At 35.7% G+C, this 122,706-nt stretch overlaps 20 protein-coding genes and 2 pseudogenes across 25 annotated transcripts; 7 read left to right on the forward strand and 15 right to left on the reverse strand.

Annotated features, from left to right (window-relative positions):
* Positions 1-5,240: 5,240 nt before the first annotated feature.
* LOC110757237 (pathogenesis-related leaf protein 4-like) lies at positions 5,241-6,022 on the reverse strand. Its single transcript, XM_021958809.2, has one exon. The coding sequence runs from the start codon at positions 5,954-5,956 to the stop codon at positions 5,471-5,473; it is 486 nt and encodes a 161-aa protein (XP_021814501.1). The 5' UTR covers positions 5,957-6,022; the 3' UTR covers positions 5,241-5,470.
* Positions 6,023-8,830: 2,808 nt separating this feature from the next.
* On the reverse strand, positions 8,831-9,722 carry LOC110757261 (pathogenesis-related protein PR-1 type-like). The gene has a single exon (XM_021958835.2). The coding sequence runs from the start codon at positions 9,624-9,626 to the stop codon at positions 9,138-9,140; it is 489 nt and encodes a 162-aa protein (XP_021814527.1). The 5' UTR covers positions 9,627-9,722; the 3' UTR covers positions 8,831-9,137.
* Positions 9,723-11,108: 1,386 nt separating this feature from the next.
* Positions 11,109-11,779, reverse strand: LOC110747947 (pathogenesis-related protein 1 pseudogene; annotated as a pseudogene).
* A 5,390-nt stretch (positions 11,780-17,169) lies between these two features.
* On the reverse strand, positions 17,170-18,117 carry LOC110757262 (pathogenesis-related protein 1-like). The gene has a single exon (XM_021958836.2). The coding sequence runs from the start codon at positions 17,891-17,893 to the stop codon at positions 17,411-17,413; it is 483 nt and encodes a 160-aa protein (XP_021814528.2). The 5' UTR covers positions 17,894-18,117; the 3' UTR covers positions 17,170-17,410.
* Positions 18,118-20,762: 2,645 nt separating this feature from the next.
* Positions 20,763-21,574, reverse strand: LOC110757263 (pathogenesis-related protein 1A-like). The gene has a single exon (XM_021958838.2). It carries the CDS (start codon positions 21,504-21,506, stop codon positions 21,033-21,035), a length of 474 nt encoding a protein of 157 aa, XP_021814530.1. The 5' UTR covers positions 21,507-21,574; the 3' UTR covers positions 20,763-21,032.
* Positions 21,575-25,211: 3,637 nt separating this feature from the next.
* LOC110757208 (basic form of pathogenesis-related protein 1-like) lies at positions 25,212-25,979 on the reverse strand. The gene has a single exon (XM_021958777.2). The coding sequence runs from the start codon at positions 25,929-25,931 to the stop codon at positions 25,446-25,448; it is 486 nt and encodes a 161-aa protein (XP_021814469.1). The 5' UTR covers positions 25,932-25,979; the 3' UTR covers positions 25,212-25,445.
* A 3,175-nt stretch (positions 25,980-29,154) lies between these two features.
* LOC110757209 (basic form of pathogenesis-related protein 1-like) lies at positions 29,155-29,989 on the reverse strand. Its single transcript, XM_021958779.2, has one exon. The coding sequence runs from the start codon at positions 29,920-29,922 to the stop codon at positions 29,437-29,439; it is 486 nt and encodes a 161-aa protein (XP_021814471.1). The 5' UTR covers positions 29,923-29,989; the 3' UTR covers positions 29,155-29,436.
* A 4,437-nt stretch (positions 29,990-34,426) lies between these two features.
* LOC110757207 (basic form of pathogenesis-related protein 1-like) lies at positions 34,427-35,261 on the reverse strand. Its single transcript, XM_088246230.1, has one exon. It carries the CDS (start codon positions 35,190-35,192, stop codon positions 34,707-34,709), a length of 486 nt encoding a protein of 161 aa, XP_088102356.1. The 5' UTR covers positions 35,193-35,261; the 3' UTR covers positions 34,427-34,706.
* A 3,596-nt stretch (positions 35,262-38,857) lies between these two features.
* Positions 38,858-39,645, reverse strand: LOC110757206 (basic form of pathogenesis-related protein 1-like). The gene has a single exon (XM_021958775.2). It carries the CDS (start codon positions 39,574-39,576, stop codon positions 39,091-39,093), a length of 486 nt encoding a protein of 161 aa, XP_021814467.1. The 5' UTR covers positions 39,577-39,645; the 3' UTR covers positions 38,858-39,090.
* A 1,661-nt stretch (positions 39,646-41,306) lies between these two features.
* LOC110757257 (basic form of pathogenesis-related protein 1-like) lies at positions 41,307-41,879 on the reverse strand. The gene has a single exon (XM_021958829.2). It carries the CDS (start codon positions 41,864-41,866, stop codon positions 41,372-41,374), a length of 495 nt encoding a protein of 164 aa, XP_021814521.1. The 5' UTR covers positions 41,867-41,879; the 3' UTR covers positions 41,307-41,371.
* Positions 41,880-43,557: 1,678 nt separating this feature from the next.
* Positions 43,558-44,485, reverse strand: LOC110757251 (pathogenesis-related leaf protein 4-like). The gene has a single exon (XM_021958824.2). The coding sequence runs from the start codon at positions 44,359-44,361 to the stop codon at positions 43,852-43,854; it is 510 nt and encodes a 169-aa protein (XP_021814516.1). The 5' UTR covers positions 44,362-44,485; the 3' UTR covers positions 43,558-43,851.
* A 2,215-nt stretch (positions 44,486-46,700) lies between these two features.
* Positions 46,701-50,710, forward strand: LOC110757252 (branched-chain-amino-acid aminotransferase 6-like). Its single transcript, XM_088245874.1, has 5 exons — positions 46,701-46,715; positions 48,798-48,989; positions 49,124-49,240; positions 49,426-49,521; positions 50,705-50,710. The coding sequence occupies exons 1-5, from the start codon at positions 46,701-46,703 to the stop codon at positions 50,708-50,710; spliced, it is 426 nt and encodes a 141-aa protein (XP_088102000.1).
* Positions 48,803-55,873, forward strand: LOC110757249 (putative branched-chain-amino-acid aminotransferase 7). Of its 5 annotated transcripts, none has more exons than XM_088246046.1 (13): positions 48,803-48,989; positions 49,124-49,240; positions 49,426-49,521; positions 49,976-50,118; positions 51,009-51,108; positions 53,142-53,325; positions 53,426-53,602; positions 53,748-53,879; positions 54,136-54,231; positions 54,347-54,463; positions 54,827-54,922; positions 55,080-55,192; positions 55,554-55,873. In XM_088246046.1, exons 5-13 carry the CDS (start codon positions 51,059-51,061, stop codon positions 55,666-55,668), a joined length of 1,080 nt encoding a protein of 359 aa, XP_088102172.1. In that variant the 5' UTR covers positions 48,803-48,989; positions 49,124-49,240; positions 49,426-49,521; positions 49,976-50,118; positions 51,009-51,058; the 3' UTR covers positions 55,669-55,873. The 5 variants fall into 5 exon arrangements, with proteins under 5 accessions (XP_088102172.1, XP_088102173.1, XP_088102174.1 ...); XM_088246047.1 differs by having other exon boundaries at positions 51,023-51,108; XM_088246048.1 differs by lacking the exons at positions 48,803-48,989; positions 49,124-49,240; positions 49,426-49,521; positions 49,976-50,118 and adding an exon at positions 50,431-50,581 and having other exon boundaries at positions 55,086-55,192.
* Positions 55,874-62,179: 6,306 nt separating this feature from the next.
* On the forward strand, positions 62,180-65,165 carry LOC110757248 (putative branched-chain-amino-acid aminotransferase 7). Its single transcript, XM_021958819.2, has 9 exons — positions 62,180-62,272; positions 62,358-62,547; positions 62,649-62,825; positions 62,962-63,093; positions 63,449-63,544; positions 63,707-63,823; positions 64,136-64,231; positions 64,398-64,510; positions 64,837-65,165. The coding sequence occupies exons 1-9, from the start codon at positions 62,223-62,225 to the stop codon at positions 64,949-64,951; spliced, it is 1,086 nt and encodes a 361-aa protein (XP_021814511.1). The 5' UTR covers positions 62,180-62,222; the 3' UTR covers positions 64,952-65,165.
* Positions 65,166-74,891: 9,726 nt separating this feature from the next.
* On the reverse strand, positions 74,892-75,596 carry LOC110757236 (pathogenesis-related leaf protein 4-like). Its single transcript, XM_021958808.2, has one exon. The coding sequence runs from the start codon at positions 75,574-75,576 to the stop codon at positions 75,091-75,093; it is 486 nt and encodes a 161-aa protein (XP_021814500.2). The 5' UTR covers positions 75,577-75,596; the 3' UTR covers positions 74,892-75,090.
* Positions 75,597-80,226: 4,630 nt separating this feature from the next.
* On the forward strand, positions 80,227-80,903 carry LOC110757199 (pathogenesis-related protein 1 pseudogene; annotated as a pseudogene).
* Positions 80,904-87,737: 6,834 nt separating this feature from the next.
* Positions 87,738-92,703, forward strand: LOC110757229 (branched-chain-amino-acid aminotransferase 6-like). Its single transcript, XM_088245305.1, is given in 12 exon segments — positions 87,738-87,960; positions 88,371-88,470; positions 90,178-90,261; positions 90,340-90,523; positions 90,644-90,820; positions 90,935-91,066; positions 91,198-91,293; positions 91,535-91,651; positions 91,915-91,954; positions 91,957-92,009; positions 92,154-92,266; positions 92,355-92,703. Coding segments are annotated over 11 exon segments (1,161 nt in total). The 5' UTR covers positions 87,738-87,960; positions 88,371-88,420; the 3' UTR covers positions 92,470-92,703.
* A 590-nt stretch (positions 92,704-93,293) lies between these two features.
* Positions 93,294-96,176, reverse strand: TBL13 (TRICHOME BIREFRINGENCE-LIKE 13). Its single transcript, XM_021958798.2, has 6 exons — positions 95,565-96,176; positions 94,994-95,171; positions 94,705-94,845; positions 94,094-94,214; positions 93,846-93,980; positions 93,294-93,621 (listed from the first exon to the last, which is right to left on the reverse strand). The coding sequence occupies exons 1-6, from the start codon at positions 95,980-95,982 to the stop codon at positions 93,358-93,360; spliced, it is 1,257 nt and encodes a 418-aa protein (XP_021814490.1). The 5' UTR covers positions 95,983-96,176; the 3' UTR covers positions 93,294-93,357.
* Positions 96,177-96,713: 537 nt separating this feature from the next.
* On the reverse strand, positions 96,714-99,573 carry LOC110757227 (putative pectin methylesterase CGR2). Its single transcript, XM_021958797.2, has 6 exons — positions 99,412-99,573; positions 98,709-98,860; positions 98,295-98,373; positions 97,566-97,940; positions 97,416-97,471; positions 96,714-97,218 (listed from the first exon to the last, which is right to left on the reverse strand). Exons 2-6 carry the CDS (start codon positions 98,829-98,831, stop codon positions 97,066-97,068), a joined length of 786 nt encoding a protein of 261 aa, XP_021814489.1. The 5' UTR covers positions 98,832-98,860; positions 99,412-99,573; the 3' UTR covers positions 96,714-97,065.
* A 10,029-nt stretch (positions 99,574-109,602) lies between these two features.
* On the forward strand, positions 109,603-113,837 carry LOC110757225 (CBS domain protein (DUF21)). The gene is made up of 11 exons (XM_021958796.2): positions 109,603-110,062; positions 110,711-110,787; positions 110,877-110,960; positions 111,268-111,381; positions 111,478-111,564; positions 111,774-111,913; positions 112,012-112,099; positions 112,543-112,616; positions 112,737-112,861; positions 113,024-113,301; positions 113,411-113,837. The coding sequence occupies exons 1-11, from the start codon at positions 109,885-109,887 to the stop codon at positions 113,453-113,455; spliced, it is 1,290 nt and encodes a 429-aa protein (XP_021814488.1). The 5' UTR covers positions 109,603-109,884; the 3' UTR covers positions 113,456-113,837.
* A 781-nt stretch (positions 113,838-114,618) lies between these two features.
* Positions 114,619-117,267, reverse strand: LOC110757224 (G patch domain protein). 2 transcript variants are annotated; one of them, XM_021958794.2, is made up of 5 exons: positions 117,111-117,267; positions 116,490-116,544; positions 116,157-116,343; positions 115,432-115,705; positions 114,619-115,307 (listed from the first exon to the last, which is right to left on the reverse strand). In XM_021958794.2, exons 1-5 carry the CDS (start codon positions 117,242-117,244, stop codon positions 115,007-115,009), a joined length of 951 nt encoding a protein of 316 aa, XP_021814486.2. In that variant the 5' UTR covers positions 117,245-117,267; the 3' UTR covers positions 114,619-115,006. The 2 variants fall into 2 exon arrangements, with proteins under 2 accessions (XP_021814486.2, XP_021814487.2); XM_021958795.2 differs by having other exon boundaries at positions 116,157-116,347; positions 117,111-117,196.
* Positions 117,268-117,321: 54 nt separating this feature from the next.
* On the forward strand, positions 117,322-121,586 carry AGD2 (Pyridoxal phosphate (PLP)-dependent transferases superfamily protein). The gene is made up of 10 exons (XM_021958793.2): positions 117,322-117,531; positions 117,632-117,708; positions 117,796-117,863; positions 118,193-118,309; positions 119,226-119,288; positions 119,448-119,552; positions 119,674-119,724; positions 120,016-120,336; positions 120,671-120,877; positions 120,986-121,586. The coding sequence occupies exons 1-10, from the start codon at positions 117,446-117,448 to the stop codon at positions 121,277-121,279; spliced, it is 1,389 nt and encodes a 462-aa protein (XP_021814485.2). The 5' UTR covers positions 117,322-117,445; the 3' UTR covers positions 121,280-121,586.
* The last annotated feature ends 1,120 nt before the right edge of the window (positions 121,587-122,706 follow it).

Below are 122,706 nucleotides of genomic sequence, written 5' to 3' on the forward strand. Positions count from 1 at the left end.
GAGGCATGCATGTGGAGTATGTGTTGGAATATAGTGTGGAAATTTTTCTTTCAATTATTAAGGGTCCTTTTTCCTTGCATTCATTTTCCATCCTTTTGCCCTGAGGGAAAGGGTAGAAATTGATTGAATTGTCATTGTCCTCCTACAATTCTTGTAGAGCATAATAGACATTTCAAACTTTTCCTAAATGGTCTCAGTCAAGAGATTGTGGGCTTGTTTGTTAGGGAGGACTAGATTAGATTAGACTAAACTAACAAAATGCCTATATTTCATGTGCATTCAAGGCATAATATGGATATTTTGCCTAACTTGGAGAATAATGAGGACTATCTATAAGAGGTTGATTACTAAAACTTATCCCCCTACCCCCCTTGAAAATGGTGGGATTATAAGGGATAAGTTTTAATCCATAATCCCTTTGAAAATGGTGGGATTATAGGCATTTTGCTAGTCTAGTCCAGTCTAGTCTAGTGCTTCCTAACAAATGAGGTCAGTCATAGAACAATACATATCTTAACTCCACTAGTTAAAAAAACCCCTTGCGCAACCAAATTTTGCGCGACGAAACACAATTCGTCTCTCAAAGTGACTTTGCGCGACGAAAATTAAAATTCGTCTCTAAAAGTCTTACGCGACTAAATTTTGCGCAACGAAAAACAAATCGTCGCACAAAGTCACTTTGCGCGATGACAAAACATCGTCCCTCAAAGTAACTTTGCGTGACGAAACAATAAAATTCGGTGCACAAAGTCTTGCGCGACGAAGTCTGGTTCGTCTCGCAAAGTCTTTACAAAAATAAAAAAAATAAAAAATTATTTTTAAAAATCTTTGGATGACTTTGCGCGACGAAACAATAAAATTCGGTGCACAAAGTCTTGCGCGACGAAGTGTCGTTCGTCTCGCAAAGTCTTTACAAAAATAAATAAAATAATTTTTTTAATAAAAATCTTTGCATGACTTTGCGCGACGAATTTATAAACTTCGTCTCGCAAAGTCTTTACAAAAATAAAAACAAAAAAAATAAAAAAATTATTTTGTTAGAAAAATATAATATTTTAAATGTATTATATTTTAAATTGACGATCAAATTGGTTCATTGTATCCATATAGGGTCAAGGAGTGTAGCTGTAAAAAATCATCAAAATAGAAATTGAAATAACCGTTAAATCGTGATTTTTCGTTTATAACTGTCAAAAAGTTTTGTCCTATTACTTGATATCTGAATGTTTATTTTTTCCGATTTTTGGCGTATATGATCTCGAAGTATAAACAAACAAGTTTGACGGTTGGATCTTTGAAACTAGTTTCGTAGAATGCGTATGCCATCAAAACAATATATTCACTAACAATTAAGAGTTTATTTATACTTTCATTAAATACAACATAAGATTTTGTGGTATCCACTAATGTAAATATTTTAAATTGAAGATCAAATTGAGTCATTGTATTCATATAGGTTCAAGGAGTGTAGCTGTAAAAAATCATCAAAATCGGAGTTAAAATAACCGTTAAATCGTGATTTTTGTTTATAACCATCGAAAAGTTTTGTCCCATTACGTGATCTCTGAATGTTTATTTTTTCCGATTTTTAGGGTATACGATCTCGAAGTATAAACAAACATATTTGACGGTTGGATCGTTGAAACTAGTTTCATAGAATACATATGCCATCAAAACAATATATTCACTAACAATTAAGAGTTTATTTATACTTTCATTAAATATAACATAAGATTTTGTGGTATCCACTAGTGTAAATATTTTAAATTGACGATCAAATGCAGTCATTGTATTCATATAGGGTCAAGAAGTGTAGCTATAAAAAAATCATCAAAATCAGAGTTGAAATAACCATTAAATCTTGATTTTTCGTTTATAACCGTCAAAATGTTTTGTCTCGTTACTTGATCTCTGAAAAAAAAAGTTTCCCGATTTTTGGCGTATATGATCTCGATGTGTAAACAAACAAGTTTGACGGTTGGATCGTTGAAACTAGTTTCATAGAAGGTGTATGCCATCAAAACAATATATTCACTAACAATTAAGAGTTTATTTATACTTTCATTAAATATAACATAAGATTTTGTGTTATCCACTAGTGTAAATATTTTAAATTGATGATCGAATGCAGTCATTGTATTCATATAGGGTCAAGGAGTGTAGCTGTAAAAAATCATCAAAATCAGAGTTGAAATAACCGTTAAATCATGATTTTTCTTTTATAACCGTCGAAATGTTTTGTCCCATTACTTGATCTCTTAATGTTTATTTTTTCCGAATTTTGGCGTATATGATCTCGAAGTATAAACAAACAAGTTTGACGATTGGATCGTTGAGTAGCTTTAAATTTGTTTATTTTGTACGTATAACACTTAAGAAATTGAATAGTATATATATTTATTAGTAGGTTTAAATTTTTTTTAAGACTTTGCGCGACCAATATAATAATTCGTCGCGCAAAGTATACTCTAAAAATTTGGGCGGGTACCAAAAATGCGAATTTTTTTTTACGACTTTGCGCGACTAATATATAGTAGTTTGTCGCGCAAAGTGTACTCTAAAAATTTGGCGAGTACCAAAAATGCGAAATTTAAAAATAAAAAAAAAATTACGACTTTGCGGGACAAATATATAATTCGTCGCGCAAAGTTTTGCGGGACGAGTATCTAATTCGTCGCGCAAATTTTTGCGGGACCAATATAAAGTTGTTCGTCGCGCAAAGTATACCCGAAAAATTTGGGCGGGTACCAAAAATGCGAATTTTTTTTTGCCAACTTTGCGCGACCAATATATATTAGTTCGTCGCGCAAAGTATACTCTAAAAATTTGGCGGGTACCCAAAATGCGAAATTTTTTTAAATTTTTTTTCCAACTTTGCACGACCAATATATAGTAGTTCGTCGCGCAAAGTATACTCTAAAAATTTGGCGGGTACCAAAAATGGGAATTAAAAAAAAAAAAATTACGACTTTGCAGGACCAATATAGTCATTCGTCGCGCAAAGTATACTCGAAAAATTTGGGCGGGTACCAAAAATGGGAAGCGGGAATATTGTGGTCGCGCAAAACTTTGAGCGACCAAAATTTCGTCGCGCAAAACCCTAAAAATTTGGGCGCGCACCAAAAATGAGAATTTTTGTAAAAAAAAAAATTCGAGACTTTGCGCGACCAATATATTGTTTCGTCGCGCAAAGTGATACGGTTTTTAAAACCAAAATAACACCTCCACCATTTTCTCAATGTCTTCTACTCTTACCTCTCCTCTCTCTTTCCTTCTCCCCAAATCCTACCCTTTCTCTCACACTCACTCCTCTCACTTAATCTCTCATCTCTCTCTTCACTATCTCTCACTCTCACTCACTCTCTTATCTCTCTTTTCATCATCTCTCACTCTCACTCACTCTTTCATCTCTCTCTCACTATCTTCTCTATTCTCTCACACACACTTCTCCCTCTCATTCTCACTCACTCAAAATCTTGCCAAAAGGTATATTCTCTCTAAACTTTAATTTTTTTTTCTTCATTAATATGTGTTTTTGGAGTTAGTTTTGAGTTTATGCCAATTTTTTGTTATTTTGTTGTTATTTGACAGTATTTGTTTTTTTTGTAGGGAATCGTCGAGACTTTGACGACTAAAGTTGAGGATTTGGATGCTATCCTCCGCCACTACCACCACAATAGGCTTGTAGATTTTATTATTGTAGTTTGTTAATTTATGTGTACATGTTGAATATTATATATATTGGATAATTTGACCACTATTTTTCATATGTAATTTTATTTTGAATATGTCAATTTAAATTAAAGTAATTAAAAAAAATAAAATCATACGATTAAATTAAATTTAAATAGTAAAAATTTGAAAAATTAATATAATGAAATTGATATAAGAGAAATAATAAAACAAAATGTCCAAAACCTTGGGCGACAAAATATTTCGTCGCGCAAACTATTAAACTAGTTTATTTTAATTAAAAATTGAAAAAAAACAAAAATTAAAAAAAATTGAATATTTCATCGCGCAAAGATTTGCGCGACGAATCTTCGTCGCGCAAAGTGTATTTGCGCGACATTAACTTTCGTCGCGCAAAATAATATTATTCGTCGCGCGAAGTAATTAATATTCGTTGCGTAAAGTGTATAATATTTGTCGCGCAAAGTAGTTATAATTGGTCGAGCAAAGTATCTTTGAGCGACGTTAGTATTCGTCGCGCAAAGTTGTTATAGTTCGTCGCGCAAAGTATTTTTGCGCGACAAAAAATAATTTTCGTCGCTCAAAACCTTTCTTTACGATCTTTGCGCGACAGAACTTTTGCGACCAAAATTTCGTCGCGCAAACTTTGAGCGACGAAATTGTACTTTGCGCAACAAAATTATTTCGTCGCGCAAAGTGTTTTTTATAGTAGTGCTCCCAAATATTTTGGGCAATGCAATTGGGTGGGTCAATTAGCAACTAGTTAGCTAGGACTGAGGGCAAAGGCGGAGACAATGAAGGCCCACAAGGGTCATCTAACCCTTCTGGAGTTCCCTAATTAACCTTGTATTTGTTTATATTTACCCTTTGTTTATAATTTATTCTTAAAATCTGACCCTTTTGATTGAAGTTTCACAAGCTGTTATAATTTTCATTGTTTTTTCCTTTACTTTTTTTTAATAATTTAAGAATTACTAACCTAAAACCACTTTTTTGTTATTTATTTATTATCTCAAATTAAAAACAATAATTTTTATATGATTTCTTTATTATTTGAATTTTGAAATTGGATATTATTGATAATGAAGTGATTATGAAAATATTTCAAGAGATGAAAACTCTTTGAGGATGATTGTGAATGTATTGGAATGACATATATGAGTTATTAATAAAGACTTTGTATTATTAAATAAATTTATCTTGTTTTGCGATGATTTTATTATTTGAGGTTGACCCTCCTTGATGAATTTTCTGGCTCCGCTCTTGATTGAGGGTTTCCTTGAATGTGTCGATAATATATTATTCTTCATTATTGAGTAACTTAAAATTTCCTATATCATCAATTTTAATTGTATGCAATTTTAATAGGTGATACGACGTGATAAGTGAGATAGACAAAAAACTGCATGTATGCCCTAGTTTCTACAAAATGTTTCTTGCCTCCATTGTTCATCAACAAAGAAATTTCCACAGTAATTTATTGTCTTAACCCGGGAATTAATGCAAAATTAGAGACGAGTCTACTTCCCTTAATGAGGAAACATGTATTAAGCGAAAAATCAAAGTCTGAAGCATTTCACAAATAGCAGGGCTAACTAGGAGCTAGCATATGCATGCATAGCTAGTTGCCAAATTTTATTCAAATATGAAAGTACGTAGCTAGCTTAGTGAGCACCATGCTAACTTCTAGCTAGTAAAACATACAATCACTCCTTTCATTTTATTCTTGAACAGAAAATAAAAGCTTAATAGCTGTTTGTTAAAAAGCTTAATTAATTTAGTAAGGCTTCTGCCCAACAATGTTTCCCCGGGGATCATAGTTGCACCCAATAAACGTGCCTCCGTTGGTGCATCGCGCTTTTGCACACCCTAAACGAACTGAGTTGCGCCAAACCACCTGCGTGTAATGTCCGCATACCTTCCCAGCAGCACAGGTGTTAGAGTTGTAGTCATAGTTGGGCTTCTCCCCTACGAACAAGTTCACGGCAGCTGTGCCGGACAAGTCACCGCTGCTCTTCGCTATGTTTTCACCATAAGGCCCGCCAGAGTGCACCAGATTGCAATCACCAGCACGGGAGTTTGCATATCTTTGGGCATAGGCTGCTAGGTTGGGGTCCCAGGTCAAGGGAGCAACACCTACCTGGGCTCGAGCGGCGTTGTGGGCATTGAGGTAGTCTTGTGGTGAGTCTTGGGCACCAGTGGATTGGAGCAGGGCTAAGCCTATGAGACAAACGAAGGCAAAGGAAATCTTAGACAACCCCATGGTATTGGTGTGTAGCTCACAATGCAAACTAATATATTGGGTGGTTGATGTAGGAAATGAGGCATATAGCATGGAGTATTTATAAGGAAAGTGTTACAAGGGGACTGTAATGTTCATTGAGGGCCAACATTTTATTTATAACACATATTGAAAGGCCTTACTAGTCAAAGTGAAAGGAAAATAAACCTCTCCGTGCAGTGGCGGTTTCAGGATTCGAAAGCCGACCGAGCAAAACTTATATATTAAACTCCAGTACGAGTAAATTTCATTAATAAACATAAAAAGATACACATATATAGTGAAGGGGCACATAATGAGCCTTAACCTCAAATGCATCTATATCTACAAATACAAAAACTAAAATAAAAACCAAAAGTAAAATAAAAAAATAAAAAATAAAAAAATAAAAAAATAAAAAATATTTCACATTAAAAAAAAAAAGGAGAAAACATGGGACTACATTATTATTATTATTATTTTAAAAACAACATCATGGCGCACTTCTTGATTCCACAATAGGAGACTTCAGTTTGGCCTTATGAATCTCCTCTCTTGGGATTTGTGCGAGACCAAAAAAATTAATAATTATAATTTTTAATTTAATTTGAAAAGAAAGAAAAAGTTTGTATAGGTTTAATTTAAGTAGGCTGGACATATGTAGTGTAGGTAATATTTTTTTAACAAACATTTGGGACGGGCATGAGCCCAGCCTGCCATAGGCTAGAAACGCCCTTGCCTCCGAAGAAGAACTTGATCCAAGATTTAGAATTTAAACCTAATTTGAAAACCTAGAGGAAGAAAATTTGATTTGGAAAGAAGGCCATCTAACAAATTTTCTTCTTGTTTAAAGTTTTATTTTTTTATTTTTATGAAAAATATATATGTGGTCTCAACTTGTTAGCTTTTGGATTATTATTTAATGTGGTGGCAAGTCCACAATAAAAGTCAAGCATATCAAAGCAGAGAAAAACCAAGGAGAGGATCCGAATCTCTATGTTATCAACAATATTAAAGATATTCGAATTTGGGACGTCTTTTAATATTAAGAAGATAAATAGAGAAAACTCTAAGAGAGAAAAAAAGTTTCAGCCCCCACCCCCTTTGGAGGTCGCTGACCTCCATCCCTCTCCTCCTCCCCTTCCCTCCCCTCCTTACCCTCCCAGACCTATCCCTCCCCTATCAACCGTCTACCCATCCCCTCCAGGCCCTCCATCTTAGCTGAGTGTGGTGGCCGCAGAAAAACTTAGTTGATAATTTGATGTGGCATTGACGTGTTAACTAAAAGTATTTGAGCCATAATAACTAATTTATTGGTGCGTATAATACACATCAGTTGTATTATTTTGTTTCTTTCTGTAAACAATAGAAATTTCTCCATCTAGAAAGCTAGGAAGTAATCAAGTCTCCAAGACATCCCCCTTGACAATTATTGGATTGCCAAACTTTTACTAGTAGTACTACATTACAATTTGGAATAGTATCGACGAATATACCTTTGGCTAGCTTCTAGCACCCTTTCACTTTACTTCCAAGAAAGGGAAGAGAAAAGAAAAGAAGAAACAAAAAACAAGTCAAATGCATGAATGCTCCATCGCATGATTTTCCGATCGAGGAATTCTTTTCTATTTTGCTTTTTTATGATTTAGGTTTAATCAGAAGATAAAAAGTAAAAGGGATCTGATCGAGAAGACACTTAGGTCCCGTTTGATTCACGGAACGGATTTGAGGGAAAATCACTTCCCACGTCATTTCCCAAGGGATGGGAAATGGAAGATTCCTTTTTCACATTTGGTAATGTTGGGAAAGTAATCGGGAGATATCACTTTATTTCCTTTCCCATATTTGTTTTGAGTAGGAATGGAAAACAAAGTTTGTATAATTTTTCAATTATACCCATATTAAATCAAATAAAAAAATAATGCATTTAATGATATATTGTAATTTTAAATTGTTAATGGGGACAAAATAGTCATGAAAAATGTTTATTTAATATTAGCTCATTTTCCCAAATTTTTCTGTAAGGAGGGAAAACAAAACCCAAGTTGGGAGGAGAGCTTCACTTTCCCCCTTACTTTCCCATGTCTTAGGCAACGATTTCCCGTGCCTAGACTTATCAAATGAGATTTTCTATTTAAACCCCACACTTCTCTTTGTTCACCCCATGTTCTAAGTTCACCCCAACTTTTAATTTAAATTTTCACAATTTCTAAGAAAACCCCAATATCTTCCCAAACTACCCTTAAATACACCCCAAGCTGAAAAAATAAGAAAAAAAAAATTCTATTTAAACCCCACAAGCTACCCTCCTCCATTCTGCGCATGAGAACTTTTGTAATGCCTTCAAGAATGTGTATTAACCCAATACACAATAATAAAGAGATCCTTCATCACTCACATAATGCAATTTCAGAAGAAAGGTAAGTTTGTACTTCTTAATTGGGTTTCAAGAGAATGCTTTTTGGCTGTGGGATAGCTTTACTGCTACGTGTTAGCAAAACTATGCCAACTTCCCTACTTTATATCCTATTTGTATATACATTTTTGTTGATCAGAATGTGCATGGTATACAATCAGAATGGACTTCCTTTCGTTTGTTAGGTGGACAGCAAACTCCTGTTCCATGGACTCTTTGTATGATATAGACCTCATATCAGGCACTGTACCAGTAATTTTGGACAATTCAAAAATGCGGTATCGAGTGGTGGCAACAAGTATGAAGTTGGGAGGTAGAGGAGCTGCCCATGTAGAAGGAGGAAATCGCGTTGATCTCAGGGAGAACAATAATCTGGCAATACGATGTAGAAGAGTTTGTATTTTTCTAAAACTTAGTATAAGAGTGGTGGGGTGTGTGTATAGATGTACTAGGGTTAAGTATTAAGTTGGATAACCTTTTTTGTCTTTTTACTCAATAATAAAACTTACAGCTTAATAATTTAAGCATTGGGGTGAACAAAGAGAAGTGCGGGGTTTAAATAGAAAATCTCTATCAAATATGAGAAAGCAATTAATTTCCCATCTCCAAGCCTCTTTTCTCATTAACCAAACGGGACCTAATGGGTTAAAGTATTTTTTGATAAATTGATGTAGCAAATAAATCAATATTATTAATGGACCAAAAATAAAAATAAAAATAAAAATTGCCAGGATCCCTTCAGGCACACACTGTGATCAATTAAGCCTATTAGTAAGGCTTCTCCCCAACAGAGTTCCCTGCAGGATCATAGTGGCAAACGACATAGGAACCTCCATAGGCGCACTGGACTTTGGCACACCCAACAAGCCCCGTGTCACGCCAAACGACCTGCGTATAATGGCCACACTGCTTCCCAGGGGCGCAGGTGTTGGTCTTGTAATCATAATCGGCCTTCTCCGCCACCCATTGGTCCACAGCCAATTTCGCCGTCAAGTCTCCGTCAGGGCTCATTGCAAGGTTTTCACCAGGGCCTGAATCCGAGTGCACAAGGTCGCAGTCGCCGGCGCGTTGGTTCGCGTAGTTTTTTGCGGAATCTGCTAGGCCTTCGTCCCAGTCCAAGGTGTCGAGGCCAACCGCCGCTCGTGCTGCGTTGTGGGCTTTCACGTAGTCATCTGGGGCGTCTTGGGCACGGGCTAACCCTACTAGGCAAATTAAAAGTAGGGCTAATGAGATCTTGTTCTTGCACAACCCTTCCATAATGTTAATTAGTAGTTAATTGTAATAACCTACAGATTGTTCTGCTAAAGAGTTTCTTGTTGGATATGGATTGGAAAATATTGAGACCTACGTCTAGGTTGGAGAAAATTATATATGTTGTTATTTTTGTGGATGTGAAAATTAATTTTGTTTGCATCATGTGTATCCAAGGAAGAACCCTATAAGTCGCCTAAACACCCGCGCCTTGCAGAACCTAAAATAGCTAGGCTCTAAATTGAGGAGGAGCTCTTACTAAAAACAAATAGAGTTTTGTCATTTCTAATTTAATCAGGGCTGATGAGATGTTGTTCTTTTTATTAGTATGGGGATGAGGGTTTCTCACAAACACACACAAAACTAAGATGCCATGGGGTTCGAACCTGAGAGACTTCTGTTTTGTAAGTCAAGACTCTTTTTCATTAGGTTAGACTCCATTAGGGATGAGATCTTGTTCTTGGGGTGATGGATACATTTGTTGATGGGAAAATATTGAGATTACGTCTAGGTTGGATCATTTAGTTAAATTAGTTTTGTTTGCATATGTGTAACATCGTATGTGTAACCAAGGAAGAACCCTATAAGTCGCCAAAACACCCGCCCCTTAAGAACTAAAATCTGTTGTGCCATTTGTATCACCACCATAAATATCAAGAAAGCACCCAAAAAAAAAAAAAAAAAACTTAAACTAGTTAAACAATTGTGTCACTTTGGTCAAATATAGAGACATTAATTACAATTACAATGAACCATCATATTGGCTATGGAGTAAATTGCGCAATATACGTTCACCTTTCACGAAAACAAATGGGAGCCGGAAGAAGATTAGCGACGTTTGCTATTTCTTTTGTCGTTGTTTGTTAGATTTTTAGTTTTGATCTTTTTTGGTCAATAAAGTTAAGAAATTCTATGATTTTTTTTTTGGTGTTTTTTCCTCTCATAATTCCATAAACTTTATTGAGTTTGTTGGGTGTTCTTAGTTCTTAGTTCTTTAGTAGAAGAGTCATGCCAGTTCGTGGCCAATTTTGTCCTTGATATCATTGGACTAGATTCGAGGAAACCATGGCGGTAGAAATAGGTTATAGAAAAGTTATTTTCGAGAGTAATTCTCTCCAGATCCTTTTCAGCTTTTCGGCTAGCTCAGGTCACTAGGTAAGTTTTTCCCTATGTCTGCCATATTGCTAATGAGATGGCTCCCTTTATGGTTTGTATCCTTTGTACTCTTTTTTCATTCTATCATCTTTTTATAAATTTTTTTTTTAAGAAAAAAGGGAGCCACATAAAATAGTTGGACATTCCAACAAAATGCGCAATATGTTCTTTGGACTGATGCAATTTGTTTTGCAAGGGAATTGTAGCTCAACTGGTTAAGAGTCTTTACCCTTGAATCCTATGTCCAAGGGTCGATTCCCCTTCTCTCAAAAAAAGAAAAAAAAAAGAAAAGCAACTTTGGACGCAGCATGCATATGTCTCCAGTTTCCAAAATAATACAAAATCATTCTTCATATCCATTAAGTTTAGCATCCACCATGCCGGTGAATAAGATACAATGAATTGATGATCGAACATCACTTCTTAATTCATTTTATTCTTGATAACATAGCTTCATAGATATAGTTGGTTTAGTAAGGCTTCTGCCCAACATAGTTGCCTGGCGGATCATAGTTGCACCCGATGAAGGTACCTCCACTATTGCACCTCACTTTTGCACACCCTACACGAGCTGTGTTACGCCAAACAACCTGCGTATAATGCCCACACACCTTTCCATCAGCACAAGAGTTAGAGTCGTAGTTATAGTCGGCCTTCTCTGCCACCCACAAGTTCACGGCACCCGTGCCTGACAAGTCACCGGTGCTCATGGCAAGGTTTTCGCCGTAGGGCCCACCAGAGTGGACAAGGTTGCAGTCGCCAATGTGTTGATTGGCATAGTCTTGCGCATAGCCTTGTAGCTTCTCATCCCATGACAATGGCCCGACGTTTACCTCCGCTCGAGCGTTGTTATGGGCAGTGAGGTAGTCTTGCGGTGTGTCTTGGGCATGAGTGGATTGGAGAAGGGCAAAGCCTAAAACACAAACGAGGGCTAGGAAAATCTTGGACAGCCCCATGTTGGGTTTTGAGAGTTTGATAATGTATGAAGGAGTTTTTTGTTGCGAGAACGAGATATATGGTGTGGAGTATTTATAATGGAAAATGTGGAAATTTATGTGCATTGCTATACAATAGCGTTCCTAATACGTTACTGACTCTATCAATAATGGAGTGTGCTTGTGAAATATAATATCAAAAATACTTGAGAGCTTGTGAAATATATTATCGATGCATCTAGAAAACGTATATGAGTTGATCAGTTAGCTAGGTCTGACTAAGGATAACCGTCAATTTCGGGGAACAAATTGATCGCAAACTTTGGAAGACAAGAAAAGAAAAGTAAACTTTTGGAAAATAGGGGAAAGGATATGAAGTATATACCATACCATGATGCTTTGGAAAATTCTTTATGTTCTTTACCATACCATGTGTAGTGCGTGTAGTTGTACGGGTCATGAAAAAGAAAAGTCAAGTCAATATAACAATACTCTAAATTAATTTAGCACACTCGTTGGTTAAATTTGCTTCTTCATCTTCTGCATATTTGCTCACCACTTTAACCCAAGGTGTACCATCACACTATTCTCAATACTTGACACGTGTCTATGAGCATAACTATGGTTCCACAAATACAAAGCAAAAAGTTAAACTATAGTTATGCCTATGAATATATGTCTACAAGTTGGCGAACCTGGGCTATAGTCTAGGTGACTTGATTTTTTATAGCCTAAATAATACCCCAGCCCACCCAAGCAAGCCCCACAACCCCCACCAAGAAATCTATAGTGAGGGCCTTATATATGGCCCTCACTATAGAATGACTCCACCCCCACCACATCCCACCTAAATAAAGTCCCATTAACTAACCCCACACATGACCACCCCTTATGAAGAAAACACTCACTCTCTCTTGCGCAGCACAACCCATCCTTTAGCCAACCCCCGCTCTTTGCAGCAGACCATCCTTTAGCTTGGTTTGTTGAATTTTCAAATAGGATTTGCAATTCATGTCGGTGTTATTGCTTGTATCAAATAGGATTTGCAATTATATGTCATTTTATATTAAAAGAGAATTTGCTCATAATCTATATATATAAAGCAAAAGGTAGAGAATGGTGAAACATTCAAAATACTAGAAAATGCCCTTGGTTAATGCAAACATTAAGAATTGAAATTATTAATTAAATGAGGATAATATGGTAAATTCACACTTTTTCATATTTAAAAAAATTAAAATTAAAAGAAAAATTAGATAATGGCCTATTTTTATGGAACACAACTACCCATTATCTTTCTTAATTCTAAAATAAATTTTAATTTAAAAAAAAAAAAAAGCCTCTCGCAGGCGCGGAAGCGCGTGCGGAGAGGCTAGTATAGATAATGAATCAATAATTAGTGATTTTAACTTTATGAAGACTCAAATAATGCAACTTTTATAAATGTTATTTATATTTGCATTGCATGTTTATTTCTTTCTCTTTTTTTCTTACTAGTTTCTATCTACATGTACTATGCATTTATTTCCCTCCTGTATATTTATTTCCCTCGAGTTTTCTATCATTTAATTAGCAGGTTTGTACATAAGGTAAGTTTGGACCACCTTATTTTGAAATCACAAGTCCGTCCTTGCGGGCCTTCATGGCTTTACTCTCTAGGATAATGAGATATTGTCATGTTCTCAATACTTGTTCATACCATAAAACTACTCTAAAAGGAGACTTTTCTTACGAAAAAAAAAGCAACTATTGAATTGAATTGAATTGAATTGAATTCCCTAGATCTTCAAGTGATCAAGAAAGTTATGAAAAGTAAACCAATTCTTATTCTGAATTTTTTCTTTACGATCATATATATATGAGTCATTATCTGTACAAAACGTCAGTTATTTCTTAGAGAATGGATGTGTCAAAGAAATCTCATTTGTACACAATTTTCTTCAACTAAGATTACATTTATTGATATGATTGATTGTTTAGGGCGTATATAATCACAATTTGTCGTTGAGATTTTAGATTTTTTTTATTTATAGAATCAGATTGGTTAATGGCTTAAATTATAGATTTTAAGTTTAAATGGCCATTTTAACATCCTAAATAATCAATTATGTTGAGATCCAAGTCGAACAAAATTGATAAAATTGAGTATAAGTGAGATTTTATTGACATTTCAAGAACGGACATCCTGCAAAGAAAAACCATATACCAGAAAATGCCCTTGGTTAATGCAAACATTAAGAATTGAAATTATTAATTAAATGAGGATAATATGGTAAATTCACACTTTTTCATATTTAAAAAAATTAAAATAAAAAGAAAAATCAGATAATGGCCTATTTTTATGGAACACAACTACCCATTATCTTTCTTAATTCTAAAATAAATTTTAATTTTAAAAATAAAGACCTCTCGCAGGCGCGGAAGCGCGTGCGGAGAGGCTAGTATAGATAATGAATCAATAATTAGTGATTTTAACTTTATGAAGACCCAAATAATGCAACTTTTATAAATGTGATTTATATTTGCATTGCATGTTTATTTCTTTCTCTTTTTTTCTTACTAGTTTCTATCTACATGTACTATGCATTTATTTCCCTCCTGTATATTTATTTCCCTTGAGTTTTCTATCATTTAATTAGTAGGTTTGTACATAAGGTAAGTTTGGACCACCTTATTTTGAAATCACAAGTCCGTCCTTGCGGGTCTTCATGGCTTTACTCTCTAGGATAATGAGATATTGTCATGTTCTCAATACTTGTTCATACCATAAAACTACTCTAAAAGGAGACTTTTCTTATGAAAAAAAAAACAACTATTGAATTGAATTGAATTGAATTCCCTAGATCTTCAAGTGATCAAGAAAGTTATGAAAAGTAAACGAATTCTTATTCTGAACTTTTTCTTTAAGATCATATATATATATATGAGTCATTATCTGTACAAAACGTCAGTTATTTCTTAGAGAACGGATGTGTCAAAGAAATCTCATTTGTACACAATTTTCTTCAACTATGATTACATTTATTGATATGATTGATTGTTTAGGGGGTATAATCACAATTTGTCGTTGAGATTTTAGATTTTTTTTTTTATAGAATCAGATTGGTTAATGGCTTAAATTATAGATTTTAAGTTTAAATGGCCATTTTAACATCCTAAATAATCAATTATGTTGAGATCCAAGTCGAACAAAATTGATAAAATTGAGTATAAGTGAGATTTTATTGACATTTCAAGAACGGACATCCTGCAAAGAAAAACCATATACCAGAAAATGCCCTTGGTAAATGTAAACATTAAGAATTGAAATTATTAATTAAATGAGGATAATATGGTAAATTCACACTTTTTCATATTTAAAAAAAATTAAAAAAAAAAAAGAAAAATTAGATAATGGCCTATTTTTATGGAACACAACTACCCATTATCTTTTTTAATTCTAAAATACATTTTAATTTTTTTTTTTAAAAGCCTCTCGTAGGAGCGAAAGCGCATGCGGAGAGACTAGTATAGATAATGAATCAATAATTAGTGATTTTAACTTTATGAAGACTCAAATAATGTAACTTTTATAAATGTTACTTATATTTGCATTGCATGTTTATTTCTTTCTCTTTTTTTTCTTACTAGTTTCTATCTACATGTACTATGCATTTATTTCCCTCGAGTTTTCTATCCTTTAATTAGTAGGTTTGTACATAAGGTAAGTTTGGACCACCCTATTTTGAAATCACAAGTCCGTCCTTGCGGGCCTTCATGGCTTTACTCTCTAGGATAATGAGATATTGTCATGTTCTCAATACTTGTTCATACCATAAAACTACTCTAAAAGGAGACTTTTCTTATGATAAAAAAAATACAACTATTGAATTGAATTGAATTGAATTCCCTAGGTCTTCAAGTGATCAAGAAAGTTATGAAAAGTAAACGAATTCTTATTCTGAACTTTTTCTTTACGATCATATATATATGAGTCATTATCTGGACAAAACGTCAGTTATTTCTTAGAGAACGGATGTATCAAAGAAATCTCATTTGTACACAATTTTCTCCAACTATGATTACATTTATGGATATGATTGATTGTTTAGGGTGTATAATCACAATTTGTCGTTGAGATTTTAGATTTTTTTTTTTATAGAATCAGATTGGTTAATGGCTTAAATTATAGATTTTAAGTTAAAATGGCCATTTTAATATCCTAAATAATAAATTATGTTGAGATCCAAGTCGAACAAAATTGATAAAATTGAGTATAAGTGAGATTTCATTGACATTTCAAGAACGTACATATCCTGCAAAGAAAAACCATATGAAATCATGCATGCCAGCCTATGTCCAATGGCTAATCATAATCACAACAGGTGATGAACCCTAGTCTGTATGTGTAAGTGAGCTCGTATGGCTCAAGTCCCACGATGTTTCCAGGATGGTCGTAATTGCAAAGTAACAAAACTCCACCCACTGTTACACTGGACCCTCCCACACCCAAGATAAACCCAAGTGTCCCAATCACAAAGTTTTGGACTCGTAGTTATATAATTGGGCTTTTCTTCGGCTCGAGCAATGCTCTATTGGGCCCTTCTGAATGTACCAAATTGCAATTTTCAGCCGGGCAAAGCCCATGAACCGAAATGCCATTGCCCCAATTTTTGCACATCATTTAATAATTTTCTTGCTTAAATTGCCAAACAATGGAAATATCAATTTTTCTTTTTCAATTCTTGACTTTTAACCAAATCCCAAGTTATTTTCCTCCATCCAAACGGAGGGTTAAGGAAAAATAATTCTTGCTACAAGAATCTCTCTCTCTCTCTCTCTCTCTCTCTCATTTGTGTACCGTGTCCTATGAAAGTCATGGTTTTTGGGGTTTTTATCACAAAAAAAGGTATTGGAAAAAAAAAAACCGAAAATTGCTCCTTAAAGAAATAAAAAATATTATGACAAAATAAAACCAGAAATAAAAATAGATATTTATAAAAATACCCAATCCTAGACATGTATTTATAAAAATACCCAAGCACTATTTAAACATAGAAACATACCCAAAATGGGTTTTGGGTATGTGTGTAATGATGGGTTTTGGGTATGTTTATAAATGGATTTTGAGTGTGTGTAATGATGAGTTTTGGGTGTTGGGTATTTTTATAATTTCAGCCCCCATTTTGGGTATTTTAGTGAAACTCCCAAATAAAAATTGAGACCAGCAAATTAACTAATAGACTTGGAGGAAAATGGTTGGTCGGTTCAGAGTCAGAAAATTACGAATAAGGATCTTGTCCACACCTCTTAAAATTACGAGTTAGTTAATATGGTCAAGTCTATTTGAGTTTTGGGAAGAGAAGTATCCCTTGTCCAAGATCAAGAGTTAGATCCCTTGTCCAAGATCAAGAGTTAGTTAGTATTAATTAAAGCGAGGTTGATGAAAATTAAATAAATAAAGAGAATGACATAAAAACTTACAAAAAATGAAATAATTTATACGTTTTTATATATATATATGTTATCTCCTCTCACAATCAACAGTCACGTAAAAGAATGTTGTGAGAATGAAGAGGTATATTTGTATACACCCGTTACATGTAAATCGCCTCTCATCCCCTCGTATTCCTCTAATTTCTCAACAACAAAAATACAAGACCTCCAAACAGGCCTAGTCGAGGTGTGCACGTATGTTTGTGTGGCATGTAAATTTAGTGTCTAGTAGGGATGGTCCTCCTCATTATAAGCAGGATCATAGTTGCAGATGACATAGTTTTGTCCATTCTTGCACTTTGAAATGCCACAACCAACTTCGGTGGTTTTGCCCCAAATCACACAAAGGTAATGTCCGCATTCGTCTCGGACACATTTGTTTAGCTCGTAGTTATAAAACTGCTTCTCATTGACCCAATACTTGGTGGCAGCTGCTCCAGACATGCCTTCTCCTGAGGCCAAGTTCTCACCATAAGGCCCCATTGAGTGCTCCATGGCGCAGTCATCAACTCTATTGTCTGCATAGTCTTGGGCATACTTGGCTAGGGTCTCGTTCCATTTGAGTGGACCGTTGCCAACCTCAGCGCGGGCCTTGTTGTGTTCCTCCACGAAGCCATCGATATCTTCTTTGGAAAGGTTTGCAGAGACAAGAGTGAAGAACAACGCGACGGAGCAGATGGCCAGAAGAAGCTTGATGTTGAACGCCATTTTGTTTCTCGGTATGAGAAAGTCTCGGATGTTATTGTATTAAAGAATGTTGAGTTGATAGAGGTTGATTGAAAGGGGAAATGAGATTGTGCGTATTTATATAGTTGGGAGGGTTAAATATAGGATCCTTGAAAATGGGAGGATTTCTCAAGTTCTATAAATAAATCTATAGAAACAATGTATTGTTAGACAATCAATCTATACCATTGATTAAGTAGGTTTTATTTGAAACCTATATTACAATATATAATCATTACTTAGGTGAGGATTTTTAGCTGCAATGACAAACATTTAGCCTTGCAATGAGGATCAAAGTATAAATAAAGTATTCGTTACTTCAGAATGATATAACTTGTAATATGGCCCCTCTGTCAACTTCTTGTGGCTTTTAAAAATAAAAGGTAAATGCATTATGCTTCTTACCAAAATACAAAGAAATGAAGGAGGAAGCAAATTAATTAGAAAAAAAGGTCACCTTTTGTTCATGTAGTTTGACTAAATTTCCACTTTTGTTCCTGTAATTTTAATTCTAGCAATTTGACCCATATGTAGTTTGATAAACACGCGTCTCTTACATAGAGGAGTATTTTGTACCGAATTTTCAATGAAATTCGCTGGAAATTTAGATGGATCCTTGAATTACGATAAAATCAAACTACAAGGGTTAAATTGAAAAAATTAAAACTACATGGACCAAAATAAAAAAAAAAATTCGGCAAACTACAGAAACCACAAAAGACTTTTTTTCCCAATTAAATATGGATATAGAGGAAAACTTTTGAAGGGTTTTGCCTCTCTTGGTATTGCAACAACTTTGGGCTCTCATCTGCCCGAGTTGCCCCACATCAGATTGGCATTGTTTGGCCCATGAAAACTCTTACTAGTTTTCTTGGTTTTCAGGCCCATTGTAGCAAAAAGGAAATACGTATGGTTGTTTAGCCTTATGTTTCTTACCAAACTAATGGATAATCAGCCCTTTATTAAAATTTTGGATAAACCAATTACAATTATGTCTAGTTGTATTTTTCTTTTCAATATTAAAAACAAAAAAGTGTCAAATTCGAATCTTCCCATCCCTCACTTAAAGATTAAAAAAAACACATAGACATAATTGGTGAAATATAATTACAACGAAAACATTCAAATTTTCAAAATCTATAATGACATAAGAAATCCAAGTTCCTACCTCTAATCACTGCAACCACAATCGGGTTTTAATCCAAAAATTCTTTGAGATCTTGAATAAAGTTAGGTGACATCTCAACCTTTACAACAAGTGTTCTATTCTACTTTAGCTTTCCAATGATATGAAGTTCTAATCTTACTTGAAATGGTATAAGATGTCATATAAGATTTGTTATATTTATAATTGAATGGGCTAAATTTACCTTACGTGAAAAGATTATGTATAAAAGAGTACTTTGAATAAGCTCTGATGGTTTGTATTAGAAATTTTGGGCTAAGAAAAAACACCACACCTGGGCTATAGCCCAAGTTAGTCCTTACTAAGGACCATCCTTGGTTGTTGTACAACCCACAATCAAATTGGTTTAAAAATCTCAATTCAACAAATCTCATATATACATAAAGAAACCGTGCATGCAATCACATGTATCCATGAACAAGAAAATTTTAGGTCACGTTTGGTATCTTATTTAAGTATGGAATTCACAAACTTTGATTTTTATTTTTATTTTTAAAACAAAGAGTTCTAAAAGCCATTTTTTAAGATTCAGAAACTTGTTTGGTATTCAATGAGGGAACTCAAACTTTAAAAACAAGGAGTTCTAAAATCCATGTTTGAAGATTAAAAAACTTGATTGGTCTGCAACTTGAAAATAGTTCCTTTGAAAAAAATTCTATAAAACAGATTTGTTAGGGCTCGTTCGGTAACATTTTCAGAGAATGTTTTATGAGAATGAAAACGAGAAAACTAATTTACATTTTCAGGATTCGAAAATGCTTCTTGTAGATTAATTGGAAAACAGATTCATAAAATAAAAATAGTGAAAAAGTGTCTGGTAGGACAATTTGAGAATAATAATTTATGAGTTATTTTTCAAGTATATTTTTTGCTAATTTCTGTCCCAAAAAATATATTTTTTTTAAAAAAATTATGATATTTTAAAGGCTAAAATTATTACAAATAATGAAAAATGTATACTTTGAGAATAATAATGTATAATTAAAATAAAAATAAAAATTCTAATTTTAGAAAAACCTAGATAATAAAATAATATTATCTTTCGTTTAAAATAAATATGAAATTGAATAATATATGATGATTTTATCATAAAATTAATATACACTGGTGCAGCAAAATAAAATAATGAAGTGGAACGAAAAAACTGAAAATTGAAAAAAAAGAAAAAAGAAAAGAAAAGAAGAAAAATCAGACCAACCAAAAAAAAAAAGAAAAAAGAAAAGAAGAACAAGAACAAGAAAGCAATCATACCAATACATTGGGTAGAAAATGAAAATAATAATTTGGTGTTTTCAGTTTTTGTACATGAGGTTGAATTTGTTTTCAGAAAATAATTCAAGTGAAAATGAAAACAACATACCGAACGCGTTGTTGATAGAAAATGAAAATGGGGCCTTGAAAACGTTAACGAACGGCCCCTTATATTTTCAAGTATTTGGGTGTTTTTGAGTTTAGGTTTTCAAAACTAGGTCTACCAAACAAATTTTTTGAGTTTTGGACTCAAATATATATTTTTAAAGTTTCGAAAGTTGGATTCAAATAGAATACCAAACATGCACTTCACATCCTTTGCATATTCCATTTTTCAATTAAAGACAAATGCGAGATGGAAAGGCATTAGACGAGAGAGATTCATAAAATAAAATATAAAAAGAAAAAAAGAAAAAAAGAGAGAATGAGATAGTATTTCATTTAGAAATTTCAAAAATGAAATAATCTTATTCTTTTTCATTTTTTAATCATTCTCTTGTCACCTCTCACAATACCATATCAAGTGCTAGTCAGAATAAAGAAATGTTGTGAGTGTGGGGAAGTATTTGTATACACCCGTTACATTTTATTTTTCTAATTTCACCAAAAGAAAAAAAAAACATGGGACCTCTCAACAGGCCTAGTGTAGGTGTGGGTGCGCGCACGTGAGCGTACATACATCATCTAGTAGGGGTGCTCGTCCTCGGGCTGGTACATGGGATCGTAGCTGCAAACGACGTAGTTCTGTCCATTCCTGCACTTTGAAATGCCACATCCAACCTCGGTGGTTCTGCCCCAAACCACAGCAAGGTAGTGACCACATTCATCTCTGACGCATTTGTTGGACTCGTAGTCATAGAACTCCTTCTCGGTGACCCAATACTTAGTGGCATCTGCGCCACTCATGCCGTCGCCGGAGGCCAAGTTCTCACCCCAACGCCCCATCGAGTGCTCCATGGCACAGTCGTCAACTCTTTTCTCGGCATATTCTTGGGCATACTCTGCCAAGGTCGTGTTCCACTTGACAGGTTTGTTGCCAACCTCTTCACGAGCCTTGTTGTGCTCCTCGACAAAGCCATCGATCTCTTCTTGGGAAATGTTTGCAAAGACAACAGTGAAGACCAATGCGACGCAACAGATGGCCAAAAGAAGCTTCATGTTGAACGCTATTTTTGTTTCTTGATATGATAAGTTTAAGGTTTTTCCTTTGTAGTATAGAAGGTTGTATTGTTAGTTGTTGATTGAAAGGGGACATGGGATTGTGCATATATATAGAAAGATAGGCAAGTTTGTGTCCGCAAAGAGGGTGTTCGAAAATAGGCCCTTAAAAATGGGAGTGTTGAATATTATTTTTAGTAAATTTTGTTTTTCCCCTTCAAACTATTTTTGTCATACCTACAATCCATCATTTTATTTTTCTACAAATAAAACCTAATTTTTATAAGAAAAATCCAATGATTAGGATCCAACTCAGCTAGTTACCTAATCAAGTTAAAAATGGGATTTATTATACTTTTTAGATTCCAAAAATACCCATAATTATCCCTTTATCTATTCAAGGCAGTATTAGAAGTGCTAAATGTTATACATGTCTCCATTAATTGAGGTTATTTACTACCTCAATTGATTTTTTTTTTCTTGGTTTGTTTATAATTTCTATCAACTTTCCTCCTTTTCATTTTAGTGCTGCTAAACGAACCCAAAAATTAACTGAGTACACTCTACTACCCAACTATTTATTAAATTACTAATTGACCCTAATAAAAAATGATTAAAAAAGATATATTGTATTGTGATGCGAATGTAATTTTAATAAGTGCACCCTACTCACCATTTCCAACCCTAATCGAATGTAAGCGAAAGCCACCAATGGTTAAAGAGGTGTTCGTCCAAAAGCTACCAAAGTGTTAAAGAGGTGATTTGGCAGGAGGTTGCTTTGAAAATGTTATTAGGAAAAAGAATATAAATAATCTGTTAAAATAAGTAAACATTTAAAAAGTGGGAAAGGTATCCTAATCTATATTTAAAAAGATCATAGGATGTACTCAGTTAATTTTAGGGTTCGTTTAACAACACTTTTTTTTATTTTATTGAGTCAACCTCGTGATATGCCTCATATACATTTTAGAAGTGTGGCTATACTGTTAAAATTTCTATTTATAGGCTATTAGGTAAATTATTATTATATATATGTATAATGTCTATATTACTTAATATTAGGACCTATCTTTTTAATGAGCATGTGTCAATTGGTTTTTTTAATTTTTAATTTTATTTTAGAGTTTAAAAAGATAATGGGTAGTTGTGTTCCATAGAAATAGGACTCATTATTTGATTTTGTTTTTAATTTTAATTATTTTTTAATATGAAATAGTGTGAATTTACCATATTATCCTCATTTAATTAATAATTTCAATGAATTTTTGTAGAAATGTCACTTGAACTTATATTGCAGTTTCAATTTGTCACCTTAAAGAAAAAATTAAGAGAAATGTCACCTTAATTTTTCAAAATCCATGATTTGTCTTGACTTTAACACCATCCAATTTTCCATCCATTTTTAAGAGTATTTTAGTCTTTCAATTTTCAAGGGTATTTTAAAACTAGAAAAATCATTATAAAAAGAATTGTATATCCTTTAAAAAATTAAAATTGGAAAGAAAAAAAAATCTTACCTTCCCCTATCCCATGTGCCACTCGCGACTCCAATCAACCCAGCCCACCTTGAAATCCATTCCCTCTTCCCTCTTTACAACCCCTTCCTCCATTCCTCATTCCCTCAACCCACCCAAACCAAGCCCAACCCAAAGTATCTGAAAATTTAAGACAAGCTCAATACATGGAAAGAAAAAAAAATCTTACCTTCCCCTATCCCATGTGCGCCACTCGCGACTCCAATCAACCCAGCCCACCTTGAAATCCATTCCCTCCTCCCTCTTTACAACCCCTTCCTCCATTCCTCATTCCCTCAACCCACCCAAACCAAGCCCAACCCAAAGGATCTGAAAATTTAAGACAAGCTCAATACATGCTCTGAGAGAGAGAGAGAGAGAGAGAGAGAAGAAGAAGAAGAAGAAGAAGAGGGGGGAGGGGGTCCTGTGCAATGTGTTTTGGAGGTGGGTGGGGTTGAGGTGGCGGAGAAAGGAAGAGATATGTTTCTTTTTTCTCTCTTTTTTTCCTTGCAAATGGAAAGACTAAAATACCATTTAAAATGGATAGAAAATTGGATGGTGTTGAAGTCAGATGACAAATCCTGGATTTTGAAAAATTAAAATGACATTTCTCTTAAATTTTTCTTTAAAGTGACAAATTGAAAATGCGGTATAAGTTGAGGTGATATTTCTACAAAAATTCATAATTTCAATTCTTAATGTTTGTATTAACCAATGACATTTTTTGGTATTTTGAATGTTTCACCATTCTCTGTCTTTTGTTATATATATATAGATGTATTTATTTTTAAATTTTTTAAAATGTGCCTACTTTTTAAAATAAATGATTTACCTATTTTCTTTATAAATAATGCGCCTATTTTTAATGTGCGTGTTTTTTTTATTGTAAATAAGTAATTTCCTTTTTCTTTATAAATAATATACCTAATTTTTTTTTGTAAATAAGTAATGTACCTTTTTTATGTAATGCACCTCTTTATAATTTTATAAAAAGTGTACCTGTACGTACCTTTTTTTTGTTTTTGTTTTTTATTCAACTTCCTTCATGGTATCAGAGCAAGGCTTCACGTGTTGGGCCCAACGGCCACATGCGCTCCCATGTCACCTAATATATGTTTACCATGTGTTAGGCTTGGAAGTTCGCCATGCGAGCGGGGCATGTTGAGAGTGTTTGTCCCACATTGTAAAGTGAAGAGACCTAGCCTGGGTTTATAAGGAGTTAGGCTATTCTCCCATTGCCAAATGGTTTTGGGTTGGAATCTCAACTTCCTTCATGTTGTGATGGGCAGATGTTGGAGTTGGGTAGGAGTTAGCTGCTGGGTTTTTTCTTTCTTTTTTTTTTTTTTTTAAAATTCTCATTTTTATAAATTTTATTTGAAATAATAGTGGGCTACCATATTTTAGGAATAATGGTGGGTGAAAAGATAGGATTGTGTTTTTTCAAATTTACATGGTGAGAGGGAAGATGAGGTGGGTGGGGAATAGTGTGAGAATGTGAAGGTAAAAAGTCTGACATTGGACAGTTAGAAAACCTTGCAATGGCTTGTAAGGAGTTGGGTTACTGCCCCCATTTTCAATTAGTTTTGGGGTGGAACCTCAACTTCCTTCATGGTATCAGAGCAGGTTGCCCACGTGTAAAAGCCCAACAGCCACACGTGCTCCATGTCAACCAAAATGTGTTGTCCACGTGTTAGGCTTGAAAATTCGCCACACGAGAGGGGGCGTATGAGAATTTAAGGGTAAAAAGTCCCACATGGGAAAGTTAGAAAACCTTGCAAAGGCTTATAAAGATTTGGATTACTCGCCCCATTGCAAATTGATTTTAGGGTGGAATCTCAACTTCCTTTAAATAGGGCAGGGAGGCGGAAATAGCAGCACTCAAAAGGAAATATACACGGTTATTTAGCCTTAAGTTTCTTACCAAAGTAATAGATAATTAGTCCTTTATTAAAATTTTGGATCAACCAATTAGATTTTTGTCTCGTTGTATTTTTCTTTCCAATGTAAAAACTTTCAAATTTGAATCTTTCCTCATTTAAAGATGAAAAAAAATTAAAATTAGACATATTTGGTGACCAAGGGTTTTAATTTTAAAAAAAAAATGAAAGAATGAGGTAATGAGATAATATTTCAGAAAGAGAGAGTTGACCAAAAAAAACATAAAGAGAATGAGATAATATTTCGGTTAGAATTTACAAAAATGAAATAACATTATTCTTTTTCAGTTTTTTATTCATTCTCTTGTAATCTCTCACAATACCATGTCAAATGCTAATCATGTAAAGGAATGTTGTGAGTGTGGGAAAGTATTCGTATACACCCGTTACATTTTATTTTTCTAATTTTGCAAAAGAAAAAAAACCCTGGACCTCTCAACAGGCCTCGTGTAGGTGTGCGTGTGCGCACGCAAGCATACATACATTGTCTAGTAGGGGCGCTCGTCCTCAGGTTGGTACATGGGATCATAGCTGCAAACCACGTAGTTCACCCCATTCTTGCACTTTGAAATGCCACATCCGACCTCGGTGGTTTTGCCCCAGACCACAGCAAGGTAGTGACCACATTCGTCTTTGACGCATTTGTTGGACTTGTAGTCATAGAACTCTTTCTCGGTGAGCCAATACTTAGTGGCAGCTGCGCCGGTCATGCTGTGGCCGGATGTCAAGTTCTCACCCCAACGCCCCCTTGAGTGCTCCATGGCGCAGTCGTCAATTCTTTTGTTGGCATATTCTTGAGCATACTGGGCCAAGGTCGTGTTCCACTTAAGGGGTTTGTTGCCGACCTCTTTACGAGCCTTGTTGTGCTCTTCGATGAAGCCATCGATCTCTGCTTTGGAAATGTTTGCAGAGACAAGGGTGAAGACCAATGCGACGCAGCAGATGGCCAAAAGAAGCTTCGTGTTGAACGCCATTTTTTTTTTCTTGATATGAGAAGTTTAAGGTCAGCAGAGAAGGTTGGATTGTTATCTGTTGATTGAAATGGGAAATGAGATTGTGCATATTTATATAGTTGGGAGGGTTAAATATAGGATCCTTAAAAATGGGACGGTTTCTTAAGTTCTATAAACAGGTATGAAGAACAAATAAAACTTGTGTGGGATTGCGTCACCGTCTCATCAGAGTGGATTTGGGATCCATACAAACATTGTATTGTCAGACAATCAATCTATACCATTGATTAGGTGAAGTTTTATTTGAATCCTATATTACAGTATATAATCAGGTGAGGATTTTTAGCTGCATTGACAAGCAATTAGCCTTACACTTATGATCAAAGTTTTGACTCTCGTCTTCTCTATCAACTTCTTGTGGCTTTTAATAATAAATTTTCAGTGCATTATACTTCTTACCAAAATATAAAGAAATGAAAGAGGAAGCAAATTAATTATGCAAAACTCACTTTTCATCCAGTTTGATGAAATTTCCACGTTTGTCCCTATAGTTTCAATTCTAGCAATTTGACCTTTGTAGTTTATATGTATGAGATTAATATTAAAAAAATTACTAGGTATGAGATTACGATTTCAGTTTTTTTAAATTGTTTTTTGTCACTGACAGTCACAGCCCTCAGGCAACAGCTCGGGCTATTCTTGCCTTCAGGCCTGCCACGACTAGGTGGAGCCCACGCCTTGCCTGCCATTGAGGGGGGAGGGAAGGGGGGGAGTGGTGATAGTAGCACTCAAAAGAAAATACGTACAGTTATTTAGCCTTAAGTTTCTTACCAAAGTAATGGTTATTTACTCCTTTATTAAAATTTTGGATAAACCAATTAGGTTTTTGTCTAGTTGTATTTTTCTTTCCAATGTAAAAACTCTCAAATTTGAATCTTTCCCCATTTAAAGATGAAAAAAAATAAACATAGACATAATTAGTGAATTATAATTACAATAACAAAAACATTCAAATTTTCAAAATCTATAATGACATAAGCAATCCAAGTTCCTACCTCTCACCTTCTTCCCTAAATCCATCTCCTTCTTTCTCTCTTCCCTCATCTTCCGTGCACCCCTCCAAAGCGCAATGCCTCTGCTCCTCACTGCCACAAACTTCCCTTGCTGCACCAAATCCATATCGTTCAAACTCAGCCCAACCTGATTTCCTACCTCGATCGTAGTCAACCATAACCCCCACTTCCGCTTCCTTGCCAAATCAAAATCCTTCTATCCAACTGACCTCATCATCTCGACGACGCCGGGAAATTCTTGAAAATTGAATTTGATTCATTGTTTTGGTTAGAAAGTTGTGTGGTTCCGTTTAAGGGTCTCTTTTAATTCCAAGTTTCACTCCTTTTCTTTTCTCGTCATTGTTTAGAATCAACATAGACAAAAGAGTTTGTTCCATTTTTTATGTATGGACATGAAAATTAGAAAGTTTGTATTTTCCAGCCTTTGGAGGCTTTGTATTTGCCCTTTCAAAACCATGAGAGAGAGAGAGAGAGAGAGAGAGAGAGAGAGAGAGAGAGAGAGAGAGAGAGAGAGAGAGAGAGAGAGAGAGAGAGAGAGAGAGAGAGAGAGAGTGTGTGTGTGTGTGTGTGAGTGTGTGTATGTGTCCCACATTGAAAAGTTAAGAGACCTAGCTTGGGTTTATAAGGAGTTGGGCTACTCTCCCATTGTCAATTAGTTTTGGGGTGGAACTTCAACTTTCTTCATGGTATCCGAGCAAGGCTTCACGTGTTGGGCCCAACGGCCATACGCGCTCCCACGTCACCCAATATATGTTTACCATGTGTTAGGCTTGGAAGTTCGTCATGCGTGCGGGGCATGTTGAGAGTGTTTGTCCCATATTGTAAAGTTAAGGGACCTAGCCTGGGTTTATGAGGAGTTAGGCTATTCTACCATTGCCAAATGGTTTTGGGTTGGAACCCCAACTTCCTTCATGTTGTGTTGGGTAGATGTTGGAGTTGGGTTGAAGCGATGGGTTGGAGTTAGCTACTGGGATTTTTCTTTCTTAGAGCACTTTCACCCATTTGTCATGGCAAAAGTCTAAGGAAGACAAGGGCAATTACTCTTCACGTGAATAGTATCTACCCTAGCAATATTTTTGTTGTTTTCCACCCATTGCCATGGCAACCCAAGGACAATTACTATTCACATGAGATTAATTTAATTTATATGTATGAGATTAATAATAATAATAAATTGCTAGGTATGTATAAAATACAATATTCTCAATTTTTCGGAATTTTAGCATTTTTAGGAATTTAAGCGCTGGAAGTGCTCTTACTCTTTTTTTTTTCTTTTTTTTTTAAATTCTCATTTTTATAAATTTTATTTGAAATAATAGTGGGCTACGATATTTTAGGAATAATGGTGGGTGAAAAGATAGGATTGTGTTTTTTCAAATTTACAGGGTGAGAGGAAAGATGAGGTGGGTGTGGAATAGTGTGAGAATGTGAAGGAAAAAAATCTCACATTGGAAAGTTAGAAAACCTTGCAATGGCTTGTAAGGAGTTGGGTTACTGCCCCCATTGCCAATTAGTTTAGGGGTGGAACCTCAACTTCCATGGTATCAGAGCAGGTTGCCCACGTGTGAAAGCCCAACGGCCACACGTGCTCCATGTCAACCAAAATGTGTTGCCCATGTGTTAGTCTTGAAAATTCGCCACACGAGAGGGGGCGTATGAGAATTTAAAGGTAAAAATTCCCACATTGGAAAGTTAGAAAACCTTGCAAGGACTTATAAGGATTTGGATTACTCGCCCCATTGCAAATTGATTTTAGGGTGGAATCGCAACTTCCTTTAAATAGGACAGGGAGGTGGAAATAGCAGCACTCAAAAGGAAATATACACGGTTATTTAGCCTTAAGTTTCTTACCAAAGTAATAGATAATTAGTCCTTTATTAAAATTTTGGATCAACCAATTAGATTTTTGTCGAGTTGTATTTTTCTTTCCAATGTAAAAACTCTCAAATTTGAATTTTTCCTCATTTAAAGATGAAAAAAATAAACATAGACATAATTGGTGAACTATAATTACAATAACGAGAACATTCAAATTTTCAAAATCTATAATGACATAAGCAATCCAAGTTCCTACCTCTAATCACGGCACCCACAATCTTGATCAAGGGTTTTAATTAAATAAAAAAAAAGAAAGAATGAGGTAATGAGATAATATTTCATTAAGAGAGAGATTGACCAAAAGTAACATAAAAAGAATGAGATAATATTTCGGTTAGAATTTACAAAAATGAAATAACATTATTCTTTTTTTTTTTTTTTAATTCATTCTCTTGTAACCTCTCACAATACCATGTCAAATGCTAATCACGTAAAGGAATGTTGTGAGTGTGGGAAAGTATTCGTGTACACCCGTTACATTTTATTTTTCTAATTTTGCAAAAGAAAAAAACCCTGGACCTCTCAACAGGCCTCATGTAGGTGTGCGTGTGCACACGCAAGCATACATACATTGTCTAGTAGGGGCGCTCGTCCTCGGGTTGATACATGGGATCGTAGCTGCAAACCACGTAGTTCACCCCATTTTTGCACTTTGAAATGCCACATCCGACCTCGGTGGTTTTGCCCCAGACCACAGCAAGGTAGTGACCACATTCGTCTTTGACGCATTTGTTGGACTTGTAGTCATAGAACTCTTTCTCAGTGAGCCAATACTTAGTGGCAGCTGCGCCAGTCATGCCGTGGCCGGAGGTCAAGTTCTCACCCCAACGCCCCCTTGAGTGCTCCATGGCGCAGTCGTCAACTCTTTTGTTGGCATATTCTTGAGCATACTGGGCCAAGGTCGTGTTCCACTTAAGGGGTTTGTTGCCGACCTCTTTACGAGCCTTGTTGTGCTCTTTGATGAAGCCATCGATCTCTGCTTTGGAAATGTTTGCAGAGACAAGGGTGAAGACCAATGCGACGCAGCAGATGGCCAAAAGAAGCTTCGTGTTGAACGCCATTTTTTTTTCTTGATATGAGAAGTTTAAGGTCTTTTCTTTGTAGCAGAGAAGGTTGGATTGTTAGATGTTGATTGAAATGGGAAATGAGATTGTGCATATTTATATAGTTGGGAGGGTTAAATATAGGATCCCTAAAAATGGGATGGTTTCTAAAGTTCTATAAACAAGCATGAACAAATAAAACTTGTGTGGGATTGCGTCACCCTCTCATGAGATTGGATTTGGGATCCATACAAACATTGTATTGTCAGACAATCAATCTATACCATTGATTAAGTGAAGTTTTATTTGAATCCTATATTACAGTACATAATCCGGTGAGGATTTTTAGCTCCATTGACAAACAATTAGCCTTGCACTTATGATCAAAGTTTTGACTCTCGTCTTCTCTGTCAACTTCTTGTGGCTTTTAAAAATAAAAGTTCAATGCATTATACTTCTTACCAAAATATAAAGAAATGAAAGAGGAAGCTAATTAATTAGGCAAAAACTCACTTTTCATCTAGCAATCTATATATATGTAAATATGTATATATACATATTATGCATGTGTATATATGTATTTTATAATATATATATATATATATATATATATATATATATATAATGTATATGTATATATACATCCATATATGTGTATATACATGTATATATGTATATTATAATAATATTATATATTATAAATAATATAAACACACACGTGCGTGTGTATAGGTGTATATATGTATATTATAATATAGATGGGTATAATACATATATGTCTATATATGTATGTATATTATAATTTATACATGGGTATAATACATAAACATACATACATATATATATATGTATATTAAAATATAATATATATAGGTATGTTATAATAATAATATACATGTATATACGTGTATATATGTATAATATAATATATATATATATACATATATGGGTATAATGAAGGAAACATGCATCTAATTCTTAGGAAATTAACTTTAGCCACAACCTATACAACAAAAACATTCTAAATGGTGGATTAATTTTGTTTATACTAGTTGAGCTAAACCTTTTTCTTTTTAAACCAAGTATCTTAGCCTGTTCTCTTTGAACACAAATAGAAAAGGGAAAAATGGAATAAATCTTTAGCCTTGAGGACCTTTTTCTTGATTTCTCAAGAATGAACACCTTTGTTGGAAAGAATTTTTCTTTCTCTTGATTTTGACTCCTTCACCTTAAGGCTCCAAGATTGGAGTCCTCTACCTCACCACACCAAATGCACCTAGAGATGAAGAGAAGGCAATCAAAAAGTACGGATGCTAATCTACTTCTTGATTAGACCAATTTTCGGTTTATGGAAGATGAAATACAAAGATGATCACTCATCAACCAAAGTAAGAAACCAAAAACCCTAGCTAGGTTTTCTCCGAAGTTTAGCTTATATAGAACAACACAAAAGGCAAGGGGAGAGCTTGCTCTTAGTTGCCAAAATTTGGGTGGGTATTTGGGGCTCCATTTGTTACATGGGTCATGTCATCTTATGCCACTTATCCCTTGGGTCTAATAGCATTTTGGGTTATTTTGTCCATTTCCTTTTAAATCATATTTAAAGGCCCAATCAAATATTTCCATATGTCAATATTAATTCCATAATTAATCTTTTAATTATAATTTAACTATTAAATTATATTTATAGTCTTACTTAATTGACCCTGTCGGACTATTTGACTTTGGTCAATTGCTCTGGTCAACATGTTGACCTTTGACCGTTGACTTTGACAATTGATTATCAACCATTGACTTGTGTCTGCTAATTTCATTTCTCTTCATTTGTACCTCTAATCACATTCTTTGGGTGTGTAAATCCGTAGGTTCCCTTTAGCAAGGTTGTGGGTTGACTCAAATCCTTAGAGATGTCATACGAATTAAATTCCACAATTTCATTCTTCCTATTAATAAAGGTTAATTGAAACCTTTTAGGAAATCCATAAACCATGGTTGTCGCATAGTAGCAAGTCACGGTTATTCGAGCTAAATGAGACGTTGTGAAAGAACCTATTCAAATTGGAATGACCGTGAAATGAATCCTTCTCTTATGTCAATACTCCTAATTCAGCATGATCTTATAATGCCCTCAAAGATTAACAACATAGCCACTAAACATCTATGATGCCTCAGGTCTAATGATTAGTTTGCACCATTGCAATTTATAAGTTCCAGCTTGACATGTGAGTAAAGACTTCCATGCTGTAACTCATGTGTTGGATCGCGGTCAGTGTATTTGTTCTTCTACAAGTACCTACACACATATTGATATGTCTCCACACTTAATGACTTGAGATCTTGCCATTCCCTACATATAGAAATGATATTGTGTGTACTGGTATTTGCGGAATATTGACGCCCAATTAATATTCCTATGACCAGGAACATATTCAGGATTTAGTGATGATAAGAAGTCTTCATGTATGCAATCTCATTATATAGCACTCATGTCATACCCCTGACCTGGGGGTCGGTGGAAACCCTGCACCCGATGCGTGAGTAAAATAAAATAAAAAGAAATACAAAGAAGGGTTTAAAATAAACTTCTTTTATAAAAATAGCTCAAATTTCTTACAACTTTACAATTAATAAATAAAGCTCTATCACTCTCATCTAATTCAGCCTCAATTGGTTTAATCATTGTCTTGCCCACTAATTCATCAGAAAAACTAAACAAGTTGAGGGATGAGCAACCACCGCTCAGTGAGTAGATTATGTAATATGTCAGTCAAGCAATGCTGTTTTACACACTCTAGAAAACATCAAGAAAAGATACACCAATCCAGATCATATCACATCATCCCTTCATATCTCAGTTATCCTTCATAGCATGTAACCAACCACGTGACCCCTATTGGCCTCACTGCCCTATGTCCCCGTGTGGTACATCTATCCCTCGGATATTCCAACATTGAAGTTCTCATGTTCCATGAATACATACTTCATAAATATTCCAATCTATATATATATATATATAGTGTGAAAGATTGCACCAAATTAGACATGCTTGACTTGAAATAGAGATATTTGTAAATAGAACAAATCCACAATAATTCATGATTTTCATAGTTTTATCACAAAATAAGAACTTTTAGAACACATTACATAAACCACTCACATCGATAATGAGAGCCCTTAAAGAAATTGGCAAGACAACCATATCTATCTTCATGTACTACTACGCATGCCATGAAAACAATAATAGGAAAGGTTCCTATTTATACTACTACATAGGCGGCAACTACTTTCCTTCAATTGGTCCAATGAATGGCAATTGATAAGGTTTGGCTCCAAGTTTAGATACCTGTTACTGGATTTCCAACACCTCATGCTCAAATAGAGCTTACTCATCTAGGTGCAATGACACTTGGAGTCTAAAGTATGTTTTGCATAACAACTAAGCTATTGAACTTGGTCAGCAAGAAACAAGAGATAAAGCTGTCAAAAAAACAATACATATAAATATTACAATTTTTAATAACTAATAAGATAAATTTATGAAAATATAACACGTACCAAGATGATTATATATATATATATATATGTTATAAACTAAATATGTAACAAAATATTTAATTTTCTGAAATATAATATATATGTATATATATATATTTATTTAAAAATACGAGGTTTCACAACTCATATCCACTTGTGTATTCCTTGGACTATGGTTGTTCTACATATTGAAAGATAATATAGGATAATTTAATGTACAAAACAACATTTCTTGCCCATTGATAACATAATATGTCTTTTATCAAAGATGTCCTTAACTTTAACTATTACATAATTAGTTAGCTTTAAGGGTATATTTCTAATATATAATATATATACACATATATGTATATATAAGTATATACACGTATGCTATTATTATAACATTAATATGTATATGTGTACATGGGTATATTATAATAATAATATACATCTATATATGTATATGTATATGTATATATATATATGCATTTTATACATTGGTGAGCATGAGAGTAGTTAATCTTCCCTTTTCACATTAGTAGTCCCCTCCTAAGGAGGTGTTTTTGGTGGGCATGGTATTAGCAATCCCATGTAAAACTATGATTAGATGAAACAAACACGGTACTAAATTTAGTCCAAGCCAGGCCAAGCCAAGTATGTGTAACAAACGTCCCCTAAGTTTCTTACCAAAGTAGTGGATATTTACCCCTAATTATTAAAATTTTGGATAAACCAATTAGGTTTTTGTCTAGTTGTATTTTTCTTTCCAATATAAAAACTGTCAAATTCGAATCTTTCCTCATTTAAAGATGAAAAAAATAAACATAGACATAATTGGTGAAATATAATTACAATAACGAAACCATTAAAATTTTCAAAATCTATAATGACATAAGCAATCCAAGTTCCTACCTCTAATCACTGCAACCACAATCTTGACCAAGGGTTTTAATAAAAAAAGAAAGAAAGAATGAGGTAATGAGATAATATTTCAGAAAGAGAGAGATTGACCAAAAAAAGATAAAGAGAATGAGATAATATTTCGGTTAGAATTTACAAAAATGAAATAACATTATTCTTTTTCAATTTTTTATTCATTCTCTTGTAACCTCTCACAATACCATGTCAAATGCTAATCACGTAAATGAATGTTGTGAGGGTGGGAAAGTATTTGTATACACCCGTTACATTTTATTTTTCTAATTTTGCAAAAGGAAAAAAACACTGGACCTCTCAACAGGCCTTGTGTAGGTGTGCGTGTGCGCACGCAAGCATACATACATTGTCTAGTAGGGGCGCTCGTCCTCAGGTTGGTACATGGGATCATAGCTGCAAACCACGTAGTTCACCCCATTCTTGCACTTTGAAATGCCACATCCGACCTCGGTGGTTTTGCCCCAGACCACAGCAAGGTAGTGACCACATTCGTCTTTGACGCATTTGTTGGACTTGTAGTCATAGAACTCTTTCTCGGTGAGCCAATATTTAGTGGCAGCTGCGCCGGTCATGCTGTGGCCGGAGGTCAAGTTCTCACCCCAACGCCCCCTTGAGTGCTCCATGGCGCAGTCGTCAATTCTTTTGTTGGCATATTCTTGAGCATACTGGGCCAAGGTCGTGTTCCACTTAAGGGGTTTGTTGCCAACCTCTTTACGAGCCTTGTTGTGCTCTTCGATGAAGCCATCAATATCTGCTTTGGAAATGTTTGCAGAGACAAGGGTGAAGACCAATGCGACACAGCAGATGGCCAAAAGAAGCTTCGTGTTGAACGCCATTTTTTTAATTCTTGATATGAGAAGTTTAAGGTCTTTTCTTTGTAGCAGAGAAGGTTGGATTGTTAGATGTTGATTGAAATGGGAAATGAGATTGTGCATATTTATATAGTTGGGAGGGTTAAATATAGGATCCTTAAAAATGGGATGGTTTCTTAAGTTCTATAAACAAGCATGAACAAATAAAACTTGTGTGGGATTGCGTCACCCTCTCATGAGAGTGGATTTGGGATCCATACAAACATTGTATTGTCAGACAATCAATCTATACCATTGATTAAGTGAAGTTTTATTTGAATCCTATATTACAGTACATAATCAGGTGAGGATTTTTAGCTGCATTGACAAACAATTAGCCTTACACTTATGATCAAAGTTTTGACTCTCGTCTTCTCTGTCAACTTCTTGTGGCTTTTAAAAATAAAAGTTCAGTGCATTATACTTCTTACCAAAATATAAAGAAATGAAAGAGGAAGCTAATTAATTAGGGAAAAACTCACTTTTCATCTAGTTTGATGAAATTTCCACATTTGTCCTTATAGTTTCAATTCTAGCAATCTATATATGTAAATATGTATATATACATATTATGCATGTGTATATATGTATTTTATAATATATATATATATATATATATATATATATATATATATAATATACATATATAATGTATATGTGTATAAACGTGTGTATATGTATATTATAATACATATATGGGTATAATGAAGGAAACATGCATCTAATTCTTAGGAAATTAACTTTAGCCACAACCTATACAACAAAAATATTCTAAATGGTGGATTAATTTTGTTTATACTAGTTGAGCTAAACCTTTTTCTTTTTAAACCAAGTATCTTAGCCTGGTCTCTTTGAACACAAATAGAAAAGGGAAAAATGGAATAAATCTTTATGCTTGAGGACCTTTTTCTTGATTTCTCAAGAATGAACACCTTTGTTGGAAAGAATTTTTCTTTCTCTTGATTTTGACTCCTTCACCTTAAGGCTCCAAGATTGGAGTCCTCTACCTCACCACACCAAATGCACCTAGAGATAAAGAGAAGGCAAACAAAAAGTACGGATGCTAATCTACTTCTTGATTAGACCAATTCTCGGTTTATAAAAGATGAAATGCAAAGATGATCACTCATCAACCAAAGTAGGAAACCAAAAACCCTAGCTAGGTTTTCTCCGAAGTTTAGCTTATATAGAACAACACAAAAGGCAAGGGGAGAGCTTGCTCTTAGTTGCCAAAATTTGGGTGGGTATTTGGGGCTCCATTTGTTACATGGGTCATGTCATCTTATGCCACTTATCCCTTGGGTCTAATAGCATTTTGGGTTATTTTGTCCATTTCCTTTTAAATCATATTTAAAGGCCCAATCAAATATTTCCATATATCAATATTAATTCCATAATTAATCTTTTAATTATAATTTAACTATTAAATTATAATTATAGTCTTACTTAATTGACCCAGTCAAACTATTTGACTTTGGTCAATTGCTCCGGTCAACATGTTGACTTTTGACCGTTGACTTTGACAATTGATTATCAACCATTGACTTGTGTCTGCTCATTTTATTTCTCTTCATTTGTACCTCTAATCACATTCTTTGGGTGTGTAAATCCGTAGGTTCCCTTTAGCAAGGTTGTGGGTTGACTCAACTCCTCAGAGATGATATACGAATTAAATTCCACAATTTCATTCTTCCTATTAATAAAGGTTAATTGAAACTGTTTAGGACATCCACAAACCATGGTTGTCGCATAGTAGCAAGTCACAGTTATTCGAGCTAAATGAGACGTTGTGAAAGAACCTATTCAAATTGGAATGACCGTGCAATTGAATCCTTCTCTTATGTCAATACTCCTTATTCACATTATTAGATCATGGAATCTAATTGTCAATATCCTAATGTGAATCATTCCTTTTATATGATTATCCTAGTAAGATTTGAAGACTTCTTCTTTTAAGTCTTATCTGCTACTCTGCGCAGAGATTTGGTCAATCATATCTTGGAGTATTCTCTCTCCTTTACTGAGAGTAGAGGTTCCTTGTTGTACATTCATTTGCGTCCATGACTCTATTGAGAATCCTAATAAGCACCTTTAAGTTATGCCTAATTCAGCATGACCGTATAATGCCCTCAAAGATTAACAACATAGCCACAAAACATCTATGATGCCTTAGGTCTAATGATTAGTTTGCACTATTGCAATTTATGAGTTCCAGCTTGACATGTGAGTAAAGACTTCCATGCTGTAACTCATGTGTTGGATCGCGGTCAGTGTATTTGTTCTTCTACAAGCACCTACACACATATTGATATGTCTCCACACTTAATGACTTGAGATCTTGCCATTCCCTACATATAGAGATGATACTGTGTGTACTGGTATTTGCGGAATATTGACGCCCAATTAATATTCCTATGACCAGGAACATATTCAAGATTTAGTGATGATAAGAAGTCTCCATGTATGCAATCTCATTATATAGCACTCATATCCACTTGTATATTCCTTGGACTATGGTTGTTCTACATATTGAAAGATAATATCGGATGATTTAATGTACAAAACAACATTTCTTGCCCATTGATAACATAATATGTCTTTTATCAAAGATATCATTAACTTTAACTATTACATAATTAGTTAGCCTTAAGGGTATATTTCTAATATATAATATATATACACATATATGTATATATAAGTATATATATATATGTATTATAATATATAATATATATATATATATATATATATATATGTACATATTACATATATACACATATGCTATTATTATAATATTAATATGTATATGTGTACATGGATATATAATAATAATAATAATATACGTATATATATATATATCAGTTATTCTCTTATCCGGATGTGCGCACGTTATTATTGTGGGGATCCTATTGTAAACAGGTAGGAAAACAGAGAGGGGTAGTACAAAATACACGGCGTCCGCACGATAATAACATCCGGATGTCCGCATAAGAGAATTTCTGTATATATATATATATATATATATATATATATATATATATATGTGTGTGTGTGTGTGTGTGCATTTTATACATTGGTGAGCATGAGACTAGTTAATCCTCCCTTTTCACATTAGTAGTCCCCTCTTAAGGAGTTGTTTTTGGTGGGCCTGGTATTAGCAATCTCATCTAAAACTATGATTAGATGAAACAAACATGGTACTAAATTTAGTCCAAGCCAAGCATGTGTAACAAACGACCCCTAAGTTTCTTACCAAAGTAATGGATATTTAGTCCTTTATTAAAATTTTGGATAAACCAATTAGGTTTTTGTCTAGTTGTATTTTTCTTTCCAATGTAAAAACTCTCAAATTCGAATCTTTCCTCATTTAAAGATGAAAAAAAATAAACATAGACATAATTGGTGAAATATAATTACAATAACGAAACCATTCAAATATTCAAAATCTATAATGACATAAGCAATCAAATTTTCAAAATCTATAATGACATAAGCAATCCAAGTTCCTACCTCTAATCACTGCAACCACAATCTTGACCAAGGGTTTCAATAAAAAAAAAATGAAAGAATGAGGTAATGAGATAATATTTCAGAAAGAGAGAGATTGACAAAAAAACATAAAGAGAATGAGATAATATTTCTGTTAGAATTAACAAAAATGAAATAACATTATTCTTTTTCAATTTTTTATTCATTCTCTTGTAACCTCTCACAATACCATGTCAAATGCTAATCACGTAAAGGAATGTTGTGAGTGTGGGAAAGTATTCGTATACACCCGTTACATTTTATTTTTCTAATTTTGCAAAAGAAAAAAAACACTGGACCTCTCAACAGGCCTCGTGTAGGTGTGCGTGTGCGCACGCAAGCATACATACATTGTCTAGTAGGGGCGCTCGTCCTCAGGTTGGTACATGGGATCATAACTGCAAACCACGTAGTTCACCCCATTCTTGCACTTTGAAATGCCACATCCGACCTCGGTGGTTTTGCCCCAGACCACAGCAAGGTAGTGACCACATTCGTCTTTGACGCATTTGTTGGACTTGTAGTCATAGAACTCTTTCTCAGTGAGCCAATACTTAGTGGCAGCTGCACCGGTCATGCTGTGGCCGGAGGTCAAGTTCTCACCCCAACGCCCCCTTGAGTGCTCCATGGCGCAGTCGTCAATTCTTTTGTTGGCATATTCTTGAGCATACTGGGCCAAGGTCGTGTTCCACTTAAGGGGTTTGTTGCCGACCTCTTTACGAGCCTTGTTGTGCTCTTCGATGAAGCCATCGATATCTGCTTTGGAAATGTTTGCAGAGACAAGGGTGAAGACCAATGCGACGCAGCAAATGGCCAAATGAAGCTTCGTGTTGAACGCCATTTTTTTTTTCTTGATATGAGAAGTTTAAGGTCTTCTCTTTGTAGTAGAGAAGGTTGGATTGTTAGATGTTGATTGAAAGGGGGCATGGGATTGTGCATATTTATAGAGACATAGGGGCAGTTTGTGCCCACGAAGATGGTGTTCAAAAATAGGCCCTTAAAAATGGGAGGGTTGAATGTTATATTTTTGGATTCTATAGATAGCCATAGAGGAGGGGCCAAATAAAGAAAAGAAAGAAGAGATCCATAGAAATTTGTGGTGTCACATCTTTTTTGCTAGGTATGCGTCCATACCAAGTTTTACTCACAGTATGGAGGGAAGAGCATTTATTCTGTGAGTTTTTTTTTTTTTTTCCCTTAAAAAAAGTAAGTTCTTTTCTTTTCCTTTTTTCTGGTGAACTTGTTTTTTTTTCTTTTGCTTTTCTAATGGATAAGATGGAAAGAAGAAGTAACAGGGTAGATGTATTTTGAGAACATTAATTATTGGGTGTCTTGAGTAATATGTGTTTTGATTTTCCTTCGGTTGTGTCAGTTGTTCCTCATGACTTAGTTGGCCTCCTTTCTTCTAGGCCTCTATGCTATTGTGTAAACGCGTCTTCTGGTCTTAATCCCCCTTGGTTCACTAAAAACTGATAAAGAAAATCACGATAATCTAGTTTTTGGTGTCACCCATGTGTTTTTTTTCTTATGAACAAACTCATGTTATACAATGTGGGTTTATTTATTATTAATATTAGCCTCTTTGCACGCACTTTCGCGCTTGCGAGAGGTTTTTTATAAAAATATTAAATTTATTTTAGAATTAAAAAAGATAATGGGTAGTTATGTTCCATAAAAAGAGGATCCATTATCTGATTTTTCTTTTCATTTAAAATTTTTTTTAATATGAAAAGGTATGAATTTACCATATTATCCTCATTTAATTAATAATTTCAATTCTTAATGTTTGCATTAACCAAGGGTATTCTTTGGTATTTTGAATGTTTCACCATTCTCTGCCTTTTGCTTTATATATACTAGCCTCTCCGCACGCGCTTCCGCGCTTGCGAGAGGCTTTTTTTAAAAAAATTTAAATTTATTTTAGAAGTAAAAAAGATAATGATAGTAGTTGTGTGTTCCATAAAAATAGGATCCATTATCTGAATTTTCTTTTAATTTAATTTAATTTTAATATGAAAAAGTATGAATTTATCATATTATCCTCATTTAATTAATAATTTCAATTCTTAATGTGTGCATTAATCAAGGGCATTTTCTGGTATTTTGAATGTTTCACCATTCTCTGCCTTTTGCTTTATATATATTATATCATCAGATGCAGGGACTTAGAGTTCAAATAATTAAGAGCATTTACCTTGCATTCAAGGTCCTAAGTTCGATTTTACTCTCCCTTAATATGACTTATATAAATAAAAAAAAATTATGTCATGAGATATAAATTTGTCGTCCACTTACATCGATTTCTAATGTTGCAGTGACAAAAAAAAAAAACTTTCTTCAATTTTTTATAATCTTAATGGTTTTTAGAGTTACTTGTGTCTACTAGTGAACTGTTACTTTTTTTTTTTGTTTTAGAAATATCGGCTCCAAAATCTCTACCCTCATCAGAGCTATTGCACACCTATCAAATTTGTAGCTAGCTAATGAGTCAAAAAATCATAAGAACAACCATACATAATTCAAATCAACGCACCATATATATTCTCTTTCATTTTTATCAACCAATACACATTAAATTAATTATTATGAGATATAACTTTCTTCAATATGACACTCAACAATTATACATATACAATCTAGTAAGGACGCTCTCCTATATAATTTCCAGGAGGATAATAACTACAAATCACAAACATCCAGCCATTCTTGCACTTAGCCCTAGCACAACCCACATGAGTCGAATTGCGCCAAACCACCTGAGTGTAGTGCCCACAGACATCACCAACGCATGTGTTGGAGGCATAGTCGTAGTTGGGCTTCTCAGTCACCCAAAACTTCACAGCCTGCCCGCCGGTCATTTCTCCATAGCCTTCAGCCAAGTTCTCACCATATGGCCCCTGTGAGTGCACCATTTCACACGTCTCAATTTTCGAATCGGCATAATTCTGGGCGTAGGCTGCAACGGTGTCGTTCCATTTGATTGGACCAACACCAACCTCAGCTCGAGCTCTGTTGTGTTCATCTATGAAGTCCTGGTGGGGTTCTTTGTTGGGTCTGGCTTGAGAGACATGGGTGCTTAAGATTAGGGCTATGGAGAATATGCCTAATAAAAGCTTATTGATAGCTCCCATTTGTATCTCTGTGCAAGGCTTGGATCGATGTATTAGAGGTTGATCTTAGGGCAAATTTATAGAGAATTAAGGCAATTTGAAAAGTAAATAAGATCTCAGAATTAATTGCTGTCTGTTACATTCCTTGGATTTGGTCAAAAAGTAAAGAAACAAAAACAATTACATGCCCATTTTTGGGGATTCATGGGTTTGATTAGTATCCGTTTGCCAAAGGTGTCACACATTTGGAGATGGCAGTATAAATGCAAATTAATGGTTGTGTTGTTAAAAAATTTCATGGAAGGATAAGTTTCTAATTGAAGATGTTACTAAAAGGTGAGTAAAAACTATGGCGCTACCCTTCTAGTAGAAAATTTTGATATATTTCTATAAAATTTGGTCCCCTTTCAAAAAAAAAAAAAAAAGAAGGTAGATTTCTTTCCAAAGGTAAGAATTTTTGTTTTTGTTTTTTTTTAATTCAAGATAAAAAAAACCGTTCATGAAATTTGAATCAGGAAGTCTTTAACAAGTAAAAATTATACAAGCTGTTAGTATGAAAATTGTATTGTCATTTCCTAGACTCTAGCATAGGTTGAGAATTAGTGTATGAATGTTGTTTACTATAAGTTTTGGCACAACACATTCAACCCCGGATTTTCGAAGCATGCCTTGATTGATATGAGAAACTTGTTTTTAGGTAAATCATGACATAATCATGCATTCACAATAGGATTCCTAGTTGAAGTTATTTTCAATGCCATTTTGGTTTAAGTTAAAATATTAGTGTTTCCTATAATGATGTGCATGGTGCTCATCTCCTAATTAACTTGTTTTAGGAGATATTGTTTCTCCACAAAAGAGTGGCTTTTTGGTGTCATCACTTAGAGTTCATATTGAATCAAAACTAATATTCACAATTGAATAGTATTTGGTCTCCTGTTTTGACGTCTTTTACTAGAGTCCATACTGGATTAATTTTGATAGTCATAATTGAAGAGTGTTAGTGGACTCTTGTGTTTCGGGCTGACTAGGGAGAGTGAGTTTTGAATAAAAGGAGTGTGCCTCTCTTTTGAGAAAGAATAGCTTTCAACGTATTTGGTTTTGAGCATATTGAATTTTCAAGAGAAAGCTACTATGTATATTTTTTTGAGATAAGTCATCAAATGTTCCTTGTTTACTTGGTGTTATCAAATCCTTGGTGGCGGTTTTTCCTCCGGCAAGCTTGAAGCAATCGTGACAGTATTGCGTTCAACATAAGGAGTGTCGAAGATCATCCCGTGACAGAAGTTGAGTCACGAAGAAGTCAGTAAACATTATCTAGAATGTGTCTAGAATAAGTGTGTGAGTACTTCTTGTAATCATCGTTCTATAGTAGATTTGTGTTGGATTGAGGAGTCTTGTGAATTTTCCCCAGATGTGGGATTTTTACCAAGTAAAATAATTCTCTACGTGTTCCTTTTTTTTTTATGCTCAGCACGTTTCAGGATTGATAAGCCATATCAATCCTGCTACCGAAGTTTAATTTTTTTTATATTAGTTATAATCTTTAATTGGCCTATTCAACCCCCTCTAGGCATTTTTAGTCATCTTACAAGTAACTTCACAAGCGATTGTCTAAACTAATCTACTTTATGAAAAAGAAACATTATCAAGGAAAGTGACGAGGACACATTAGCATATTACCGCGGAATGAGCATACGATGAGTTATAAGTACTCAATATAAACTTTCTTAGCGCTGAATTTTTTTAATTTTTCTCAATAGAGAACAATACATTCTTTAAGAGTAAAAACGAACATCAGGGCTAGAAAGGGTCATCACATCAATAGTACATTTGTTCACCACATGATGTTTTACAAAAGAGAGACCCCACCTTCACGTGAACTCCACCCAATCATTATTTAGTCCAAAATACTACTTTAATATCAACGAACAACATCCAATCTGTTCCAAGTTCCAGTCCACCATCTCAACTTCTTCATCAGCTTCATCAAATGCCCTCAAATTCTAGTAGGGACGCTCGCCCTCATAGTTACCAGGAGGATCGTAGCTGCAGATGACAAACACCCAATTGTTGTCGCACTTAGCCCTAGCACACCCAAGATGAACCGAGTTCCGCCAAACCACCTGAGTATAATGCCCACATTCATCCCCAACACATTTGTTGGAGCCGTAGTCGTAGTTTGGTTTCTCAGTCACCCAAAACTTAACGGCCTGAGAGCCCGTCATTTCGCCATAGCCTTCTGCCAAGTTTTCGCCATAAGGCCCTCCCGAGTGCTCCATGTCACACCCTCTGATTCTTGTGTTGGCATAGTTCTGAGCGTAGGCTGCTACAGTGTCATTCCATCGGATTGGACCGACGCCGACTGCTGCTCGAGCTCTGTTGTGTTCGTCAACGAAGTCTTGGTGGGGGTTCGAGGGGTTCGGGGCATAACCAACTTTTCGGGCTAGGGAGACTTGAGCGGCTAAGAGTAATGCAATGGAGCATATGGATAGAGAAAGGTTGCTAAACCCCATAGTTGTATATCTTTGTGAAAGACCCAAAGTGGAATACTAGATAATCTTAACACAAATGGGGCATGGGATTTTGGTATTTATAGAGAGAAGAGAAGCTTAGGCTCAAAGCTTGCTTTTACACATCTTAAGTAAAGAAAGAACAAATACACGCAAGGAGTCCGACATATACATATGTGCTCGTAGCAAACAGTTTATTGTCGAACAGATGAACCAATAGTCCGTTGCCAACGATGTAGATCAGTTGGGAAAAAACAGAAAAACCTAATAAACTGTTTGCTACTTAGTAACAACCAACCGAATAAAGCTACTTGGCAAAAGGGCATATGCGCCTTTGGCCATACCTACCTGCAAGATGCCCTGTGATACTTTTCTAAGATATAATTAATCTCAGTATGAATGATTGAATGGCATATACGGCCGTCCCAAACTTGTGTTTTTTATTATTATTTTGCAGCCGAAACATATGCCAGAGATTCAGAGAGAAGCATAGAAGTTTGAAGAATTCTAATTCATCATGTCAAGCTAAGTCACGCTTGGAACAGTGAGGTGATCATGTGAATTCTCATGTCATTATCTTTGCTAGATTTTCTTTGTGACTTTTGGCATTACATTTCACAGATCCGGCAATGACTTTTTCTCACTAAGTATAGTTTAATTATTTGTTATAAGTAACTCAATTATTTGCCTTGTTTTTTTAATCAACAGAATACATGTGATTCGAACTTTGAACATAGTCGGAAATGAGAAATATGACTAGACTAATAAGAGTTAGTTGGTAATCTGTATTGCAAATTAAGATAACAACCGTATAAAAAAAATTTTAAAAAAAGAAGCGGCGGGATGAGCAAGAACAAGAATGCTAGACAAAGTCACAAAATTCAGATGATACTTTGTATCTTGGATTGTATTAATTCAGAACCATGCTTGCTTTGCAAGTAGAGGAAATTTGGGACATGATATCAGGGCCACTTTTGTGCAACCAGACATGGATTTCTTCCTTTTTTTAAATCAATTATAGAGTTGAAACTTATGGTAAAGTAACGTTGAGAGTCACGGTATCAGCGGCCAATTTTTTGGGGAGCAAATTGACCGCAAAACCAGGAATTTTCTGTTGGCAGAAGAAAGGACTTTCTATTCTTTTGACATCCCTTACCCTTTTTATGAAGACTTTCGTATTCATTCTGATGTGAAAAAAAATTGATCATGATGTCGCCAAGTGATTAAGTTTTCTTCTTAATAGAGCTGCACGTTTTATTTTTTATTTTTGGTTTTAAGGAGACTTGAAGTCTAGAAAGAGGGAGGATAATATTTTCAAACTTATTGATAATATTGTCAGTGGTCTAGTCTAATGAAGAATGACCTTAACTTGTACATACCAGTGGTCTCAGGTTCAAACTTCCATGACACATTGGTTTTGCAAATCTTTCAGAGCTTTGACTAGTCTAGCTTTGCTTTCCAAAACTCCAATGACGAAAGAGGATGATTCATTGCAAATATGCAGAGAAAAAATTATAGTTAAATATATATCTTTGATCACAATCTAGCCCCAATTAAATTCAAATACCAATAAACAATAATTTTTGCTGCAGTAAACAAAATAACTATATTGTAAAAGAAGAAGAAAGGGAGCCATTCACATATACTACACAGTTTCAGAAAAGAAGAAGAAAAAGAAGGGAAAATAAAGGAAGAGATAAAGGGCAGAGGCGAGGTGAGAGAAGACTTCAAAGAAGAAAAAAGAAATAGAAAATGACTTCTTGGAGAGAGAAAGAAACTGTTCTATATGCATCTTCTCTAATCTGTCAAGTGAAACATGTCCATTTCTTTCAAATGCTTAAAATGATCCAATGTCTTAAACTAAGTTTTCCATCCACAATGTCATCACTACTTTGAAAGGTAAATTCATATAATCACCTACATGAAACTCCAAGTTTCTAACTCCAAGTTTCTTCTTCTCTAATAACCATAACTTTCTTGTCCAACACACAAGCTCAAAGCATATCATACAAATTTTGAATCACTGCATCACAGAAACTCTATCACATTTCCTATCTATACAAACTACAAAAGTACAAACCTTATGCATGACAACACAACCTTCAGTCCAAAAACATAGCTTTTGCATAGAATGCAGGGCAACCTAATGCTCTGATACCATATTGTCACACTCCAAATTCACTAAAAGAACAATTAGATTTATCTCATTACATAGCTGTATTTGAACTACCAGGATCCAAAAGTACAACATTACAATCCAAAGTCTCCCAAATCCAAAACATCTTCGTTAGTGCAGCAAAAAATCAGAAATGAGCCAATCTTCTATTCCGAGCTAGTCTGAAATGGAAGAGGAAAGGGTGAGCTACAAAGCTCAGTAAGCAACTATAAATATATATGGCCACCAATGAGTATGAGGATCACAACTATATAATATCTCAAGATAGGACTGAAAAGAGTACACAAAATGAAACTGAACAATTCAAGGGCTGCAACACAATTCATAGTCAGAAATCAGAGAAACAATATCAATGAGATAGCTTCTATAATCCTCATTAGGGTTTCCAATGAGGCCATATTCCCATGATGGTCACATGGGCCTTATTACCAACTGGCCAGCGGTCCTAACTCATTCAAAAGAAGGCACAAACACTGTAATGTGAAAAAATAAGCTGAGACTATAGTCTCCAAACACAAAATATCTTCTTAATGAAGAGAGCAATCCTAGAGTTTCTTAGCTTCAGTTCTTCCTTTCCTAGCAACCTAGAGCTGTGTTTTCATTCTAACTATAATATCTTTACAGACAACTCGTTTGCTTTTTGGCTAAGGTTTGACGTTTAGCATGCCTAATTTTGAGCTTTGGTGGGCTTCGTGTTGTTGGTGGGCTTTTTACATTGAGTGAGCTTTCTGCATAGTTTGGCCATTGGTTGGCTTTTCTTTAGGATTTTTTTATTGTTTTTGTTAAACTAATTTCTTATTTAGCTCTCTTTTGTGTTTCTTAATGAAACTTTATTTCTGAACAAAAATATAAAACCTCATGACTACATGTCTAAATTTGGATTCCACATCTAGTAAGATTTCATGATAAACACTTAGCTCTACATTTATATAACTTAGCTCTCGCGTTTCTATTTGGTATAACTTCGCTCTCGCGTTTCTAGTAAGATTTCATGATAAACACTTAGCTCTACATGATAAAAAAATTATAGTTAAATATATATCCTTGTTCACATTTATATAACTTCGCTCTCGCGTTTCTAAATTTGGACCCGCCTTGCTATTAGGTGGTCACATGTCAAAATAGGAGCAAAGGAAAGCACTGGAAGATAGATTGCTTTATGTCAATGTTATCACCTCCTCCATATGATCGATGAAGTTGATACTTAGTCTGTCAATGTAATGGCACAAGAAGACTGGATGATGATCGTTCACAAAATTCACGAGAGCTAGCATATATATATATATATATATATAGAGAGAGAGAGAGAGAGAGAGAGAGAGAGAGAGAGAGATTTGTCATTTTCTCTTTCAAAGCCTAATAATAGGGTTTTGCTTTATTAAGTTACTTTCACCGTCCATCATATGGCCTTGTCTCGATCAAATCACGTTTTCCTCATCAAATACTTTGCACATTGAGATCCAGTTAAATTAAGCAAAGGATTGACAAGTGTTGGATCAAAGTTTTTTTTATAAAATTAAATTAGTCTCATTCAATATCACTGCAACTTTATCCATGACATGAAAATGAGAGAGAGAGAGAGAGAGTGTGTGTGATGGTTTAGGGCTGACCTTTGGCCACATGTACATACAAAACTACACATCAATTATGAATAGAGTGCACACATCATCTTCATCATGAAAGGAGGAAGTTGAGATGGCCAATCATGACTTTCAAACGATGGAACACTTATTTTACAAGTTCAGAAAAAATTTATAAAACCGAGTATAAAAAAATTTATAAAAAAATTCAGAAAAAACCGAGTATAATCAAAATACGAATTTTGAATATAAAGCAACCCGAGTATAGCCGCTCGGCTATACTATTTTTTAATCCCTTGCCATTTTAAGTAGTTTCCATATCACATCTTACAAGATCTTACTCTGTCCTTGTGTTATTGACTCTTATCGATTTTGGTTTTCTCTTTATTGCAAATATATTCAACACTTGCTTTCCCTTTCCTCTAAGAGTCATTTAGCATTTGATTTCTACCAAGTAATTGCAGATTACCAGAGAGTTAATTAATAAAGCCACCTATGGATTCTAGGTTTATTTCTCGTCTCTCTGCATGAAATTATTTTGTGTTCATTACAAAAATTTGATTTTAGTTTAGGTTGCATAGGGCTCGACTTTTGAGGCTTTGAATAAGTTGCATTGTGAGAATTACGTAAGTAGATCTATTTTATAAGGGATTGAATAAGTTTGTCTTTTTGGATTGATCCAGGTGCCTCCACCAGGTAAAGGGTCATTATATGTTAGGCCTCTGCTTCTGGGAAGCGGCCCTGGTCTGGGTATTGGGCCAGCCCCTGAATACGCATTCCTCATATTTGCCTCTCCCGTTGGCAATTGGTACAAGGTGAGCAGAGGGCTCCCTGGTGGAACAGGAGGGATTAAAAGCATCACCAACTATTCACCTGTAAGCAAATTAGCTCTCTTGCATAATAAGAATGGATTGGCTGGCAGAGATCTGCTCGAAGATCTGTTTGGCGTTGTTATTTATTATGTGTTAAGATTTTACCTAAATGATTTTTTTGCTACAATTTGCTATAGGTTTTTGAAGCAGTAAGCAAGGCTAAGGCCAAGGGGTTCACTGATGTCCTATTTCTGGAGGCAGCCACTGGGAAAAATGTTGAGGAGGTTTCTTCATGTCATGTTTTCATTGTGAAGGTAGTACTTATTACAGTTGTCATAGCTTGGCCTCTTATCTTATACCAAATGTTCAATTCCCGGACATTTCAACATATTATGTTGTTAGACTGTCAATTTAAATTACGCATCCAAACAAGAATTTCATTTTTGTACGATTCAAATTATGAGTATGATAAACTCAATCACATTATCATGTGTTGTAGGGTAATGTGGTTTTAACTCCACCGACCAATGGAACTAGTCTTCCAGGGATCACAAGAAAAAGCATCATAGAAATTGCTCTTCATCTCAATTTCCAGGTAATTAAGCAGCTCTTCCCCCCGCCGCCCCCTCCAAAAAAAAAACCCAATTTACTCAAAATGTTGAGCCCTCAAAATTGACTTTGGAAAATCCTAAGCGTCAATTTAGTTTGCTTTTTAAATATATATATTTTTTATTTGAAGAAATGGTGCCATTTGGGTTGAAAAATGAAGGCATGCCTTGATCTTTTCTTACGTAAACTTCTTCACGTTCACTTTTACAAGACTTATCTTAATGGGAGGATTCGCAGCCGGCGGATATTGACAAAAGAAATGTGCGGCTCCTATTTTGCTAACCTTTCTTTTCTTTTTTATCCAAAAACTTTTCTTTGTTAGTGGTTGAGTTATTGTTTTCGTAAGATATTGAGCTGTTGACTGATATCCTTTATAATATAGCGAAATTAGTCATGATATTTAATAATAATATATTTAATTACCGATTAATTTTTTACAGTCATAATTCGAACTCATCACAAATATATATCGTGCTCGCATTCACTCGAAGATGAGATATTTTCCAATCAAATTATAGCAAAGGCTAGTTGGTATACAGTCAGGGACGGTCCTATGACTTGTACAACTTGGGCTATAGCCCAGGTGAGTTTTATTTATTTATTTCTTATAGTTAGTGTTAATGTTAATCCCATTTATAGCAGAAATATTAATTTGAACTAATTGGATAATTGTAGTGTTACCCTTAGTTGCCGTGTGTCTATCTGACTCTATCTTTGTGATGATAAATTTTCATTTTTGAATTTTCTTATGAATTTTCATTTCTTTGAATTCATTTTTGTTCATCATGGTAGACCTTAGTTGGCATTGTTGGTGTAAAATAGGTCTTTTAAACAAATAAAATAAAAATGATATGTTCTTACATTATATATATATGATCAATTCCATAAGCCTAAAATCTAACAGTTCAATAAGGTAAATCTAGCCCACCCCATTTTAAAATCCTGGGTCCGTCCCTGTATACAGTTAACTCCATATAAAAGATAGCATCCTTCTGCTATTTGCACGCAAGCCCCGCCACTTTCTTTGTAGTCTCTCCAGTTCGCAAGTATCATACTCTCTCTCTCTCTCTCTCTCTCTCTCTCTCTCTCTCTCTCGCTCATCTGCATATTCTGTCAAGAAGTGTGTGTTCATTTTTCTGAATCTACTTTTAAGTTAATTATTTTTGTAGTTCTGATCCAGAAGACAAAATTAGATAAATAAATTAGTTTTGTAGTTTAATTTTATTATTTTACTTTGGAAATTCATTCTTCCCACTTCTTCACCCTTTTGAAGGTACCAAAATGTTAATCCCTTTTTTTATAAGGAAAAAACTCTTCTGATTATCTTTTGGCAAGCAAAAAGAACACAACTGTTTGAAACAAAACCCAACTCACACAAAACCTTTTTCTCAATACACTTCTCACCAAAAATGGTGTTCTCTCATAAATTACTTACTCAATTTTAAAATTAACAATCTGACAAAGTGTGATCAGTTTCTTTTTTGCAGCTGGTGTAAGACTTTATCCCATATTAATTTGCAGCCATGCCTCCTTCCCCTGCTCTGCAAGCAATTTCTGAATCTGCTGTTCAAGGGTGATTTATATGATTTATATATACATAGTGTGTTAAGCTCTGTTAATTTTATCTCTTATACATATCTTTATTGACGCAGCACAAGCAACAAAGGTTTCAAACGAAAACCTTGAGTAACAAGAAATCTGGATTCCACCAGAAACTAAGAGAAATTCTCTTGGGATAATTTTGATTAAAATCTGAGATGTTCAAAAACGTTAGACAAACCTGTCTAAATACACAACTCTCAACCTTTGAACTGCTAGGGGAGTTATTACATTAAAACTGAAAAACAGAATTTATTCCGAAAATTAACTACGAAACTTTGAATGCGGTTTTGGAAGGCCAAACGACCTCAGAATGCCAAAATCCATCATACATCACAGCAAAGCTGTGAGTTTGACTCGTGGCATCGTTCCCTTTCCGAAATGGTATTTTGCATCCTAATTGGAGCTCGGACGAAAAATCTGCAAATTCCTGCTATGTCCCTTTTCACTTCTTCGCTCCAATTCTTCTTCACTCTAATTCTTCTTCAATCAATTAGAAAATCCCAACGATACGCCTTCCTTCTTTTCCTAGTGCCATAAGTGACCATATTTCGTCCTACATCAGACTCCTTCACTTGTAAAGAACTCGACCTCGAGTTCTCGTTAAAATGAACTTGAGTAGGCATAGAACTTGATGTGTAGATAAACTCTTCAATTTGTAGAATTAGGACTTGCTCATATTTGGATGGAATAATCATATAATTAATTCCATAAACAAGATTAGAATATGCTAGTTGAGAATCAAACTCCTTGTATGAATTATTTTCTTCTCCAAATACAGATTCATCCATGCCTTTAATTTCAGAGGAATCCAATTGTTGTTCTTCATCTTTTGAAATATATATTTCAACAACAACAGGAGTTTCAATAAGCTCAATATCTTGTTTTTCTTGAATCTCTTCCTTCATCTTATGGATGATTGGATCTTCAATTAATATAGCATCCATCACAGTTTCTTCCTTTTCGAGAACTTCCTCCATCTTTTCTAGACCCACCATGATATTGGGTTGAACAATCTTGTAACCATTCCTTAATAAATATATATTATATTCAAAAGGAAAGAATTTTTTCACAAGAAGTCTCTTCATCCAATGCCAAGAACTGATAGGATTTTTACCTTGTTGCTTCCTAGATTTTCGCAACTGATCCCACCAAAAAGCAACATCGTCTTCTAAACTGGATGCAACAATTTCCACCATCTTCTCCTCTGGGATCGCTATTGAATCAAATATTTCCTCTATGTCTGCAACCCATTGAAGAAAGCCTTCGATGCAGTCGCTCCCCATGAAGTATGGAACAACTGCAACATCAAATTCTCTAAGAGTGATTGGTTCCCCGTCTCCACGGGTCCTATCTTCTTCGTCTGGACGAGCCATTGGAGGCACCTCGAGTCAGGCAAAACCTACTCTGATAAGACAAGCCAATAATACCGAGACGGGAGAGACCCGCTCTGATACCACTTGACGCAGCACAAGCAACAAAGGTTTCAAACGAAAACCTTGAGTAACAAGAAATCTGGATTCCACCAGAAACTAAGAGAAATTCTCTTGGGATAATTTTGATTAAAATCTGAGATGTTCAAAAACGTTAGACAAACCTGTCTAAATACACAACTCTCAACCTTTGAACTGCTAGGGGAGTTATTACATTAAAACTGAAAAACAGAATTTATTCCGAAAATTAACTACGAAACTTTGAATGCGGTTTTGGAAGGCCAAACGACCTCAGAATGCCAAAATCCATCATACATCACAGCAAAGCTGTGAGTTTGACTCGTGGCATCGTTCCCTTTCCGAAATGGTATTTTGCATCCTAATTGGAGCTCGGACGAAAAATCTGCAAATTCCTGCTATGTCCCTTTTCACTTCTTCGCTCCAATTCTTCTTCACTCTAATTCTTCTTCAATCAATTAGAAAATCCCAACGATACGCCTTCCTTCTTTTCCTAGTGCCATAAGTGACCATATTTCGTCCTACATCATTTATTTATGGATGAAATTAAGTGCAGTCATGAAGCAGACGAAAAGTATGGTGATGCCATGAACTGGGATGAACTTGAATTTGGAGTAATTCCAACCGATTACATGTACATTATGAAATGTTCCAATGGAGATGACTTTTCCCAAGGCCATCTCACTCCCTATGGGAAAATTGAACTCAGCCCATCTGCTGGAATCTTGAATTATGGACAGGTTATACTTTAATTAAACACAATCTAATAACTAGGTTCGAAATATAAGAGATTGTAGTGTAGTAGTTAATAATATTTACCCCATACGGTGGTGACATCAGGGAATATTTGAAGGTCTTAAAGCGATCAGGACCAAAGACGGTCGTATTCAGCTGTTTCGGCCTGAAGAGAATGCTCTCAGAATGAAGATGGGTGCAGAGAGATTGTGCATGCCATCTCCATCTACTCACCAATTCCTTGATGCTTTAAAGCAAACAGTCCTTGCCAATAAGCGTTGGGTATAGGCACTTTCACTCTAGACCCTATACTTTTGGAAATTACAACATGACCACTTAATTTTCAATATGGTTTTACAGGGGTGTCCATGAATTCTGAAATCTTTTTTTTAATCTCTTGGATATATATGTATGTATGTATGTATAGGTACCACCTCAAGGGAAAGGAGCTTTGTATATTAGGCCATTGCTCATGGGAAGTGGCCCTGCTCTTGGCCTTGGGCCAGCACCAGAGTACACATTCCTAGTATATGCTACTCCAGTTGGTAGCTATCACAAAGTAAGTTGTTATTAGTTCATCAAAAAAAAAAAAAAGTAAGTTGTTATTAATTGGTTTTAGATTGGATGATTTAATTTGTCATATGATATCAGAGTGAATAATTCATTCACGTATTATTAATTAATTTTGAGTCGGATAATGATAAAAAAATCTCGGGTTCTTTTCTAATTTGTATTCTTATTGCTTAGATTTTTTTAATTGGTCTGTTATCTTCTTATTAATATATGATCACTTGATTTTCTCCATGTAACCTCAGTGTGGCGCCACCATGAATTTGTACATAGAGAATGAGGTTCGTAGGGCCATTCCTGGTGGAACTGGAGGCATCAAAAGCATCACCAACTATTCACCAGTAATCAAACTAGCCAACTTGCATAATGAGAAAGAACCCTTTTTTCTTTTTTGAAGATCTTGATCGTATTGGATTCATCGGAATAACTTTTATTTTTGCTCCAATTACACTACAGGTTTTTGAAGTAGTGAAGAAGGCCAGGGCCAAAGGGTTCACTGATGTCCTGTTTCTGGATGCAGCCACTGGAAAAAATATTGAGGAGGCTTCTATGTTTAATATTTTCTTTGTGAAGGTATTACTGATGTTTGTTGCTTGTTTTTTTTTTTTTTTTTCTTGTTTCATATTGCATGTGCAAGTAATTTTCTGAGTTATTAAAATGTTTTCAAACCGCCGAAAGGGAATAAGAGCGTAGAAAATCGTTCTCTTATCAATCAATATGATATGTTACATTGCCGGATTTTCACGTTGAATTACACGTTTAAATAAACTCCCTTGCTGGTTAAAAATTACATTCACAGTCTTGCAATCTATCATGCCGGATTATAACAAAACAAAAGTAATCTAGCAAGTATGTGATGAACCAACAAGGCTTGAAAAAAGAAAAAGGAAGATACAAGTTTTCGATCGGTCTGACAATTTTTTTCACTGTTTGTAGGATAATGTGATTTTAACTCCACCGGCCAATGGAACTATTCTTCCAGGGATCACAAGAAAAAGCATCATAGAAATTGCTCGTGATCTGAATTACCTGGTAACCACCCCTTGTTTTCCCCAAATTACTGCTTGGCTTGTTATATTTCACAATTTACAAGGCAATCAATAATGTTTGACTTGTATGAAAAGCGATTCCATAATTGTGATTTATCATAGCAACCTCTAAAAGCATGTTTTTTTTAAAATTGGTTAAGGTGAAGGAACGTGATGTTCCCCTAGAGGATGTGTTGGCTGCCGATGAAGTTTTCTGTACTGGGACTGCAGTGGAAGTCACTGCTGTTGCTAGTATAACATATCAAGATAAAAGGTAGGTACATGTGTTTGGGAATGATTTTGGTTTATCAAAAGCGTTTTTAATTATCTTTGACAAAAATAGAGTAGTTTGTTTGAGAGTGTTTTTAGAAGTGTTTCCGAATTATAAAAACAAGCATTTCCGAGTGATTTTCGACATGCTTCTAATAAAAGCACTTCCACTAACTGTGTTTCAGTACATCAAAATGGTTCAAATGAAACATATCCACAAAATACTTGAATTTTTAATTAACAAAAACACTGCTGAGGAAAAGATTTCCTTTAAAAAAAACACTTTGAAGCAGGCCACAAATACACGAGCATTTCCTATTTTATCCTTGGAATTTAATAGCTAAAAATGGATTATGTTGATGCAGAATTGAATACAAATCAGGGGAAGAAACTGTGTTCCACAAACTGCGTGTAGTGCTTAAAGAGATTCAAACAGGTGTGGTTGAGGACAAGATGGACTGGACCATGCTCATTGATTGAATCAAGCTAGCTAGCTGCTTCATCTCTATATCTCATTGCCAATGAAGCTTCTTCTCTAGCTATGCACACAAAGATGTTCTTTGATTTCAATTGTTATTGCAAGCACTAAATCTTGTTTTCTTTTTTGTCATAATATTGACCTTATTTACAAATAATTGAATCCACAAGTATTAAACCTTAGTGGTTCAGAAAAAGTTTATTTCGACATCGATGTGGATTGAGAACAAATGGATTTCTTGTTGCTTTTTTTTTCCCAAAGTGTTTTTTTCTATGGTTGCTTGAAAACGGAGAGTTGATACTTTAATCAAATTTCTTTGGCAAAAAAAAAATACTTTAACCAAATTTTAAATAAATAAAGAGAGAGAAACTAGTTTTTGTTTGAATAATATGCAAAACTATAATATAAATATCATAACCAATCACATCCACCCAGAAAATCCACACAAGGCACGTGGAGGGGTAAAAATTTATTTTCCCGAACATTGACCCAGCCTTAACCAATCAGAACTTGCCACATGAATAGAAAGAAAGATAAAAAACTATATTCAATTGGTACGTACCACATTCAATCCCACTCTCTATTTCACCATACCTTTTTTTTAAAGTGTTTGTTCATATTCTGAATCTTCTGCTTCCTAGTTTTTTCTTTTTGAAAAGTAGAAATGATATTCTTTTTGTTTTTTCCTTTATACTTTGATGTAAAGTTGACGCTCAAACACTATACACTGATACATCCACGTGTTATAAAATAGGTAGATTATTGAATTATTAGAATGTGAGCATCCAACTCAAAATCAATTGACAATGGTGGAGATTATTTAAAGACAAAAAAACAAAGAGCAAGGCTTCTAGTGTAGAATAACACTCTTAACATGCCTCTCACATGTAGCTTAGCTCAAGCTAAACACGTGGACAACCCAAATTAACGTGTATATTGATACCATTTTAGAATGGGGATATTAAATTTAAAATCAATTGGCAATGGGTAGAGAACCAAGATCTTTTCAACTACTAAGGCAAGACTTTTATTTTCGATATGAGATAACACTCTCAACATGAATATCCATATCTCGGTCACTACATATAATTAGAAGTTAGAACTACTAAGTGACTGAATGCAAACACCAATGTCGCTAGAATAGAATCCATGACAAGAATGATGAGTGTTCTTTTTATATTGTTGCAGGCTTGCAGCAGGGTGTCAAGACGATTTTCAACATTGATTTCCAGGCTAAGATTTGGAGCCATGCCTTCTGCTAATTTGCTAACAACTTCTAAATCTATCCAAAGGCAATTCACTAATTGTTAATTAAATCTAGACCACTTTTTATCGGACCTTTTTAAATTTTGTGTCTTGGATATTAATTCTTTCTTTCTCTATGAAAATGTATAGCCATGATGCAGGGGAAGAGTATGCTGATGTCAACTGGGATGACCTCAAATTTGGGGTAATTCCAACTGATTACATGCACACCATGAAATGTTCCAAAGCCAAAGGAGATATCTCACTCCCTATGGAAACATTGAGCTCAACCCATCTGCTGGAGTCTTGAACTATGGACAGGTTAATCAGCACTTAGCAGCCCCCTTTATGGTTTTAATTAGTTTGAGCCACAACCTAATAATTAGATTTTTCTGTGACATGTTCTTAATATATGGTGTGCCATGATCAGGGCTTACATGAAGGTCTTAAGGCGAACAGGACAGAAGACGGCCGGTTTCTGCTCTTTAGGCCTGAACTTAATGCTCTAAGAATGAAGATGGGTGCAGAGAGATTGTGCATGCCATCTCCTTCTACTCAGCTATTCATTGATGCTATAAAGCAAACAGTCCTAGCCAACAAGCGTTGGGTATTCACATTTTCACTTCGGACCCTGCACTTCTGGAATTTACAATTCAACTACTTAGTTTTCGATATGATTGCACCAGGTGTTTTACAATTCAACTACTTTTACCAATCGATGTTGATACCGAAACTCAGTATATAAGTGCAAAACATGTTATGAATCCATTTTATTTATGAACCTGCAAAAACTCCTATACCTACCTTTTATTACTCAACAATGCACTAGAACTACTCACTGTACTATTTAGACCTAAATTGGGTCAGTTGCATGTAATGATGAAATTAAATGTTTTGAAGTCCTCTGCTATTACTACAATTAGTGTGCAAATCCAAGCCATCCATTAAAGTGAAGTCAAGTGGGGATATTGATTGAATGGTTGAGATTAGTGCATCTCAAGAACTGAAGTTGAATTAAATTATTAAATTAAACAGGTAGGAGGGAAATTGGGCCAAGACGCCAAGTGCAAAGCAGGACTAGTTTTTATATGTAAAACCATCCCGCCCAAACGCAAGAGTGAGCCAGTGAGGCGAAAACACAGCAGCAGGCAGGCACTGAAGAAGCTTCACGCATTGCTCTCTCGTAGCAGAATGGGAGCCATTGCCCCCACAGCAGTAAGTTATTTCCTACTGTTTTCTACGAAAATATTGTGCAGAAATGGAACGCTTAGCATGATCTCATATATCTCGCTTCTCCCTCACACATTTCTCTTTGCTAAGGACAAACCACAACAAAACAATTGATTAAGGACTTCAAAGCACATCTGCTTTGCTAATACAGATTAACTTGATATGCTCCAGTGCCTAGGCTAATACAGGCAGCCCAAATAGTTTGAATAAGACCCCCAGCACACATGACAGTGCCACAATTCACAAATTCCACAGGGTCATGCATTTGTGTGTAGTGTACAGAACACACAAAGGGGAAAGCTTTTTAAAACACTAAATTAAGATACCAATATATCACAGTGACTCGAAGCAATCTATCAATCAGGACCTGAAGGAACTAGGATGCTACTTAACTAACTTGTAGACCTTGCAGCCGAGGGCTTCGTCGCTATGGAAGCTGCCATTATGAGTGCCGACTCGCTTAGCTGAAGTAGCGGTAGCCATGAGAGAGCGAGAGAGGTGAAGGCGCAGGTGATGGTGGTGGCTCGGGAAGACGAATGGTAGCTTGTGCTTAAACCCTCACTTTCCACTTTTAACACTTTGGTCCTGTCGTTTCAAGTTGGTCAATTTAGTAGTGGAGGGGCAGTTCAGTCCACAAACAGCAAAGTCTGCGTGCTTAGGTCTGCGTTTAACGGCAGTCGGCCTGGTATAAGGGCCATGCATGCAGTGCAGGTTATCTAAGAAGATTTTCAAGCTCTGCATCTTCAATAATGATTGTCCAGGAAGATAGTATACTTGTCTGCAAGTTGTCTTTTTCGGATGGTGATTGTGTTATGGAGGGTAGGGAATTCATCATTTTAGTATGTTGTTGTAGGGCCTCCCTCTGATGACATAGGCAAGTTATTGCTCACTGTAACTGGTTCTGCCATGAACGCATGTTTTTTTCCTTGAGAGAGAATTGCCTGCTTGGTTGGCACTGGCAGAAACTGACTGAAATAGTTTGCTTATTTCAAGTGTTTAAATTACTTTTCTCTGTCAAGAAAGAAATGCACCACATGTTTTCTTCCCTAGACTAGTGCACGGAAATGAATGCAGAAATTATTCATGAACAATGGCTTTCAGGTGGGCGGGCATGATTTCCTATAAGGAAGTTTTTCAAGGAGTTTAGGCAAGGAATTAGCATCAGGAAGCTGTAAGAATATACTATTTTCTGCGGAGGTTTCTAATGATCAGGCAGTGTTCGAAGAATCGGCCTAGGCGGGGACTAGGCGCTAGGCGGCCTGGGCGGGTCTGACCCAGAAAAAAAACGCCATTTTGGAATCTCCAAGGTCAGGGACGAGATGATGATGGTGGCTCAGATTTTGGGGTGGCGAGATGAGGATTGAAGAAGATGAGAGGTCGCGGAGAGGGCTGGAAGACGGCTCGTGTTAGACTTGGGCCTCGGCTCGTGTTGATGAGAAAAACAAAAGGCGAGATGGGCTTTCAATTGGGCCTCTCTCTCAATTACATCTTTAACTAACGTAAGTTCTATAAGTCAAATTTTGTTATCAATTTGAGATCTTGGTTTCAGATGAGAGAGTGAGAGAAAGAGAGAGATGTCAATATTTTATTAGGCAACAAGAAGACTCTCTGTCAATGAATAAAATTATTGGCACTATATTTATTTTTAAATATTTGAATATATTTAAATAATTCGTATGTATTTAAAGAGTATAGTCAAAAGTTTATCATTTTTAGAAATATTTGTATTGTGCTATACCAGGTAAATCCCTGCTTCACAAATCGAAAAATGCCGGTAAGAATTCACATCAAAAAGATAAAACCCACGACAATTGGGGTGAAGTAGCTCGTTGAAACTCAGAAAAACCGAGTATAGCCGGGCGGCTATTCTATATATATATATATAATATATGGCACCCGCCTGGCCTTTTGTCTATATATACCTATTTTTTTTAAATAACTCAGAAAAAACCGATATTTAAATATTAAAAAAAAAGGACCCGCCTGGCCTTTAGGCGCCCACGTGTTAAGCGTCTATACTATTTTTTTTTTTTTAAATCATAAAAACCCGAGTATAGCCTCACGGCTATTCTATATATGGACCCGCATTGGCTTTAAGCGCCCACGTGTCAAAATAAGTGTAGCCGCGTGGCTATACTATTTTTTTAAAAAAATTCAGAAATCACACAAAAGGTGCAGTGCATTAAAAAAAATAAAAATTTAGTTATATACCCAATCTTAGACATAGTATTATAAAGAAACCCTGTACCATTTAAAAACTATAAACACACCTAAAAAAAATTGGTTTTGTCCTCGCTTCTAAGATTTATAATTTGTATGGTTATTAATTTGGGGATGTCAAGCCATTGCAGGATTGAATATAAAACAGGAAAAAGAGCATTATCTCAGAAACTATATGAAACTCTAACCGGAATCCGAACAGGTCATCTGGAGGACAAGAAGGGATGGAGCATGGAGATCTACTAAGCTTCTCCTCCTCCTCATTGTACTGATAGAATAGAATGTACCAAAATCCCAAAAGTTTGCTTATTGTTATGGCAATTCCATCTTCCTTCGGCTCAAAACCCGCAGAGACAAACAAAGAAGCTACTTTCTTCCATAATCTTGCAGTGACAAAAGCTTAAGGTGAAGCAGAGATGGTTAGGTTTGTTTGTATGAGTGTTAAGAGTATGCAATGTACCTAACAGCAGCAAAAAGGGTGGTTTGAGAAGCCAAACAAAACAAATTATTTATATATAAAAACATATTAAAAAAAAAAACCAAAATAAGGTCAGATTTTGACCTAATCTATAAGAAAAGAGGATACAGGATTTTGGAAAGAAAAAGGGTCACATGAGTTACTTAATTTTAAATGTCCAAAAAAGGGAAAAAACAAAACAGGAGGGTTTAATGTGCATGCTTTTGATTAGCAATTGGGATAAACTTGGGTTCAATCTCACTCCAACTGACTACAATTTCATCATGAAAACTTCTGGAAAAGACAACTTCTCAATTTCCTGGAAATTGCTCTTCATCTCAATTTCCAGGTAATTAACCAGCTCTTCCCCCCGCCGCCCCCTCCAAAAAAAAAAGCCAATTTACTCAAAATGTTGAGCCCTCAAAATTGACGTTGGAAAATCCTAAGCGTCAATTTAGTTTGCTTTTTAAATATATATATTTTTTATTTGAAGAAAGAAATGGTGCCATTTGGGTTGAAAAATGAAGGCATGCCTTGATCTTTTCTTACGTAAACTTCTTCACGTTCACTTTTACAATACTTATCTTAATGGGAGGATTCGCAGCCGGCGGATATTGATAAAAGAAATGCCTTGATCTTTTCTTTTTTATCCAAAAACTTTTCTTTGTTAGTGGTTGAGTTATTGTTTTCGTAAGATATTGAGCTGTTGACTGATAATATAGCGAAATTAGTCATGATATTTAATAATAATATATTTAATTACCGATTAATTTTTTACAGTCATAATTCAAACTCATTACAAATATATATTGTGCTCGCATTCAACCAAAGATGAGATATTTTCCAATCAAATTATTGCAAAGGCTAGTTGGTATACAGTTAACTCCATATAAAAGATAGCATCCTTCTGCTGTTTGCACGCAAGCCCCGCCACTTTCTTTGTAGTCTCTCCAGTTCGTAAGTATCATACTCTCTCTCTCTCTCTCTTTCTCTCATTCTCGCTCATCTGCATATTCTGTTAAGAAGTGTTTGTTCATTTTTCTGAATCTACTTTTAAGTTAATTATTTTTGTAGTTCTGATTCAGAAGACAAAATTAGATAAATAAATTAGTTTTGTAGTTTAATTTTATTATTTTACTTTGGAAATTCATTCTTCCCACTTCTTCACCCTTTTGAAGGTACAATAAAAAATTCTTCTGATTACATTTTTGCAAGCAAAAAGAACACAACTGTTTGAAACAAAACCCCAACTCACACAAAACCTTTTTCTCGACACATTTCTCACCAAAAATGGGGTTTCTCTCATAATTTACTTACTCAATTTTAAAATTAACAATCTAACAAAGTGTGATCAGTTTCTTTGTTGCAGCTGTGTAAGACTTTATCCCACATTAATTTGCAGCCATGCCTCCTTCCCCTGCTCTGCAAGCAATTTCTGAATCTACTGTTCAAAGGTGATTTATATGATTTATATATACATAGTGTTAAGCTCTGTTAATTTTATCTCTTATACATATCTTTATTTATGGATGAAATTAGGTGCAGTCATGAAGCACATGAAAAGTATGGTGATGCCATGAACTGGGATGAACTTGAATTTGGAGTAATTCCAACAGATTACATGTACATTATGAAATGTTCCAATGGGGATAACTTTTCACAAGGCCACCTCGCTCCCTATGGGAAAATTGAGCTCAGCCCATTTTCTGGAATCTTGAATTATGGACAGGTTGTACATTAACTCGTCACAATTTAATAATATGTTCGAAGTATTTAAGCTTGTAGTTCTAGTGGTTAAAAGTATTTATCCATATACGGTGGTGTCATCAGGGCGTATTAGAAGGTCTTAAAGCGATCAGGACCAAAGACGGTCGTGTTCAGCTGTTCCGGCCTGAAGAGAATGCTCTAAGAATGAAGATGAGTGCAGAGAGATTGTGCATGCCATCTCCATCTACTCACCAATTCCTTGATGCTTTAAAGCAAACAGTCCTTTCCAACAAGCGTTGGGTATACGCATTTTCACTTTAGACCCTTTACTTTTGGAATTCAAAACGTTACTACTTAATTTTCAATACTGTGTCGCAGGGGTGTTTATGAATTCTTAAATTTTTTTTTTATCACTTGGAAATATATGCATGCATAGGTACCACCTGAAGGGAAAGGAGCATTGTATATTAGGCCATTGCTCATTGGAAGTGGCCCTGTTCTTGGCCTCGGGCCATCACCAGAATACACATTCCTTATATTTGCTACTCCAGTTGGTAATTATCACAAAGTAAGTTATCATCAATTGGTTTTAAATTTAACTTTTCATAAATAACTCATCCACATATTACATATTAGGCTAAACTGTAACAATAGTTCATAAGTTATACCGGAGTTGCATTTTCGTCCATACTCTTCAAAAATAGTTACAGCAGTCCTCCAATTAGGCGCCAATAAGTTGCACCAATAGTAATTTCCTTTAAGTATGTTAGTTTTTCTGCTAATTTGTTTCGTATCAATTTTGTTTTTCTCATACTTTGAGGCGCCCACCATATTTTGAATTTTGTCTTCGTATTGCTAAATTTTTTTATTGAAATGTTGTCTTCTAATTAAAACGACAATTGATTTTGTCCATGTAACAATAGCGTGGCTCCACAATGAATTTGTACATAGAGAATGAGGTTCGAAGGGCCACACCAGGAGGAACTGGAGGCGTCAAAAGCATTACCAACTATTCACCTGTAAGTAAAACAGGCAACTTGCATAATGAAAATGGATAGGACTTGGAATTTGGGACATGGGAAGAAACTTTTTTTTCTTTTTTTCTTTTAACGATTAGATCTTATTGGATTAATCTAAATAATTTTTGTTTTTGCTCCAATCCAATTTGCTATACACAACAGATTTTTGAAGTAGTGACGAAGGCTAGGGCCAAAGGGTTCACTGATGTCCTGTTTCTGGATGCAGCCACTGGAAAAAATATCGAGGAGGTTTCTACATGTAATATTTTCTTTGTGAAGGTATTATTGATGACACTTTTTTAGGGTTGGTTGTCGGGTTTTTTTTTTTTCTCGTTTCATATTGCATGTGCAAGTGACTTTCTGGGTTGTTAAAATGTTTTCAAACTGACGAAAGGAAATAATAGAGCATAAAGAATGGTTTTCTTATCGATCAATCTGACATGTTACATTGTCGGATCATTCAAATAAACGCTCTTGATGGTTAAAAATTGCATTCACAGTCTCACGGACTATAGCAAAACAACAGTTATCTAGCAAGTATGAGATGAACAATTTTTTTTCATCAGTCTGACAATTTTTTCACTGCTGTAGGATAATGTGATTTTAACTCCACGTACCACCGGAACTGTTCTTCCAGGGGTCACAAGAAAAAGCATCATAGAAATTGCTCGTCATCTGAATTACATGGTAACCACCCCTTGTTTTCCCCAAAGCATTATATTATTACTGCTTGGCTTGTTATATTTTACAATGTACAAGGCAATCAATAATGTTGACTTATATGAAAAGCGATTCCATAATTGTGATTTATCATAGCAACCTCTAAAAGCATGTTTTTTTAAAATTGGTTAAGGTGGAGGAACGTGATGTTCCGCTAGAGGATGTGTTGGCTGCCGATGAGGTTTTCTGTACAGGGACTGCGGTGGAAGTCACTGCTGTTGCTAGTATAACACATCAAGATAAAAGGTAGATACATGTGTTTGAGAATGTTTTTGGTTTTGTCAAAAGCTTTTTTGATTATCTTTGACGAAAATAGAGTAGTTTGTTTGAGAGTGTTTTTAGATAGTGCTTCTGAGTTATAAAAACAAGCATTTCCGAGTGATTTTCGACATGCTTCTAATAAAAAAAACACTTTCAGTACATCGAAATGGTTCAAATGAAACATATCCACAAAGTAATTAAATTTTTAATTAACAAAAACACTGATGAGGAAAAGATTTCCTAAAAATATATGGGCATTATCTATCTTGTCCTTGGAATTTAATAGCTAAAAATGGATTATGTTGATGTAGGATTGAATACAGAACAGGGGAAGAAACTGTGTTCCACAAACTGCGTGTAGTGCTTAAAGAGATTCAAACAGGTGTGGTTGAGGACAAGATGGGCTGGACCATGCTCATTGATTGAATCAAGCTAGCTAGCTGCTTCATCTCTATATCTCATTGCCAATGAAGCTTCTTCTCTAGCTATGCACACAAAGATGTTCTTTGATTTCAATTGTTATTGCAAGCACTAAATCTTGTTTTCTTTTTTGTCATAATATTGACTTTAATTCCAACCCTTATTTACAAATAATTGAATCCACAAGTAGTAATCTTGTGCATTATTAAACATTACTGGTTCAGAGAGAGTTTATTTCGACATCGATGAGGATTGAGAACAAATGGATTTCTTGTTGCTTTTTTTTTTCCCGAAGTTATTTTTTGGACAATTCTTTGGTTGCTTGAAAATCTGCCTCAACCAATCAGAACTTGCCAGCTGGATAGAAAGAAAGATAAAAAAAACTACATTCAATTGGTACGTACCACATTCAATCCCACCTCTGGGAAAAGCCAATTGGTACGTACCACATTCAACCCCGCTCTCTATTTCACCATACCTTTTTTTAAAGTGTTTGTTCATATTCTGAATCTTCTGCTTCCTTTTTTTTTTTTTTTTTTTTTTTTGAAGAGTAGAAATGATATTCTATCCTGCTTTGCTTTGGATTCTTGTTCTTTCGTTTTCTCCTTTATACTTTGAGGTAAAGTTGACGCTCAAACACTATACACTGATATATCCACGTGTTATAAAATAGGTAGATAAGATTATTAGAATGTGAGCATCCAACTCAAAATCAATTGACAATGGTGGAGATTATTTAAAGACAAAAAAAAAAAAAGCAAGGCTTCTATTTCTAGTGTAGAATAACACTCTAACATGCCCCTCACGTGTAGCTTAGCTCAAGCTAAACATGTGGACAACCCAAATATATTGATACCATTTTAGAATATGGATACTGATCAATCTAAAATCAATTGGCAATGGGTAGAGAAAGAAGATCTTTTAAACTACTAAGGCAAGACTTTTATTTCCAATATGAGATAACACTCTCAACATGAATATCCGTGTCTCGGTCACTACATATAATTAGAAGTTAGAACTACTAAGTGACTGAATGCAAACACCACCAATATCGCTAGAATCCATGACAAGAATGATGAGTATTCATTTTATTTTGTTGCAGCAGGGTGTCAAGACGATTTTCAACATTGATTTCCAGGCTAAGATTTGGAGCCATGCCTTCTGCTAATTTGCAAACAACTTCTAAGTCTATCCAAAGGCAATTCACTAAATTCACAAATACCAGAGGGTCAGAAAAATTACAAAAGAAAATTCGTGCATTTGTGTGTAGTGTACAGAACACACAAAGAGGAAAGCTTTTTAAAACACTAAATTAAGATACCAATATATCACAGTGACTCGAAGCAATCTATCAATCAGAACCTTCAGGAACTAGGATGCTACTTAACTAACTTGTGGACCTTGCAGCCGAGGGCTTCGTCGCAGTGGAAGCTGCCATTATGAGAGAGCGAGAGAGGTGAAGGCGCAGGTGATGGTGGTGGCTCGGGAAGACGAAATGGTAGCGTGTGCTTAAACCCTCACTTTCCACTTTTAACACTTCGGTCCTGTCGTTTCAAGTTGGTCAATTTAGTTGTGGAGGGGCAGTTCAGTCGTACAAACAGCAAAGTCTGCGTGCTTAGGTCTGCGTTTAACGGCAGTCGGCCTAGTATAAGGGCCATGCATGCAGTGCAGGGTATCTAACAAGATTTTCAAGCTCTGCATCTTCAATAATGATTGTCCAGTAAGATAGTATACTTGCCTGCAAGTTGTCTTTTTTGGATGGTGATTGTGTTATGGAGGGTAGGGAATTCATCATTTTAGTACGTTGTTGTAGGGCCTCCCTCTGATGACATTGGCAAGTTATTGCTCACTGTAACTGGTTCTGCCATGAACGCATGTTTTTTCCTTGAGAGAATTGCCTGCTTGGTTGGCACTGGCAGAAATTGACTGAAATAGATTGGGATCAACGTCAGTTTGCTTATTTCAAGTGTTTTCATTGCTTTTCTCTGTCAAGAAAGAAATGCATCACATGTTTTCTTCCCTAGACTAGTGCAAGGAAATGAATGCAGAAATTATTCATGAACAATGGCTTTCGGGTGGGCGGGCATGATTTCCTATGAGGAAGTTTTTCAAGGACTTTAGGCAAGGAATTAGCATCAGGAAGCTATAAGAATATACTATTTTCTGCGGAGGTTTCTGATGATCAGGCAGTGTTTGAAAAATAGGCCTAGGCGGGGACTATCCGCTCCAACGAGATGATGATGGTGGTTCAGATTTTGGGGATGCGAGATGAGGATTGAAGAAGATGAGAGGTCGCCGGGAGGGCTGGAAGACGGCTCGTGTTAGACTTGGGCCTCGGCTCGTGTTGATGAGAAAAATAGAAGGAGAGATGGGCTTTCAATTGGGCCTCTCTCTCAGTTACATCTTTAACTAACGTAAGTTCTATATGTCAAATTTTGTTATCAATTTGAGCTCTTGCTGCAGTGTCAAGGATGCCCTGTTGCAAACCCAGGAATGTGCACAAGAACTTCAATCAATCCTACGAAGAAGGCGGGGAGGGAGGTGAGAAACTGGAGTCACAAGTGAGGTTAACAAATCCTTGACCTCGAGGAACATGGTGAAAAAGACAATCCACAAGGCTATGAAGAATCTCAAGGCAATAGAAAACAGATTAACTTTCTCCTTCCTCAACTAGGATCATGAGACCATTGCCATTATTGTTAGTAAGTTGACACAAAGTAGAAGCAGTCACTCTTCCAGTGTTTGAATCACTTCCTTCATCTCCGGGCCAAAGTCACAGACAAGCAGCCGAAACTCCTTGAAACGTGGGCGCCTAAAGGCCAGGCGGGTCCTTATATACATATAGAATAGCCGCGCGGCTATACTCGGTTTTTCTGGGTCAACAAGCTACTTCACCCCAATTGTTGTGGGTTTTATCTTCTTGATGTGAATTCTTACCGGCATTTTTCGGTTTGTGAAGCAGGGATTTACCTAGTATAGCACAATGCAAAAATTTCTAAAAATTGATACACTTTTGACTATACTCTTTAAATATATACGAATTATTTAAATATATTCGAATATTTGAAAATAAATATAGTACCAATAATTTTATTCATTGACAGAGAGTCTTCTTGTTGCCTGATAAAATATAGTACAAAGATGTACATCCGAGAGCCTAGGTGAGTTATCTAATAGCTCATTAGTCCATTTATAATTAATTATGGGCCAAGTCTTGTTGAGTGAGGGGCAACTGAAGCAACCTATCAATAAAATCATGCAAGTCTTGGAGGCCACTTAGTTTGTGGCTCTGATTGATGAGGAGGATGTGGAGGTGGCCTCAGAAGGATCTCAATCTACACAAATGTTCATCGACTTCTTGAACGGGTGTGGCCTTGAGGGGAAGCTGTTGGAGCGGATAGCGGATGTGGAAAGCCATTTCTTCATGATGTATGCTCTCTACACAAATTAAATTTTAATGCCATAAAAAAAGGAAAAAAAATGAAAGTTAAATAAATAAAAATCATTAAAATTCAACTTAAAAATAAAATTGGGCACTGGCTTCTTTGAAGAAAGCTACTTTTGTGGCTGGACCATTAAGTAGTGCAATTAAATAATGGGCTGAACTTAGGGCACTGTGCTGTAGGTTTTCTACGTGATAAGACTAATTTCACATTCCATGTTTAATGCCCCCACATTGGGACACAAGCCCTTCACATTCCATGTTTAATGCCCCCACATTGGGACACAAGCCCGTGTTACTAGGCTCGGCAATCAAAATTTTAGGAGTTAACAATATTAAGTACTTCACAAGCATTATACTTCTCCAATGTGGGATTTACTGGTTTTTCATGACAGAAATCTTTTTAAGTGTTTTTACTATCTTTATTCTCAATATTAAAGAAAGGTAAAATCCAAATCCCGTCGTCTACACGTGGATACCCATTGATTAAAAATAAAAGATGACATTGAAGCAAGCAAGCAAGATCATATTGTAATTAAACTCAAACCCTTATTTAGGCAAAATAGCATTATAATTGCAGGAATTCAGGATTAGTAATAGTTAACCATATAGGCACCAAAATTTACTGATATTTTAAACAAGAACAAGAGAGTACGTAGTAGGCCTGGGCACGGTCCGGTTTGGACCGGTTCTCAGGCAAAATTAGAACCGAAACCGTACTGTTTATCCGGTCCGGTTCGGTCCGGTTTTGACAAAAACTCATGAACAAAACCGACAAAATCCAGACCTACCGGTTCCGGCTCGGTTCCTGCGGTTCCCGGTTTTGAAGCTTCAAAATAGAAAATAACAGAAAATAATAAAATCAAAGAAAAAAATACCAGAAAAACAAAAGAAAATATCTTATCTTCAAAAATCATATACCTCGTTTTCACAATAACAACTTAAAAAGAATCCCCAGATCTACAAGATCTTAATCAAAATATACAAACTTAATAAGAATCCCCAGATCTACAATATCTTAATCAAAATATACAAGAACTTAACACATATATGTGCACTGCATAGAAAGTAGAAACAAAAAACAAACCAGAAAGAGGAAGAAGAAGAAAAAGAAGAAGGAGAAAGAGGGATGAGAAAAAAAAAAATCAGAACCACCATAAGGGGGATGAAGAAGAAGAAGAAGAAGAAGAAGAAGATAGAAAAAAAAATTCGAAAGCAGCAGAAATGGGAAGAAGAAAAAGGAAGAGAGAAAGGAGGGGAAGAAGAAAGAGAGATATGGAAAAAAAAAAATCGAAACCAGCAAAAATGAGAAGAAAGGGGAAGAAGAAGAAAGAGAAAGAAGAAAAAGCAAAAGGGATAGGAAAAAAAAACGGAACCAGCAGAAAGGGGAAAAAGAAAGAGGAAGAGAGAAAGGGGAAGAAAAAGAAAGAGAAAAAAGAAGAAGACGAAAGAGGGATAGAAAATAAAAATTGGAACAAGCAGAAAGGGAAAGAGAGAAAGGGTTGAAGAAAGTAAAAGAAGAAGAAGACGGAAGAAGAAGATGAAAGAAGAAAAGAGAGATAGGAAAAGAAAGAGATAAAAAGGAACCAGGAGAAAGGGTAAAAAGAAAGTGCGAGAGAGGAATTGTATAGTAGTATAGGTGATAATCATGTGTGTGTGCGTGTATGGTAAGTCCTTACACAACCAATAAAAAAGAGCAACCTATTAAATATATATATATAATTTATAATATAAATATATATTAATTAAGCCGGTCCGGTTTTTAGAGATGGTAAACCGGAACTAGAACCGCACAGAACCGGTCCGGTTCGGTTTTGGTCAACTCAATCCGGTTTTTTGGTCAACTCGGTTTTTTCCGGTTCGATTCGGCTCGATTCGGCTCGGTTTCTCGGTTTCCCGGTTTGAATGCCCACCCCTAGTACGTAGTAGCAATTTAAGCGAAGGAGTCTATCCCAAGGTCCAAAATTTATCCAAGTACGCAACACAACCGTATTGCCTGCCGTGTATAGACATCCCTCTTGGTCTTATGTTTACTGCTCAAGGCGTGTGAGACTCAAATCCTCCATTCAATGGCATTAGTTTTTGAAAATGTACTATCTTCGTTGAAATATTTGATATGATAATCCCATGTGATTTCAATCATAATTTCAAAAACTATTGTGAATTTGTTGACAGTATTCCAGTCAAGGATGAAAGTTCTGCATTAATAGTTTCAATATTCTTGGGCCTTTCCATAGATTATAAATTTGTTTCGAGTTGAACACATTGACGAAATTAACCAAGTTAAGGGCTACCATGGGTTCTAGCCCAGGTAGTCTTTTCTGAAAATTAAAATATAATAAATGTATTTTAATGTGATTTTAGATTAATTTGCTTGCTCAATTAAGAAATAATCCCTTAGTAAACACTCATGACTTTTACTCTCTACCTTTTCCTATTTTTTCCCATTGTTTTCTTAATTTTTTTTCGTCAATTTTAATGACACTCTTTTCAATTTGGTAGTCCAAAGGGTGGGCGCGGTACGGTTCATATGAAGAACGAGTTTATAGCAGTTTATATTATTGTCTACATTGAAAAAGAATTTGCTGACAATATCGATTCATACACAATAACAAGAAGATTTCAATTCTCCCAAGGAACATAGGGCACAACTTGAATATGTACAATTTCGATTCTTTTGTTGAACATATTTTCATTTTGATATTATGTGTGTTTTTGGGTGCATTTCACTTGTATTTATTTTATGTTAAAGCTTATTGGAAATTAGTCAATGGAGCTATGAATGCTTTAATATATATTTTATTTCTAGAAAAACTATAAAGTACAAGAAAAATTATCATTAGTTTTTAAGCCAATAACTTTGGTTAGCCCACCCGTTGAAAAATTCCTAGTTCCGCCCTCGGTTGAACACTCACATTATAATAGTTGTTTTTTTTTTTATAATTATTTATACTTTTTCTTAGTTTTTGGTCTCTGTCTCTTGAAAATTTTGAATTCAACTTTTCGGAAGGGTTTAGGTCAAGAGATTATCTGTTTCTTTGCAGTGTTATTTATCTGTTCCATCAGAAAACAAGTTAGAGATATGTTGCAACATGGTGATCAATTTTCAACCTAGACATGGGAGCGAGAGAATGGGGATGAGGGGGAGAAAATTGCTAGAAACAATTGGCTCCATGGTCTCAAATGATGGCTCTTGACTGATCTTGAGCAACTTATCCCATCCCATGTAATGTAGTGCTTCTGACATCACAAAAGACTCGACTTGATCACCCCTTCCATCGACTATAGAAAGCATATTAGTTTATATATCCTTAATTCCTAACAACATGTAAGTAAACGGGACTTCATTTTGGAAACGATCATATAACTAATGGGTGCTTCCTCAATACAATATTGACTTGTTAAACGCCAATACGGATAAATTTTAGTGTATGACTCTAACACCATTACGCCATATATTCTTTAATTACTTATATAGAAAAGTAGATTAAAACCCAAAACTGATAGGGTTTATTAGGAATAACCCATGCATTTTAAATTTTTGATGTAAATCCATTGATTAGCGTTCCACGTCATCAAACTTACTATAGTGAGATGATGAGTTAGTTGATATATATTTAATTTTTGACATCAGTGAATATTAATTTTTGGTACATTAGTCACCTACCGTCAACGGTTAATACTAATTTTTGGGTGTGGAATTTTGTTGATGATATGTAAACCATCAAAGTTGAAGGTGTCAAAACACCCCCCTTGGCAAATAATAGATTGCCATCGCCATCAACAGAAACCAGAAGTACTAGATCACAATCCGTTTCCACATGTTTACGGCCTTTAAATATAGAAAATATTACTTCTTCCTGTGCTATAATTCCTCAAGTATTTTCAAGAATAAATGAAAATGTAAGATTATACGTGCTTTCTCCACTCAACTCAACTTGTGTATAATGAGCCAAACATTTGTCCATGGCTTAGCATAGTTCCGGGCATAAGCCGCTACGTTAACGTCCTACGTCAGAAGGCCAACGTCATCACTTTTGCCAGCAGGAGAGCCAGATCGTCGACTAGTCTTGTGATGAGACTTGGGCAAAGTGAGATGGACCTGTAAATTACAGTCAAGCCCAAGAGTCCTCCAACACACAAAAATCTTTTGTCATAGATTGGTTTTTCTCCGTTGACTATAATGAAAGAAGAAGGATTCGCATGTCACGGGGATAACACTATTTTGTTATCCTCATTCACAAGAATCCTGCGGTTTTATTTTTCTTCGTGAATATGTCAATTCAAAGTAAGTCGGATGCAATTTTTTTTTTTCTTGAGCGAACACCAATTTTGTTTATTCATTTGTTTTCTTTTTTTAATATATATATATATATATATATATATATATATATTTTCTTATTTAGCTCTCTCTGTATTAGTAAGATCAGTAGCAAAATCGAGGAGGAAGAGACTGCGTGACACATGATTTGAGGCATAATTAATTTTTATTTGTTTATTTAATTGATAATTTGATATTGATTTGTTTATTTAATTGATAAAATATAGTCAATTAGTCATAGTTATAGATATAAAACCCTTATTTTGTTAATTATACAGTTATAGAATGGTACTTTAAGAGAGAGTTTAAATCCTCCTTCAAATAATTATCAGTTATGCAATTGCTCTGGTTGAGAGAGCTTTTTCAGCTATGAATATTGTGAAAGCACCATTGCCTAACAAAATAGGAAATCAATGGTTGACTGATAGCTTAGTTGTTTACATTGAGAAAGATATTTTTTCTTGTATTAGTAATGCAAATATAATGCGACGTTTCATGATATGAAACCTCGTCGACAACAATTGTAGGTTAATTGTAATGTTATTTTTTTCAATTAATTATGAATAACATTAGTATTATTTAAATTATACGGATATTTAGATGTCTATATATATTTGTTTTGAGCTTTTAGCCTTTAAAAATTGCACCTCCACTGAAAAATTCCTAGGTCAGCCACTGCCCATCCGATTACACTTCTCCATGTGGAATCCTATTACTCGAGACGGAACGTAATTAATTGAGAATAGCAAAATAGTGCTATCCACGTGGTATATAAGTTTTTCTCAGGAAATCTTTGGTCAAGGATAAGCAAGTTGGGTTGTAGGAGGCATGCATGTGGAGTATGTGTTGGAATATAGTGTGGAAATTTTTCTTTCAATTATTAAGGGTCCTTTTCCTTGCATTCATTTTTCATCCTTTTGCCCTGAGGGAAAGGGTAGAAATTGATTGAATTGTCATTGTCCTCCTACAATTCTTGTAGAGCATAATAGACATTTCAAACTTTTCCTAAATGGTCTCAGTCAAGAGATTGTGGGCTTGTTTGTTAGGGAGGACTAGATTAGATTAGACTAAACTAACAAAATGCCTATATTTCATGTGCATTCAAGGCATAATATGGATATTTTGCCTAACTTGGAGAATAATGAGGACTATCTATAAGAGGTTGATTACTAAAACTTATCCCCCTAACCCCCTTGAAAATGGTGGGATTATAAGGGATAAGTTTTAATCCATAATCCCTTTGAAAATGGTGGGATTATAGGCATTTTGCTAGTCTAGTCCAGTCTAGTCTAGTGCTTCCTAACAAATGAGGTCAGTCATAGAACAATACATATCTTAACTCCCAAATATTTTGGGCAATGCAATTGGGTGGGTCAATTAGCAACTAGTTAGCTAGGACTGAGGGCAAAGGCGGAGACAATGAAGGCCCACAAGGGTCATCTAACCCTTCTGGAGTTCCCTAATTAACCTTGCATTTGTTTATATTTACCCTTTGTTTATAATTTATTCTTAAAATCTGACCTTTTTGATTGAAGTTTCGCAAGCTGTTATAATTTTCATTGTTTTTTCCTTTACTTTTTTTTAATAATTTAAGAATTACTAACCTAAAACCACTTTTTTGTTATTTATTTATTATCTCAAATTAAAAACAATAATTTTTATATGATTTCTTTATTATTTGAATTTTGAAATTGGATATTATTGATAATGAAGTGATTATGAAAATATTTCAAGAGATGAAAACTCTTTGAGGATGATTGTGAATGTATTGGAGTGACATATATGAGTTATTAATAAAGACTTTGTATTATTAAATAAATTTATCTTGTTTTGCGATGATTTTATTATTTGAGGTTGACCCTCCTTGATGAATTTTCTGGCTCCGCTCTTGATTGAGGGTTTCCTTGAATGTGTCGATAATATATTATTCTTCATTATTGAGTAACTTAAAATTTCCTATATCATCAATTTTAATAGGTGATATGACGTGATAAGTGAGATAGACAAAAAACTGCATGTATGCCCTAGTTTCTACAAAATGTTCCTTGCCTCCATTGTTCATCAACAAAGAAATTTCCACAGTAATTTATTGTCTTAACCCGGGAATTAATGCAAAATTAGAGACGAGTCTACTTCCCTTAATGAGGAAACATGCATTAAGCGAAAAATCAAAGTCTGAAGCATTTCACAAATAGCAGGGCTAACTAGGAGCTAGCATATGCATGCATAGCTAGTTGCCAAATTTTATTCAAATATGAAAGTAGCTAGCTTAGTGAGCACCATGCTAACTTCTAGCTAGTAAAACATACAATCACTCCTTTCATTTTATTCTTGAACAGAAAATAAAAGCTTAATAGCTGTTTGTTAAAAAGCTTAATTAATTTAGTAAGGCTTCTGCCCAACAATGTTTCCCCGGGGATCATAGTTGCACCCAATAAACGTGCCTCCGTTGGTGCATCGCGCTTTTGCACACCCTAAACGAACTGAGTTGCGCCAAACCACCTGCATGTAATGGCCGCATACCTTCCCAGCAGCACAGGTGTTAGAGTTGTAGTCATAGTTGGGCTTCTCCCCTACGAACAAGTTCACCGCAGCTGTGCCGGACAAGTCACCGCTGCTCTTCGCTATGTTTTCACCATAAGGCCCGCCAGAGTGCACCAGATTGCAATCACCAGCACGGGAGTTTGCATATCTTTGGGCATAGGCTGCTAGGTTGGGGTCCCAGGTCAAGGGAGCAACACCTACCTGGGCTCGAGCGGCGTTGTGGGCATTGAGGTAGTCTTGTGGTGAGTCTTGGGCACCAGTGGATTGGAGCAGGGCTAAGCCTATGAGACAAACGAAGGCAAAGGAAATCTTAGACAACCCCATGGTATTGGTGTGCAGTGGCGGATCCAGGAAATTTGGTTCCGGGGGTCAACGTTTAAAGGTTAAAAAAAATTTATACAAAATATACCCATAAAAATGAAACGATAATATTATCATTCATAATTAATATAAAAAACCACATTACAATTGTCCACGACGAGTTTTCATATTCTGAAAACGTAACATTATAGTTTCATTATCAATACAAGCAAATACATCTTTCTCAATATAAACAAGCAAACTATCACTCAACCATTGATCTCCCATTCGGTTGCGAAGTGGACCTTTCACAATATTCATAGCAGAAAATGCTCTCTCCACAGAAGCAGTTGCAACCGGTAAAGTTAAGGCTAATGTGAGAAGCAAATAAACATAATTATATGTTCTATGCAACCCTTTCTCCACCAATTTTCTTGCAAGGCTACCAATCCCTTTCAATTGAGAAAAATCGATCATCGTACGCATATGATTAATATAAATCTCAAGTTTGTGGAAATGTATGATCCTTAGGCTGACATGGACCTTTTTGTAGATATGCTCTTCGGACTTCGTCTCTAATGTTAGGATCATAGTCTAACATTTGAGGCCGAAGTCCGGGGTCTGCAATAAGATTAGCCAAGATATCTTGCAATTCACTTTCTTTCGAACTATCCACATCTCTTGAAATATCCACATCTCTCGAACTCGAACTACCCACATTATCCGAACTAGAAGTAGTTGATGCGAACCTTCTCTTAAAGTAGCGTTCCATAACTATATTTGTATAAATAACCAATCAAACATCAACAATATAGAAAAAACCTAACTTATGCAAACTAACCAATATAAAATCCCAACAACTAATCAAATTTACCAAAATATAATCGAACAAAAAACACTAATTTATTCTAACTAACTAACCAAAATCAAAAACCCTTAATTTATTCAAATTAACCAAGAGATATAATCTAACATAAAAGTAAATCCCTAATTTATTCTAACTAACTAACCAAAATCAAAACCCCTAGTTTATTGAAACTAATCAAGATATAATCTAACATAAAAATAAAACTCTAACTTATTTAAACTAACTAACCAAAACCAAAATCCATAATTTATTCAAACTAACATAAAAGAATAGCCCTAATTTATTCAAACTAACAAACCAAAATAAATTTCAACAACAAACAACAATAACAACTAAATAACAAAAACACAAACATATAACAATCTTGACTAATTAATTAAAGCATAAAGAAATTAGGATAACATACTTTCAAATTTGAGGGACAAATCCACCTTTGAAATCAAATTGAATTTGAGGGTTACTTATTTAATTTGAGCTGCGCCGCCGCCACTTTGCTGCCGCCGGATTTGTGGGGAAGGAAGTGAAGGTTGGATGGAACTTGGTTTGGGGATTTAGGGTTCAGACTTGAGAAGTTGAGAGAAATGAGTTAAAAACTTGTTTGAGGAAGGGGAAGGATTGGGCAAAAACAGAAGCAGAGTCTTCAGTTTTTTTTTTTTTTTTAAAAACCTGTGCCAAAACGACGTCGTTTTGGCCAGGTTAAAAAAAAAAAAAAACTTAAGTGCAACGACGTCGTTTTGACGTCGAGGGAACTAAAAAAAAAGAAATCGCGCGCTGCGCACAAGGGCAGCCTGCGCTGCCATCTCCTTCGGCTGCAAGGGCTTGCCCCTTTGGGGCATTTCATCGAACACTTTGCAGGGGTCAACTTTGGGTGCTTTAATGGAGGATTTCAGAGGTTGCAGGGGTCAATTGACCACCCTTGCTCCTCTGTAGATCCGGCCCTGTTGGTGTGTAGGCTCACAATGCAAACTAATATATTGGGTGGTTGATGTAGGAAATGAGGCATATAGCATGGAGTATTTATAAGGAAAGTGTTACAAGGGGACTGTAATTTTCATTGAGGGCCAACATTTTATTTATAACACATATTGAAAGGCCTTACTAGTCAAACCTCTCCGTGCAGTGGCGGTTTCAGGATTCGAAAGCCGACCGGGCAAAACTTATATATTAAACTCCAGTACGAGTAAATTTCATTAATAAACATAAAAAGATACACATATATAGTGAAGGGGCACATAATGAGCCTTAACCTCAAATGCATCTATATCTACAAATACAAAAACTAAAATAAAAACCAAAAGTAAAATTAATATATATATATATATATATTTCACATTAAAAAAAAAAGGAGAAAACATGGGACTACATTATTATTATTATTATTTTAAAAACAACATCATGGCGCACTTCTTGATTCCACAATAGGAGACTTCAGTTTGGCCCTATGAATCTCCTCTCTTTGGATTTGTGCGAGACCAAAAAAATTAATAATCATAATTTTTAATTTAATTTGAAAAGAACGAAAAAGTTTGTATATGTTTAATTTAAGTAGGCTGGACATATGTAGTGTAGGTAATATTTTTTTAACAAACATTTGGGACGGGCATGAGCCCAGCCTGCCATAGGCTAAACATTTGTCCATGGCTTAGCATAGTTGGGGCATAAGCCGCTATGTTAACGTCCTACGTCAACGTCATCACTTTTGCCAGCAGGAGAGCCAGATCGTCTACTAGTCTTGTGATGAGACTTGGGGAAAGTGAGATGAACCTGTAAATTACAGTGAAGCCCAAGAATCCTCCAACACACAAAAAGCTTTTGTACTAGATTGGTTTTTTTCCATCGACTATAATGAAAGGAGAAGGACTCGCATGTCACGGGGATAATACTATTTTGTTATCCCAATTCACAAGAATCTGGTTCAAACACCAATTTTGTTGAGCAAACACCAATTTTGTTCATTCATTTGTTTTCTTTTTTTAATAATTTTTTTTCTTATTTAACTTTCTCTGTATTAGTAAGATCAGTAGCAAACTCAAGGAGGAAGAGGCTGCATGACACATGATTTGAGATATAATTAATTTTTATTTGTTTATTTAATTGATAATTGGATATTAATTTATCAATTAGTCATAGTTATAGATATAAAACCCTTATTTTATTTTAATTATACTGTTATGGAATGATACTTTAAGAGAAAGAGTTTAAACCCTCCTTCAAATAATTGTACAATTATGCAACTACTTTGGTAAATAGAGCTTTTTCAGCTATGAGTGAAAACACCATTGCATAACAAAATAGAGAATCAATGGTTGAGTGATAGTTTGGTTTTTTACATTGAGAAAGATTTTTTTTCTTATATTAGTAATGCAAATATAATACGACGTTTTCATGATATGAAACCTTGTCGGCAACAATTGTACGTTAATTGTAATGTTATTTTTTTCAATTAATTATGAATAACATTATAGTATTGTTTAAATTATAAGGATATTTAGATTTTTTTTTTTTGAGCTCTTAGCCTTTAAAAATTTCACCTCCATTGAAAAATTCATGAGTCCACCACTACCCATCCAATCATTCATCGTCATGTGGAATCCTATTACTCGAGACGGAACGTAATTAATTAAGAATAGCAAAACAATGCTATTCACGTGGTATATAAGTTTTTCTCAGGAAATCTTTGGTCAAGGATAAGCAAGTGGGGTTGTAGGAGGCATGCATGTGGAGTATGTATTGGAATAGTGTGGAAATTTTTCTTTCAATAATTAAGGGTCCTTTTTCCTTGCATTCATTTTTCGTCCTTTTGCCCTGAGGGAAAGCGTTAGAAATTGGTTGAATTGTCATTGTAGTCCTACAATTCTTGTAGGAAATTGGTTGAATTGTCATTGTAGTCCTGCAATTATTGTAGAGCATAATAGACATTTCAAACTTTTCCTACATGGTCTCGGTCAAGAGATTAGGGCTTGTTTGTTAGGGAGGACTAGATTAGACTAGACTAAACTAACAAAATGCCTATATTTCATGTGCATTCAAGGCATAATATGGATATTTTGCCTATTTTGGAGGAATAATAGGGACTATCTATAAGAGACTGATTACTAAAACTTATCCCCATTAATCCCCTTGAAAATGGTGGGATTATGAGGGATAAGTTTTAGTCATCAACCTCTTATGAATAGTTCTCTTTCATCCTCCAAGTTAGACAACAATATCCAAATTATGCCTTAATTGCACATGAAATATAGGCATTTTGCTACTCTAGTCCAGTCTAATCTAGTGCACCCTTGACAAACGAGACTAGTCATAGAAGTATTGAGAATAATGGTTATGGTATATTTTGGGTTAAAGTGGTGAGCAAATGTGTAGAAGATGAAGGAGCAAATTTAACAAACGAGTGTGCTAAATTAATTTAGAGTAATGTTATATTAACTTCACTTTTCTTTTTCAAGACCCGTACAACTACACGCACTACACATGGTATGGTAAAGAACATAAAGAATTTTCCAAAGCATCATGGTATGGTATATACTTCTATCCTTTCCCCTATTTTCCAAAAGTTTACTTTTCTTTTCTTGTCTTCCAAAGTTTGCGATCAATTTGTTCCCCGAAATTGACGGTTAGCCTTAGTCAGACCTAGCTAACTGATCAACTCATATACCTTCTTTTATTTTATTTTTTCTGATAGCAAAGCAACTCGTACGTTTCTAGATGCATTATTGATAGAGTCAGTAACGTATTAGGAACGCTCTTGTATAGCAATGCACATAAAATTCCACATTTTCCATTATAAATACTCCACACCATATGTCTCGTTCTCGCAACAAAAAACTCCATCATACATTATCAAACTCTCAAAACCCAACATGGGGCTGTCCAAGATTTTCCTAGCCCTCGTTTGTGTTTTAGGCTCTGCCCTTCTCCAATCCACTCATGCCCAAGACACACCGCAAGACTACCTCACTGCCCATAACAACGCTCGAGCGGAGGTAAACGTCGGGCCATTGTCATGGGATGAGAAGCTACAAGGCTATGCGCAAGACTATGCCAATCAACACATTGGCGACTGCAACCTTGTCCACTCTGGTGGGCCCTACGGCGAAAACCTTGCCATGAGCACCGGTGACTTGTCAGGCACGGGTGCCGTGAACTTGTGGGTGGCAGAGAAGGCCGACTATAACTACGACTCTAACTCTTGTGCTGATGGAAAGGTGTGTGGGCATTATACGCAGGTTGTTTGGCGTAACACAGCTCGTGTAGGGTGTGCAAAAGTGAGGTGCAATAGTGGAGGTACCTTCATCGGGTGCAACTATGATCCACCAGGCAACTATGTTGGGCAGAAGCCTTACTAAACCAACTATATCTATGAAGCTATGTTATCAAGAATAAAATGAATTAAGAAGTGATGTTCGATCATCAATTCATTGTATCTTATTCACCGGCATGGTGGATGCTAAACTTAATGGATATGAAGAATGATTTTGTATTATTTTGGAAACTGGAGACATATGCATGCTGCGTCCAAAGTTGCTTTTCTTTTTTTTTTCTTTTTTTGAGAGAAGGGGAATCGACCCTTGGACATAGGATTCAAGGGTAAAGACTCTTAACCAGTTGAGCTACAATCCCCTTGCAAAACAAATTGCATCAGTCCAAAGAACATATTGCGCATTTTGTTGGAATGTCCAACTATTTTGTGTGGCTCCCTTTTTTCTTAAAAAAAAAATTTATAAAAAGATGATAGAATGAAAAAAGAGTACAAAGGATACAAACCATAAAGGTAGCCATCTCATTAGCAATATGGCAGACATAGGGAAAAACTTACCTAGTGACCTGAGCTAGCCGAAAAGCTGAAAAGGATCTGGAGAGAATTACTCTCGAAAATAACTTTTCTATAACCCCTTTCTATTGCCATAGTTTCCTCGAATCTAATTCAATAATATTAAGGACAAAATTGGCAGCGAACTGGCATGACTCTTCTAAAGAGACTAAGAACACCCAACAAACTCAATAAAGTTTCTGGAATTATGGGAGGAAAAAACACAAAAAACTCACAGAGTTTCTTGACTTTATTGAACAAAAAAGATCAAGACTAAAAATCTAACAAACGCCGACAAAAGGAATAACAAACATTGCTAATCTTCTTCCATGACATGATGATTCATTGTGTGGCTCCCATTTATTTTCGTGAAAGGTGAACGTATTTGCGCAATTTTACTCCATAGCCAATATGATGGTTCTTTGTAATTGTAATTAATGTCTCTATATTTGACCAAATTGACACAATTGTTTAACTAGTTTAAGTTATTTTTTCCTTTTTCTTTTTTTGGTGCTGATTATATAACAATTTCAGTTTCTTGATATTTATGGCGGTGATACAAATGACACAACAGATTTTAGTTCTTAAGGGGCGGGTGTTTAGGGCTCTTCCTTGGTTACACTTACACTGTTACACATATGCAAACAAAACTAATTTAACTAAATGATCCAACCTAGACGTACATCTCAATATTTTCCCATCAACAAATGTATCCATCACCCTAAGAACAAGATCACATCGCTAACGGGGTCTAACCTAGTGGAAAAGAGCCTTGACTTGTAGACCAGACGTCTCAGGTTCGAAACCCCGTGGTATCTTAGTTTTGTATGTGTGTGTGTGAGAAACTCTAATTCCCTATACTAAAAAATAAAATAAAAAAAATAAAAAAATCTCATCAACCTGATTAATTGATTTTGAACGTTGTTGTTAATTATTATGTTAACTCGCAATTGTACGGGGCAATTAGTAGTATAGCAAGACAAGTACGAGGTCGTACCCATGAAGACTGAGAAGTTAAAACTAGTTATGTACTTAGCTTACCAAATTCAAGAAAGTAGGAGGTTATGTCTAAAACAGAATTTAAAGCAAGAGTGGTTGTGATTGTTGAACAAAATAAGCAAAATGAAATTGCAAACAAAAACAAGTAAAGAAATGTAACAAAGAGTGGTTTTAAGAGATGGAAAACAGATTTTGAGACTAGGGCATTCGAATCACCATAACAATTCAATTCTGGGTTATAAGGAGTCAAGTAACAAGTTTAATTCAGATTCAAAGATTGATTCTAGCTAAAGTATGATTAGGCCATGGTGTTTGGTCCTAACCTTGTGTTCCTAATTCCCTAATTTGATCATTTGTTGTCTAACCTAAAATTAAGCATTAGGAACCCATTAAGCATAGAAGAATAATTTAAACAACCAAGCATGTATCTAATCCCTGTTGTCGAATGTCCATACATACTCTTCCTATTCATAGTTCAATTCGAATTAAAGCATGGTGTCTACTCTTAATTCAAACCAAGATAGTTAACAAACAAGTTCTAATGGTGATCAATCATTCAAACAAGCATGTTAACTTATAAGCATAATAAATAAGAACATGAATCATGAATCAAACTTGAAACTCCAAACTTCAAACTTATAAACCCAGAATATTCATGTTAGGTTACATCGAAGCCCTAGTTATGGATTTAGCTACTCATAATGGAAAAGAAACTAAAACAGAAATGGGAAAACATAATGAATGCCATAAGAGTAGAAAAACCCTTTTCTGAAGTTCTTGTGGTGTCCAATGCTTCTCCAAGAGCTTCTCCACGTCTAGAAGGATGTATGAAGGATATGGAGGTGATTTGGGATGAGTTTGAGTGAGTGGTGATGGCTGAGAAAGAGGAAATTCGTAGGGAAATGGAAGGGAGGTTTTCTGGAGCTGTTTTGGTGATTTTGGGGCAGTTTAGAGTATTGGGTTGATTGCTTGAGTGTTTGGGGTTGTGGGAATGTATGAGGATGATTTCTGGATGTGTTGATGGAATGATGGAAGTGTGGAGGATGGCTGAAGTGAAGTTTGTAGCTTGAAGACTCCTCTATTTATAGGGCTAAGAGGGAGGAACATCATGATGAAATCCAACACCACCATTCCTCATTTAATACAACACATAACTCCCACTTCATCTTGTCTATGTTAGTGTGGTTGGAATCAATCCCATCCCATACTTCTTTTTCTGCACCTCAAGCTTTCTTCACATGGGTGTTCAATTGTGGCTGCCTTTTGCTGCCAACCCATGTGGGTTTTCTTTTGGTTGCTGGAAATAAAAGATGCTGCTGAACCAGGCTTGGTGTATGAAGGCCTGAGATTTCAATATGTATCCAATGGGGCTCAAATTTGGATATGTCATAATAGACACCCATTGGAACAACTTTGATGAAGAATGCATTCCCATCTGAGCAGTATAAGTGTATGTTTTGGGCCTTGAAAGTTGACTGCCGAAAATAGACTGGAATGTATGGTGTGCATTTTGATGGGCCCATGGATTGGGCTTGGCTTCATCAATTGATACGTTTTAGCAGTCCATCTTGCAGTTCAGAATCTGTTCTTTCCAACCACATATTAATTGGGCCAATACATGTTGGGAGGAGGAAGTTAAGGCCGAACAAATTGTTAACTCAGTCTGCTCGTTTTTGCACCATTTTGCATCTTTTCCTATCCAAAGCCACCATTGCTATCTAAGGCCCAATGAACTGAATGATAAACAGAAAAGGGATTAAATGCACAAGTTTAACTCAATAACATAACCAAATCATAAGCTAGAGGGGTACAAAATGATATACAATTATGAACTGATCAAACGTGTGGTTACTCTTTTGGTGGAACAAAAAGCCTATAAAACAAGACCTTTGTCTTCTTTATTTTTTACAGCTTTTGAACAATATTTTTGGGTGCTTAAATGTTCCAGAAAACTGCATGTTTATTTGAGATAAATCATCAAGTGTTCCATGTTTACTTGGTGATTTATCAAACACTTTATTCATTCATATTGCATTCATTTGCATGTTTAGTGACTCATACGGTTGAGGGCACAAAGACAGTTGTGGCAGTTTTTCTCCGGTGAGCTTGAATCGATCGTGACCAGCATCGGATTTAACATACGAAGAGTTGGAAGAACTCCGGTGAGCTTGAAGCAATCGTGACCAGTATTGCGTTCAACATAAGAAGTGTCGAAAGATCATCCCGTGATAGAAGTTGAGTTATGAAGAAGTCAGTAAACATTATCTAGAATGTGTCTAGGATAAGTGTGTGAGTACTTCTTGTAATCATCGTTCTATAGTGGATTTGTTTTGGACTGAGGAGTCCAGTGGATTTTCCCCAGAGGTGGGGTTTTACCACGTAAAATACTTTGTGTTTTTCTCTGCTTTTACGTTCTGAACTGTACAGGTCAATCCCCTTGGCGTGTTTTATTTGTATTATCGTAATACTCTTGACTACTCAAAACGCAGACTTTATGCTTTTGGTGTTTTAAGCCATCCTATATGTATTTTCAACTCAAAATGTTGAGCCCTCAAAACTGACGTTAGAAAATCCGAAGCGTCAATTTAGTTTGCTTTATATATATATATAATTTTTTTATTTTTTTTATTTTTTATTTTAAGAAATGGAGCCATTTGGGTTGAAAAATGAAGGCATGCCTTCATCTTTTCTTACATAAACTTCTTCACGTTCACTTTTACAATACTTATCTTAATGGGAGGATTCTCAGCCAGCGGATTTTGAAAGTGCTTTTGGATTATATTTAGTTCTCTTTTTTTTTTTCTTTTTTTTGAAAGAAGGCCGAAAGCATTTTATTGATAAAAGAAGGGCTTTTTAGATTTAGGTCAAAAACGATTAACTGTCATCGGGTTTAGTACTCACCCCATCCATATATTTTATCCATATATTAGGAATATTATCAAAGAAAGAATTTAAAATTTAAATTCTGGAATTCAATTACAAGGAAATACTGCATTAAATTTAGATTTTCAATGTGTTTTCCTTATTTACCTAAAAAGGTAAAATCGACACAATAAAAAAAAGTAAAGACCCACATATTATACCAATCGATCAGACAAGCACCCATATTAAATTATGTACCTAACATACAGGTAAATAGTGTTATTATTAGCAACGAAAAATACTTAGTGATAAATTGTGTTACCTATAAGTTAGAAACATAAATTAGAAGACTACCTATAAGTCAGATGCAAAAATAGATAAAATAAAATCATATGTTACCTATAAAAAAAAAGGTACATAAAATACTATTACACATTGTCGAAAATATGAAAAGACATATATATACCTATGCAATAAGCAATAGGCAATATGACATAAATGACTATTACCCGATTCAAGTCATAAGGGGCAACATTGGAACAAAAAATGATTTTAAAAATATTACATTATAAAATATTAAAAAAGAAATGTAATTCTATGTGGCACAAAAGTCAAAAGACTTTTATCAAAGTCCCCAAATCCGATGATTAAATCCAACTCCTTAATAGGAATTTGGATCTATATCAACTTTTCTAAAATATTAATTATGATTCTAGCCAATTTATGATGTATTAATTAATGTATGAAAGGAGGTGCTACATTTGACGTGTATAATCCTATAACAATTATGAAACATTTGACTAAATAAGCATAATTAAAGTATGCAAGGTGTTGTAACTCAAGTGGTTAAGAGCAACCCTACATGGATTTTATAGGTTCGATTCCCCATTCTCCCAATATAACTTGTACAAAATAAAAAATATATAATTAAAGAATATTTCTTTTTCTTTTTATGTGAAAAGAGAAGATTTAACCACAAGGTGTGGTGCGATTGACAAATTGCCACCTCTAATTGGCGAGCTACCTGGTGCCTTAATGGCAGGGGTTTGAAATCCGTTGGAAGCACTTTGTGGCCAGGGGCAAGCCAAATCCCGAGCGGGGATTAATCCCACCCTTTGGGTGTGGGGACACCTCGTGGTATTTACCAACAAAAAAAAAAAAAGGAAAGAGAAGATTCGAATTTAAAACTTCTTTGTCGAAAAATAGATAGAAACGTTAATAATATCATTATATAAGATTTTCCTTCAAATAATTTTATATCATTTGGGGATGCTCGTGGACTGCAGGTTGCAGAACTACTGGTGAAGAGGGCCTTTATAGAAGCTGTGGTGTTCGTTAGAGTGGTTTTATGGGTCCTGTCTACTCGGTTGGGGACCCGCGTCTCCTGCCGCTCGAGCGCCTGGGTCTGGGCGAAATCGTCACTCTGTTATTTTCCTTGCTCCATTCTTTTCCATCGTTATTACAAGTCAAGTCCTTGCTCCATTATTTTCCATCGTTCCTTTACTACAAGTCAAGTCCGGGCTGTGCCGAGGCTGAGGACGGCTTGCCCTGCACGGCATTTAACTGCCTGCCAATTTAGTCCACGAGGTTGCTATCATGTTTCCCACTCTTTGGCACATCATGCTTTGTTTTGTCTTGATGTATATGCATATATACATAAATATATTATGGCAGTTGAGTTCACGACAATAATTCCACATTTGCAGAATTTGGGATGGAATGGAAGAAATAATTTCAACGAGAGGAGATGTGTACAGTTTTGGTGTTCAAGTCATGAAAACATTCATAAAATGGAAGCCAACAAATGAGATGTAATGAAGTTACTCTTTATTTACTTCTTGTTGAGGAAACCCAGGTCTCCCATTTTTTGGGCTCCCTGTGTGTATGTAAAATAATTGGGTTTTGGAAGCTGGTGAGCATTGGTTGGGAGACCTAGGCTTTTTATCCGAGGCTGTAACTTGTAATTTACAAGAATAATTAGATATTTCTATATATAAAAAAATCATGAAAATAAAATTAAAAAGTGAAGAAGGGCTCTTATTGTGCTGCACCTACTCAGAGCCGGCCTTGGGCAAGGGCCACCAGGGCTACAGCCCGGGCCCACAGCTGAAGGGGGCCCAAATTTTTTTTTTAAACCTATGTATATATGTGTAAAGGGGGCCTCAACTTTATCTTTAACAAATAAGAAAATGAGAATTATTATAAAGGGCTATTTCATTGAAAACATTGAAAATTGAAACCAAAATGGGACCGGCAATTGACTTTTTCATCATTTAAAAGACACATATTGTCGAAAATATGAAGAAAGAAAAAACATATATATACCTATGCAATAGGCAATATGACATAAATGATTATTACTCGAGAGATTCAAGTCATAAGGGGCAACATTGGAACAAAAAATGATTTTAAAAATAAAATAATAAAAAGATTACATCAAAAAATATTTAAAAAGGAATGTAATTCTATATGTCACAAAAGTCAAAGGACTTGGATCAAAGTCACCAAATCCGAGGATTAAACCCAACTACTCGATAGGAATTTGGATCTATATCAACTTTTCTAATAAAAGAATGTGCGGCTCTTAATCCGAATTTATTAGTGTTAATCATTATAATCATTAGTAGCTTTCCATTTTGCTAACCTTTCTTTTCTTTTTTCTCCAAAGACTTTTCTTTGCTAGCGTTTGAGTTATTGTTTTCGAATTCATCAAAAATATATATCGTGCTCGCATTCAGCGGAAGATGAGATATTTTCCAATCAAATTATAGCAAAGGCTAGTTGGTGTACAGTTGCTCCATATAAAAGATAGCATCCTTCGGCTGTTTGCACGCAAGCCCCGCCAATTTGTTTCTAGTCTCTCCAGTTTGTAAGTACCATACTCTCTCTCACACACATTCTCGCTCATTTGCATATTCTGTTAAGAAATGTTTGTTCATTTTTTTGAATCTACTTTTAAGTTAATTATTTTTGTAGTTCTGATTCAGAAGACAAAATTAGATAAATAAATTAGTTTTGTAGTTTAATTTTATTATTTTACTTTGGAAATTCATTCTTCCCACTTCTTCACCCTTTTGAAGGTACCAAAATGTTAAATCTATTTTTTATAAGAAAAAAATTCTTCTGATTACCTTTTTGCAAGCAAAAAGAACACAACTGTTTGAAACAAAACCCAACTCACACAAAACCTTTTCTAAATACATTTCTCACCAAAAATGGTGTTCTCTCATAAATTACTTACTCAATTTTAAAATTAACAATCTGACGAAGTGTGATCAGTTTCTTTTTTGCAGCTGGTGTAAGACTTTATCCCGCATTAATTTGCAGCCATGCCTCCTTTCCCTGCTCTGCAAGCAATTTCTGAATCTGCTGTTCAAGGGTGATTTATATGATTTATATATACATAGTGTTAAGCTCTGTTAATTTTATCTCTTATACATATCTTTATGGGGCTGATTTCCCCACTCCCCTATTCTCTACTTACACTCCCTTTTGCTTTTTAATACTTTTTCATCAATTTTGTTCTTTCTCTTTCCTATTTTATCCTTACCCTACATTAATTTCTTTTTTACTTCACTTTTATATTATTTCTTTTTCTTTATACTTAATTTTCCAACTTACACTACATTTTTAATATTAAAGGGAAGAAAAAAAAAACTTAATTTCTTACTCGATTAAAGGAAAAAAAATAATACTGAAAATGGAGTGCAAGTTGGAAAATTAAGTATAAAGAAAAATAATTAATATAAAAGTGAAGTAAAAAAAAATTAATGTAGGGTAAGGGTAGAATAGGAAAGAGAAAAAACAAAATTGATTAAAAAGTATTAAAAAGTAAAAGGGAGTGTAAGTGGAGAAAAGGGGAGTGGGGAAATCATATCCCATCTTTATTTGTGGATGAAATTAAGTGCAGTCATGAAGCAGATGAAAAGTTTGCACATTGTTACGGCAATTCCATCTTCCTTCCCCAGAGACAAACAAAGAAGCTACTTTAACTTCTTTTAGATTCTTTCTTCCATAATCTTGCAGTGACAAAAGCTTTAGGTGAACCAGAGATGAATAGGTTTGTTTGTGTCAGTGTTAAGAGACAAAAGATAGAGAAACAAGAGAAAAAAAAAAAGTAAAAATGTATTGATGCACCTAAATGTATTGGTGTTTACTTGAGAAGAAAAATTTACCCATCTTCATTTCAACTAAGCCATGCATCACTGTGTACAACGTACTTAAATACAGTTTAATTGTTTATATGCCTTAATAATAATGCATAATAGCATGCAATGTACCTAACAGCAGCAAAAAGGGTAGTTTGAGAAGTCAAATAAAACAAATTATTATTTATAAAAAAAACCCGAAATAAGGTCAGTTTTTGACTTCTAGGCTTTCTCAAAAGACCTAATCTATAAGAAAAGAGGATACAGGATTTTGGAAAGAAAAAGGGTTACATGAGTTACTTAATTCTAAATGTCGAAAAAAGGGAAAAAACAAAACAGGAGGGGACAGTCTCCTAGCCAAAATTGATAGATTATTAGTGTTTCATAATTAATAATTACAGCTAATTACTTATTTATTAGTGTATTTGAAATTATCATTTTCATAGCTGTAATTAAAACAAAAATAAAACACACATACAGTAGGGTTTATAAGATATATAAGAAAAGCATTCATAACCTGCTTGCATTATCTCCTCCCCAGTTTTTTTGTCAGCAGTCTCCAGTTCGTACGTATCATACAATCTCTCACTCTCTATCTCACAATGTTTGTTCATTTTCTTCTGAATCTACATTTAATTATTAATTTCTATATTTCTGATCCTTTTCTTTTGTAGCATAATGATGTTCTATCATATATATATTTGGTTTCTTCTTCTTCTTCTTCCAATTTCTTTTTCTTTTTCTTTTTTAATATTTTAGGGGTACATTGATTGGTCAAACAATTATAAAAACTAGGGTGTCAGCTATAATTTATATCTTGTTCATTGTGATATCAACTTGCTCACATGAGATTCCTAGGGCACTACATATAATTATTAATACCAACTACCAAGAAGACCAAAAAATTATTAATACAAAGATCATTTGTCTAGTTTCAGACGTTGTTCTGCATTGATTTCCAGACTAAAGTTTGCAGCTATGCCTTCTCCTGGTTTGCAAACAACTTCTGATTCTATCCGAAGGTAATTAACTGGTTCTTAGTGTTAATTATCTCTTATTCGTTAGATATTAATTCTTTCTTTCTCTATGAAAATGTGCAGTCATGATGCAGATCATGGAAAGTATGCTGATGTGAACTGGGATGAACTTGAATTTGGAGTAGTTCCAACTGATTACATGTACACCATGAAGTGTTCCAAAGGAGATGAGTTTTCACAAGGCCATCTAACTCCCTATGGAAACATTGAGCTCAGCCCATCTGCTGGTGTTTTGAATTACGGACAGGTTAATTAGCACTAAGCAGTAACAATTTAATAATTAAGTATAGCTTGTTCTGTCACATTTCTTATTTTTTGTGTATCCAACTTTTGGTCACATAAATATATGTGGTGGTGCCATGATCAGGGATTATTCGAAGGCCTTAAGGCTAACAGGACAGAAGATGGTCGGTTTCTGCTGTTTCGGCCTGAAGAGAATGCTCTAAGAATGAAGATGGGTGCAGAGAGAATGTGCATGCCATCTCCATCTCCTCAGCAATTCCTTGATGCTGTAAAGCGAACAGTCCTTGCCAATAAGCGTTGGGTAGCCTCATTTTCGCTTTAGATCCTGCACTTCTGGTTTTCAATATGGTTTGCACAAGAGTGTTCATAAATGCTGAAATCTGCTTCTTGGTCACTTAAATATGTACATGTATAGGTACCCCCTACTGGGAAAGGAACACTGTATCTTAGGCCGTTGCTCATGGGAAGTGGATCTGTTCTTGGCGTGGGGCCAGCGCCAGAATACACATTCCTAATATTTGCTTCTCCTGTAGGTAGTTATCACAAGGTGAGTTGAGCAAAACCATTAAACAGTGTGTCAGCAAGATATGATGAGGTTAGGCTAATTTCTGATACTCAGTTTTGCAGTTTTTTTTTGGTCGAATACTTAGTTTGTGGTTGTTGTTGTGTATGTGACAGGGCCGGGCAGCACTCAACTTGTACGTTGAGGATAAACTCCATCGAGCTACTCCCGGTGGAACTGGAGGTGTCAAATCCATCACCAACTACTCACCTGTAAGTATAACTTATATGGATTTTATTTTTTCTGATGGCAAAATTAGTTGCTTCTTCTGAGTTGTGTGTGTTCCCATGAATATAAAGAAACTTATCTCATAACCACTTAGACTTAATGACTAGATTGCTGCTGATCTTTAACACAGAATGAGGCTAACATATCAACAAAATTCATCAATTTGAATTGATTACTGTAGATATTGATTGTGTAAAATTGTTCACTTTCTGGCTTTGTTTGTAGGTTTACCTAGCACAAAAGCAAGCAAGGGCCAAAGGGTTCTCTGATGTCTTGTTCCTGGATTCTTTAACTGGAAAATACATTGAGGAGATTACAGCATGTAATATTTTCATTCTGAAGGTAATGCCAATGAGTTTTTAACTGTTTATTATTTTCCAACTAGACTGAGCATCTCAGGTATGCATCACCAATATTATAAGCAGCTTCTGCTGTCTAGCTTTCAGAAGATAATATTTGCAGAGAGAATATTTATTTTTTTAATATCTTTCGTCAGATTAACACGATCAACCTTGTCTCAAATGAAAATCTCATGTCAACTTAATTCATCGCCAATTTCACTTCCAAAACCTGAGAAAGTTTACAAAACTGTTTATTTGTTGCAGGGTAATGTAATTTCAACTCCAACAATAGATGGAACTGTTCTGCTGGAATTACTCGTAAAAGCATCATCAACATTGCCCGTGATTTTGGCTACCAGGTTATAAGTGCTCTTCAGTCATGATAATCCAATCAATAAGCTTGAAGTCTATAGATTTTATTTTTGTGGTGAATTAATTTTGTCGATTTTTCAGAACACACTTTTAGAACAAGCATGTTTTCAACTTCTTCTTTTTCGGAACAGGTGGAGGAACGTGTAATCCCCGTGGAGGATTTGCTTGAAGCTGACGAAGCTTTCTGCACAGGAACTGCTGTGGTTGTGACTCCAATTGGTGCTGTAACTTATCAAGATAAACGGTACAGAGTGCATCAAAATTTTCTTTTTTTGATCAATATCTATATGGCTTCATATGGTTTTTAATTTGGGGATGTCACTTCATTACAGGGTTGAATACAAGACAGGAAAAGGAGCACTATCTCAGAAACTGTATGAAGTGATAACCGGAATTCAAACAGGTCGTCTGGAAGACAAGAAGGGATGGACCATGGAGATCAATTGAGAACCTCCTTGTGCCAAGTTTGCTCTCTTTTTTGGTTTTCTTCAGTTAAATAGATAGTTAGTAGTGTCAATTGTTAGGGTTTTGCTCATTGTTGTGGTAATTCCATCTTCCTTGGCCTCAATACCCACAGAGGCAAACAAAGATGCTCTACTTAAGGTGAATTCGATGGTTAGGTTTGTATGAGTTTTGAGAGACAAATATTTGTTTTGGCGTGTGCTCTTATTTGAACGAAAATCTGCAAAGTAGAACTATTTGAGGGAAAATACCACTGTTTAGATGATGAGTAGTTTGAGGGTGATGCAATTTGATTGATTCGTAAGATTTTTTAAAAAAAGACAGTATAACCCAAAAATAATTTGAGAATATTTTTCATTCACAACCTTCTCATAAAGCCTTAATTGAGGTTTGGGGGTAATAATTTTTTTCAAATTCAGGGTTAGATTTGGGTTAACCTTGTCCATGTTGATAGTGGAAGGGATTTATCATCAAGGGTCATCTAGTAGTATATCTCCTCTCAATGTTAAGAGGCGTCTCAAGTTCGAGTTCTCTCTTTCTATTGATTTTTATAAAAAGAATGCAATCGGTACAAATAAAAGTACCCTTTGCTCCCTCCACCCCCATTTTAATAAAATTCCCAATTATAAATTTATTGTTACAACAAAATTAATTTAAAAGACAAGCTAATAGAATTACCCATTGCTCTGGCTACCATGGCTTGGGTGGCAAAGCCATCAAAGCTGTGGCCGCAGGGCCTGACGAGCTAACCACAGTTGCCTCCTCTGCATGCAACATTTATGTGGATTTCAAACGGGTAGCATTAAGAATAAGATGGTATGTGCTGTGAAAGTTGACATTTCAAATGAAAAATCTCAACATGAAAATAATTGATTAACTTCTAAATTTAACAGTATTTAGCTGCTCTATGAACAAGTCATTCCAAGTATCTGTTATTCCTGGTAAGCACCAGTGCATGCAATCGTCGTGCTTCTTTCCACCGGCTGCGGATGGATGGGCATCTGCTCTGAACTCACTCATGTGGGTTATGTCCAAAATATGGAAACCCGACCCTTTGAGGACCTTATAAAGGTGTTGATTGACCAGGCGTGCCTCCACATTTGTCCCATTGTTCTTCACAGAGAAGAGTTTTTCAACCTGAAAAGCAAACCATGACTTTAAACATGTATATATATTGATGTTACGTACAAGAAATTGAAACAAAACAGAAGAAAGTAAAGGGGTGTGTGCTCAGATATCAATCGTTGCTTTATGAAATGAAAGTTTAGCTCAATTATCTAAACTGAACATTCATTGTGTCAAAACAAAAAATACACAAAACATAACATTCAATCAGCTCATGATCGTGTCCTGCAACTCACCTGCACTGGCAATAAAGGCTTTTCCCGGTTACAAGAACCACCTTGTTCCCAATCACCCCCTTCAAAATGCCTAGGTGATTGAGTGCGAAAGAATTTTATTGCACCTGGCTGCATTCTGTTCTCCACAAACATTACCTACAATGGATGAATCTATTAAAAACATGACCACGAGAATACTTCCTCTTAATTTCTTATGAAACATAAAATTTAAAAATAATCTAAGTATTTCATCTTAAGATTAAACCAACCATGTGTTTCAGAGCCATATCAAGGCCAACATCAGGGAGTACGGGAGGAAGCACAGGCTGACCCTTTTCAAAGAAAAGCATGGGTGACTTTGTAGGGTCAAACTTTGAAGGAGCCCACCACCTGTTTATAAGAACCAAAAAAGTAAATGCATAGTCAGCAAAATTGAGAGAGGCATGAAATTTCCTAACTCGTCTGTTATTTATTTTTGAAACGTGCTCTTACCTTGTACCTATGGATTTTTAGCCTATTTAAATGGCTGCTCATAACTTCTTGAAGACAGCAACCAAACTCCAAGGAAGTTTTCAAATTAGATCATAGAAACTCTAGTTCCTGATTTTTTTCGTGGGCAAATTAACAAACTTCAAGGAAGTTTTCAAATTTCTGTTCTTTTCTATTTTACTAATACGGTTACCCTACATCAAAGTTTTCTTCCTCTCCATTGGTGCACCTAAATTGGATATGATTGTCGATACTAGGATACTAGTCTTGTGATCACTAACTATGAACCTATGATACACAGACTTATTGTAATCACATCATGAAAAGAAAAGAAAAAATTGTATCAGCCACATTCAAAAAACTCATGAATAAGCAATAACATAGTAAGTACCAGTGCCCTGTGTTAAAGATCAGAATGTCATGAAAGCTTAGAGCTTCTGCCCATGTACTGTCTGGAATGTCAACATCAACTCTATAACCCTCTTTATATCCAAGAGATTCCAGCACCCCACCATTAGCATTGGCAGACCACCTGCATCAAACAAAACATAACAACCCTAAGTGTCCTAATAAATAGATGAAAACCGGACCTTAACATGTGCAAGATGTAACTCAGTTCCCCATCTATTCATCTAATAAAGTAGCAAATAGCCATCAACATAGTTGCAAACATAGCTTACCTACCATAACGGGCCAAAAGGTTTGTTCGATGATATGCAAGGGTAAGATTATACTGAAGAAATGTAAACCCGCGATCAGCACCAGCTGGTCGCCACTTCTTAACCTCACTTGACACTCGTTTCAGAGAACAGAAAAGCGAAACAAACATATTCCGGTTCAACGAATCACCGACAAACCCTGCACTGTAGAACATTCATAAGGTCTTATATACAACAACGGATTCAGTATAAGTGAACCACAAAGTCCTTCAAATCATCTCATCATATCGCATTTGGTATAATCAAACTAAGTACCAAATTTAAGTGTCTAATAAAACTAAAACCTTTACTTAATTAAGTCAATTAGAAAAATCGGTAACCAAGGAAACAATGGTCTTCACTGCACTCAATCAAGTCAATTAAAAGTTAAAAATTCCGGATTTCTATATGTTTATGACTTCCCCTAGCTTCAAATGTAAGTTTTCACGCGCTTTCTCAGCATCCAAACAGACAATAACTTCACATCATGGACTAAATAACTTCAACAACCAACACGCAAATAAACAGAGGAAGAGAGAGAGAGAGAGAGTACCAATGCTGGTGTCTCTGTACATCTGAAGAAACCTAACCGGATCGAATAGCGGGAGATCACAATGCTTGGGCTGCCATCTCCACTTGACGAGCTCCCGGCCGTTGAATTTGTTGCCGGAAATACAATTCCAGCCTTTGAAGATCTCCTTGCAGGTATTGTTGTACCGAGCAGACTGATTCGGGTCGTAGATCCACCTTCCATCCGAGAAGTCGCACGACTCTCCCGGGTTCCTTCGGCCGGATCCCGGGCTCCTTCGGAACTCGAAGCTCGTGCTGTGAGGTCGCGAAGGAATGGAGGTCTTTCTAATGGAGGAGAGGACGGCGAAGATCGAAACGAAGCAAGCGAGAGAGAGAAGAGGAAAGAGTGGAACTTTCCTTGTCGTCTGGTTTTGGTGCTGAGAGTGTTCTCTTGAGGCCATGCTTCACTGTCGTCGATGATTTTGGCGCAGGTTGAAGCCTAACCGGCAACTCATAAAAACCTCACGTTGCTCTTTTTTTTTTCTTTTGTGTTCTCTATAATTAATTTCCTTAGGTAATTTCAAGTTAATGACAATTATATCACCACCATGTTCAATTTAATGACAATTATACAACAATTTGAAGTTATTTTAAATACTAAAACTTTTTTTAGTACAAGCGTTAATTAAGCTAATTGGTCATGAATCGTGATAGTATGTCTATTCTTATGTAATTGAGTTTGATACCCCTCTATCGTAGATTAGAATCGATTAGATTATCACTTGTATAAAAAATTAATTTAGATTATCGCTTATATAACCCTAACAAATAATTTAGAATTCATTAGATTATCACTTGTATAAAAAAATTAATTTAGATTATCGCTTGTATAACCCTAACAACCATAACAAATAGTTTAGAATTCGCCATTCTCTATAGTAAGTTCAGGTCGTGCTATTTTTAGGTAATGAGAAAGAGCATTCTCTATTTTGAGCGTAGTGCTCTTTTGATTGATTTTCATGCGTCTCGTTTTTGGATATAGTTAAACGCGTTCATCTCTCCTCCACAAGTATGGTGCATATTTTGAAATTTCGAGATAATCTAACACCAACACACACAGTATAATCAACAAGTACAAATGCCAAATGATGGGCTAACAACGCATTTATCTAAGTGGCAGAAGATGACATCCTTAACTAAATTAATCACTGAGAGATTGTTTTTGTTTTATAAATATAATAAACAAAAATAGATCTAGTGTACTAACAAATATATATCACTGCAACAACACCAACAACAAGAAGAAGCAGCAATGTTGGGGAGAAATTACATCATTGTAAAAGAATATATAGTGAGGATGAAAGCCAATTCACTAGAACTCACTTCCCCAACACACATAAGTCAGAAGATCCTGTGTCATAATCGATCACACAATGGGGCTCTATGTTCCCACAAAATATGAACTTACCCTTTGGGCACTGAAGACGTATATAGCCGATGTTTCACCAACAGGCTGATCGAACAAAGTTACAAAGCTGTGATTCTTAATGGTATGACTTGAGGTGGAAAACTTGGCAAGCAGGTGTGTAAGATTTCTTTAGTGCAGCCTGTTCAAACTTCTTTGAGGCTACTTCGTTCTCTTCTAAGCTAGTTTGAACAAAGTACCTTATCCACCAGGACGAGCTTCGCAATTTGGCCTTCAAAAGAAAATCATTGCTTCATTTCTCTATATTTAACTTTGTAAAGCTATACATCAGGAAGTTAAACTTGCCACATCCATACAACCAAAGCAAGCAAATGAAAACTGAGAATCAATTTAGTTTATATGTATCAATTGTCATCAATGACTGGGAAACTAAGAAAATTCGGAATATCAGAAACATTAATCACTTACTGGACGGCCAAATTTGGATAGCTCTGCAACTTTAGCTTTATGCTGACCTGGATAACCTACAAAATGGAAATGATAAGTACATAAAAATTCCAAGAGATCGGTTACTATCAAGTATGGTTTGTATAATCTATTAAGGGCAGGATCATTTACCAGTAAATATAACAACACCATCAGCAGATACCCTCGCCAGCTCTGGAAGAGTTTTGTTGAGGTACTTTGGAGACAAGTAATCTAACGCATCTGATGCTATTACGAGAGAAAATGATTTTGGCCGATAAGGCAGAGAAAACTTTATATCAGCAGCACGCACAATGCCTTTGCTCACAAGACTCTTGCAATTTGCATCAGCATCTTCTAAGTCAAATGGTTCCACACCCCAGGCTTCCGTATCCTCCTCTTTTAATAATTTAGATACCACTGAACAGGTGTCAGGGCCCACATGCAACACCTTCTTCATGCTATCACCATATGCTTTCTTTAGTATAGGTATTGCTCTCTGAACTTCGAATGTGCACGAAGCACCACCTGCATGTAAATATGAGAGATTGTAAAACTGTAAACAAGTTCCTCTACCTCAGAAAACCTGCATGCTAACAGTAAAATAATAAAATTGAGGGAACCAACAATCTCTCATCGCAAAAGTTCGCAATGCATAACATTCACATAGTTTGAAACAACTGAATTCATACCACAAAATTTGATAGATCCACTCAATTTAACCGTACAGAGATATACAAGCTCGGAGATGTTGAGAATTTTGGAAAGACAATATAGAATTCTAACAACCCATGTTAATAAATCACGCAAACTATTGCATTCAATAACCAAAATGTTTTAGAGAAATGGAGACTGGACAAAAGAACAGGTCAGGAAATATACCTTCAAGTTTAATCACAGCCTCTTTACCGCTCCGTCCACCTGACCCGCTGAAAGCATAGCAGACAAGAAGAATTGCACCCTGAAATTCAAAAGTTAATACTCAGTACTTTCGTATCGAAACGAAACCTGTTTGTGTAATTATGTTCAGTGACAACATTACTAAGAGAATTCATTGCTGAAATTTCAAAGTTCACACTTGTTAGTTTTGTATTGAAGCTAAACCTGTTAGTGCAATCTTGTTCAGTGACAATATTACTAACAGAATTCATTTCTAAGATGGAAGCACACAATTTAGTCATCAGTTCGTGCTCAACTACCAAGTATTATTTTTTGGTTATGCTAGGATTATCAATGTTAACACCATGCTCCTAAAGAATACCGATGCAATGGAAGTAGAATGGTAATGGAAAGTACCACAAGCACAAGCCCTATAGACAGTAGTGGCGATGAGCGTGCTTTGGACTGCACAACACCCACAAATGGGATGCTTCCACCGTCGCCAATGCGTCTAGCAGGATTTACTGGCCTCCTTGACATGATTTTATTAAGTAGCGAGCCTGCAAAATCTAGCATAAGTTGAAACAAAACTTCGATTAGCAGGTTTCCAAATGCCTTGTGTTGAATCATTTTTCTAACTGTCCTCTACTCATTGATCTCAAAATTTTCATATAATCCAATTAAATTGGCATCAACCATCATGACAATGCCACAAAGAGATCTTCTTTCCAAACGTCAATTCAAACTCTTACATAAATCTACCAAACCCATAACCCTTTTTTCTTCTGCATTTCAAATACCATCTTAACGAATTTATCATTACTACTCAAAAAGCTGGCGTGATTGAGCAAAATTCCAGTGAAACACGCATGTACAGCTCAAAATTTGTGAACATAAGACCAACCCAGATATCCAAGCAGCCACGGAATCAATAAGAACTCAACAACACAATCACAAAAGGCCAATCTTCGGAAAGAAAATGAAGACAAGAATTCAAATTCAGATCGATAAAGCAGTAAAGAAACTTAATTTGTGGATAAAATCACTCTGTCCCATTCAAAGAAATGGATCTAAAAGCCGAAAAAGCAGAGCAAAGGGCAATAATGAGAGAGAGAGTAACCTCAGGAGAATGCAGCGGGAAAAGCTGGGATAGGAGATCTAGAGCGCGATTCAGATCTGTGCGGGAGCCCTGGTTTTACTCTTTAGCTCGCAGAGTGTGTTTGGAACCGATTTAGTTTCTAGTTGTCAGCGCCATACACTTGCAAGTCCTACACCACTTGTGTCCACTGTCCACTGTCCACATCTATATTAAATATTAAATAATTCAATAAACTCATTTCACCAAAAACAGTAATTTAATATGCACCGACCCTCTATACAATACAACTTGTGTGTTTAAAATAAAAAAAGCTCTTATTCGAAAGAAGAAAATAAATAAGAGGTATCTATTTATTTTTGTAAATTTTTTGGATTTGAGATCATGCGTTTTGAATTTCCTCTCCTTCAATATCATTCGTATATATACATTTTTTTAACATATTATTATAAATATTGTTTTTAGAATTTCCACAAAAGTAAACAATAAAAATGAGTATCATGGAAAATAATTTGAGCACATTTTTTTTTTATCATAAACAATTTGAGAAAATTGATATCTTTTTTGTCAGCTTAGCCTACATCTCTCAGGGTCAGTGGCGTATGACTTATTTGATTTTTTCTTATCATTTCCTTTTGAATAATGCTACTCTTACCACATTTGTATATCACATTCTCATATCATCTTATATGACAGATGAGTTGGACAACCACATCAATTAAATTAATTTAACATTTTCTTTTCTTTTATAATTTATTGACATTTTTTAATTGATATGGATGTCCACTTCATCTGTCACGTAAGGTGGTATGAGAATGTGATAAGAGTAGCATTACTCTTTTTTTATTGCAAGTTTAAACTGAAAAAAATAAATGCAACCCAGTTAAATTAAAAATATTTGAAAATTAGAAGTAGAAATATAAAAAATAGGTCTATCCATTACTCTTTTAAAAATATTTTTTATAAAAAAAATAGTATTGGCTGCAACCTTCATATAAGTGCAACCAAACCCAACGTGATAACATGGAGTGGGACCCAATATCGGTCCAATATGATTTAACCAGATCATTAACAAGAATTTGGTCTCAACTTAAATGAACCAGCCCAGCCCAATATGATTTATGCACTTGTTAAATTGTGATTGTCCTGTAAAGCGAAATGACTCTTAACGTGTAAGAAAGTATTTTCATTTTGATCATGACTATGAAATGCTCTCATTTTGAGGAATTGGAATCATTAATTTCCAATAGTTGCATTCAGGGGTGTGCCAAAAATCACTCTCGAATCCTTTTTCTACAGTGATATTCTAAATTATCATAATTTTCTAGGAGAGAGAACTCAAATGCAAAGAGGCGGGCATATATACAACTAGCCTAACTTATATGCACAACTGTTCGAATTATTTAAACATGCCAAAGAAACCAATCCAGCCCACATTTTAGTTTTAACATCAAAATGTGTAACTTTTATATCCAATTTGAACCAAATCCCAATTAGTTTTGATAGATTCAATTTGATTTGACACACTTAAAAACTGCCTAACAACATATTTTACATTTCTTCAACGCTTGATATTTTCTTATTAGAGCAAGTCCAACAGTGGAGGCTAGGCTCGGGCTTGGGGGGGGGGGGGTGTTTGGGTGAAAAAATGGTTTCCGGCAGAGCAAGCAGGCCCGAGCAGGAGGTGGACCCCAGCAGACTGGGCTGGCCCGAGGGGAAGTTCAGCCTGAGTTCAAGCAAAGGGAAAACTAGTGGAAGTGCTCAAAGCAAAAGGTTGTGGTGTTTCCACCCATTGCCATGACAACAACTATTCACATGAGATATGAGGAGAGAAATTTGTATATAGTTTGGGTGTGGGAAGTGAAAACTATGACTAAGTATTTATTTTTAAAAAAATCTGAAATGTTTTGTAGATTTTTTTTTTTTTTTAAATTTGTCTTGAACTCGGGCTCATCTTGCCTGAGGCTGGCTTGGTTTCGTGGGCCCCAGCAACTGCCTTGGCCAACTCTTGTTGCTGGAAACGGTTTCACCCCCCCCCCCCAAGCAGGCCCGAGCAGGAGGTGGACCCCAGCAGACTGGGCTGACCCGAGGGGAAGTTCAGCCTGAGTTCAAGCCCAAAGAATTACAAAATTTTAATATAAATTTTACATGAAATGCTTGAGTTTTAAGGGTATGGCTACTTTGGGGTCGAAGCGTGGAAAAATACTTATTTATAATGGGGATAACATTGTTTTACTATCCTGAGTCAATAACATAATGCCACATGAAGAAATTATCTAAGGCACTAGCGGACCTGTGCAGGCGCAAGGAGGTGCACCTGCACCTCCGGTCACCGGAAAAGTCCATTAGAGCAGCTGGAGTTGCACCTCTGCTTCACAAATGAGATGCACACAACGTGTTCGACGAAATGCCCAAACCGCCTGGGCTGGGCGCTGCATCTAGTGTGCGCAGCGCGTGCGAGCTTCTATTTTTTTTAAAACAGCCTGGCCAAAACGACGTCGTTTTGGACCAGGCTTTAAAAGAGTCGCTTTTTTTTTAATTTTAAACCTAGCCAAAACGACGTCGTTTTGGACTAGGGTTTTGAAAAAAAAAACATAAAAAAATAAGGAACCTGCTGCTGCTGTTGGGCCATTCTATTGGGCTTTCTAATTTGTATTATTCCTTACTTAATTGGGTTTTAAGTGGGAGTTATCTTTATTCAATTGGGTTTTGGGTATTCCTTATTTAATTGGGATTGGAATTCTCTTTATAAAGGACCAATTTAACATTACTCAATTTCATCAAAGTGTGTGTGCATCACAAGAATCCTGAGTTTTTTTTTCCTTCTTGAGTACGCCAATCCAAAGTAAGTCAAATGCATTTTTTTTTCTTGAGCAAACGCCAATTTTGTTTTTTATTTTTATTTATAATAAATTTATTTATTTTGTTTTAATTGTACAGTAATTGAACGGTACTTTCAGAGAAAGAGTTTAAATCCTCCTTCAAATAATCCAAGTAGTTCAAATCCTCCTTCAAATAATCCGGCTAGTTCCAACCCTCCTTCAAATAATTCGGCTACTTCCAACGCTCCTTCAAATAATCCGCCTACTTCACATCCTTCCTTGAATAATTCGGGTAGTCCAAAACGATCGGAGGTCACTGAGTTGGATGAAATATTGGCTAATCTTCCTGCAGACCCTGGACTTAGACCTCCAATGACTTATTATAATCCCAATTTTCGAAAACAAATCCGAAGAGCCTATCTGCAAAGGGGTCCTTGTCAGCCTAAAAGCCAAAATGACATGCCTCAAACACTTATGGGGGAGAGTAATCGACGTTTTCTTGTGAAATGGTTTGATTCATTTGTTTTGTTTTCTTGTGAAATCGAGATGTTGTTGTTGTTGAAATTTTAAAGTTTCTTTAATCTTTTTCTGATGTTAGAATGCTTTATTGTTGTTGTTGATGCTTTTTTTTTGGAAGGTCAACTTAGGTAGGGAGTGTTGGGTCTTCGGGAGAAGGTGCAAACCTTCGGTAAATGAGGAACCTACAGAAGACAATGGGAAGAAGCAGTCATCAAGCTTCAGACACCGGTGTGGTGCCTGCTGAAGGCTCTCTGATGCTTAAGTAAGCTATTTGTGGTAATTTTGGCATAATAACAGTAAATGTGAGAAAATAGTTATCCTTTTTACTCGGGTACTGTTCCCCATTTATAAGGAGGTGAAAATGGGAGTTTTACACAGAGTTTCGATGTGGAACTTTGTACAAGTTGCTGTGGTGGTGACACATGTCGTTGGAGATTAGGTTCGGCAGTCGGGAGCTTCGGCAGGCGGCTGCCACTTCGGAAGAGTGTCTTCCTTCGGCATGTTGGAAGATTATGACGTCAATCACTTTCTAGGGATTTGTCTGTGTGTCCCTTTGGGGGAGAAGGCGTGTCTGCCTTGGTGCTAGTCATTTTGATGTTGGATATGCTCGGTTAATTATGGTGTAAATAATAGTCTCCCAAGTTCGCGGTCAAGAAGTAACTTATGGTACTTTTGTATAATCATGACCGAACATTCCTAATTCCGTGGGAGCCGTAGGGCATCCCCTAGTCCCCCAAGTTGGCAAGTTAGAAGTTGCGCCAATCTTTTGGAGGCATGGTAGGAGTTGTGTGAGCCCACTAGGCCTTTTGCAAGGGGCAACGATGTTCGGTAGGAGCTCATGTGGGCTTGGGGCGTGTCATAGACCTTCGGTAAGAGAGATTTTTTGGTGGGCCCTTGAGATTGTGGCACGACCCTTGCCATTCGGCAATGAGCCAAACTGGGTCTTGGTTTAGGCGCGAGATTTGGCAAGGAAAGATTGTTTGCGCACCTTTTGGGCTTTTGACATGTGTCATGTAATTCGGCAAGGCACCAAGACTTCGGCAGGGAGGATTTTGGTGAGGCTACTGGGCCTGACTTAAGTTTTGGCGAGGGCTTGGCCTCGTAAGATTTGGCAAAACTTGAGTTGGGCTTTGGTAAGGGATCAAAAGATTGAAACAAGGCGCTAGGGTTGTGAAAGAGGGGTTTAAGTTTTTGTCTTCGGCACAACACCTGTCGTTCGACAAGCAGCGTTGGAAAGGCATATATAAAGCTGTCTTGCAATTCCCTAAAACCTTAGCACAAACACTTCGTTCGGTAGGGGATATTAACACCTTCGGTAGGTGTTTATCAAATAGCACTGCCCCTTCTTCGGCGCAACCATTGCCGTTCAACAAGGGTGATTTGGAGACTTGTATAAATCATTGCCGTTGCCGTTGAGTCCCTTTGGTCGTTTGCATGGCTTTTGTCGTTCGGCAGGGCTCTGTCGTGACTAGGACGTGGCCTTGGGTGCTGGGAAGAGTGTGCAAGGCTTGGGCGTCTAAGTTTAGCGCTGATTTGGGAAATCGCGGACCGTCGAAGATTTTCAAATGGAATTGTATTTTTGGACCCCAGCCCAGCTTCGGCAAGAAGGTTGGAGCTGAACAAAATTGCTTCGGAAGGGAAGAAGCGTGAGTCCCTTACGTCTGTGAAGGGGAGTCGTCTCACTTTGCAAGAAAGTTAGAGCTGATTTGGAAACTGTTTGCGTTAGGATAGTCCTTCGGCAAGGGTATGTTGGTAAGTGTTGCGTGACCCCTTTTTGTTTTTGTTTTTTGGTGCTTCGGCAAGGGCTTTTGACAAGGGGGATTTGTTGGTGACCATCAGGGCCTTTGGCATGGCCCATGCCGTTCGGCAAGGGGGGCTGGACGAGGTGTCATAAGCTAGGCTTGCGCCTCGGAATGAGGTGGGAATTGGGCCACTAGGGAGAAGTTGGGCTTTGGCAAGGAGAAAGCCTGGTGTGCTTGGGGTTTTGGAAGGAAGTTGTGTGAGTCTTTAGGGTTTTTTTTTTTTTTTTTGTGCACAGGCCTTGAATATTCGGTGTGGGGCTCCTTTTATTGTCGAGGCTAGGCCTCAAGGGCTTCGGCAAAACCTCCTGGGCTTCGGCAAAACCTCCTTGACAAACTAAAGTGTAAGTTCACGACGTGGTAGAGAAGTTTGTTTGAGCCCCTAATAGCTTCTTCACGGCTCTTGCCATTCGGTAGGGCGCCGTGATGGCTTAGGTTTGTGTGAATTTTGGCAAGGGACCCCCGGTTTGTTGCATTGGTTTGGAAAAGAGCTGAGCCCCCTTGCGACTACTGAAAGGAAAGGGAGATTAAGGGGAAACATCGGTTTGGGAAGCGCAAGTCCTGCTGTTCGGCAGGTGTTGAGTTGCTATTTTGCGTGAGTAATCATATCCTTCTACACTGGTCTTGCCGTTTTCTTGTGAAATGGTTTGATTCATTTGTTTGGTTGGAGTATAGTAAAGAAAAAGATGCTACATCTTGTCTTCATTGTTATCTTTTTAAATGCGACTTTGATAAACAAGGAAAGGCTGGAAGTGATGTCTTCACTGAGAAAGGGTTTAAAAATTGGAGGAAGGGACCCGAGCATATTATGTCCATTGTTTTGCACATCAACTACAACTAGCTCTTGTAGCTCTTTTTGGGCCTTCGTAACTACCAGTGGCGGACCCACAGAGGCGCAAGGAAATTCCTTAGAGTTTGAGGCGCCAAAAAAGCACAGCCAACCAGTGGCTATGGAGTCTAAGGCGCAAGGTTCTGCGAAGGAGACTATACCCAATTTCTTTTGCTATAATGACACCGTTCTATTTCTTTGATATCTTTTAATGAAACACATCGTTTCATTTGAGTTCTCCAACCGGTGGGTTTTGGTGGTGGCAAAGCCCAAAAAGATAGGCCTACAATTAACTTTTAAATATTCATAAGTTTTTGTTTGGTCTGGGGCAAAAGACTTTGGAATTCACTATTAATTGAACAGGTATAGTTTCTCATGCCCACTTCATAACATATATAATACTTATTAATAGGCCATCTCTTTTCTAAATTTTTTATTTTAAAAAATGTCATATCTATTTTTTCTTTTTAATAGTCATGTCATCTTCATATTTTGGTGTTAAATAGATGAGTAACATATCTTTTTTATATATTCCTTTTTAAAATAATTCAAGTTCAAAAGGTTTACACCTCAATGTCTCAAAACTTATGCCTCACTTTAAGGGATCAAAAACGCCTACCCTCCATACTTCATCTTTCAAAATATTGTCACTTTAGATTGAAGAAACTCCAAACATAGCAAAACAAATTAAAAGCAAGTTGATGAGATCTCTATAGATATTTGAGAATAGGAGATATTCTCTCCCACTTTAGATATTAAAAGTGAGTTCATCGAAGAATTGTTTGTAATTTTATTCTTTCTATAAATTATGAATGATATTAGTATTGTTTAAATTCAAGGTTATTTGATATTGCCTAAATAATTTTATGGAGCTTTTAGCCTTTTAAATTTGCCTCTTCCCTAAAAAATTCCTAGATCCGCCACTGATCTCAGGAGTTACGTTACATGAGAGTTTTTCTCCGAAGCATGGTCCACTCCTACATTTATGTGTATGCAATGGACAAGTATAGACAAATTACTCACTCCCTCTAAGATATTTGTGAGGCTTCATTTTGACCATCTGAGATCACCATGCGCGGCTAATCACATACAAGGACTTTAAAATGAGGCTCACATAAAGTTGGGGATATATAAATATCTCAAATGACCAGTTTTCTTGTCTCCTGCCTTATCTTTTAAGAAGAAAAAGGAACAAAAAAATATTAATTAATTAAGCTTAAAGTTGAGAGGTAGGTGCAGGTGGCCACAGATTGATCAGTGCCAAAAGGTCTCTCGGGATTCGTTCGGATTATAGTTTGCATTAGTTCTTTTCTTTTTTATAATGTTCAGATTTTTATTTTATTTTTGGTCGATATAATGTTCAGATTCACTTTCTATTTTTCTCATTACATAGATCAAATCAAAAAATCTTGTAAATCTTGTGTGATAGACTTTTTGTTTTTTTCTTTTGGGTGTTGGATGAGACAATATAAAGACAATATTAAAAACGACTTCAATTGTGAATCATATCCTTCGTGTTCGAGCATTGATAATTTGAAAAATAAATAAAATAATATTCAGTCCGAAATCAAAAAAACGGGAAATAGCACCAAAATTGATTTAAACTAAATTGGCCAGTTTTATAAATTTTTATTTATTTATTAAAAATAATACTAATTTTGGTTTCAATGTGAGGTGGAAATCAGACCAAACCGAACCCCGTCCAATCCTAATATCCGTCATCTATCGTTACACATTTAATAGGAAAGCTAGTTTTAGAGATAAGATGTGAAGTTAGATTTAGTAGATTGAGCTTCCTTTTATTCTTGCTTTCTTTCTAGGTTGATACTGGTGGCTATAATTAAGCTAGAGAGCATTTTTGCTTATCACTTTAATTCAAGGTGTACCATCGCCACTCATTTCAACATTTGACACATGTCTATTGACATAATCATGATTGCATAAATACAAAATAAAGAGTTAACTATGGTTGTGCCAAGGGACACGTGTCAAGTGTTAAGATGAATGATGAGGATACACCTTGAGTTAAAGTTGACCCAATTAAACTATGGAGCCTTTGCTTTTGGTTAATGTATTTTTCTATATTAAACAAAAAATCACATCAAAGGGAAAGAGATGGGACAGCAAATCATGAACAGGGGTGTCTCTTTAGTCTTTAATAATTCCGAGTCAGAATTAGTCAGCAGCAATGTGAGTGAAGGAATAGTGAACGACACAAAGCAAAATCTCTCTCTCCAAATCAGCAGCCGGCAAAATAGATGACGGTGATGACGACGAAATCGGTTTAGAGAAATTGAGATCAAAGCCGCATATTCGGGGGCTCCGCAAATTGACCACTAGCTCAATACACCATTGTATAACACGTCACACCCCTACACAATGTCGACCCAATTCCAGCTACTATCAATTCCCTTTCAACCCTTTTCAACCCCTTTCACTTTGATTGTTAACAGCACTATATTTTATTGTTTCACTTATTATAATTAGGAAAACAATTAGACCATAATAAAAAAATTAAAAAAATTTACTCTGTAATTTTCCAAATGTTTTATTTACTTTATGAAAGCACGGGCTTCATGTTTCTTGTAAGGAGAAATGGGGAAAGTTAGGGATATTGGAATCAAATCAATTAGGAATCAAATTAACTACTCCCCTAATTGATTTGATTCCTAGTTTTGAGGGTATTTAATTATGGATTTTTTCATGAAACTCCTATAATTTTTTATTCAATATGTGTAAATAAACATATGGGAAATAAGGAATTGGATTCATACCAAAACCCACATGTTAGTAAACATAGGGAAAGAAGGAATCAAAATGATTCCGACACCTATTACTGATAAATGTGTTTTTCTTTCTAATATTAGGTCATGTTCACTAAACAAGAATGGGAATGCAAAGAAATTTGAGTGATTTATGTTCCAACTTACACTGTTTTTTTTTATTAAATCTTATTCCTGGATGGGAGGAAGGATTCATATGAAATAAAATATAATTTTCCTTTTGAAAAGTTGTAGTAGCAAATCTTTGGAAAAATGAAATGAAATATACTGGACATTTCAGCATGTTTACTCATAGTATTGCAATGATTCTAATTTATGCTTCTCATGTGTTTACTAACACTTTAGTATTGGAATGATTCTAATTCATGACTTCCCATGTGTTTACTAACACATAAGGAATAAAAAATTATGTGAGTTCCACCTTAAAATTCGTAATCGAATACTCTCAACAATTAATTGATTCCTTTATCTAAGTTCCCCAATTCATGGGTTTCCCTATTCATAGTACGTAACACATGCCTTAATGGGAATCAACTTTATTTTCATTTCGATTCGTGAGAGTTAATATGGGAATGTCTTACTCTCTAATTCATGCTTACTCCGATTCCTACTCATTCTAATTCCGGCTTAATAAACATGCCTTAAGGTTTCAAAAATTAAAATACTTTTAATATTCCTTTTTAATTTTCTATTATATCCAACTTGTTTTCATTAATTATATTGTACTTGAAATTTCATCACAAAACATTAGGAACAGTATTCTTGCATATTAAAAATACATTATTCTAAAGAGTAAGCTTTTCACTCTCAATATTCTTTTTCTCTTTTCACAGTGTAAAGTATCAATTCGATCACCCACTCTAATCCTATCTTTTTCCTCACTCATCCTCATCTAGTCTTTTGCCCGGTGAGGTTTACTCATTATTTTATAACATTTCTTCGAAGGAGAACTTAAACTTTGATGATATTTTCCATCTTAATCATGTCACTTAAGTTTTCATTTATTTTCACATCACCTATATATGAGTATAATTTTTTTTGTTTGATTTTTTTTTTCTGCCAATATATTTGTTGTTTAATTCAAATACCTTTAGACGACCTTTGATATAACGATTTTTCCTTTTTTGGTTATAGAGGAGTGTAAATAGGACGGGAACACTCGAACATTGACCTCGGATTTAAGAATAAAATACTTTCAACCACCAAATCTACAAGCCACCACCAGACATAACCATTTTTTATATTTTTCTTGTTCAAACTCTTTCTAATTAGTTTTTTTTGTTTGTTTTCTGTTATGAGTTCAAGAAATATAGCCATGAAAGAAAAATGGAGAATGAAGAAGAAAAATAACAGATATGAAGATTAAAACTAAAAACTATTTGAAAACTGTTTTTTGTTTTTATTTTGTAAACCATTATTACAACGCAAAAATTGATATAAATTAAAAAATATATATTGTAAAAGAGTGGAAAAGGTAATGCTAAACGCTACAGAGATATAAATTCTCAGTTCCCACCGTTCTCTAGAATTCTCTCTCTCTCTCTCTCTCTCTCTCTCTCTCTCAATTGCTGAATCAGTGTTTGGTTGGGGAGAAGCTCGAACAATCAGCGGCAATGGAGGTGTGTCTCTGAGAGGGAGCTAGATTGAAGCTTTGTCTTTAAATTTGGAAACTTTGGAGGAGAGAGAGAGAGTTGCTTAATCGATTGATTGGGAGCTGAGGCTGAAGAAAAGCTTGCTTTTTTCTAATGGCGGTGGAATACGAGTGTTGCAGTACCGGGTTCTTCATTCACATAGCGCTGATCGTGCTGTTGGTGCTGTTCGCTGGGCTAATGTCTGGCCTCACCTTGGGGCTCATGTCCATGAGCCTCGTCGATCTCGAGGTCCTCGCCAAGTCCGGCACCCCCAAGGATCGCAATTACGCCGGTACAATTTTGCCATTCTTTCTTGTGTCCTCTGGTTTTGTTTGGAACTTTATGCTCTGTTTGGCTGCTCGGAAAATGTGAGAAAATGAGGAAAGAACAAAGTGTGGGGCCCAATATAATGTTAATTTCCACTGTTAATTTTTGTTAGAATGATCAGGTTAATGTTTTTATTTGGAAATTAAATTTTTGCTTGATTATAGGAGCTGTTAAATGAATGCTTGGATTGACCAGCTTAAGAAAATTATTGAGTTCGTTGAAGTAATTTGTCCAACTATGGTGTGTTTGTATTGGTGGGAATTTAGCTTATGGCTCTATTTTCTTATTTGGATAAAAAGTAGTATTATGAATGGAGAAAAAGCATGCGATTGGTATGAAAGAATGAAGAGTGATTTTGCAAAATTGATGTTGAAACATCTTCCTAGAGGATTAATACCTGTGCTTCTTCTTGTTATGCATTTTAATTTTGTTAGATGTTTTGGCTTTTCATGACTCTGTTAATTACCTGGCATTAAGAGGAAAGAAATTGTGCAAGGGACTTTAGCTTTGTAATGATGGATTATGGTTGTAATAGTTTATTATGATATTGCTTTGTAAATTGCTTTTGACTAATCATTGCATCTGTTTGTATGCATTCTGTTATTTATTACAGCAAAGATATTGCCTGTTGTAAAAAAACAGCATCTGCTGCTCTGCACCCTACTAATTTGCAATGCTGCTGCAATGGAGGTACATGTTATTGATGCTTATTGAAAAAAAAATACTAAAGTCTTATATACAAAATAACGACGATATTGAAATGGCCACTGCTCTTTCAGACACTTCCCATTTTCCTTGATGGTCTGGTGACAGCTTGGGGTGCGATCCTAATTTCGGTGACACTGATTCTTCTGTTTGGTGAGGTTAGTGATATTTCTTACATTTTGTTTGTATTGAAGCATGGACAATTCAGGGTAGATAGTTGGACTTTTTAAATCTGTGTGAATGTTTTTAATTATATTTTTGAACTAAGTAGCTCTTTGAGGATGGCAACATTGAGTGGATGGATCCAGAGCCTTGCATTTTTGTCCATCAGTTTGTCAGGAAAAAAATGAAGTAACTTTTAGTGTGGCTATTTTGATATGCCCTGTCACATGTATTCATCAAGCCAGTAATGGTGTCGAGCACGGTGTGTGTGTGTCACTAACTTCTATTCACCTATGGGAGCAGATTATACCACAATCTATTTGTTCCCGATATGGTTTGGCGATAGGTGCAACAGTGGCTCCAGTTGTGCGCGTTCTTGTCTGGATATGCTTTCCTGTTGCATATCCAATTAGCAAGGTATGATATATTGATTTTGCACTTGCCTTTTTATTTTCAATTTCTTATGCCACTACTATTTTCTTTGACTATTTATATGTTCTATGTGGTTTCCAGCTATTGGACTTTCTGCTGGGCCATGGACATGTAGCTCTATTTCGCAGAGCTGAGTTGAAAACACTTGTAGATATGCATGGTAATGAGGTGCGTTTGACAGCTCTCATACAGTTTCATTGTCAAATGTCAAGTCGAGCTTGTCTCTATTTTAAACTGTTGTCTTTTCCAATCTCATCTGCTTTTTTTTTTTGGGCCGGGAATCTGTCATTCTCAAACTCTTTCTTCTGGACCTTTCTTCTCACTTTTGCTTACAGTACATACCATCTATCCTAAACCATATGACTGTCATGTTCTAGGCTGGGAAAGGTGGAGAGTTGACACATGATGAGACAACAATTATTGCCGGAGCACTTGAGCTCTCCGAGAAAACAGCTAGTGATGCCATGACTCCTATAGCTGAAACTTTTGCAATTGATATCAATGCCAAGCTTGACAGGTTTATTATGATTTCAGCATTAGAACAAAATAGTCACTTTCTGTTGACTATATATCTAATGTTTCAATTTGCAACCCTAACTTATGCTAATCACACAGGAATTTGATGAACCTAATATTGGAGAAAGGACATAGCAGAGTTCCTGTTTATTATGAGGAGCCTACAAACATAATTGGACTCGTCCTGGTAAACTCTTTAGCCATTTTTCAGTGCAATTCAAAATAATTCTTTATGAAATTAATTTTCTATTTAACCACAGGATCTGGCATGTTGCCAGATTACTGCTATCTTAACATGGCCTTTTTTAAATATAACTCCCAAGTTCCCAACCTACGGGTGTTAAAACCAATGTAAATCAGAATTAACTTGGCTTAAATATGTCTCTGTCAACATTGGATCTGAAAAATATTTACGCATGGACAAGTATGCCATAAAACTTAAACAGGTTCCTAAAATAATTGGAGTCCACAATCATGTTGGATTAATTGGAGCATAAATTTTGAGCATGATGATCATGCTTATGTATTTTGTTTTCCAATTTCATTCCATCTCATTTTTCTTCATATTAGTTGGTTGCTTTATTTTTCTTGGTGACATACTTTTCTCAACTATTTTCATTCAAATTTTAGGTAAAAAATTTGTTGACGGTTAATCCAGAAGAGGAGGCGTCTGTAAAGAGTGTCACTATACGCAGGATTCCAAGGTATTTTGCGTTGGTTAAAGGGATATTACGTTTTGTTATAGGTTTAATTACAGTACAAATTTAGGATGCCTTACATCATCTTAATCATAACCTGATGCTCGACTCCTATTTATTTGTTAGGGTTCCAGAAACGTTGCCGTTATATGACATATTGAATGAGTTTCAGAAAGGTCACAGCCACATGGCTATTGTTGTAAGACGATGCAATAAGAATGTGGATCAGACCAACGTTGATCCTGCTGACAGTAAGCACCAACTTCCTACTGTATAATGCCTTGAAAAAATTTCCCCAAAATTTCCCCGTCTGCCTGCCCCTTCAAACTCTATGAGGGGACTTTTTGTTTTGATTTTTGATTTTTGATTTTTTTGATAGACATAGTAACTGTTCTTTACGTCTCTCTCAATAGATCCAGTGAAGGAAGTGAAAGTCGACATTGATGGTGAAAAGCCTCTTCAAGAGAAGATTTTGAAGAGCAAAAGATCACTGCAGAAGTGGAAGAGCTTTCCCAACACAAACAGTGCAAATAATTCATATAGGACCGGTTCCAGAAGCAAGAAATGGACAAAGGAGATATATTCAGACATCCTGCAGATTGATGGTGGTGAGCCACTCCCCAAGCTCCCTGAAGAGGAAGAGGCTGTTGGCATTATAACAATGGAAGATGTTATCGAAGAACTGTTACAGGTACTCGCTTGTTTTTCATTTTCAAGCCGTATTTCTATTTTCTTTCTCTTCTGTCCACCATTTCTTCTAGGAGGCCTCATATCCTGATATCAAATATTTGCTAATGTAGGAGGAGATTTTCGATGAGACTGATCATCAGTTTGAGGACTCATAACACCGGTCTTTTCTAGGAAGCGAAGTGTCTTCATCTTGCCGTACATATGATCACAGAAAATTAGTGAAACTTGTTTCAGTCATTTCTTATTTATCTTGTAGCGTTAAAATAGGTTTGTAGTACTGCACGGAAGCTGTATTGAAAATTCATGCAGTTGAGAAGTGATTAGATGTGTGTAATTTGTTGTACTCTAGTATTAGTAGCTGTGTATGTTCGAGATGAATGTTAAATTTTTCTCCAGGCTAAGATGTAAAAAAAAAGACAGAAAGGTTGAGCATATGGTCTTTGAGTGCGCTGCCTTCTGAACTTATGATAGACCTTGACTGTACAAGACGTTTAATTTCATATGTTGCTTAAAAATTGGGAGCAAATTGAATTTCAATCTTAATATTATAGAAATGACTTTGACAACAGTTTTTGAGAACTCACTTACGCGTCGCACTGTTTTCTGTTGTATAATTCTACTTTTAACAGTCCCGTTCTCCTCATCCCGTGGACCAGAAGAACGGGACTGCGACTTTTAAACAAAACAAATTGAAAATGTTCTCCTTTTTTCCTCTCTCCCCTCTTTTCTTTTCATGTTTATCCCATGGTGATTACGGTCACGGTCGGCCAAGACTAGATTAGCCAGTATGCTTAACTTTTTTCTGTCTTTCTTTTTATACTGTTTACTCATTTTCCTGAATAATCTAAATAAAAAATTTGAAAATTAAGGATGGTAAAGTAATTTACTCCTCTCTTCCTATTGTAATCCTCATCAGAACACAACCTTGTATTGTTTACAATGAATTGAAAATGAATTGTTAAAAAAATATTAACCACAACAGGGTCCCCAGTTTTTGGGGCTGGCAGACATGGGAAACCAAGCAGCCACGATAGTCGGCAGTCAACAACATAAAAGTTATCACTTGGATGTTGATTTCACAAAGGGATATTTGTAGAAGAAATGTCACCTGAATTTATACATCAGTTTTAATTTGTCACCTTAAAGAAAAATTTAAGCAAAATGTCACCTTAAGTATTCGATTCATGATTTGTCACTTGACTTTAACGTCATCCATTTTTTAGGGTATTTTAGTCTTTAAAAATCGGATAGAATATCTATAAAAATAGGTTGAAACAAAGAGCTTCAAAGAGGCAGCTAATAGAATATAATTTCCAACTTGAGGACCAAAAAGAGAATCTGATTCTGTCATAGAATAAAATTACAATTCTGCTTTTGTTTTCATGCACTTCTCATCAACAGTGGTGGTGCATCAACTCCATACAGGCCTGAAAGATTCTTCCTTCAGCTTGGTTAGACTATCCTAGTCAAACTAGGGTTTAGGAGGAAAATAACACATTTCATTGTGTTCCAGATTTTGCTTTCAAGTTCAATTGTTTTCCAGATCTTGCCTGGAACTGTAAGCAACATAAAGATTCACCTCTGCAAAAACTAGGATGACCCTTCAGAGTAACATATGACCCTTTTGAAGAATGAAAAGCGTTCGCTAACACCCCACAAGGATAAGATCTCTTTTAAATCAGCAGCAAGGCAATGCAAAACACCACTCAAGTAAGGTATTTACTTCTTCTCTCTTCCTTCCTCTTCTTCTTCTTCTCTTTTGATTTATCCTTGGATTTGTGCTTCTTCGAGCTACCAGCCTTAACTTTTTTTGATTTCTTCCTGTCATAGTCAAGCTCCTCTTCGGAAGAATCACATAACTTCCGTGAAGGCTTCTCTGGTCCATACACACGGCGTTCTTGTACAACGGGGCTCACTAGCAGCTCGTCCTTGGAGTCTGAACCACGGGGAAGATATGGACCCGCTTCATCCATCCTTGATCCAACAGCACCTCTGCCACGCTTGACCCTGCCATAGCAAGAAATTCATGAATCATGTCAATCAGTCGTACATTCTACCCCGCATGAGGGAGAGAGGGAAGGCGAGTGAGAGAGAGAGAGAGATGGGGAAAGAGAAGGGGAGAGAGAGATGCCTTGAATGTAAAAATTCTTCAAGTTCTTCATCTCTTAGACAATTTTCTTCCCTTGAATGGCAGCTATCATATTCCCTTTTCCTTGATGAGCAAGTAGGACTAGCATTGTCATCTGTGACATCATGCCCCTTACTGCTGCTTCTCGAACAGTTACTGTCTCTTTGACTCCTGTCATTTCTGCTCTCATACTTCATCTTTCCTTTAAGCCTATTGTCCAATTCTATCTCTTTCTGCCGGAGTCGCCACATTTCATTCACTTCCACAGCTCGATTTGCTGAAGAAAACAGAAATAAAATCAAAACTTCAGCTGAACGACACAACATTCACCAAACAAATAAAATATGGGCCTGTATAGCAGTTTTGATTATGCTTTAATGCAAAAGCAACAGAACCTCATATATGCTAATCAAAACATAATGGGCTTATCATAGATTTCTAGTTAAAAAACTGCATATAAATAATTTTCATTTTATGCAACCTAAGTAAGGCAACAGTGCGTGATCCAAACTGGTACCCTTTTTAAGGCACTAGTATGATGTGCCTAAATATTGAATATGAACATCAGTTCATCAGCAAAACGGCCAGATGACATATTACAGTGACTGCCTTTTCTTAAAAGAAACTCTTGAACTCATTACAATGATTTTTATCCAACAAGGAATTATGAGGTCATATCACAGAGAGAACAATGCAAGTTCTAGATATACACCAGTATGGTAACTGACCTTGTTGCACGCCACGAACAGTAGCGCTGAGGAACCGTGAATTTGGCCGAAACCGTGTTTGAGGTTGTCGAAGATAAGCATGCACACCTTCCTTCTCAGCTTGGCGCCGCAATTCAGCAGCTTCTTTCATAAGAATTGCAGCTATTCTGTTTTCTGTCTCAAGATCCATCCTATCCCTGTTATGCAACTTCCTAGGGGAAAAAAGAAGAAGAAAAGAATCCCAATCAAATAGTGCATCAATGAAAGCAATAAGTTTGGAATCACAATGAACTTTCTAAATAGTGCATCTATAATGTAAAGTTGTAAACTGAGGGCATAGCTGAAGGAAATTACCGTGTAGAAACTGTACTTTATTGGCTTCTCAAACTTCCTTTTGCAAGTCCTCAACCTGAAACAAAACGTCTTCCATTTAATGCAGGGAACATTATAATACTTATGTTGATTTGAGCTAAAAAATATGCAGAACGATGCAAACAAATTCCCAGGGACAAATGCATGACACAACTGATCATCCAAACATATCTCCGCAGAAAACAAACCAAACCCTCACCAGAATTCAAATTGAATCATACACAAACCAATCAAAATTACAAAACTTCATAACAAACCAAACAAAATTACAGAGAATCAAGACAACCCAATATCAGAAATTGAAAATTTTAAAAGCAAAAAGATGAAACATAAAGAGACCAATCAGAATCACAAGATTTCACCAAATTAAACAGAAAAGCTAGTTAAAAATAGGGGCTTTTGAAAGACATACACGAGAAAATTTTGGTCCCAGGGGTGATCATGAGAAATCAAACTCAATCGGAATCTCCCAAACTCAAATATGTGTTAACGAAAACCCTAGAATCTCATTCGTATTCTTTCCAATAATTTAATCTCAACAGAAAAACATCCAACATATCGAAAATTATAATTGAAAAAAATTACTTGGTGGCGGTGGCTTACCCGGTGACGGCGTTCCTTCCGCCGTTAACAGCGTCTTTTGTTTGCTTCTCCTGGCGGTGATGAGAGAGAAAGTCAGACTGAAGGGGAGAGAGAGAGAGAGGCGAAATGAGTCTTTTTCCCCTAACGCAAAACATAACCCACGGTTTCCACGTCAACCCAACTTAAAACGAAAATTTATGTTTGTTCGGACCAAAATACCCTTTTACGCACCCAAACGAAAAAGGCAACGTCTTTTGCCCTCACACGCAGCTCAAAGAGTCTCTGATTTTTAGCGCCGTCGAGCTCCCTCGTGTCCAGGTTGAAGCTCATTTCTTTCGTTTCTTCAAAACCCAAAAATGTCTTCTTCTTTTCTGTTACAGACTTCAATCTCTTCGTCTTCATCTGCTTTCTTCGCCAACACCAAAATCAACTTCAACAGCAGGTATTAGTTAATCTCCCACTCTCTTCTCTTTTTTCCTTTCTATTTTCTCAGCCTCCAAACACCATCGACTCTCGCAGCTGACATTATTACTGTTTTGCAGAGCTCAGAATGTCTCTCTTCCAGCAAAACCCGTGGGCGTCTGTACATGCGTCGCCACTCCACAAGCAGAGAAGACAGGTCTCTGTGCTTATTTATTTATTTATCTCATTGTTTTAATCTTTTATTTTGTTCTAATTATTATGTGTATATTTTTTCAATGTGAAGCGTTCAAGACCCAGGTGTCTCGCAATGTCAATATAGCCAAACTTCAAGCTGGGTATCTCTTTCCAGAGGTTTGTGATGTCTTTCACTTGATGTTTTTGGGCTTAGTGTTAAGTTGCTCGGTTGGGTCTCTCAAATGTGGCATACCCTTTTGATTTACTTCTTCAACTATTCTCATGTCGAGCTATCTATCGACATCCAATATAATCCCAGATAAAAATTTGGTTTATAAATAAGTAAGAAAGATTACTCTTTGAATTTTACTCTAGGCTAAATGTTAAAGCTTTGGGGTTTGCTTTGTGTGGTATATGTATTTTTTTATTTACTACTGTACTGTATTCATATATCAATTTCTGTTTTTGGGTTGATTTGTGATTTTACTTTTCAATATATTATACAGATTGCTAGAAGAAAGGCTGCACACTTGCAAAAGTACCCTGATGCACAAGTGATTAGCCTTGGGATTGGTGACACTACTGAGCCCATTCCAGAAGTTATAACCTCTGCAATGGCAAAGGTACGTCTTTGCTTTCCTCTTTAATCTATTCTGTTACTACCCAACAGGAACCTTTTTTGTCACTTTTATTATTGTGGTATCCCAGCCGCGATTGGTTCAAATGAAAAGGGCAGTTTTTTTCTTTTGTTGATTGTATGTATAAGCACACTTGTTTGTAAATGTGTAAATTATTCATATGCCAATCAAGAAGTGAAGCGAACCAAATATAACCAAGTTGCTACTTTCAATTACCACAACAGGACCACCACATATGAAAGTATCCTCCTTAAATGGTTGGTGATGTTGCTTTGTTTCTGTTTCCCATCTGTTCCTGTTTCTATGTAAAACTTGCCTGTTTACTGGTGTTTCTTTGAGGGCAATTGACATCAACCTAACCAGCCTGAATGTCAATGTGAAAGTAGTAAAATCAATAAGCATGGGTTGCCTTTACTTGAGACCCTTTTTCTGTTAAATTCTTGACCTCTTGTTATTTTATGATTAATTTATTTTTGGTTCTGCTAGCCAACTAAGCCAAGTTCATCATCAGATGTAAACTTAAATTATGAGCTTGTTTTTGGTTGAGTTGGAATTGTTGAGACAGTCAAGCAGCCAACCCTTTGGTCAGGGCAAACCGAGTAAATTAATCTAGTGATTGGAAATTATTTTCAGACCACATCCAGTGGAATATCTTGTAAAAATATGTTATATATAGGTTCTTTATCCAACCCAAGAATAATTCTTTTTTTTTTTTAAAATTTAAATTTATTGGGAAGCAAAAGTACTTATTTTTGTGGTAAATAATCCATGCATTCTGAGCATCACGCATTCTAACCCACGCATTATATGTATATTACCTTATCAAAAGAAAATGTGTAGTATAATTGTTCGTCAATTGTCTTGTCTTTCTAATCCATCTTAAGTTGTTTCCAATTTTCAGAGATCACATGCCTTGTCTACCCTAGAGGGTTACAGTGGTTACGGAGCTGAACAAGGTGAAAAGGTATTTGGGGGTCAGCTATTTTCAGGGATGTAGTTGATGAGCTTTAAGTTATTCTATGCAATGCAAATTTGTCCTCCCACTTTCTACCATCTTTTAGATGACTAAGATGAAATATTTTTAGTGATAATGAAGAGTAAAACATATTGTTAATCTGTTCAGCCACTGAGAGCTGCAATTGCTTCGACCTTTTATGACAACCTTGACATAGAGGAAGATGATATCTTTGTTTCTGATGGTGCAAAATGTGACATATCCCGCCTTCAGGTTTTTTTAAAAAACTTTTTTGTATCAATTGTGATTTTTTTGCTTTTCGTGTTAATTGACACAATTGATTCATAACTATAACTGTACTTATATTGGGTTTGCTTGTTTTACTTTGTGGTAGGTTGTTTTTGGGTCTAATGTTACAATGGCAGTGCAAGATCCTTCTTATCCGGTAATCTTTGTTTTTATTATGTAGTTGCCTTTTTATGTCATGTCTCATTTCTCTCACAATAATTGTTACCTTTGGCAGGATTTTTTTGTTGTTGCTATATTAGGTAGGGTTTTTTGCTATAAAAATGAATGTTTAGAAATGCACAGGATTACATTCTGATTGAAGATTTTTGGAAAAATAAAATAAAGAAACGAAGATTGGGGAAAAAAAGGACCTATCTTGTTGAGTTAATGGTGGTGTGCTATCTGTTCAAATGTAGACTTAAGTGTAAACCTATCTTCTTATCCGCAGGCTTATGTAGATTCGAGTGTTATTATGGGCCAAACTGGAGAGTATCAGAAAGCTGTTGAAAAGTACGGAAATATTGAGTACATGAGGTGTACTCCTGAGAATGGATTTTTCCCTGATTTACGCACTGTTGCTCGAACAGATATCATATTTTTCTGCTCACCAAACAACCCTACTGGTTCTGCTGCAACAAGGGAGCAGCTGACACAACTGGTGCAGTTTGCAAAAGATAATGGGTCAATCATAGTCTATGATTCTGCATATGCCATGTATATGTCCGATGACAATCCACGCTCAATCTTTGAAATCCCTGGAGCCAAAGAGGTAAGTCCGCAATCTATAACTTTAACTTGTATCTTGGCGAGGCTGTTGATTCTTTATTTTCTTGAAACCTTTATCTTTACCTGCTGGCTGTCTCTATTAAAGGTTTGTTAGAGAATAATTCTATTCACACAGTTTGGGTTCTCAAAGTTCATCTACACTATAAAAACCCTTCAGACTTGGCCCAGATTGGCTGGCACAAGCGTATATGCATTGTAAATTTTGAATTTTCCTTGGGCTGCCATTTCACCTTTCATGAGAACCTCGTTGGACTCTTATTGCTGTGAATATACAAGAGCTAACATTTATGTTCTATGTTTCTGTATGGACATTGCAGGTTGCAATTGAGACATCATCATTCAGTAAGTATGCTGGATTCACCGGAGTTCGTTTGGGGTGGACTGTTGTCCCAAAGAAGTTGCTCTTTTCAGATGGATTTCCTGTCGCCAAGGACTTCAACCGCATCGTTTGTACTTGCTTTAATGGTGCATCAAATATTTCCCAAGCTGGTGGTCTTGCTTGCCTTTCATCAGAAGGTCTTAAGGTCCGTTCTAATGTCTCTTGATTGGTTGCTGAATTTTCAAGCTAAAAGTCTACCTGCATGCGTTGTTACAAGCTTTGATTACATTTATTTGATTTCATCTCATTGTAGGCAATGCATGAGGTGATTGGCTTCTACAAAGAAAATACTAATATAATAGTGGAGACATTTGAGTCTCTAGGCTTTAAGGTTTATGGAGGGAAGAATGCACCATATGTGTGGGTCCACTTCCCTGGCCAAAGCTCATGGGATGTATTCAGTGAGATTCTTGAGAAGACTCATGTGGTTACCACACCTGGTAGTGGTTTTGGACCTGGTGGTGAAGGTTTCGTCAGGGTTAGCGCCTTTGGTCACAGGACTAATGTATTAGAAGCCTGTAAAAGATTCAAGCAATTGTACAAGTGAACGAGAGTATCGGACTTGTAGATTAGTATCTGCAGCCTCGTATCTGAACCAAAGATGATCAACGTTTGCCTCCATGTTCTATGTTTGTCAGTTGTGCGCTAGTTTCAGCAAGTTCCTTGTCATATTGGTTTGTGGATTCTATTTTTAGAAATGCAAATCATTTTGGCTGTCGCAGAAAATGATTGAATATTTAGATGTTACAATTGGCTGCTGTAAAGTTTCTATTAAGATTAGAAGCTTGATTTCTACTTGTTATTGTTGCCTAAAAGTTATCTAAATAAAGTTGCAGTAATTCGTAGCCTGCAAATCCGTCGAGATCATGCAGTCCAAGACGGCACTTTTATTTTTTTGGTGACTCCAAGATGGTACTTTTGGGCCCTGATTTCAGAGCTGTAGAAGGCTAGAACCTAGAAGCTGATATAAAATGTTCTTGTTTTGTTTCCTTTCTCTTGGGAGCCAAATAGGCATTTCAGCATGTTCATCCCATCAGTTTTGCTTCATTTAAATGTTGCCCCTATTAACTTCATCAGGAAAAAGAATGGAAAGTATTTTAAACTTAACTTGAAAACAATTTATTGATGCTATTAGTAGTGGAAACACTCAACTATATTTTATAGCAAAAGGTCTCGGTCCTATTCGTGTAAACACTCACTTACATAGAATCTTTAAAACACCTAATTAAACACCATAAGACCAAAACATACATTATTCAACTGCTACTTTTTATATTGCAGTCAACACATATCAAATTATTCATAACAAATGCCATATACGTATATGTCGGCAAAATGTTTTTGTCATTCTAAAAAGGGCACCAAGTGGGACAACGTTAATAGGTCATGTTCAAACAATGTTGACATTATATGAATAAGGGAGGAACATGAAAGAAAAAAAACAAGAAGCAGAGATGCATATTTGAGAAAAATAGGAAGCTACATTTACACTAAGCAACCAACTTATCAATGGCTATATGTGCTTACAAAATGTTGGTGCTTCATTCTAAAGACTTCCGAGAGGTTGATAGGATTCCAAGGGTGTTTTAGTCTTTTGAAATCTAGCCAAACTACTATATTAGGAGGTTAGTTAGTATTAGTTGGGATGTTGAATTATATTGTGTTTTGAGTAATAAAAATAGAATATTCTTTCTGTACAATTGGGTCAAGGTTGAACGGGGTCTAACAGTGGTTGGTTGTGGACAGAAGAAGGGCTGGTCCATTTTCTTTGCAACCAAACACCTTCCACTCTCCTAGCTTACATTGTCAACTGTTTTTCCGAGCTCAGAATGTTTCCCTTCAAGAAAAAGAGAAGACTGGTTTCTTGCTTTTAACTTATTTTTTTTGGATGAACTTATAAATCTTTCGTTGAAAAACAAAACCTGATTCATATACATTTTTTCAATGTAAAGCATACAAGACCCGGGTGGCTCG

Source organism: Prunus avium, chromosome 8, assembly GCF_965620075.1.
Source record: "Prunus avium chromosome 8, drPruAviu1.hap1.1, whole genome shotgun sequence".
Classification (NCBI taxonomy): domain Eukaryota; kingdom Viridiplantae; phylum Streptophyta; class Magnoliopsida; order Rosales; family Rosaceae; genus Prunus; species Prunus avium.

Bases quoted from the DNA above. Each gene is read 5' to 3' on its own strand.
- LOC110757237 (XM_021958809.2), bottom strand. From the start codon at position 5,956: ATGGGGTTGTCTAAGATTTCCTTTGCCTTCGTTTGTCTCATAGGCTTA.
- LOC110757261 (XM_021958835.2), bottom strand. From the start codon at position 9,626: ATGGAAGGGTTGTGCAAGAACAAGATCTCATTAGCCCTACTTTTAATT.
- LOC110757262 (XM_021958836.2), bottom strand. From the start codon at position 17,893: ATGGCGTTCAACATCAAGCTTCTTCTGGCCATCTGCTCCGTCGCGTTG.
- LOC110757263 (XM_021958838.2), bottom strand. From the start codon at position 21,506: ATGAAGCTTCTTTTGGCCATCTGTTGCGTCGCATTGGTCTTCACTGTT.
- LOC110757208 (XM_021958777.2), bottom strand. From the start codon at position 25,931: ATGGCGTTCAACACGAAGCTTCTTTTGGCCATCTGCTGCGTCGCATTG.
- LOC110757209 (XM_021958779.2), bottom strand. From the start codon at position 29,922: ATGGCGTTCAACACGAAGCTTCTTTTGGCCATCTGCTGCGTCGCATTG.
- LOC110757207 (XM_088246230.1), bottom strand. From the start codon at position 35,192: ATGGCGTTCAACACGAAGCTTCTTTTGGCCATCTGCTGTGTCGCATTG.
- LOC110757206 (XM_021958775.2), bottom strand. From the start codon at position 39,576: ATGGCGTTCAACACGAAGCTTCATTTGGCCATTTGCTGCGTCGCATTG.
- LOC110757257 (XM_021958829.2), bottom strand. From the start codon at position 41,866: ATGGGAGCTATCAATAAGCTTTTATTAGGCATATTCTCCATAGCCCTA.
- LOC110757251 (XM_021958824.2), bottom strand. From the start codon at position 44,361: ATGGGGTTTAGCAACCTTTCTCTATCCATATGCTCCATTGCATTACTC.
- LOC110757252 (XM_088245874.1), top strand. The intron at 48,990-49,123 runs GTAAGCAAATTA...AATTTGCTATAG, and splicing joins GCATCACCAACTATTCACCT to GTTTTTGAAGCAGTAAGCAA. The intron at 49,241-49,425 runs GTAGTACTTATT...CATGTGTTGTAG, and splicing joins GTCATGTTTTCATTGTGAAG to GGTAATGTGGTTTTAACTCC.
- LOC110757249 (XM_088246046.1), top strand. From the start codon at position 51,059: ATGCCTCCTTCCCCTGCTCTGCAAGCAATTTCTGAATCTGCTGTTCAA. The intron at 51,109-53,141 runs GTGATTTATATG...AATTAAGTGCAG, and splicing joins TCTGAATCTGCTGTTCAAGG to TCATGAAGCAGACGAAAAGT. The intron at 54,232-54,346 runs GTAATCAAACTA...ATTACACTACAG, and splicing joins GCATCACCAACTATTCACCA to GTTTTTGAAGTAGTGAAGAA.
- LOC110757248 (XM_021958819.2), top strand. From the start codon at position 62,223: ATGCCTCCTTCCCCTGCTCTGCAAGCAATTTCTGAATCTACTGTTCAA. The intron at 62,548-62,648 runs GTTGTACATTAA...TGGTGTCATCAG, and splicing joins GAATCTTGAATTATGGACAG to GGCGTATTAGAAGGTCTTAA. The intron at 63,824-64,135 runs GTATTATTGATG...TCACTGCTGTAG, and splicing joins GTAATATTTTCTTTGTGAAG to GATAATGTGATTTTAACTCC.
- LOC110757236 (XM_021958808.2), bottom strand. From the start codon at position 75,576: ATGGGGTTGTCTAAGATTTCCTTTGCCTTCGTTTGTCTCATAGGCTTA.
- TBL13 (XM_021958798.2), bottom strand. From the start codon at position 95,982: ATGGCCTCAAGAGAACACTCTCAGCACCAAAACCAGACGACAAGGAAA. The intron at 93,981-94,093 runs GTTGGTTTAATC...CATCCATTGTAG, and splicing joins ATATGGCTCTGAAACACATG to GTAATGTTTGTGGAGAACAG. The intron at 93,622-93,845 runs GTGAGTTGCAGG...TTTGCTTTTCAG, and splicing joins AGCCTTTATTGCCAGTGCAG to GTTGAAAAACTCTTCTCTGT.
- LOC110757227 (XM_021958797.2), bottom strand. From the start codon at position 98,831: ATGTCAAGGAGGCCAGTAAATCCTGCTAGACGCATTGGCGACGGTGGA. The intron at 97,941-98,294 runs GTATATTTCCTG...ATTTACATGCAG, and splicing joins GGCTGTGATTAAACTTGAAG to GTGGTGCTTCGTGCACATTC. The intron at 97,472-97,565 runs GTAAATGATCCT...TCCATTTTGTAG, and splicing joins TGGTGTTGTTATATTTACTG to GTTATCCAGGTCAGCATAAA.
- LOC110757225 (XM_021958796.2), top strand. From the start codon at position 109,885: ATGGCGGTGGAATACGAGTGTTGCAGTACCGGGTTCTTCATTCACATA. The intron at 110,961-111,267 runs GTTAGTGATATT...CTATGGGAGCAG, and splicing joins TGATTCTTCTGTTTGGTGAG to ATTATACCACAATCTATTTG. The intron at 111,565-111,773 runs GTGCGTTTGACA...GTCATGTTCTAG, and splicing joins TAGATATGCATGGTAATGAG to GCTGGGAAAGGTGGAGAGTT.
- LOC110757224 (XM_021958794.2), bottom strand. From the start codon at position 117,244: ATGTTTTGCGTTAGGGGAAAAAGACTCATTTCGCCTCTCTCTCTCTCT. The intron at 116,545-117,110 runs GTAAGCCACCGC...GTTTTGTTTCAG, and splicing joins GGAAGGAACGCCGTCACCGG to GTTGAGGACTTGCAAAAGGA. The intron at 115,706-116,156 runs GTCAGTTACCAT...TGTTTTCTTCAG, and splicing joins TGTTCGTGGCGTGCAACAAG to CAAATCGAGCTGTGGAAGTG.
- AGD2 (XM_021958793.2), top strand. From the start codon at position 117,446: ATGTCTTCTTCTTTTCTGTTACAGACTTCAATCTCTTCGTCTTCATCT. The intron at 117,532-117,631 runs GTATTAGTTAAT...ACTGTTTTGCAG, and splicing joins AAAATCAACTTCAACAGCAG to AGCTCAGAATGTCTCTCTTC. The intron at 120,337-120,670 runs GTAAGTCCGCAA...TGGACATTGCAG, and splicing joins AAATCCCTGGAGCCAAAGAG to GTTGCAATTGAGACATCATC.